The following is a 105304-nucleotide window of genomic DNA, read 5'->3' as shown; positions in this document are numbered from 1 at the left end:
AATTATTGCCCAATTCTATTTGACCAGAGGACGATGGTAGCCATGACGTACAGGTGCGGAGTGTTGAACTGGGGCGAACAAGGTCAGAACATGACACTAGGTTATATTCCAACAGGTTTATTTGAAATCACAATCTTTCAGAGAACTGCTCCTTCCTTCCTCAGGAAGGAACAGCATGCCGAAAGCTTGTGATTTCAAATAAACCTCAAAGTTTGGGAGAAGATTTGTAGATCAGGTGCTCGTTGTTGTGGTTCTGTTCGCCGAGCTGGGAATTTGTGTTGCAGACGTTTATTCCCCTAACTAGGTGACATCCTCAGTGCTTGGGAGCCTCCTGTGAAGCGCTTCTGTGATGTTTCCTCCGGCATTTATAGTGGTTTGCCTCTGCTGCTTCCGGTTGTCAGTTCCAGCTGTCAGCTGCAGTGGCCTAAACCTGTTGTACTATCTCCCAGTGTAGTGTGACTTCTGACCTTGAGCAGCGGACAGTTAAGAATCCACCATAATGCTGTGGGTCTGGAGTCATATGTAGGCCAAACCAGGTAAGGTTAACAAATTTCATTTCCTAAAGTATATTTGTGAACCAGATGGATTTTTCAACAGTTGTCAGTGGGCACTTGATTACATGAAATGAACTTTTTTATTGCAGCTTTTACTGAAGTCAAATTTCACCACCTACCCTAGTGGAATTCATTGCTTTATCCCTGGAATATGAGCCCATTCTTGAAGACTCTCCTGCTCCTTGGATGCTGTCTGACTTACTGCGCTTTTCCAGCAACACATTCTCATCCCTGGAATATGAGCTTGGTATCTGGATTTTTAGTTCAATGCCATTACACCAATGCATTTCTCATATCTCTTGCGCAGATACATGATAAATCAATATTATACTACATTGATAAGTTTCAAACTTAAAACACAGGGTTCAATGATTGGAACAAACCTTATGTGCTTCACACCATTATCAACCATCAATAGCTTACCAAGTTTACTGCTTATCTGTGGGAACAAGGGGAAGAAAGTTTAGATCAAGTTGAAATGATAACTGATCTGCACTATTCAGACTCACACATTCAAGAAACGTCACTGGACATCTCTGTTGAGCAACGGAGTTGCATCTTAGCATGAAAATGCCATTTCCAGGAAAGGAAACAAATCAGTTCAGAGGAGAAATAGATTACCTCATTTAAGTGTTCAAAATCAACCCTTAGGATTCCATTGTCCTCGCACTATCGGACACACAATCGTAACAATTCAATCATAGAGTCATCGAGATGTACAGCATGGAAACAGACCCTTCGGTCCAACCCGTCCATGCCATGCAAAGTTATCTAGTGTGCTTCCTTTATATGTCAATTGGGTATGTCCAATATTGTAGAAAAATCTGTGAAATGTAGATCAAGACAGTGTCAACTGAAAAGCAGAATATTACGGGTGTTATAAACTTAGCAGCATATGTATTGACCGAGAAGGAGAATTAATATTCAAGGTATAAGAACCAGAGTTCTAAAGGAGAGTCATATTCGACTCAAAACATTCACTGTTTCCCTGTACACAGATGCTGTCAGACCAATCGAACCTCAAGCACTTTCTTTTTATTTCAGTGTTCCAGCATCCTCTGATATCTTTCTTTTCACTAAATGGGCTATAATGGTTTTTGAGCTGTGGAGTAATGGATGTTAACTTATAAACATTACAGTGGTGAGACTAGATTAATATTCTGCAGTTTTGCTCAATTACACTCGGGAAAGGTGCATTTTCCTGCGTAGATTCCCTTCACCCATGGAAATTGGAAGGGTTGAGTCAATGAAATATGCTTTATGAAAGACTAGAACAGACTAGATGTTGTCTCTTGCTTTCATATTTTCAGTTATCTTATAACCCCATAAAGAGTCCCAGAATGCATTGCTAACCAATGTCAATATTGATGTCACAATCAAAATAGACGATACACAATTTTATGGGCTAGAGTCTATCATTTTCAATAATTTATCACTTCATTTCAGCTGTTAAATTTAATAATCAACTGTGTGACAGATTAGTAAAACTGTTGTTTGTTAACATCAGTAGATCCATTATTTTATTGTAATGGAATTAAATCCAATTACCTTAATTTTCAGTGTAAATTGTTACATTTTTATGGGTTTCTTAGGTGTTTCTAACTCATAGCACATTATGAGCTTATCCAATTCTAATCTGATAAACATTATCAACTCAAACCTTCTGCCAGTTTTTCAGAAAAAAAAATTCACATTGCACTATCTTATTGGAAATCACTCAGATGGAAATCTCACTATCCCATTTGAAAGGGTCACCTGTCTATAAATGTCACAATTGTTTTCAATGCTTTCTGGCTGGGAAGAGTAAAATCATATAAGGCTCTCAGGTATAATCACAATTCAATGAGACTGTGGTTACTGACTAAATTACCGGTGTTAAATTGCCAGGCAACACTATCAAAACATATAAGGTGGTGCCTTGAATTCAGCCATATCACAGGGTACTTTGTGCTCTGAAAATTATACCTGAGCAATGAACCAAAGCTTTCAAATGACATAGAGTACTTATTGTATGTTAACAAATTGTACATCCCGCTGAAGGAACATTTCTCAATATGTTTTGCATCTCAAACTCGTTTTACATTTTAAATCTGAAAGCAAACGATAGCTGTCCAAGGGTCACCTGACTACTTTTGTGGAAGAAGAGGGGAAAAGTACCATTCTATATTGATGAGACATGAATGCCCTTTCATGAAACTGATCCATCCATTTGATTGGGTAACTCGAACACAAAGACACTGAATGTCTCAAGCTCTCAAAATGTGAAACTCACAACACAGTGTATAATCAACCTAACCACCCAGCTTATTTGGAAAAGGATTTTGAACTTATGAAAGGTCACATGATAAGAGTCATGTTAAAGATCAGCAAAGGTATCCTGCAGACAGCATTCTAACAGAAAGACATCCAACTGATTGCATATCATCCAAGCAGCCAAGGAATAATACCTTGAAATGGGAGATCCTAATAGAGAGGACTTTCCTAACATTTTCCGACTACAAGTTCACCTGAAAACCAATCTCTTGAAATGTGACAACAAAAAACCTCACAGCCTGCTGAGAAGCTTTATCTTTACAAGACATTCATCAATTTAAGGGATCAACATTATCTAAGAAACCACAGGGTTACCACAAAAGAATCAGAGATAATTATGTTATACAGTATAGTATTTTTATCTCTAATCTTTGTGTATTTGTATGTGTGTGAGAGAGAGAGAGAGAGAGACACATAGATGAGAGTGAAACATTGTATTATTTTCAAGATGAGTGAATGAGGATAAATAACCTGCTTCATTTTTGTTAAATTCACGGAAGTTTACCACTGAAATTATTGTACTTGAAATCCACACGCTAACAAAATCAACATTTCTTAAATACAGTCATGCAGATTACAGACCGTAAAGGAAACACATTTTTTCCGTGCATGAGAGATTGACCTGCTGTAGTGTTGGGCTTATAAATTAAATCTTCCAACCCAACCATTAAGGATCAATTGTTAAGGCTTAATTGGATATGACAATGAGCAATTGAAGTAAGGTGGACAAGTCAATGAAAAACAGGTTTAATTCACACCCACCCCACCAGATCCCAGCTCCCAGCCCTGCCGAGTTTTCACCATCCCTCCAGACCTTCCCCTCACTGAGGACGAACGATCAGTCCTCAGCAAAGGACTCACCTTCATCCCCCTCCGTCTACGCATCAATGAATTTAATACATGCTGTGACGTCGAACAATTCTTCCGTTGCCTCCGCCTCCGAGCTTACATTCACAATTAGGATTCCCACCCACCTTCCAAGGACCCCTTCACCCACCTCCAACACACTGCATCCACCTGGACACCCCGCGCTGGCCTATTACCTAGCCTCGACCTCTTCATTTCCAGCTGCCACCAGGACATTAACCGCCTCAACCTGTCTACCCCCCTCCCTCACTCCAACCCCTCACCCTCACAACGTGCAGCCCTCCAATCCCTCTGCTCCAATCCCAACCTCACCATCAAGCCAGCGGATAAAGGGGGCACAGTGGTAGTCTGGCGCACTGACCTCTACATCGCTGAAGCCAAGCACCAACTTGAGGACACCTCTTCATACTGCCCCCTCAACCATGACCCCACCCCCCATCATCAAGCCATCATCTCCCAGACCATACAGGACCTCATCACCTCAGGAGATCTCCCACCCACAGCTTCCAACCTCATAGTCCGCAAACCCTGCACTGCCCAGTTTTACCTCCTTCCGAAGATTCACAAGCCTGACCACCCTGGCCGACCCATTATCTCAGCATGCTCCTGCCCCACTGAACTCATCTCTACCTACCTCGACACTGTCCGATCCCCCCCTAGTCTAGGAACTCCCCACATATGTTCGAGACACCGCCTACGCCCTCCACCTCCTCCAAGACTTCCGTTTCCCCGGCCCCCAACGCCTCATCTTCACCATGGATATCCAATCCCTCTACACCTCCATCCGCCATGACCAGGGCCTCCAAACCCTCCATTTTTTTCCTCTCCCGACGTCCCCAACAGTACCCTTCCACCGACACTCTCATTCGTTTGGCCGAACTGGTCCTCACCCTTAACAATTTCTCCTTCGAATCCTCCCACTTCCTCCAGACCAAAGAGGTAGCCATGGGCACATGTATGGGCCCCAGCTATGCCTGTCTCTTTGTTGGCTACGTAGAACAGTTGATCTTCCGTAATTACACCGGCACCACTCCCCACCTCTTCCCCCGCTACATTGATGACTGCATTGGTGCCACCACATGCTCCCGCGAGGAGGTTGAGCAATTCATCAACTTCACCATCACATTCCACCCTGACCTTAAATTTACCTAGACCATCTCTGACACCTCCCTCCCCTTCCTAGACCTCTCCATCTCCATCAATGACGACCGACACTGACATCTTTTCCAAACCCACCAACTCCCACAGTTACCTGGATTACACCTCTTTCCACCCTACCTCTTGCAAAAATGCCATCCCGTATTCCCAATTCCTCTGCCTCCGCCGTATCTGCTTCCAAGATGACCAGTTCCACCACAGAACACACCAGATGGCCTCCGCAATTTCCCTTCCCACATGGTTAAAGATGCCCTCCAATGCATCTCGTTCACATCCCATACCTCCGCCCTCAGACCCCACCCCTCTACCGAGGACATGGAGGTCCTGGGCCTCCTTCACCGCTGCTCCCTCACCACCAGACACCTGGAGGAAGAACGCCTCATCTTCCGCCTCGGAACACTTCAACGCCATGGCATCAATGTGGACTTCCACAGTTTCCTCATTTCCCCTTCCCCCACCTCATCGTAGTTCCAAACTTCCAGCCCAGCACTGTCCCCATGACTTATCCGGACTTGTCCTACCTGCCTATCTCCTTTTCCAACTATCCACTCCACCCTCTCCTCCCTGACCTATCACCTTCATCCCTTCCCCCACTCGCCTATTGTACTCTATGTTACTTTCTCCCCACCCCCACCCTCCTCTAGTTTATCTCTCCACGCTTCAGGCTCTCTGCCCTTATTCCTGATGAAGGGCTTTTACCCGAAACGTCGATTTCGCTGCTCTTTGGATGCTGCCTGAACTGCTGTGCTCTGCCCGCACCACTGATCCAGAATCTGGTTTCCAGCATCTGCAGTCACTGTTTTTACCTTAATTCAAAAACAGCCTTTTTTCACCAGGAGGAGGGGGAAACCGTCTGACCCTTGAGGGTTGGTGGGGAACTGTCCACTTGTATGGTCTACACTGGGCCACTTTGCTTTGTTTTCACCTACTTTTGAGAGTTGGAAAAGTCATGAAATGGAATTCAGCATATAACCTTAGATTCAGAATAGTATTAATATCAGGGATGCTGCCTCGCTCACTGGACTTCATACCATCTGGCTGGGGTCATGCGACTAGTGCTGTGGGATCTGAGATTGAGCTCTGAGTGCTGCCATTGCCAAAATCCCAAAAGAATAGAAAGACACATTTGCTTATATCTGTTGTTTAATTGAATTATTATAACTTTACAATGTATATCAGTAGAATGCACTGATAATTATTCATTCATAAATGTATCAAATGTTTAAACCCAATAAATTAGCTACATATTGAAGTTCACATCTTCTTGTCATAATTTTGATAAGACCTTAACAAGTCTGTTATGTAATTTCAGTCAAAAATGCAACCATACATGATTGATTCATATTTAGCCATTTGGGTCATTATTTATTAAATTATATGCTTGATATAATTTAAACCATTTTGCTTGTTGTTATGAACTTTTGAGTGCAATGCTTTTGAGGTGCCACACATTGAGGAACTTTTGAAAGGTCTGACACCGTGGATAGAAATATAGCACGACAGGAAAAGGAGTAGGCCATGTAGCCTTTAATTGATGCAAGGAAATCTGAGCTGAGTTTTAATTTAATGCCAAGGATTGATCTTTGCTGCATATCCATTAATTCATCAATTAATTTATAATCTATTAATCTCTGTTGATGATTAATATTGGGTATAAATTGTTTAATAGGAATTAGGGAGGGGAACTGGGATGGTTTGGGGATCCCTTTGATAGGGTGATCTGTGACTGCTCCTTCACACCGGCAAAATTAGGGCAGACGGGGGGGCATGCCTCTGCAAAAATGGCCAAGAAGAAGGGTACATCCAGCAAACTGGAACTCTGACTGATGGGTTACCTATAGCTCCAACCCAGCCTCTAATCCTGATTTCATTATGGGGGGGGAAAGACAAAAAAAAACTCATTAAAGAAGACTTTGAAAACGCTGTAAGAGTCACAGAGTTATAGAGGTGTACAGTATGAAAACAAACCCTTTGGTCCAACTCATCCGTGCTGACCAGATATCCCACACCAATACGTCCCACCTGCCAGCACCCAGCACATATCCCTCCAAACCCTTCCTCTTCATATACCCAACCAGATGCCTTTTAAATGTTGCAATTGTACCAGCCTCCACCACTTCCTCTGGCAGCCCATTCCACACATGTACCACCCTCTGCGTGAAAGAGTTGCACCTTAGGTCTCTTTTCTATCTTTCCCCTCTCGCCCTAAACCTATGCCCTCTAGTTCTGAACTCCTCCACTCCAGGGAAAAGACTTTGTCTATTTATCCTATCCATGCCACTATGATTTTACAAACCTCTATAAGGTCACCTCTCAGCCTTTGACGCTCCAGGGAAAACAGCCCCAGCCTGTTCAGCCTCTCCCTATAGCTCAAACTCTCCAACTCTGACAACATCCTTGTCAATCTTTTTTGAATTCTTTCAAGTTTCACAACATCCTTCCGATAGGAAGACCAGAATTGCACGCAATATTCCAAAAGTGGCCGAACCAACGTCCTGTACAGCCACAGCATGGCATTCCAACTTCGATACTCAATGTTCTGACAATAACAGAAAGTATACTAAACGCCTTCTTCACTATCCTATCTACCCGTGACTCTACTTTCAAGAAGTTATGAACCCTCACTCCAAAGTCTCTTTGTGGTTGATCAGCTTTTAAGGGACCCCATGTTATATTCCTTTCATGTAATTCACAAAGTAAGAAGTGGTTACCACATGTTTAAAATTGTGGTTATACTTTTAGCCTAAATGGAACTTCACAATTCATTCAAAATCAAGTTTGGATTCTATTTCACTACTTTAAAGCTGTTGGGTAAATAAAGCAATTATTAATGTTGATACACCAGTTTATTTTCCACTGTCCATTGGCTTTAAAATTTACCCTCAAATCAGAATAATAGAAAATTAAACATTCAGTGCATCTTGTCTGTATGAGTTCTTTGAAAATGCTGTTATGCTGAGCCTCGTGGTCCCATTTATTTTCCACAATCCTGTGAGTGCCTACCCAATTCCCTTTAAAATTAGTTATGAATTCAGCTTCGACTACAGCTAAAGCTACAGAAAGCTAGATCTCACTGACACTCTGAATGAAAACAATTATCCTCATCTCCAGCCCTTTGGATCTGTGGAAAGTGATCTTAACTCTATGACATGTAGTCATTGGCCCATTTGCCAGTCCTATATTTTCTTTAGCTACTCCATCAAAATCTTCTGAACTGGTTTGACCTTCAGTGTTTGAAAATAAAAATTTCTAATGTTTCTACTCACTGTGCCTGACACATCCTTGAGCTAACCTTCTATGTACCTCACAAAGGAGGCCTGACGTTAATGGTACAGCTGATAGTGTATAGCGTTTGAAGACGCATTTACCAACCTGAGCAATCACTTCACGTCACTGAACCTCTTGGGTCCTGATTCTTGGCGTCGACCTCCACAGTCATCTGCTTCCACTGCCTACAGAGATCATATTTTGAAAGCATTCCCCTCCTTTCCATGTCCTTCACCAAGGTTTCCAATGATGTATCTGAAAATGTTAATGTCTAACATTTCTTTCCTATGTGCCATCATTCAATGTTTTACATTTCAGTTCCAGTTCACAAATGACTCCAGGCATTCACTCTAGCCACAATGCATTCATGGTTTAAGAGGTACAGGCTAGCATTAAGCAGCTTTGAATGGGGCTAGCCCCTCATGAAGTTGGCTCCTGCTCAGGAATTAGTCGTTCAAAAGCACGGTCAGTGCTGGCTGGATTCTGAAATCATTGAAGATGGAAGGCAACACCAAGTTGGCAGCTAACTGAATCAGAATTGCCGATGCTGGAGATCTCAAACAAAAGCAGAAATTGCTGGCAAAACTTAGCAGATCTGGAAGCATCTTTGGAAAGAGAGCAGAGTTTACATTTCCAGTCTGGTGACTCTACATCACAACTCATCTGTTATAAGTTCATCATGCCATGCTGATTCCCATTCCTGGGACAATATTTAGTCAAAGCAATGGGGTCTTACCCATCAGATGGATAACTGCAACAGCCCATGCATTGGGCTGGCCCTGGGGTAAGGACCCCAGAAGGGGGTACATGTATTGCTCATCAAAAGCTGCTAGATGATCAGAGCAGGCAGATCTATTCAACATTCTGAATCAGTGGTGCTGGAAGAGCACAGCAGTTCAGGCTGCATCCAAAGTGCAGCGAAATCGACGTTTCAGGCAAAAGCCCTTCATCAGGAATAAAAAGATCTATTCAACAGCAGCATCACTCAGAAAATGGCAGCTGCTGCAGGTAGGACACCCACCCATGGTCCAGGATTGTGGATGGACCCAGGCTACAGGTGAGTGTTAGCAGAAATGGAGTCATGGGCTGGAATTCACAAGGTAAGAGGATAGATAACAAGGACAGAGGCAGCTGTTACTGCTCCAGTAACCTGCCTTCCCAATGCAGAGGCACTGGGTGCCTTCAAATGTAGGAGAACTCCCCATCCCAGAGAATTGGCAAGCAACATGTCTGGGTTTGCTTGTCATGCTCCTACATGGTGAGTAACCCACCTGTCCCTAGGTCAATGGCAGTGAGGTGGGCTCATAAGAGGACATTAATTGTCCCGGAAGACCCCAGTCACCAGCCTCCTGCTCAATGAAATGTCTTATCTGCCACTAAACTCATCATTCAGAAGGAGCAAATACTCTGCCTTGATTTCAGGGGCTCTCCAGTAATAATGTTTGCAATTCCCTCCTGTGCTTTCCATAATCTTGCAAGTTATTTGCAAAATAGTGCTCTTGGCATTTGATAAAAGTGTCAACTTTTATTGTTTCCTTCCATTGTCACCTTTTGGATGCTTTCCCTTGCTCCTTAAAAGAAAGATGCTTACTTTGCATCTGAACCACCTGGAAAAGGTGCTCTGACAAGATGCTATCGTCCTCCTCCATGCTGAAATCAAACCTTTTTTAAATTACAAAGTCATAGAGTCTCACCAGAACAAACTCCCTCGTGCTATAACTCATTTCAACTGTTTTCCTCACAATCGTCCCTTTGGCAAGGTGTCCTGTATAGCCACTTTGCACTGAAATTAAAACAAAGAGGGTGCTAAAGAAATACAGAGCGTGTGTGCCAGCATGTTAAAAGATACAAACCAGCTAACATTCATTCATGTTTACAGTAGACTGTTTTCATTACCTTGTACTCTGTATGCCTCTATACGTCATGCTGGGCTTCAGTCTGGTCCTCTCAAACCTGATAGTGCCACCAACTGCTTACAGCATGTATTACATTTGGAAAAGAAAGCTCATCAGTCTAATTCTGTATTCAGACTGAAGCTACTGAACTTGCATAGATGCTAATAACTCCCTTTTTATAGAAGCTGCGTACAAACTAAGCACAATTCAGAAGTGTGATGGAGTACTCCTCACTTGCCCGGATTAGTGCAGTTCCAACAACAGTCAAGAGACTTGACACCATCCAAGATAAAGCAGTCACATCCACAAGCATTCAATGTACCAGAGAGAGATTGTGGTGAGGGTCCTCAGAGGGACAGGAACAAGGAATGTTCCACCATCCCCACAAAGAGATTAGCATTGCTGTGGCCCATGCAGGTACCCATGGCTACACATTTGATCTGAAGGAAGTGATCGGAGTTAAAGGAGAAATTGTTCAAAGTGAAGGTGAGCTCAGCTGGGTGGAGGAGGATGGTGGTGAATGGGAGCAGTTCAGGCCTTTATTTCAGGAACAAGCAGAGAATCCTCAGGTTTGCCAAAGCTAGAAGTTGATCTTGATCGAGTGTTGCAGACTGACACAGTCTAAAGTCCAGGATTATATGTTAAGGGATGCACTAAAGTTTGAGGCAGCTGTTGCCAAGGTGCAGTGGGGAAAGACCATACAACTGGAAGCTGTTCAGTTACTGGACGCTCCCAGTCCCTCAAGTGTATGTAAATATAGTCTTCAAGGAGTAAGAAATGCCTTGGTTTCGTTTGTTGGATAGAGTCAAACTCCAATGTTTGTTTGTTTCTCCACATGCTCCTGTAAAGAACTGAACTGCTTTAGTAACAATGTACATACATAAAGATTTGTTATGAATGAATTATATTTAGAACATAGAACATAGAACAGTTCAGCACAGAACAGGCCCTTCAGCCCACGATGTTGTGCCGAACCACTGATCCTCATGTATGCACCCTCAAATTTCTGTGGCCATATGCATGTCCAGGAGTCTCTTAAATGTCCCCAATGACCCTGCCTCCACAATTGCTGCTGGCAATGCATTCCATGCTCTCACAACTCTTTGTGTAAAGAAGCCGCCTCTGACATCCCCTCGATACTTTCCTCCAACCACCTTAAAACTATGACCCCTCATGTTAGTCATTTCTTCCGTGGGAAATAGTCTCTGGCTATCGACTCTATCTATGCCTCTCATTATTTTGTATACCTCAATTATGTCCCCTCTTCTCTTCCTTTTCTCCAGTGAAAAAAGTCCAAGCTCAGTCAACCTCTTCTCATAAGATAAGCCTTCCAGTCTAAGCAGCGTCCTGGTAAACCTCCTCTGAACCCTTTCCAAACATCGACATCTTTCTTATAATAGGGCAACCAGAACTGGACGCAGTATTCCAAATGCGGTCTAATCAAAGTTTTATAGAGCTGCAACAAGATCTCACGACTCTTAAACTCAATCCCCCTGTTAATGAAAGCCAAAACACCATATGCTTTCTTAACAACCCTGTCCACTTGGGTGGCCATTTTAAGGGATCTATGTACCTGCACACCAAGATCCCTCTGTTCCTCCACACTGCCAAGAATCCTATCCTTAATCCTGCACTCAGCTTTCAAATTCGACCTTCCAAAATGCATCACTTTGCATTTATCCAGGTTGAATTTCATCTGCCACCTCTCAGCCCATCTCTGCATCCTGTCAATGTCCCGCTGCAGCCTACAACAGCCCTCTATACTGTCAACGACACCTCCAACCTTTGTGTCATCTGCAAACTTGCTGACCCATCCTTCAATCCCCTCATCCAAGTCATTAATAAAAATTACAAACAATAGAGGCCCAAGGATAGAGCCCTGTGGAACACCACTCACCACAGACTTCCAGGCAGAATATTTTCCTTCTACTACCACTCGCTGTCTTCTATTGGCCAGCTAATTCTGTATCCAGACAGCTATATTCCCCTGAATCCCATTCTTCCTGACCTTCTGAATGACCTACCATGGGGAACCTTATCAAATGTCTTGTTGAAGTCCATATACACCATATCCACAGCTCGACCCTCATTAACTTTTCTAGTCACATCCTCAAAGAACTCGATAAGGTTTGTGAGGCATGACCTGCCCCTCACAAAGCTGTGTTGACTGCAATTAATCAAGCCATGATCTTCCAGATGGTCATAAATCCTATCCCCCAGAGTCCTTTCTAACACCTTGCAGACGACAGACGTGAGACTTACTGGTCTGCAATTGCCGGGGATTTCCCTATTTCCTTTCTTGAAGAGAGGAATTACATTTGCCTCCCTCCAGTCCTCAGGTACGACTCCAGCAGAGAGCGAGGATGCAAAGATCTTCACAAGTGGCGGAGCAATTGCATTTCTCGTTTCCCAAACCAGCCGAGGACAAATCTGGTCCGGGCCTAGCGACTTGTCAATCTTAATGTTTGTCAAAATTTTCAGCACATCAGTTTCCTCTATCTCTATCCATTTCAGCATGCACACCTGCTCTTCAAAGGTTTCATTCACTACAAAGTTTGTTTCTTTCGTAGACAGAAGCAAAAACTCATTTAGGGCTTCCCCTACCTCCTCAGACTCCACACACAAATTCCCTATGCTATCCCCGATCGGCCCTACTCTTTCTTTGACAATTCTCTTATTCCTCGCATAAGTGTAAAATGCCTTTGTGTTCTCCCTAATCCGTTCTGCCAAGCCTTTCTCGTGCCCCCTCCTGGCTCTCCTCAGACTATTTTTGAGCTCCTTCCTCGCCTGCCTGTAATCCTCTAGAGCTGAGTTTGACCCTAGCTTCCTCCACCTTATGTAAGCTACCTTTCTCCTTTTGACGAGAACCTCCACCGCTCTCGTCATCCAAGGTTCCTTTATCTTACCACTTCTTGCCTGTCTCAGAGGGACATATTTATTCATCACTTGCAACAACTGTTCCTTCAACAGTCTCCACATGTTTATAGTGCCTTTACCATGGAAAAATTGCTCCCAATCCATGCTTCCTAACTCATGGCTAATCGCATTATCGTCTCCTCTTCCCCAATTAAATATCATCCCATTTTGCCTAGTCCTCATCTTCTCCATAGCTGTGTAGAATGTGAGGCAGTTGTGGTCACTATCACCAAAATGCTCTCCCACCACAAGATCTGACACCTGCCCCGGCTCGTTTCCGTGCACTAAGTCTAGAATGGCCTCTCTCCTCGTCGGCCTTTCAACATACTGAGTTAAGAAACCCTCCTGAACACACCTTACAAAAATAGCTCCATTCAAATTTTCTGCTCGAAGGAGGTTCCAATCAATATTGGGAAAGTTAAAGTCACCCATTACAACAATCCTACTACGTCCACACTTTTCCAAAATCTGCCGACCTATGCTTTCTTCCATCTCCCTGCTGCTATTGGGGGGCCTGTAGTAAACCCCTAAAGAGGTGACTGCTCCCTTGCTGTTCCTAATTTCCACCCATACTGACTCGGTAGGCAGATCTTCCTCGACAATGGAAGCTTCTGTAGCTGTGATGCCCTTTCTGATTAGTAGTGCTACACCCCCTCCTCTTTTTCTCCCCTCCCTATTCTTTTTAAATGTTCTAAACCTTGGAACATCCAGCAACCATTCCTGCCCCTGAGAAACCCATGTCTCTGTTACGATCACAACATCATAGCAGCAGGTACTGATCCATGCTCCAAGTTCATCACTTTTATTCCTGATACTCCTTGCATTAAAGCAAACACACTTTAACTGATCCCTTGGTTCCTTCCCAGGAAAATCCTTCCCACTGGCTGGTCTACCTCTTGCTATTGCCTCATCTGCATCAACTCTCACTTCCAGTATACAGCTCAGGTTCCCACCCCCCTGCCACACTAGTTTAAACCCTCTCGAACTACTCGAGCAAACCTTCCACCCAGGACATTAGTCCCCTTCCAGTTCAGATGCAACCTGTCCTTCATGTACAGGTCCAACCTTCCCCAGAAGGCATCCCAATTATCTACATATCTGAAGCCCTCCCTCCTATACCAGCTGCGCAGCCAAGTATTAAGCTGCGCCCGCTCCCTGTTCCTCGCCTCACTATCTCGTGGCACCAGTAGCAAACTAGAGAACACTACTCTGTTCATCCTGCTTTGCGGTTTCCATCCTAACTCCCTGAAATCACTTTTTATATCTTCGATCCTTTTCCTGGCTATATCATTAGTGCCAATATGTAACAAGATTTCTGGCTGTTCGCCCTCCCATTTCATAATCTTATACACCCGATCGGAGACATCCCGGACCCTGGCGCCAGGGAGGCAACATACCTTCCGGGAATCCCGATCCTGACCACAAAATCTCCTGTCGATTCCCCTAACTATTGAGTCCCCTATCACAAGTACTTTTCTATTCTGCCCCCTTCCCTTCTTTGCCACAGTGTCAGGCTCAGTGCCAGAGAACTGACTGCTATGGCTTTCCTCTGGTAGGTCATCCCCCCCACCAGTATCCAAAACGGTATACTTATTGCTGACTGCTTAATTGTGATTGGGGTCCAAGGGTAGGTTATCGAAAATTCAGCCATGATCGTATTCGTGGTAATAGCTAAGACGTTCCACTGGAAAAAAATCAAATGAATGTATGTTAACACAGAATCAGATTGGATCGGTTGTAATGCCCATATGATCATACAATGTAGATTTATGCAAATAGAATTGTAATCGGCTAAAGTACTTGGAGGTTGCTCATGCAATATAACTGCAGGCAGCATGAGTCACAAGGGAAAAAAAATAACCTTAAGTTATTTGTTAATATAAAGGATTTAAGATTAATTTCCGGTCTAATCGTTTGCCTTTGTTCATTTAAGTTTTGCTTCCCCTTTTACTCTTTCCTTTTGCTAATAAATCATAGGATTATTCGCCCTTGATTAAGTCTTCTCCTCCTATGATTACTTTGACTGATTTCAGATGAATTACGCTGAGATAATCCACTGCTTATCAAACCCAGCAAAAAAAGCATCTGGGATTTAAAGAGATCAGCTGTGAGTAAACAAGGAGAAAGAATGATCACCAATGTAAGATTGGCAGGAAATATGTGAGAGGCTTAATTCAGAAACTCACTGAGATATTAGAATTTAAATATATATTAAAGTATTGCACGACAATGAGGAAGAGTGAAGGCACTAAAATGCTATTGTTTCAACTATGTTCGGACAATAGTACTGGACAGAGCTGTTTGTGGCAGTAGTATCAAAAGACTTGATATCTGAATTAGATTTTAATTTGGATTGTATTTCCTTTACCATGTCTGTAGAAAAGAAACTTTCATTTCGAAAAGAAACACTCTTTTCAGCAAATCCCAATTTGGTGGAACTGAGCCACAAAAATCAGATACTGGGCAGGAAACAAATGTGCAAAGTTGTGTCTTCCCTAATGGATTTTCCAGAACCTGTATTTGGACAAACCTCTGTAAATCCAAATGTGTTCCCCCATATCAGATGTGGCTGCTTGAGAGTGCATTTTTTGAAACAGCTGCCAAGAAACAATGGTCATATTTACCCTGTGATTTCACAAATTATGACCTTGTTGCACAGACTAGGTGACATTTACACCAGCACCGTGGAAGTGAGGAACTATCAATAATGTTATCTTCCAAAATATACATTAAAATACAGTTGTATCTGCCCTGTTGAGTGGATGTAAAGGAGTCCACGTCACTGTTCATGGAAGACCAGAAGAGCTCTCTTTATATTTTGTGCATGAATTATGCTTCAAGCAGCATTACTAAAAATCTGATCATCTGGCGATTGACCTCACTGTTATTTGTGGAGACTCTTACAAATATTTTTATTAAACTATCATAGACTGTGATGTATTTCTTCCTAAAACTGACATGGTAACAAACATTGCCTTAGCGCAGTTCTGGAATGGTTGCTTCCAAGTCAGGATGTCCAAGTTCACACTCAATTCAGGACTTGAACATATAAAGATTGACATTTCAGTGCAGTACTATATTGCTGGAGAAGCCGCCTTTTGAAAATGATGTTGCATGAAAATCCTGAATAAAAAAACCCAGAGATATATAGACACAATGTCAGGAAGTTCTCCTGACTGACATTTCCCCTCAACTAACATCACCATCAACGGATTAAACAGTCATTTAAAAAAAATGCTTTTCTAAACTATAATAGTGACATGTTGTCAATTTGTCACCTGAAAATTGCTTTGGAATCTTCTTTATTCTACATGTCTGACTGTAAACAAAACCAAATAAAAATGAAAAAGAAATACAATTGTGATGCAAATACGAACACACAAAAAATGGTCTCAGCATAGTATGACATGAAACAGAGACCACAACAAAAACAACAGTCCTGCAACACCGGCCAGTAAATTTGAAGGAAATTGCACCAACTCTTCAGGAAATGCAGAGAACGACAGAAGTAATTTCATAATTCAATTCAAATAGGTTGATTTTATTCACTGAAAACTTCAGTTTGTTCCCAGGCTTTCAATTGTCCCACCTATTTTTGTGCATGTCAGACATTAGATAAACTATAAATGATTGTAGAATCAATCTAGGAAATTGTGGTTTTTACATACACATGTGCGGCATCTAGTAGTATCACCATGAGTTCCACTATCTGCTTTTAATGCTCAGCTAGATGATGCAATTAAACATAACTGGGAGGAGATGAAAAATTATAGATTGCAGATAGTCAAATCAGTATCCATTTCACCCAATGGCTGGCACGTACTAAATTTGGTAGGACAATTCTGTTTGCTGACAAACAGAAGTTAAAAGTGGATAAGCCATGGCTCCTTTCATATAGCTCACAATTTTATTTTCTGCAACTCTTCTACTCTAAAAAGCTGTAATTCTGACAATGTCTGTTACAAAGTTTGCATTTATTGCCCATCTTTCCTCAATCGGAAGCCATTTCACCTGACGAAGGAGCAGCACTCCGCAAGCTTTCGATTTCAAATAAACCTGTTTGATTATAACCTGGTGTCGTGAGAGTTCTGATCTCATCCACCCCAGTCCAACACCAGCACCTCCACATCATGGAAGGTGGTTGCAAAGTTTTCTCTGCAATTGCTGCACCCCCATGATGCTGGTTGATGGGGAGAGCCTGGAGCTTGATTGATTAATTTATTCATTATATAACTTCCCTTGTAAAATAACTTTAAATTGGGTTGACTACTTTTCATTCACAGTTGAAAAGCGCGGCAGTGGAAAAGTACAGCAGGTCAGATGACAACCGAGGAGCAGGAGAGTCAGCATTTCAGGCATAAGCCCTTCATCAGGAATATAATTCACGTATGTTGGTGTTCCATTTAGTTACTGGCACTTCGTTAAGGGTTACTGTTGTGTCATGTTGACTTTCTGGTTTGTCTTGTGGGATTGCGGTTTTTGTTGAGACATTTTTTGGATGGATTTTGCTACAATGTTTCATGAGCATGGGTTAATGACCACCATGTTTCTTTTCGAAATCAAGATGTACACTGTCTGGTGATTGACATGCAAAACTGTAAAATCGTGCACTGAGCTGTTCACTTCACCGAGTTTGTGCATCTCAAAGCTCCTTAATGCTTTTAAATTATTTAACCTGTAGAAATTCTCCACTACAGATCCATGTGGCAAAAATTAGCAACTTATGTATGCATAAATATGTCAAGTGTATGACATTGTTTATAACGTAAATAATAAAGTATTAAGAATACCCATATAGAAAAGGTGGTTTGGTATCACTCTTACAACTTATAGTTTTCTATTTATTGCCTAAAAACGTTTTACATTTTTGTAGCAATACTAAAGCACTGGTAATACAAAGGAATTTGATAAAACAAAGGAAAATGTAACAGTGTGGAAACTATCTTAAATCTTGCTTGCTCTGAAAAAGTCAAGTATGCAATTAAAATCACTCAAGAACTCTTCTTGAATGTCAAAAATATACTTTATTCATAAGAAATATCTTTACATGCGTGCATAGTCACTAAAGCAGTTCAGTTCTGTACAGTAATATATCAAGAAACAAACAAACATTGGAGTTAGACTCTACCCAGAAAATAAACCCAAGGCATTTCTTACTTGTACAAGACACATTAATATACATGTGAGGCACCAGGACAGTCCAATAACTGAACAGACTCCCATTTAACTTTGACAGAAAGATCAGAGATGGTGATCTTTCCCCATTGTGCCTTGGGAGCAGCTGCTCCAAGCTTTAGTACATCCTTCAGCACGTAGTCCTGGACCTTGGAATGTGTCTGCAACACCCAGTCAAAATCAGCTTCTTGCCCCAGATGAACTCTAATACTGCTGGGAGCTGACAGGTTTAAATTTACACTTGAATTTCAAATCAATGCACTGAGAAAGACTGAATTGACTGAGCTTGTACTCACTGGATTTTAGAAGATTGAGGGAAGGATCTCATGGAAACATATAAAATCCTGACGGGACTGGACAGGCTAGATGTGGGAAGGGGTCACAGTGTAAGAATAAGGGGTGAGCTATTCAGGACTGAGATGAGGAAGAATTTGTTCATTCAGAGTTGTGAACCTGTGGAATTCTCTCCCACAGGAAGCTGTTTGGCCCAGTTCACTAAATATATTTGAGAAGGAATTGGACGTGGCCTTTGCGGCTAAAGGGATCAAGGGATATGGAAAGAAAGTGCGAATGGGATACTGAAATGGCATGATTAGCCATGATCATATTGAAAGGTGGTGCAGGCCTTTGTTAAACTTCAAAAATATACTTGATTCATAAAAAAAACTCTGTATGTATACTATGACACAAAAGCAGTTTACTTCTGCACAGTTGCATATCAAGCAACATACAAAATGTTGAACTTTGACTCTATCCCAACAAACCCAAGAATTCTCTTACACATTGCTAATACTTACATATATTTGAGGTATTAGGAGGGTCCGATAATTGAATGGAGCCCCTTTTATCTTCAGTAGGAAGACCTCAACCAGTGACTTTTCCCCACTGCGTCTTGCAGCAGCCCCAAGCTTTAGTGTATCCCTCAGCACATAGTCCTGGACCTTGGAATGTGCCAGTCAGCAACACTCAGTCAAGGTCTACTCCTTGTGCCTGAAGACCAACAAGGTTCAGACAGACCAAAGAGCATCTTTCACCAAGTTGATGGTCCTCCAGGCTCGTTTGTCTCAAGCAATCCTGGGGAATAGACTGTAGAGAACACAGTCTTGCCTCATGGAGCTGCTTGGGACAAACCTCAACAAAAACTATCACATCTTCCTCCAGACCTCCTTTGCAAAGACCCATGCTAGAAGGAGATATGTGACAGTGTCAACCCTCCCGCAGCTGCTTCAAGGGCAGTAGTGCAGGCTAAGGAGGCGTAAATGTAGGAACACAGAGGCAGTGCCCTTCTCACCACCAACCAAGTGATGTCCTGGTGCTTGTTCGAAAGTTCTGGTGATGAGGCATTCTGCCAAATGACTTTGACAGTCTGTTCAGGAAACCAAGTGACAAGATCCACTCTCTTTTTCCCTCAAGATTTTCATGACATTATGGGTTGACCATTTCCTGATGGACCAGTGGTCAAATGTGTTTTTCTTTGCGCATTTCTCTACAAAAGAGAGGTGATACAGAACAGTCCAACTACTTGGAGCGTTCCACAGCATTTAGGCCTGTCTGTTCCTTTGCAACACTGGGGCCAGTAGAACCTCAGTACGTAGTGACAGTTGATGTTTATGTAATGAGGGTCTATGCACAGCTTGATGCAACCGCACACAATGGTGGCCATCAGAATGAGGGCAACATTGGGTACATTCTTTCTTCCCACCCTTTTCCAGAGGTTTGTGCGTGGAGTTCCCGCAGACCTAGTCTATCTTAGACTTCCAGGTGAAAAGGAAAATGGCTTGGGTGACTGAAACAGTGCAGTTTTGGGGTATGGGCCAGATTTGCAACACATGTAAGAGCAGTGCAAGAGTGTCTCACACCTGATAACCAGGTTTTTATCCACAATGGAGAGGGAGTAGTGCTCTCAAAAGACCAATTTCTGCTTCACTTTAGCAATGCGCTCCTCCCAAGATTTTGTGCATACTCCCAGCACCTTCAGGAGATCTGCCCTGACAGCGAACCAGTCCGCCTAGTTCCCAAAAACCTTGGCCTTGCTCCTGTCTTCACTTATCCTGGCACCCAAGGCCAGTTCAAAGTGGTCACAGATGCTCATGTGTCTGCGCACTGACAGCAGATCTGAGCAGAAAACGGCGACATCACCCATGTATAGGGTGGCTTTGACTTGCAGGCCTCTGCTGCCTGGAATAGTCACCCCTCTCAGGCTCATATCCTTCCTGATGGACTCAGTAAATGGCTCTATACGACACACAAACAAGGCAGGAGAGAGTGGGTAGCCCTGTCTGATTCTGGATCTGAGCAGGAAGCTTTCTGATTATTGTTCATTAATTGAGAGTGTGCTAACGATGTTCATGTAGAGCAGACGGATGCAATTGTGATTCCTTCCCCAAAGCCCATTTGGACAGCATGTCCCACATATATGCGTGCAATATCCTCTCAAAGGCCTTCTCCTGGTCCAGGCTGCTGAGGCAGATGTCCACCCCCTGCCCTGTCCTGCATGTGGATGACCGTATCCCTGAGGAGCGCAAAGTTCTCAGAGATCGTCCTGCCTGGTACAGAGCAGATTTGTTCAATCTCAGAGCAGACCTGACACAGTTGGCGATGACTTTAGACAGGAATTTGTAGTCTGCATTCAGCAAGGTTTGCCAGGCTGCTTCTGGGGATGGCAGGACTGACACATGAGGAGAGACTGACTAGGTTAGCATTGTTTTCACTGGGGGGGGGGGGGGGGGGGGAGAATTTCATAGAGACTTATAAAATTTTAACGCGTCTAGACAGGGTAGATGCAGGGAAGATGTTCCCAAATGGTGGGTGTGTCCAGAACCAGCAGTCACAGTCTGAGTATTGGGGGTGGACCATTTAAGATGGCAATGAGGAGACATTTGTTCACCCAAAGAGTGGTGAACCTGTGGAATTCTTTACCACAGAAAGTAGTTGATGCCAAAACATTGAATGCATTCAAGAGGCAGCTAGATATAGCACTTGGGGCAATTGGGATCAAAGGTTCTGGGGAGAAAGCAGGATTAGGCTCTTGAGTTGGACGATCAGCCATGAACATGATCAAGGGCCGAATGGCCTCCTCCTGCTCCTATCTTCTATGTTTCTATATTGGACACCAATTTCTCAATTCTTCTCTCTACCTCTTCCACCCAGTGGTCTACTCCTTCACATATTTTCTATTTCTACGTTTCAAATGTTAAAGGCACCTACCCAAAGATGGCAAGGTGTTTTTTAATGTGTGTGTGATGTTTGAAGTATTATCATCAAGAACCAAATACAATTTGTACCAACAGTTTCTTGGCAGACCAACAGAATTGTGAAAAGAAACCCAAAGAAGATTTTCTTTAATTTTAATGTTCTTTATGCAAATAAGGAGATGTCCTCCAATAGCCACTAGGGAAGCTTAACCCTGTCCTGCTACTTACTCAATCCCTCCACCCCCAACCATGAGACACCTACAAAAAGGCCTTACAGATAATCCCAAAAGTTACATGATGGTAATAAAGACCATGTGCTCAGACCCAATTCTAACACTGCTCATGGCTGTAGGTTTTCAATGGCTTAAAATTGGGCCTTGCGAATCTTTGCCTTCTGAAGTTGGAATATGCAGTGTACAACTAGGAATGTTTTGTCAGATACATAACGATTAATAATCTTCCCATTATGCTTATGTCAGAGTGCAGTCCCACCAACAGTACAAATACATTTTTTTTTAATCAATAGCTGTTTCCCAAAACCTGTACCTGAAAAAAAGAAAATAAAAATAGGAACCGCTCAATCAATGAGAAAAATGTATACATTCTAAAATATTTAAGAAATTAAATATCAGGATTCTTTAATGGCTTCAGAATATATGGGACGTGAGATCATCAAGAACTACAGGCAGACACCATCCACAGCTGAATAAAAATCAAATTCCCAGAATTTCTTTGATGCATTAAGATTGAGCCAGAAACATTAAACAATCCTACTTGTCTTTGGACAGGATTGTTGCTTGAAGAGAATGAGCTGTTTTGCTGAGGTATTTTCTTTCCTGGAAATAGTGCAGATAATGAGGATATATGTCAGTCAATGCAAACGCAAAGGGCTTGGTCATATTACAGAATGAGAAAACAACAAATTTCACAAGCACTGTGGGTGAGTAATTAGAGCAGATGCAGTATGAATTAAGGTGACTTTTTTTTGGTCTGTATGCATGAGGGTGAAGAGGGAGGTGGCACAGGACAGGGTGACATTAGGTATACGGACACATAAGATGGCCCCTGAGCCATTAGTTGGCCAACTTGACATGCAAGATGGCCACCGGATCACAATATGGAGAGAAACAGCAGAGCAGATACAGACACTGCCTGGGGCCACCAGAATGCCAGCACAATGCACTCACAATCCAGTTGATTAGTTTAAGGTGGGTGGGGGAGAAAATACACATGATTAAGAAAAGCTGCCCGCCGAAGTGTCTGGGTCGAGCCAACACCTCTTATAGAAATGCTACCAGCTTGATATGGATTCAATACGAAATGCTAATAGCCAGGGCTGCAGTCATCATCCTTCTCAGGACATCTGTGCAGACATAGAAACTGACAAAGACCATGCACAAATTAACAAAGGGTGCGCTGGAACTGACAAAGCCTATATCAAAACTATCAACAATTCTGCATTGATTGCCATAAACAAACCATGTTACAAAGACAAGAATCTCATCACTGACCTATTGTATCACAAGATGCATAAAAGTATCTTGACATGTGCTCTGGGTTGAGAGAAGACTTGCAGCTGACCACTGTGCTGTTGGTGTCTTTCTCTCCCTGGAGCTCCAATATTTCCTTGTGCAATAAACTCTGTCATTGAATCCTGATTCTGACTCTGAGACTGGTGTTTTTCCCCACAACGGGGGGGTGGTTAATAATTAATTTGTCAGCATTTCTAGACTCATTATTTTTTAATACAGTATGAGAGATTGAGTATCTGGGATGATTATAGGGATTTGTTTGCACTGGGAGAGCTTTACAAGTGGCCAGAGTAAACAATGAGGAATATTAGCTTCCTTTTGGTTTAGAAGGATTTTGTTTTTGCTTAAGAGAAAAGCCCATAGGTTGAAAATCTTTACACAAATGTGCCAGTGGAAGTTAGATGTGTGAAACAGTAGATTAGATCCTCTACAGTTTGGAAACAGGCCCTTCGGCCCACCCTGGGCTCCTGAAGAGTAACCCACCCAGACCCATTTCCCTCTGACTAATGCTTTAGCATGACCAATTCACCTGACCTGCACATCTTTGGACTATGGGAGGAAACCAGAGCACTCAGACATGGGGAGAATGTACAAACTTCACACAGACAGTCACCTGATGTGAGAATTGAACCTGGGACCCTGGTGCTGTGAGGCAGCAGTGCTAATCACTGAGCCACCACACCACCTCATATCGCCTGAAGAAAGAAATGAAACCTTTTAAGGAATACATTACCTCAGTGTAAAGATTTTCATTTGAAAGTTCCAGATCAAAAGTGTTGGGTTAGAATCCTGAAGAAGTTACTCAAAATTGAGAAGGTCTAAGCTCGGTTGTATGACTGATGAAGGAAGAGACCATTTAATGTTCAAGACCAGGAATTGAAAGAAACAGTTACATTAAACTAACAAAGGTGGGAGACACGCAATTGCTCGATGATGTTTGAGTATGTAAAGTGATGATGTTGAGATTGATAGGATTGCATTTTTACTGTGTTTTTAAAGATTTTAAATTGTGTTATACGCAAGTAACTTGGTTTTATATTATTTTATCTGCTTTTCTGTTGCATAATAAATTTCTGTTTTATTGTTAAAACCAAATCTGCAGCATTGTGTGCTTATGCCTTTGTGAAAGATACTTCATTATTATTAAAAAATACTCAAAATATGTTCTATCAAGCCAGGTTTCAGTCTGCAATCTAACTTGACCAATAAGAAAATCAGCTAAAATAACAACAATATTCACAGGTGAAAGAACATAAGTGCAGTTCATTTCACTCTAAAGCAGGACAATGAAATTATGAATTTTAGTTCAAAGAGATCAAGCACCTAATATTTAAGAACAAACCACAACAATTATGATGTGTAGTCATTTCTACTTGCGAGACTGACATTACGCAACTACAGACATTTGAAAACATTATAATCCCAGACATAGCAATGCTTATTCCGAAAAATGTAGCAACGGATGTAAGGTAGCCTTACCTGTTTAGACAGACACTCAAAACGTCCAATATTACACTTGCTATTATATTTTCTGTCAATTACTACTTTGATTGTGTCTTCCTGTACATTAGCACACAATATTGCAGTAACAGATGTAGAACGTGACATGCTTGGACTCAAGTTGATCTCAATTAGCCAGGGTTTAAAATCTTCTCCCAGCAAGAAATCAGCACCATATAGTGCAAAGTTGTTTTTGCGTGCTTGTACAATGGCCTGAACTGTCACCAAAGAACAAATGATAGCCTTTTTCATGGAAGGGTAGACAGTCTCCTGCCAGATGTTCCCATGGCCTTTAATTCTTAAATAGTCTTGGAACTGATTACTTGACCACATGCTCTCTTTTGGCACTAGTGGGTTACGATTGGCAGAGGGCTTTAATCGCTTCTGAATGGCATTGTTGCAGAGGTGCACTGAACTGCCGAAAAATAAACAGCATTGCATTCATTTTACTTGAGATTTTGCAAACTAAGCTCCATAATTTTAAAATATCATTTTCCTAATACAGCACTGAAAGTATTTCTGGTGGTGTGTCTACTGTCAAAGCAAATGTTATAAGTACAAAGGTTCAAACATCATCATGACAAATGGTGAGATTTGAATTAAATGAAAATCTGGAATTAAAAGCTTGTGTAAACATGACTTTCAAATGTCATAAAATTCTGTTACTAAAGTGCTTTAGAGAAGGAAATCTGCCCTTCTTACCTGTCTGGCTTACACATGACCCCGGACCTGTGGCAATGTGATTGACTCTCACTGCCCACTGGACATTTTGGGTTGGTCAATAAATGCTAATCCAGCCAGTGACCCCACATCCCATAAACAATATTTTCTTTTAATTTCCACATGATGACAGTAATGTTAAATTTAGCACACCAAAAGAGCAGTGGGACCCATGACTGCTGCCATCTCAATGTCTTACTGAGGTACTCAGGTCATTAGCATTAAAGTGAAGGTAAACAAGCATACGAGAGAGAAAGGATGAGAGGGTTCTGATGATAGATGACCACTACTCTCAATGCTGTTGCTGGGAAAAGAGAGCTAATAGCCATTTGCATGCCCAACATCTCTCAGATGTGGGTCATTCTCACCGATGGGAATGTAAGTCCCATTTCGTGTCCATAAATATTTGCAGGGCAAAGTAAGCAAGTGGAAATAGGCTCACTTCAGGCTTTTACAGTGCTGGCAGCAACTATTATCATGCAATGGTTTCAAACTATGCATATGTAGCTTGGGTTTCAAAATGACCGATTCTATATAAAGAATGAGCCACTTTCTTGCCTCCTATTCAAGCTATTCAACGGTTATACACACCCCTGATGTAGTCACATGCATTTTGTGGCATCCTGATGCCACTGCTGGTTGGTATCCCAGAATTAGAATCATAGAATCCTGCTACAGAGTAGGAGGAGGACATTCCGCCCATACTGAGAGTATTGACTCTCTAATTGAGTATCTCACTCAGTACCATTTTTCTGCCTTTGCTCCATAACCCTATGCATGCTTTCTCTTCTGTTAACCATTTAATTCCCATTTAAATCCCTAAACTAAACATTGTCAGGTAATGCATTCCAAGCCTTAACCCCTCCACATATGACAAAGCTGCATAACATAAGGATTCATGACATTACGGGTGAACTATTAGCATTAATAGAGGACTAGTTGACTAACAGAAGCAAAGAGTGGGGATAAATGAGCACTATTCTGGTTGGCAATCAGTGACTAGTGGTGTGCCTCAGGGATCGGTGTTGGGATTGCAATTATTCACAAGTTACATAGATGATTTAGAGTTGGGCACCACATGTAGAGTGTCATCTGTAAACTTTGACAGAAAGATGAGTGGCAGAGCAAAGTGTGCAGAGGACTGTGAAACTTTGCAGAGGAACACAGATACTTTGAATGAATGGGCAAAGGTCTGGCAGATGGAATACAATGTTAGTAAATGCAAAGTCATCCATTTTTGTAGGAGTAATAGTAAAAAGGATTATTATTTGAATGGTAAAAGGTTGCAGCATGCTGCTATGCAGAGGGACCTGGGTGCCCTTGTGCATGAATCACAGAGGGTTTGTCTGCAGGTACAACAAGTAATTAGGAAGGCAGATGAAATTTTGTCCTTCATTGCGAAAGGGATTGAGTTTAAAAGCAGGGAGGTTATGTTGCAGCTGTACAGGTTGCTGGTGAGGCCACACCTGGAGTACTGAGTACAGTTTTGCTCTCCTTACTTAAGAAAGGATGTACTGGCACTGAAGGGGGTGCAGAGTGGGTTCACTAGGTTGATTCCGGAGTTGAGGAGGGGTTGTTTCAGGAGGAGAGACTGAGTAGGCTGGGATTATATTCTTTGGAATTCAGAAGAATGAGGTGGAATCTTATAGAAACATAAAATTATGAAGGGAACAGATAAGATAGAGGAGGGAGGATGTTTCCACTGGCAGGTGAAACTAGGACAAGAGGGCATAGCCTCAAGATTAGAGGGAGCAGATTTAGGACTGAACTGAGAAGGAACCTCTTCACCCAGAGGGTTGTAAATCTATGGAATTCCTTGTCCAGTGAAATAGTTGATGCTTCTTCAGTAAATGTTTTTAAAAGTAAGATAGAATTTTTTGAACAATAAAGGAATTAAGGGATACAGTGAGAGGGCCAGTAAGTGGATCTGAGTCCATGAAAAGATTAGTCTTGATATATTAAGTGGTGGAGTAGGCTCAAAGGATCACACAGCCTTCTCCTGCTCTTAGTTCTTATGTTCTTATATTCTTTTTCTAATATTACTCTGTTTCTTTCATTTATTACTTTAAATCCGTGCCCTCTTATTCTTGATCCTTTCACGAATGGGAACAGTTTCTGCACAACTACTTTGCCCGGAATCCTGATGATTTTGAATACCTAAACAAATCTCCTCAGAGCCTTCTCTTCTCCAGGGAAAACAGTCCTAACTTCTCTAGTCTATCTTCATAACTGAGGTCCCTCATCACAGGAACCATTCACTCAAATCTTTTGTGCATTCTTCACTTGCCTTCATTGTTATGACGATGTGAGTGTACTGTACCTTTAAAAAAGTTAAAAGCTACCATGACTACCTGACAGCACCAAGTGTTCTGAACAAGATACAATGTAACCTTTTTGTCCAGCAGCTAGTGCAGCTCTTTGCCTGGATACAAAAACAAATTTCAAATTAGGCCAATCAGTTTAAATTATACTCTAAAATAAAACCACCAATCAAGTTTGAATTTAACATATTGACAATATTAAAAGCCAGTGACACAATCTGATGCTTTGGGGGTACAGACCATGGAAAATTGAATAGTTGAGAGAGAACTGCCAAAAGACTAACAGATGTAGACTGCTCGTCAGAATTGTATGAGAGGTAGCTGAATAGAGAAGGAGTTTGCACAGAGACAAACATCAACACGGACCTGGAGAACAAATCTACAAAGAGAAGATTTGACAGCTGGCTGGTTTTGAAATTTGAATTTTTGAGTAAATCTTAATCAGGGCTTTTATCAGACTAGTATTATCGAGGGAAAGGTAAAAGATAGGTTAGAGGAAGAAATTGTAAATAATAGTGAGTTAATTATTCTCTGTTATACTTTAAGAAATAAAGTTGTTAATTTGTACTTTAAATAGTTCTTGGCCTCTAGAATTTTCACATATTACTGCATGTGATAAATCTTTTCTGTCTTGCTGGTTGAAATTAAGCTGGAGGGTTTACCCTGTGTCATAACATCATAGCCTTCCTAAAGTCCAGTGCCTAGAAATGGATTCAATATTCCAGCTTAGGCTTATACAATTTCAACATAACCTCCTTGTACTGCCCCACTAAAACAAATTTGAGATTACTGAATGAGTTATTCCGTACCTTCTCAACCTGTTCTGTGAAATTCAATGGCTTCTGTATATCTATATCCAGGCCTTACTGCTTCTGCACTCTCTTTCAAGGCTGTACACACATTATGAAGAATAGAAGGATATGGAGATAGGATAAGATGAAGTAAGGTGAGAGGAGATTCATGTTAACGTTGCAGCCAATCTCCTTGTGCCTTCAATGCAGTGATGATCACTACGATTGTTAATACACACTGAGGAGAGGGATGTGTTGAGATTAGAGATAGAAGTTTGATTACTCTGGATCACGTTGACATAAGGAGGGAAAATGTGTCGGGTAGGCTAGAGTTTATTAAGGTGGACAAATCTCCACGACCAGATGGGATCTATCCCAGGTTGCTGAGAGAGGTGAGAAATGAAATAGCTGGGGCTCCATCAGATGTCTGTGTAGCATCCTTACAAAAAAGGTGAGGTGCTGGAGGACTGGAGAGTTGCTCATGTAGTCCCCTGTACCAGAAGGGTAGTAGGGATATTCTGGGTAACTACAGACCAGTGAGCCCAGCATCAGTTGTGGGAAAGTTGCTGGAGAAAGTACTGAGGGATAAAATTTATTTATATTTGGAAAAGAAAGGGCTTATCAGTAATAGGCAACATGGTTTTGTGCGGGGGAGATTGTGCCTTACCAACTTAATAGAGTTCTTTGAGGAAGTGATCAATTTGATAGATGAAGAAGGGCTGTAGATGTCATATACATGGGTTTTAGTAAGGCATTTGATAAGGTTCCCCATGGTAAACTAATGGAGAAAGTGAAGTCACATGGTGTGCACGGTGTTCTTGCTAGGTGGATAAAGAACTGGTTGAGCAACAGGAGACAGAGAATATTAGTTGAAGAGAGTTTCTTGGAGTGGAGAAAGGTGATCAGTGGTGTTCCACAGGGATCAGTGCTGGGGCAACTTTTGTTTGTAATATACATAAATGATCTGGAAGAGGGCATTGTTGGTTCGATCAGCAAGTTTGCAGATGACACGAAAATTTGTGGAAGAGCAGAATGCATAGGGTACTGTCAAAGAATACAGGAGGATATAGATAGACTGGAGAGTTGGGCAGAGAAGTGACAAATGGAGTTCAATCCAGGCAAATGTGAGGTAACGCACTTCAGGAAGCCTAATTCTAGAGCAAACAATAGTGTAAACGGAAAAGCCTTGGGAAAAACTGATGAGCAGAGAGATCTGGGAGTTCAGGTCCATTGTACTCTGAAGGTTGATGTGCAGGTGGATAGAGTAGTCAAGAAGGCATATAGTATACTTGCCTTCATCGGATGGTGTATTGAGTATAACAGCTGGCAGGTCATGTTAAAATTGTACAAGACTTTGGTTCAGACACATTTAGAATACAGTGTACAGTTCTGGTCGCCACATTACCAAAAGAATGTGGACGCTTTGGAGAGAGTGCAGAGAAGATTTACAAGGATGTTAATGTATGGAAGGTACTAGCTATGGAGAGAGGTTGATAGGTTAGGATTGTTTACATTAGAAAAAAGAAAATTGATGGGGGACCTGATTGACGTCTACAAAATCATGACAGTTATAGACAGGGGAGATAGAGATAAGCTTTTTCCCTGGGTGAGGGATTAAATAATGAGAGGTCACACTTTCAAGGTGAGAGGTGAAAAGTTTAAAGGGGATACACATGGCAAGTACTTCACACAGAGGGTGGTAGGTGCCTGGAACGCATTGCCAGCAGAGGAGGTGGAGGCAGGCACGGTAGATGCATCTGGACAGTGCATGAGTAGGTGGGGAGCAGAGGGATATAGTTGCTTCAGAAGTAGGTGACAGGTTTAGATAGTGGATTTGGATTGGCACAGTCTTGGAGGGCTGAAGGGCCTGTTCCTGGGCTGCAAATGTCCTTTGTTCTTTGTACATCTGAATCCTTTTCAAGGACTTGCTCTGAGAACTTTTTCTGTTGCCTCTGCAACAATGCTGTCGGTTGTCTGTGCTCTAATCCTGGTCTTTTTTCTACTGCTCCTATGCACCTTCCTGAAATGATCATCTTTTTTGAAATGCTTCCTGCCTTGCTAAAACGTCAGAACCACTTCTTCAAAGTGCAAGCAGACCCCAGATGCATTCTGTTGGGCTTCCCAACACTGGTACCCTGACACTGTCCCCAAGCCCCAGCTCTCCTCAGAACTGCTAAATCCTAAAGCTGCCTCAGTGCTTCTAAATTCCCTTGAGTAATCCCAGACCCTCTCCACATTGGCACACCTTTCAATATCTAGATTAGGGTGGTGCTGGAAAAGCAGAGCAAGTCAGGCAGCATCCATGGAGCAGGAAAATCGACGTTTCGGGCAAAAAGCCCTTCATCAGGAATATCCACGTTTAATCCCATTGCATGCTTTCAAGCCCCCAGCACCTGAATTCTATCCTGCATGGGTATTTGCAGATCAAACATTCATCCCAAATCCCTCCCAAGCCCTGTGTCCCTCCAGCTATTGCATTAATTAAAATGTTCAGGGACAAATAGGCAGACAGTACAAAGCAAACAAAAAGAATGTCAGCACTAAGCACAGTCAGACAGAGGAGCCAAAGAATCGAAGACAACCAGGTTTGCACAGAAAGTGACAAGGGAAAGCAATTATAAAGAAGCAAGTCAACAAGATATAAAACTGAGAGGAAAAAAAAGTGTCTGTTTTACCCTTATTTTGCCCAGGGCCAATTCCAATTATAATGAAGCAAGTTTGTTGACTCATTGTCAGCTGAACCATAGGAAATCCCCTAACATGATTTGTGCTTTGATATATTCCTGATCTTATCACCAAGAAAGGCTGTTATTTCGGTAATATGCATTTCTTGCCTGCAATGCCTTTCATAGCTATAATCGCTATTCCTAAGTTACAGTTTATGTTCCAATCTCTTATCGAAACATGTCACAATTAAATTCCTGTTATGGCATGTTCATGATAAAACAGATTTCTTATTCACTCTCAGGATGTGGGGTGTGGATGTTACTTATGTATTTCAAATGAAGCTTAGCTATGTGCAAGCATCAAAGGGTGGCTTCTTTCTTCTTTTAAAATTCACTTGAGAGACATGGATGTCACTGGCTCGGAATCTATTACCCATCCTTAGTTGTCCTTAAATGGATAGTAGTGAGCTACCTTGAACTTCTGCAGTCCATGCACTGTAGTAGATCCACAATGCTTTCCAGGAACAAAATTTCAGGATTTTGAAGGAATGACGATATATTTACAAGTCAGGATAGTGAGAGAATTGGAGGGAAACTTGCAGTTGGTGATATTCTCAAGTATTTGCTCTCTTTTCACTTCCAGTTGGTAGTGTCATGGGTTCTGCAGATGTAATGTCAGGAAGCTTGATCAAAATGTCTCCAGTGTGTCTTGTAGATGATGCACACTGAATCTTTTTGGAGCTACACTCATCCATGGGGGAGTACTCCATCACACTCCTGACGTGTGCCTTGTAGATGTTGGACAGGTTTTGGGGAGTCATGAGGTAGGTTACTTGCTGCAGCAACCCAAGCTCTGACCTGCTCTTGTACCCATTATGTTTATAATCCAGTTCGGTTTTAGGTCAATGGTTTTAATGGGGGATTCCATAATGGTAACGCTCTAGAATGTCAAGAGACAGCATTTAGATTGTTTCTTATTGGCATTTGTATGACACGCATGTTACTTGCTACATTTCAGCCAAGCTTGGATATTGTCCAGATCTTGCTGCATTTTGTCATGCATCTTTGATGAACCAACTGAAGTTACTGGGCCCTGGTATGAGACAAATCAGCTGCAATGGCTTCACTTCTTCCACCATTACCTCAGGTGTTCTCAAGGATCTATCATTCGCATTCTCCCTGTTACTCATCTACATGCTGCATTTAGCTTAGATTATATTCCCTCCAGTGTGGAAACAGGCCCTTCGGCCCAACAAGCCCACACTGACCCGTTTCCCTCTGACTAACACATCTAACCTATGGGCAATTGAGCATGGGCAATTCATCTGACCTGCACATCTTTGGATTGAGGGAGGAAACTGGAGCACCCGGAGGAAACCCATGTAGACACAGGGAGAATGTGCAAACTCCACACAGACAGTCGCCCGAGGCTGGAATCGAACCTGGGACCCTAGTGCTGTGAAGCAGCAGTGCTAACCACTGAGCCACCTCAAATGTCATCAAAAGGCAGAGTGTTAGTTCAGCTGAGGAAACACCATCACCTCACCATCCCCTCCCTTAGCTCCTCCAATAACTACAAAGTGCTTCAAGACATTAGTCATGGCTCACATCAAATCAAACCTCCCAGCCTTCCTCGAACCCTTACAATTTGCTCAACAGCACAATAAGTCCACGGCAAATGCCAATTCCCTGGCCCTATACTCATTGCTGCAACATCTGGATAATAAGGTTACCTATGTCAGGCTTCTACTTAGTGACTACAGCTCTATCTTCTACACTATCATCCCAACAAAACTAATCTCCAAACTCTGATACCTAGGTCTCTGCTCTGCACTCTGCAACTTGATCTTCAGCTTCCTGATGCACAGTCCGCAATCAGTGAAGATAGACAACAGCAGCTCCTCCACAACATTCCTCAACACCAGCACCCTGCAAGGATGCATGATCATCCTGTACATTCATGACTGTGTGGCCAAATTTCATCCGTGCATCACCCACAAATTCACTGGATAGCAAACAGTGAGTCAGAATACAGAAAGCAGACAGAATGCTTGGTGTCGTGGTGCAAAGATAACAATCTCTGCCTCAATGTCAGCAGAACTAAAGAACTGATTATCAACTTCAGGAAGAAAGGAGGAGGACACTCCCCTAGCTACATCAAATAAAACTGCAATGGGGAGGGTCAAAAGCGTCAAGTTCCTGGGAATGAGAGTCACCTACAATCTGTCCTGGTCCTCCCACTTGGATGTGATGGTCAAGAAGGCACCACAATGCCTCTTCTTCCTCATGAGGCTGAGGAAAATTATGTTTTTGTGGACCCTCACCAACTTTTACAGATGCACCATAGAAAGCATTCTCACTGGGTACATCACAGTTTGGTACAGCAACTGCTCTGTCCTGTACCTTAACAAACTACAGAAAGTTGTGTGCACATCCCACACCATCACGCAAGCCAACCTCCCATCCATGGATTCCATTTACACTTCCCATTGCTGCAGAAAGGCAACCAACATCAAAGACCCCTCTGACCCCAGTTACACTCTCTACCAACCTCTTCCATCAGGGAGATGATACAAAAGCTTAAACACAGGTACCAACAGGTTCAAGACCAGTTTCTTCCATGCTGTTATTAGACTGCTGAATGAACATCTCTAATTTCAAATTAGATGTTTTTGTGCACCTTCTACGCAGCAATGACCTTGTATATCTCACAGTGGAGAGTCCTTGCCACTGATCCAGCTCCCTTAGAGGTAGCTCTCACAGTGAATAGGATGTCTGACACTGCTTTTTTTTCTCTCTCTTTTTTCTCCTTTTTTTTCAGTAGTGCTTATTTTTTCATTGAGCAATTGATAGCTATTGGCTCATATATATATACTGCCTACTATGGACAGAGTATACCTGAACTTAACAGAGAAGGAGCAGGAAAAATCTGGCAAGTTAGCTATTAGATATGAATCTGTAAACATGACTATTCAGGCTGTTCCTTGATTTGTCTTTGAGATAATACCACCATTATTTCCATCTTTCCCAAGAAATCATATTCTTTCCCTTCTTACTAGAATTCGATTGCAGTCATGGAATGTCTAGTCACTTCAGGGTGAGGCTGAGAGTCCTTCCCTAAAGGACATCAGTGAACCAGTTGGGCTTTTACAACAATTCAATAGTTGGTCACCTTTACTGCAATCAAAATATTTCCAGTTTAACTAGCTTGATACAGTTTTAAAACTTACATTCTCCCAAATATTTGCTCAAGCCTCTGGATTATCAAAAAGCTATTGAGCTGAAATATTGTATGGACTTTAATTCCCAGTTCCTCTCAGGAGTTGAATGGGAGCCATAGAATTGGGAAGGAAGATAGGAGCAGGGATTTGAAAACCTGCTGTCTTCCCAATTACTGTGCCCTACTCCTGGATGATATTATAGGACAGGAAAGCTTGGGAATGGTTTTCCGGCCAATTAGGGTCCTTAAGTGGCCACTTTCGTTCCAGTGACTGATATTCAACTAACAGTGGGGAGAGGAGGAACTGGCCTGCATCATGTGGACAGTCCGTCCAAGAAAAGCTAGCAGCTTCCAGGCTGACTTGAGAAGGGACCTCCTTATTGGATAGCTAGCAGCCTGTGGAGAGCCACAGTTTGCAAAGGCTTCCTCACTCTACTTGCCAGAGTTTGCTTAGCTGGCCCTTGTGAGCCCAACCAACTCATTAGGATTCCTGGTGCTCCATGCAGCCCTCCTGCATTACCAAAAGTGACCATCCCTCCCAGTGGTGCTATTGGGACTAGCAGCAATTCTGGATGGGATTTTTGTCCTTAAAAAGTCAGAGAAATCTGATTATAGGCAGTTAACTGCCTTAATGACACTAAATTCCATCAGTGCTTCCAATAATGACCCAGCAGGATTGTCCCTGGCTTTTTAGCTACTGGATGAGGCCACTATTGCAGCCATCAAACAGAGTTTGTTATCTCTCCAAGGATATCATGGATCTGCTGAATTTTTCCAGCATCTTTTGCCTTCATTTCAGATTTCCATCATCATCGATATTTTGCTTTTTGGATCAGAAACATGCCATAAATACCTACAAATATGATGGAAACAATTTTATTTTTTTCATTGCTTTACCTGTCTAGATTTTCCAGTGTGAAAGGCTGTGTGGAAAATCTTAAGTAACAGTCCTTATAGAACCAAATGTTTATTGGGTTCCAGTCTGTGACAAGAAACCACAATCTGATGTCGAATTTAGTATCATAAATCAGAAGAGGCTTCTCAATATACTTCTGCACAACCAACTTGGTGTTTTCTAAAGAAGGGTCAAAGTCCTTCAGTTTTAGAAACTTATCCAGCCTGTCTACACATTTTATTCCTGTAATATGAACATTCAAAAAAAATTTCATTAGAATTTCATTAGGTAATGAGGATTTTAAACATTTTCTAACTCTCTTGTCATTTAGTAGTACTTGTTTGAATATTGCTGAAATAAAAGACATTTGGTGAAGCTTTCCATCATGCACTCATCAAGAAAACTCACAAGAACTAAGTGTAAATAAATGAAAATGCATTATTCTGGTGGTTTGTAGAATAAATCAAATCAATATTTGAGAAAAATAACCATCTTATTACTACTTCACAATACTTCACAGTAGACCTATTTCGAAAGTATTTTCAAAAAAAGAAACTCTGACATCCCAATTTTAGGGAGTTTAAACACACTAACCTTACTGCCTTTGATAGTGTTATCCATAAAATAGCCACGAACATATAGACTAGGCTTCTAATGATGTTACTAGTAATGGAACTGACACTATGAAATATTTGCATTAGTTGTTTCATGCAGTTTGAAGGTCATTTAGAAAATGCTTACAAACGACCATCAAACAGTTAAATTATAATGAGCTACATCAGTGTAACTGATTCTTAAAACTGATATGAGCTTGATAAATGGTGCCCTATTTTCTAGGAAATGTTAGTCACACTGTATAAGCTAACAGTCCTTTCACAAAGCAATCCTACATTATCTGTCATTGTTATGTACTGTAATTAAAGAATTATTGAATGATTCATTATTGAACATATATTAATATGCTCCTTTTCAATATTTGTGTTGCTGACCTGGAGACATTGATAGTGCTAGCCCTTCAACTTTAAATAATTTAGAGATCTTTTAACCTGAACCTAAATCAGGGAGGACCAGGAAGGCTGGTAGCCAGCAATTGGAAGGAAGATGACGACATCCAGAGTAATTGGAATTTATTCTTTTCTGGGAGTAACAGGAATTGGTGTGCACTAATAAAGAAAGTCATGGCTAAGCCTTTCCCAAAAACCTCTCCTTGTGACTTACCAGGTTAGTGGAGAACCTTCCACTACATTGGTTTGCACTCTCTGGCCACATGAACTCTGCCAAGTGGCTAAGGTGTTGCTTTTCACCCGTTTAGAGTCGGTCGCCAACTTGCAGCTAATTCCCAAAACTTAAAGTAACCTACTCCTGAGATTTATACTAGTGAGCACAGTTTGGATTTGTTTATGAGCCCTTGTCTGCTTGAAAACTGCTAGACGTTAAAACAATCCCATTATTAATACATGCTTGATGTTCTACAGAAATACGTCGGTTTGATTTGGTCAGTCTCTTCAGACAATGAAATACTAATGTTGACTCTTCTCGACAGGTGTTTCCAGCTGTCCAAACATTAATTTTCTTTACATCGCGTCCTCTATTTTATTCAGAACTATAACCATGTAAATGGCGCCAACCAAAATTGACTGAATGTTACCTCGACCCTGTGACTTTGCAGCTGGTTTGACAATCCAGATGTTTCTGATACCATCAATTTCCAACTGTGGACGTACTGATTTTAGTCTATTCAGAATGTTCTGGCAATCAATCAAATAATTATGTGAACCAGGAATTGTAGCTTCATTGCTGAAGAAACACAAATGAAAAGGAAAAAGAATAATCTAGACGCCTCAAAACATGAAAGCATTTGATTTGGTCTCTATGTAGTGTTATAATCTCATATGTTCATAACAATAGATATATTCAGATATCCAGCTTCAGAGGAAGGTGCTTGACCTATTTTGAACACATGCCTGAGTTCAAACAGAAGGGCTGGTTAACCACAACTTAAGTATGACATTTTACTTTTCACTTAACAAACAGATATCAGAGGTTTCAAGTACAGATAAGATTCATAATCAGATAGTCTTGTGTATACACAGCAAAGCAGCACCTTGTTTAAAAAGAAAACAAGTCAACAAAAGCAGTTGCTCTGGAAAAGAGAAAACTATTTGCAGAGAAATGAAAACTTGCTGATACTGCAGCACCTGCCCACTGGGACGGCTTTCACACAGATATCATGAAAATGAACCTTGCATATTCACCTTGTTTAGATTAGATATCCTACAGTGTGAAACAGGCCCTTTGGCCCAACAAGTCCACACCGACCCTCCGAAGAGTAACCCATCCAGTCCCATTTCCCTCTGACTAATGCACCTACCACTATGGGCAATTTAGCATGGCCAACTTACCTGACCTGCACATCTTTGGACTGTGAGAGGAAACCGGAGCACCCGGAGGAAACTCATGCAGACACCGGGAGAATGTGCAAACTCCACACAGACAGTCGCCCAAGGCTGGAATTCTTCACCATCGAATTAAAATCTACAACTGGATTGTAAGTCATGAGTAGAAAGTGAAATCTCTTCTTCTACCCAGGTGCACAACCTCAAAAACAGTGCTGCACAAATGTTTGTGCACTGTGACCCCATTTCAAGACTTGCAAATTCTCCTCTTGCCTCTGGGAGAGCAAATCAGGATCAGGATGGTGAGTGGATTGGAGGAGAACCTGACTGTGTTCCTATGCACTTCTCTTCTAGATGATAGTGATCATGGGTTTGGAAGAAGCTGCCTAGGGAACCTTGTTGAGTTTCCACAGTGTATTTTGTAGATGGTGGACACTGCTGCTATGTAGTGAAAATGTGAGTGGGAGCGAATATTTGTGGATGTGGTCAAGCCTGGTAACGGCAGCAGTTTTTCTTCCCTCGAGAGCACCAGTCAACCAGAGGGGATTTTACAAAAATCAATAGTGATTTCATGCTCATTTATATTTTTAATTCCTGGTATTTATTGAATTTAAATTCCACCATCTGCTATGGTGGGATACAAACACTGGTCCCCCGAACATTATCTGGGTTTCTGGATTTCTTTTCCAGCAACAATGCAACTATGCCATTCAATTGTTTCTGTTTCTGTGCAGATAAAGTCTGACCCGCTATCATTTTCAACACTTGGATTTTTATTTTAGATATCCAACATCCAGAGCTTGTAGTATTTGTACTAAATTTATTGTATTAAATATCCAATGCACTGCCAAATCAAGCAGCCTGGGTGACAGGCTTAACAAAGATAGACAAAAGCCAGGGGCAATTGAAAGGAAGCAAGGGGTTCCGGGGGTGGGGTGCAGGTTGTGGAGAGATCCGTGATGGGAGACATCACAATCCTCAGTAGCACTCTCCCACCAATTCTATTTCGTTCTCTGCAGGGATGCCAGCATTTTGATTACCCTTGCAAGAGAGAAGTAAGGGAACTTCCTCTCAGAGAACCAGGCATCCCACACAAATACCTTCCTGCAGTTCAAAGAATTTAAGTAATACCAGTTGGTTTGCAGATGCTGGCAGCAAGTCAGTATCTTTCCCAATATGACCACTGTACCTGATAATAAGTTGAGCACAAAGCCATGCATGTAACTCCTGCTGCAGCCTGCTGAAGTGACTGCCTTTTTTCACACACATAGATGTGCCAAAGTCTGCTGATATAATCGATGCCTTCCTGCATGGAGGGTCAAATGCCTGGTGATTTACTTGACTTTCTTTCTTTCATTGTATTCCCCCTTGACTATGCAATCTATTAATTTGGACATGTTGAAATCAACCCGCTTCATTGACATTAGTCACTATAGCTTGCAGTAAATGTCATCTGGCTGTCATGGACCTTTAATGCTTTTTAACATAAAATCGATAGCAGTTCTGCTGAATTTCTGCGATTATTTTGTTTACAGCCTGCTTCCAATACTGAACCACCTTTGGGGAGTGAAGTTAACACATTAACTTATACCTTAATAAAATCAATTGCGAAGCATTATATTATCAATCAATTGTATGTTCGAACCATACCATAATAGAAAAGCTCCCAACACTCAAAGAATTTCTTTTCTATCCATTCAAGGCAGGTTTTGAAGGTGAAAGGACAAACTCTTCACAACAAGTTGTGCTGTGCTCAATTAAATAGTTTTGCGAGTTGTGATCATATACCAGGGGTTTGGGCATGCAAGACTCACAGCGAGACACAAGAATCAGAGAACAGAATCACAGAATGCCTCCAGTGAGGAAGCAGGCCATTCAGCCCATCGAGACCACATCGAATCTCCAAGAGCATCCCAACCAGCCCCAACCCCCCCCCTCTCTGTAACCCTGTATTTTTATCTTGGCTACCCATCTCTGGACATTGCGGGACAATTTAGCACAGCCAATCCACCTAATCTGCACATCATAGGAGTGTGGGAGGAAACCAGAAGAAACCCATACGCAGACATGGGAGAATGTGCAAGATCCACACAGATGGTTACCTGGGGGTGGAATCAAACCCGGGTCCCTGGTGCTGTGAAGCAATAGTGCTAACCACTGAGCTGCAGTGCTGCCCTTGTACAATATAATGAGTTCAAATATGCACAACTAGCAGTTGAAACCCTTCAGTGACAGTGTTAAAGATCAACATGTGCCTATTAATGTACTAGTAATCTAGTACTCTAGAAATCAAAAAGCAGCCAGGAAAACTTGTGTCCAAAAGATATGAATGCAAAACACACTTAGGACCTGTACGGCTTCTGCTGAATACCGATCCAGCCTGTTTTATCACAACATAATAAGAAATTAAACTAACAAAAGATTTAATGGTAAAAATACGAACAACAACACTGACAAAACAAACTCTAATCACACTCACACTAGATGCTTTGGATGTGCTAAGTTTATGCAAAGCTGACTTATTTAAGTTATGATTTGGAGATGCCGGTGTTGGATTTGGTGTACAAAGTTAAAATCACACAACACCAGGTTATAGTCCAACAGGTTTAATTGGTAGCACACTAGCTTTCGGAGCGTCGCTCCTTTATCAGGTGATAGTGGAGGGCTCGATCGTAACACAGAATTTATAGCAAAAATTTGCAGTGTGATGTAACTGAAATTATACATTGAAAAATTGATTGTTAAGTCTTTCATGAATACCATGATAGTTTCACTTCTTTCATTGTAAATCACAAAACCTTTTTTTGAAAGTTGCATTCTCAGGTTAGCTGTTAACAATGGTGATAGCTAGACAATATGCTGAAGGTGTTAGCCCCCTGTGTTCTCTGCCTATGCCATGATATTTAGATTGATTCTAATCTAAAAAGTGAGATAATGGAGTTTTACATGAATTCATACAATTTTTGAGCTCAGAGTTTTACATGAATGCATGCAGTTTTTGAGCTCAGAATAGCTATCACCCATTGTTAACAGCTAACCTGAAAATGCAACTTTTTAAAAAAGGTTTTGTGATTTACACATGAAAGAAGTGAAACTATCATGGTATTCATGAAACACTTAACAATCAATTTTTCAATGTATAATTTCAGTTACATCACATTGTAAATTTTTGCTATAAATTCTGTGTTAAGATTGAGCCCTCCACTATCACCTGATGAAGCAGCGTCACTCCGAAAGCTAGTGTGCTTTCAATTAAATCTGTTGGACTATAATCTGGTGTTGTATGATTTTTAACTTATTTAAGTTAATGTCTAACACATGCTTAGAATTAACACAAAGAAGAGAATAAGCAAGTTAAATAATTGTACATGAAATGTACCAACTAAAATTGCTGTAATTTAATATTCAATGTTTAATGATGTGGGCAAATAAATGACACAGACATATTTTCTGCTGATTTGTGGTTTTTAAATCTTTTTCCACTTCTGTTACTCTTCAGCAAGGTGACAGCAAGAGGTCAGGGTGAATCCAAAATGGAAATTCATGGCCAAAGTTGACACAGAAAGATGGAAAACATACAATGTAAAAACAGACCATGCTAGTATTACAAATGCTGAGCTAAGTGAATGTCGATAGGTGCATGTTACTGGTGGGATTAGGAGCAGTTGATGTTTAAATAGAGTATAAATTAAGAACCAGTTTCCCACAGGAAAGGGATTAGTCTATAAAGAGTATAATGACCTCTATTTATACTGGACTAGGAAATATGTATAAAGCTTTGTGGAAAGGTGACCAGTTCTTGTTTCCTTCTTTACCAGGTAAATAATTACCGTGTTAACAGACCATTCATCCATCACACTAGTGCAAGCTGAGAAAATGTCTATACAATTCAAATAATAACTATTACAGCTTGTGCTTACTTACCGAATGAGGGAGTAATGTTGTTCAATTAGATTTGCCCAATCCTTTTGGCTGAGTATTGGTGAGATGTTCACTTCAAAATATTTTCCAGCACGCATCAGAGTTTGCAAAAACTCTTCACACACTTTGATAGCAGTTTCGATGAGTGCGGTGGATAACTGACATGCTGTTTTGTTGGGCTTTCCACATTCTGAGAAAGGGCAAATAAATATTCCATAAACTAGAATGTACTGTGGCTAATTAGTTTGGAATTAACAATAGAGTTGGGTATTGCAATCATGAAATCTTGGATACAATTTGAAACAAAAGATTCTAAAGGTTGTGTATAGAGCATTAAACTCAAACCAGTGGAATACGCAGACAAGAGGAGACAGCTTGATCAAGAGAATGATCATGCATTGGGTTCATAGAATCTTAGAATCCCTACACTGTGGAAGCAGCACATTTGGCCCATCAAGTCCATACCTATCATCTGAAAAGCATCCCATGATTCACCCTGCTACCCTATGCCTATAACCCTGCAATCCCATGTCTAATCCACCTAACTTGTCCCTCCCTGGACATCCAGAGGAACCCCACACATACATGAGGAGAATGTGCAAATTCCACCCAGCCAGTTGACCAAGGCTGGATTTGCTGGCACCGTGAGGCAGCGGTGCTAACCACTGAACTACCATGCCAACCAATTGAATGAACATGCCATTTGGGTATTTAGAGAGGGGGACAAAGAGGGATTCAGGGAGGATAAGAACAGTAATATTGCCACTGAGATGCACATAGCAGGTCTGAGTTCTGTAACGAAGGAACAAGGATTGGCAATTGTGCCCCCTGAGCCTGTTCTCTGAACACCTGCCTTGCCTGGGGTCTAACGTAGCCCCTCCTGTGTGGCACACGAGAGGCCTGACCCTGAGGCCCTTGTGTTCCCTGATAAAAGTTTGCTTTCAATCTGTGATTTTGGATGAATTTCAATATAATTTAATATAAACCATTTTCTTATCGAAGCAAAATACAGTGGATACTTGAAATCAAAAGTGCTGGCGAAACTCAACAGGTCTGGCAAGATCTGTGGAGAGAGAAACAGAGCTCATGTTTCCAATCTGATATGATTCTTCTCCTGAACTTGTAAGGAGAATCTGCCAAGGGATATAAATATAGAAGGTTGTGAGTGGGCAAAGAAAATAGCAGATGAGTAATACACAGGAAGATTGAGGTTGTCCACTTTGGCAAGAATAAATGAAAAACAGAATTTATTTAAAAGAGAGAGAAGGCTGAATGCTGAAGCATCCAGTGTCTACATACAAAATGTTAGTTTGCAGGTGTAATGAGTAATTAGGAAGGTAAATAGTCCTGATTTCCTTTGGACTGCCATGTTTGGGTGAATGTCTTTTTCAATGCAAGGCAGTTCTGGACTGCCAAACCTTGATCTGGTGCACAGTGTCCTTTTAATTATCACATTGGCAGTGATTCTAAGGTATTCTGGCAGTAGTCAATATTTTCATTTACAGCAAGTGGGATAATCAAGCTAGCATTGGACAAGAGGGGCACTGCAGAGGCTTGATGTGTCATTAATGAGCCAGGTTTCAGATGAGGGCATGGAAAAGTCTGCTAGGCCTTAGGGAGACAAACCCTCCATGAAACTCAACAAAAAAGCCACTTCACTGGTTTCTTGCAATTTTCAGCGCTTGGTGTTTGTTGTAAGGGGGACTAGGTAAGAAAAAAGTTAAAAAGTCTTGCTGCTGCTATTGAATTGCTGAAACATCACATGAAGTACTATGAAGAGTCGTGGTCTCCTTACTTAAGGAGGTGTGCACTTTTATTAGACACAGTACAAAGGAAGTTCACTAGCCTGATTCCTGTGGAAGAAAGAGTTGCATTATGAAGAATGGTTGAGTAGGTTTGTCTGCACTCATTGGGCTGAGAAGAATGAGAAATGATCTTATTGAACTTTAAGATTTTGTGGAGATGTATGGTAAATGCTTGGAGAATATCTCCTCTTAAGGTTGTATCTAGAACTAGGCAGAACTTTACAATAGTTAAAATGGAGAGGAGGAAAGATTTCCTAATTGGTAGTCTTTACAATTTCCTTTCACAAAGAGCCAAAAAGAGACTAGGACATTGAACGTAACCATGGGTACGTGAAACTGTTTATTGATTGACAAGGGACAAGGTTATGTAGGATATCAAAAAATGAACTCTTTACTGAATCTGAACAGATAAAGAATCAGTGCACTTTACCTGTTACCAAGGTTGCTTTAGGTCCTTCAGTATCATCTGCATTCATCTGACCTTGGTCAGTGCTTGAACTTTGTGGAGCATTTGCAGAATTGTAAATTACCCATTTCAATATGCTGATTGCACCGGTAAGCCTGAAGTCATCTGAAAGCAACATTATCTGTTTTTAGACTGGAATTATTTGTAAACACAGTAAAACAAATGTGTATTCTCTATTTCTCATGACCTGTTTCAGTAAATTTATAGAGTTATATCACAGAAATGTCGAGCACGGAAATAGACCCTTCAGTCCAGTCCAAATCATCCATGCCAACCAGATATCACAACCTATCTGCCAGCACTTGGTCCATATTCCTCTAAATCCTTCCTATTCATATATTCATCCAGATGCCTTTTAAATGTTGTAATTGTACCAGCCTCCACCACTTCCTCTGGCAGCTCATTTCATACGTGCAGCACCCTCTGAGTGAAAAACATGCTCTTTAGGTCCCTTTCAAATTTTTTGTCCCTCATCCTAAACCCTCTAGTTCTGTAGTGCCTCCACCCCAGGGAAAAGACCTTATCTGTCTACACTATCCATGCCCTGCATGGTTTTATAAACATCTATAAGGTCACCCTTCAGCCCCCGACACTCCAGGGAAAACAGCCCCAGCTTATTCAGTCTCTCCCTATAGCTCAAACCCTCCAACCCTGGCAACATGCTTGTCAATCTTTTCAATTTTCAATTTTCACAACCTCCTTCCAATAGGAGAGGGTGGGTGGGGAGGAGGCCAGAATTGCACACAATATTCCAAACATTGCTGAGCCAATGTCATGTACAGCCACAACATGACCTCCCAACTCCTATACTTAGTACTCTGGCCAATAAAGGAAAGCCTACTAAATGTCTTCTTCACTATCCCAACTACTTGCAACTCCACTTTCAAGGAGGTATGAACCTGCACCCCAAGGTCTCTTGTTCACCAGCACTCCCCAGGACCTTACCATTAAATGTATAAGTCCTGCTCCAATTTGCCTTTCCAAAACACAGCATCTCACATTATCTGAATTAAACTCTACCTGCCACTCCTCAGCCTATTGGCCCTATGCTGGAGGTTTTTGAAGAAAGCAGTGATGGGTTTGTTAAATCATTTTTACTTCTTTGTCACATTGTGTGACAGTACTTAGTTTATGGATAGCTGATAAATTTGGATTGCTATCCATAAACAAAAGTGACCTCCAATTCCTACAAAGTCATAAAGACTCAGTGATCAACTCTGTGGCTGATATCAAACAAATTAATCTTAGAAATGTTGAAGGCTCTGGAAATTTCCCTCCAATAATACTGTGCATTGTGAGTACACCCCTGTGACTATAACTTGGGCTGCTTTATATAGCGATGGGCAATAAATGGCAGCAATTCCAACATCCCAGAAGTGAATTAAGAAAACCATTGATTGTGTTTCTCCGATAGATTTAAGCTTACATGTCTTTCCTTTCACAGGTTCAATCCAGCCCGGGTTGACTTGAGCATTGGGCGTCTGTATTGTACTTTTTGAAGGTAGGCTGCTAGTATTGCAAGGTCTCTAGTTTAACCTAAACACCATAAGACACGAGGGCAGAAGTAGGAAACTCAGCCCATTAAGTCTGAACTGGCATTCAGTGAGGTCATGCTAAGCTTATAAACTTCAAATCTACTTAACCCACAGCCCTTGATTCCCTTATTAATCAAAACATGTCTACCTGAGCCTTGGATTCACTTAATGATCCAGCCTTTAAAGCCCTCAGTGGTAAGGAATGCCACAGATTCACTACAAGCTGAGAGAAGGAATTTCTCCTCATTTGTGTCATAACTGGATGACCCCTCACTTGGAGATTATGCCCTTTGGTTCTCGACTCTCCCTCAAGAACAGAAAAAAATCAACAATTTTTGCATCTACCCAGTCAAATCCCTGAAAAATCTTTAATGTTTCAGTAAGGCTGTCTCATTTTTCTCTGAACTTCAACAAGTTCAAGCCTAAACTGCGCAGCCTTGCTCTATAAGAAAATCTCTGCAGGCCTGGGATCAACCTTGTGAACCTTTTGTGGGCTGCCTCCTTTGATAAGGGAATCAAAACTGTTCACAATATTCCTGGAGTAGTCTAACTCGTGGCTCTTACAGTTTTAGCAAGACTTCCCTAATTTTATAACATAGAGTTTTTCTCCCTCGCTCTCACTCCTGTAAAATTCTTTATTTTCACTAAGATGTACATTATACTGAATACAGCCGTCCAGTACAGTTTCTCCCTTCTGCTCTGCTTTGAACCTTAGTCACATGTCTCTCTCTTCATATCTAAAAACCATCATCATTTACAACATCATGAGCACACTCATTTCCCATTATTCTGCAGTTTGTATTAAGAGGTAGGAAGGTTTTGCTAATTGTATAATTCAGACAAAAGAACAGGAAGGTGCTTTCCTGTGAATGTGTTAAACTTTAACCAAAGATCAACAATTCTTTCATTATGCCTCAGGTTCTTACAAAACTTTATCATGATAAAAAGTTAGGAACAAAATGCAGAATTAAAGCATTCTCAAAATTCATGAATAGAAAGGGTTTAAATGGACATGGGCCAAATTCTGGCAAATGGGACTAGATTAATTTAGGATATCTGGTCAGTATGGATGAGTTGGACTGAAGGAAAGGAAGGTTATAGTCATATTCAAAAACAATCCAGATGGAGGGATGTGGTGTTGATGGGTTGGGGAGTAAAGGTGAAGTAAAGGTTATAATAATGTGCAAAAAATGATTTACCATAGTATGTCACAAGTGGATATGCCATCAAAAGGAATATTAATTTTCAACAAATCTCCAAATAAAATCTTTTTATAAGTAGTCTGTCATTAGGCAAATGCAAGTCTATTGTGTGTTCATGCTTGGACTGTAGACTGAACAAAAAGCACCATACTGAAGATTTGAAAGAAATTTTGTCGAGATTTTTGGCCTCCTTATAAAGTCATATTTTTTATTTCTCATATAGATAACACCACCTGCCACAGTGTACCTCTCTCTCTAACAAGTGTTCATAAAGTTCCACCAGTGGAGTGAATACATAATAGCCAAGCAAAATTCTGCACTGACTCTGACCATGCATTACTTGGGTGGAGTTAGTTTTGGAGGGATGTTTCAGCATTTACTTTAGAATGATTTTCAAGTTTGCCTAACTGAATTTGCTCAGTTCTTTAGGCGCCCATTAACAGAGTCTCTCAGAGGGAAATGAAACAGCAGGAACTGTGGCAAAAGTACACTGAATTGTTGACCAAAGAGAGCAATTAGAAAACCCATAAGCCTAAATCTATGAACATTTCCTTCAATGAAGTGCATTTGCAGTGTTCCTTCAGAGAAGTAAGAGGAAAAATTCTGTGATGAAATTTAGCACACCAGATTTCATTCGGTGTGAGGGAAGCAAAATGAAAGCTGATTCCCAGGCATGTGGTGATATTTCTTTCTATCACCTCTCCATGCAATTATTTCTAATTCAGCTGATGATAGTTTTTTCTTATATTGTTCTAAATGGATGGGAATCTCATACTCACTGCAGAGAGTACGCTCATCTTCCATTTCAGAAAATAGATAGCACCGCGGAAAGAAAGTGTCTGCGCTCTCATCCAAATGGGAAGGCAACTTTCTCAGATTCATGCAAAGTCTGGCCTTCAGTGAAATAACATTCAAAAAAAAATCTTTGATCACATAGACATCTGTTTAGCTGATGATATTTAGATTAAACATTCATAATCAACAGAGTGATTCCAACTAAATTGCATTTTTATAAGTTTTATTCAATGTATTCATTATTGTCATTGATGCAAGTGCACTTGTGAATTTGCAGAAAGCAAATGAAGTAAATTACTAGGTAATCTGTTTTGCTGTTGTTGTCTAAGGAATAGATTTTGGCCACTGTTTTACTCATGTCTGGTTTATTATCCCATTGCTAGAGGTTTGTGGACTTAAATAGTCCTTTTTGGCAGTGAACTTTTACATCAAAACTACAAAAATCAGAATATACATGATTATTATGATAAATGAATGAAATTATAGTCAGTTCAAGACTCAATGCTACAATGTCTGAAAATCTTTTGTGTTAATTAAGGAACAACATAAGAGTAACATTTTGTAAATTAATGGGCAATTAAGCAGCTCAAGACTTTTTTCATACTTAACTACAAATAATTCCGTAATAATTCGACCTTTAAAGACAATCCACGAGAAGGCTGCTGTTTAGTTCAAATCACTGAGGGGAAGAAAAGACCAAAGATGTGAAGCAAAAAGACATGAGGCAGCTGGGCCTTCTGCATTACCAAAAGGTAATTTGTAAGTTGGATGAAATCACTTTCTTCTTCCAGTTACACTGCTTGGTCAGTCCAATATTACTTATTGACAAGAACAAAGGAGGAACATTTGACATGTTTATATGCCACTCCACTCTGTAACCAATTTCCCATTCAACATCAATAAGCTAAAAATTACAGATAAAGAATTCAAAGAAAAATGATACCTTATCCCCAAATGTAATTGTTGGACTTTAATGACTCATTTTCTCCAGGAGATACTTTCTCATTGCATTTATTTTGCTTCTGATGAAGAAAACGTTTGAAATGGGGCAGACAAAATTTCCAGAACCAATACAAACTTCCTCTGGGACCTTGTCATTTTTCAAGAGTGTATAATTGTAAAATAATCTAATGCTAATAGCACCTTTCTTAAGAATACATGAATTGACTATTTTCCTTTATTATTCCATGGATTATGAAGTGATGATAGCAAGGACAACATTTGTCACTCATTCCAGTTTTGCTTTTGAAACTGTGTGGCTTGCTATCCCATTTCAGAAGGCAGTATATAGTCACTTAATGTGTGAGCCTGAAGCCGCATATGGACCAGACCAGGCAAAAGCAGTAGACCACTTTTTCTTAACAGGACATTTGTAAATCAAATGTGTTTCTACACCAACCAATCATTGATGTCATTTTGGCCATGGATGAGATTAATTTTACATTTCAGATTTAATTACCAAATTTAAATTTCAGCAGCCACCTGGGAGGGATTTCAGCATGTGCTCCCAAAACAAAGCTGGGCACCTGAATGACTAGTCCAGTGCTATTAGTACTATGCCACCATCTCCATCTGGTGATTGATTGACTCTGAAAAACCAAAGTCCATCAAGTTGTGCCAGTTTGACATTCAAGGAGTGAAGGACTTTGTGAATCACAAAAACAGCTGTTGTTTCTGAGAAGCTCTTAAGGGCCATGGGAGTGTAATTGATAGCCTCTTTCACTCAAGGAACAAAGCAGTAGGACTGAACATGGCTGACACTGCTGCCTAGCTGTCTTCCTCAATGGAAACATGGACGATGCACAGTCAAAATAGAGCAGCAGTCACCTCCTTTATGCTCCAATGTGTGATAGCCTGTAAGAAGTCACCTGCCTACAGCAGAAGAGATACTGGCATGGGGTTCTCCCAAATCCATGTAGCAACAGGTCTTGGTGGACAATCTGACATTGCTCAGTTAATACTGCCAGAACATAATCAGTCATCTATGGCATCATCTCTTTGACATCTCTGGAGATAATTTGCTCTTGTCCTCAGGATGTGTTGACAGGACTGTGTCCTTCTTAAAAAAGATCTACACTGGATGACTGCATCCAGCCCTGCCTCCTGTTCTAGTGATACCTGCTGTTGCCATTGCAATCTCTGCTGTTAATAGGCAAGAGCTCTTCATCATCTCATCCTTTGCTGCTCACAAGGATGCAGGAATATTGAGTAAATGAGACCCATGGCTGCAATGTGTTAAAGAGGGTAGACATAGTAATGAAAGCATGCTTGCCCAGGGTTCTCATCCATAGAAATAATGATCAGAGAGTCTGTTTGGTGTTTTTTTTTCACATCCAGAACAACACATCAAATGTCCTTCTCTCATTTCAGTTGAGGTTCCAATCGGAGATGTGACATTTTTGTATGTCACTCTAACATTTCCTGCTGCTGCAGCTTACACCCTCTCTTCATCCTCACTCCTGCACCCATTATCGTAGACCCACATCATATAACCTTTTGCCTTTCCTCAGTGACACTTGAACCTCTTTCCACTCACTACATTTGACTTGCCACAAGTTCCATTGACATTCCATCTATCTCCCCTGTGCCTACAGCCACATCCATTCAAATGTCTACTCTGACAATGACAATTACCATCCTCAGTTATATCAGACGCCCTTGCAGCCCAAGTTATGAGAAGTATGAATACCCTAAGCTGGATCTCCTCACTGGTGAATCCAACTCCCACCCACCCCCCCAATGACTGTTCCACCTACCACACAGTGCCCTCAATGTGAACCAAACAGCCCTTACATTGACAGCACCAGACTCATTGATTAGGTCCCTCATTCATCTTACCATCCCTGCCTGGAAGTAATCACCCCACACACAACCACCACACCTGGGACTTCCCTCCTCCTGCAGGGACCTGAACACACTCCTCTGTCTTCTGTCCATTCTCTCATTTGCCTACTCTGAACTAAAAGCAAAACTTGCCACACATTCCGCCCCCCACCCCCCCCCCCCACCCCCCCAATCCCGCCTCTTGTGCCACAGAGTTCAATACAGACAACTGCTCACCTTAGCAAATACTGCACAAATTTGAGTGGTGAACTGGGTTGCATGAGATTCTGATGTGTCATTGCTATTAACTTGGAGGTAGAACCTAATTAAATAAAAGATTTACACTAATGAAAATTCATAGTTGCAAATGTATTAGAAGATTTCATCTATCACAGAATGGTGTGAGGCTAAACCTGCAACAACACTCTGTTGACATAATTCCTACCTTTGGGAAATTCATCCAGCAATTCCTCATTATCAACACTTAGCTTGTATATCCTGACACTACATCTCACCTTCACATATGAATTAAATAGGCCAACCTCATAACCCACCTGCCATAGCTCTGCATGCTTCCATGCCATTCAACTATAACAGGTCAATTATCAAAATACTCCATCACTGCTTGCAGAAGGCCCCTCACACCAGGTAGTGAGGCAGTTGGTAAAGTCACCATAGCTCTCTCATTAGAGAGAGAGAGAGAAAGACAACGGTGGATTTAACCTGAGAGTCACCACGCGAAGGCAGAGGTTCTTCATAGTAAGCTCTATCGATGCAGGAATTGAACTCATGCTGTTGATATCATGCTGCATTGTAAGCCTGCCATCCAGCCAACTGTGTAACTGACCCCCAGTACTTGAGTAAGATGACACACTGAGGAACCACAATCCATATCCTGCGTGTTCCCCAGGTCATGGGTACCAATGCAATAGATCGAGTGGAGGAAAAGCAATTTTAACCATATGTTGTACAGAAGCAAATACCCCATGGACCTCTATGCCTTCTGTGTCTCAGCCATAACAGGCATTTTTGAAACTCCAGAAGTTTGCATCAATGAATAGTCCTTAATACAGAGAGGAGCAGCTTGGTTTCTCATTTGCAAATAAAAAATCTTGTTTGGATACTGTACAGGTCTTCTCAAAATTTTTGTTTTAAAACATCAACGTTGCCTTGACTACAAACAACTTTCTCTCATCAGGATTAATATTACTTGTCGTGACTCTGATGTATAATGATGCATAATTAAGGACAGGGAACATGTGATGATGAGCATCACGGTTGCTCAGTGCTGCCTTACAGTGCCAGAGAAAGAGTTTGATTCCATCCTCAGGTGACTGTCTGTGTGGAGTTTGTATGTTCTCCCATGTCTGTGTGGATTTCCTCTGGGTTTTCAGATTTCCTCCCACGGTCCAAACATGTGCAGGTTAGGCAGATTGGCCATGCTAAATTGCCCAATGCGTCCAGGGATATGTAAGCTAGGTAGATGAGCCATGGGAAATGTGGGGTTCCAGGGATAAGGTAGGGAGCTGGCCGCACTAGGGACACGACATGCAATGATGTGTGAACAACATATATACTGAGGATTATGAGAAAGTGAATATGGATAATAATTGAAATGATGCTAAAACAAAAGTAGACATCTTATTTGTAGAAATAGGACCTGAAAATAAAATATGTTAAGACAAAACATCAGCACAGCAACGTGAAGTGGGGACCTTGTGCAGTGTTTAATGTCTGCTAGAAACCAAAGTGAAAGCAGGTTACAGCAGAGGTCAAGGTCACATGCCCACAGCAATGCAATAGTATACCTGTGTAAATGTAACACTCCAAACAAAAAGAATGCACCAAAGAATACTGAACATGAAATGTGAATAGGCGGTGTAAATATAATCTGTCATGGCAAGTGAGGTGCTTTTGCACTGTATTGAAGGAAAATAATCTGCATTGCACTTTATAGAATGTTAAATTTGAAAAATTATGGAATGTATTTTTCCAAATGTTATGAACAAAGTACATTTTTCAAAAAACACGAATGGCTTTGATTTGTTTTCCCTTGAAAAGAGGCTGCGGGGCAGCCTATTAGATGTCAATAAAATTATGAAATTTGATTGTGTAGATACAAAGTGGGTATTTCCATTTTTGAAGAAGCTCAAGGAATCAATGTAAGATATTTGCTAATTAAACTAATAGGAATTTCTGACAAAATGTCTTGAGCCAGAATGTGCTGAGAACGTGGAACTCATTACCACAGGGAGTAGGAGATGTGAATGGGATAGGCATATTTATGGAGAAGCTAGATAATCATTTGAGGGAGAAAGAAATAAAGTGTTAAGCTAATATAGCTAGTTGAGGAAAGCTTGAATCAACAATAAAGGCTGATATGGATTGTTGAGCCAATTGCCTGTTTCTGGGACTTTTACATCAGGCCTTCCCATAGATTTTGAGAGTTTTGTACTGCAGCGCCCTCTACAGAGGAGTAGGGAACTGTGTGATCAAGATAAAGTGACAGCTTGAGGCCAAAGCGTATTTGCTCACTCAAGCCCCGTCAATAACCAGGCAACAGCTGCTGGGCTACTCTGTTGTTGTTTGGGTTCTGGGTGTAGTAATGTGAGATTTACATTCAAGTGAATGAAAAGAAACAGATTTTTGTGCACGTAACTATAGCAGAGGATGATAAAAATAGGACATCTTACCTAGGTGCTGCAGACCAAGGCTCCAATTTCATGTGATCTGACAACACGATGACATGACTCCTTTGATACATTTTCACTATAGTCAGAGTAAAGGTATAATTCCCCATACTCTGCACTGAAGACAGTTGAGACCAAGAAGGGAGAGTCTTTCTGCTGCTGTTTGTTCCCTCAATATGCCCTGTTTATAACCACCCTGAGTTCTGTGCAGGTGAGCCTGAGAGTGAGGGTGGATGATTTCCTGGTCACTGTCCACTACACCTGGGATCCCTATGGTCAGGATCTGAGCTGCTTCTCAATTTATTTGCATTGAGGTTCCAAACATTACTTAAAGGCTATAGTTGAATATTAAGCATAATAAATGCAATGGAGTTAGAGAAAGCCTATTATTGGAAACGAAACATAGTATATCAAACAGTTAGGTGTGTGTGTTATATCATTAACACAAGCACTGCAACTCTAACATGTGGGAAATGTGTCCTCTGCAGTGTGTGACAGGTCAAATACAGCCATCTCCTTAACAGATGGGCAAATGGGCTGAGGAGTGGCAGATGGAGTTTAATTTAGATAAATGTGAGGTGCTGCATTTTGGGAAAGCAAATCTTAGCAGGATTATACACTTAATGGTAAGGTCCTAGTGAGTGTTGCTGAACAAAGAGACCTTGGAGTACAGGTTCATAGCTCCTTGAAAGTAGAGCCGCAGGTAGATAGGATAGTGAAGAAGGTGTTTGGTATGCTTTCCTTTATTGGTCAGAGTACTGAATATTGACATTGTGAAATCATGTTGCGGCTGTACAGGACATTGGTTAGGCCACTTGTGGAAAGATGTTGGGAAACTTGAAAGGGTTCAGAAAAGATTTACAAGGATATTGTCAGGGTTGGAGGATCTGAGTTGTAGGGAAAGGCTAAATAGGCTGGGGGTGTTTTCCCTGAGGGGTGACCTCATAGAGGTTTATAAAATCATGAGGGGCATGGATAGGATAAATAGACAAAGTCTTTTCCCTGGGGTGGGGGTGCCCAGAACTAGAGGGCATAGGTTTAGGGTGAGAGGAGAAAGATGTAAAAGAGACCTAAAGGGCAACTTTTTCACACGAGGGTGGTGCTTATATGGAATGAGCTGCCAGAGGAAGTGGTGGAGGCTGGTACAATTGCAACATTTAAGAGGCATTTAGATGGGTATATGAATAGGAAGGGTTTGGAGGGATATGGGCCAAGTGCGGCAAATGGGACTAGATTAGGTTGGAATATCTGGTCAGCATGGGTGAGTTGGACCGAAGGGTCTGTTTCCGGGCTGTACATCTCTATGACTCTAAATTCACCTCGAAACATCCTTTAATCACATATTACAAAGATAATGGTGTTTCTTACTAATCAGAGCAATCAATTCCATAAATTACTTCAATCGACCCAGGCACAAAGTGAGAAATATTGCAGCAGTGAAGAACACTGAAAACCATCAGTCCAAAGTCACCCACTCATGCCAAGCAACTGCACTTACCATATGTCATGCATTACTGTTTCTGATTAACTGGAAATCAAGTTCTGTATCAGTTAGTGATAGCTGCAGCAAGAAAAGGTGACCCATCTATTGTGTTAAGTAATATAGTAGAGAGTAAGCAGCAATATTCTCCCAATTTCCTAGATTTGATTCTCATCTGCTTAGACTGCTCTAAATGAGTATCTTTAACCCTCCTCCAACTCTGGGTAAACATTGCTGCCCAGTGAATGTTTCATATTGAATAGTGATTTCTGCAAAGCAGACTTTCAGAAAGACCAGAAATATCAAAACCTGCCCACTTCTGCATGCGACTGAGCAAGCAATGAGAACCGCCTTGGGATATGTAGGAGAATAGCTCCAGTCGCATTTTAAATATCAGACAGAGTCGAAAGGCCTCTCGCCCCATTCACCTTCTCCATTGCACTAAAACTGGGTGGCAGCCAAAAAAACAATACTAGGTGTGGTGTTATTATTATGGAAGTATCACAAAGTTCTGTGTCTGGTGCCTAATTTTTGTTTGATCCACCTTTCTTTGTACAAGAGATGAGTTGGCAGAACAGCATCCTTAACCCAGTGCTTCTGCTCAGATTCTTCACTTACATTAGGGTACATCTTACTGCAACAGTGCACCATGCCAAAGGGATACCTAAAAAGAGACAGTGCAAGATAGTAGACGATGACATATCCCTCACAGATCTTCGATGCTCGCTTTGAGCAGAATTTTGGCGGAGAGGTAACACCTATTCCGATAAGTCCTGATGAACCTATCCCAACAGTCACTGCATCAGAGGTCAGATTAGTTTTCCTTCGTGTGAATCCAAGGAAAGCGATGGGACCAGACAGAGTACCAGGCCGTGCACTCAGAGCATGCACAGATCAACTGGCAGAAATCATCACGAACATCTTCAACCTCTCCCTGCAGCAGGCCACTAGCTCTGCCTGTTTCAAGAGGGCCAACATCATCCCTGTGCCTAAGAAGGCTCATGCAGCATGTCTCAATGACTACCGCCCAGTGACCTTAATTTCAGTGATCATGAAGTGTTTTGAAAGACTGGTCATGGCATTAATCAACTCCAGCCTCCCCACTACTCTTCACCCTCTCCAATTTGCCTATTGGACCAACAGATTCACATCAGATGCCATATCACTTGCCCTTCATTCCTCCTTAGAACATCCTGACACCAAGAACAGCTACATAAGAATCCTACTCATTGATTACAGTTCAGCCTTCAATACTATTATCCCTCGAGACTGATTACTAAACTTAGTGATCTTGGACTATGCCTGACTCTCTGCAACTGGATCCTCAGTTTTCTGGCCCACAGGCCTTATTCAATGAAGATTGGGGACAATATTTCATCCTCACTAACACTCAACACTGGAGCCCCTCAGAGGTGCGTACCCAGCCTCCGAATGTACTCACTGTATACCCATGACTGCGTTGCCAAATACCAGACTAATGCCATTTACAAATTCGCTGATAACACCACCATAGTCAGTGGAATCTCAGATGAAAACGAAGCAGACTACAGACAGGAGGTGGAAAAACTAGAAAAATTGTGCTCTGAGAACAACCTAGCTCTCTACGCCAGCAAAACCAATGAACTCATAATTGACTTTCGGCGGGATGTTACTCATGCCCCCCCTATACATTAATAGCACAGAGGTGGAATGAATGGAGAGTGTCAAGCTCCTGGGAGTGGTCATCCACAAGAAGCTTCCTCGGACTCTTCATGTGGAGGCAATGGTTACAAAGGCCCAACAACGTCTCTTCTTCCTCAGTCAGCTGAAGAAATTTGGCATGACAGCGAGTACCCTTGCCAACATTTATAGGTGTGCCATCGAGAGCATTCTGTCTGGATGTAGCACTACCTGGTATGGAAAGTGTACCATTCAAGATCAGAGACGGTTACAGAGAGTGGTGAACTCAGCCCAGACAATCACAAAGGCCAACCTCCCATCTACAGAATCCATCTACTATGCCCGCTGTCAAGGAAAGGCCGCCAACATTCTCAAAGATCCATCCCACCCTGTTTTTTCTACAACCTCTACCACTGGGGAAAAGGTACAGAAGCCTGAACACGAACGAACACACACACACACACACACACACACGCCAGCTTTGAAACAATTTCTACCCTACTGTTGTTAGAATATTTGTTAACATTCGCCTGTATCTGTCTTTTTGTTTTTGCCGTTGTTTACCTATGATTTACTTATCTATGTTACTTAACTCTGTGATCTGCCTGTACTGCTCACAAGACAAAGCTTTTCACTGTGCCTCCTTACACATGACAATAATTTCAATTCAATTCAATTAAGTTCAATCACAATTCTGGTTGGTTTCATCATCAGTACCAAGAAATGCTCAAGAGTACCACATCCTGTTTTCTGTACTGCTGAATCCTAACTTTGAAAAGAATGAAGAGTAAACATCTGCATAATCTTTCTCTGTAGAAGCCATCCAAATTCTGTGGTTTTGTCTCATGTCCTAGTTACCTACTTCCTAAATTAGCGGAATAATCTGCTCTTGAAGAAACTAATCGAAGTGCAGTAGCAACATTCATACCGAAATAGTCAGAACACTGGGAAACTAAAGTATGCGGGCTCCCCAATTTACAAATCAGAATTTATCATGTTAAAACTGATCCAGCAGTATAAAATGGGAATAGAGGTGCGACCTATTAAGTTGATAGTTAGTTTAGCAATTCTTTTCATAATCCTAAAACTTACTTGAAGAAAGTAATGCCAATCAGCCTTTACCACCAACTGAGCTGCATTTTGACAACGCCGTCTTTATGAACAGCTCTCCCACTAAATATGGTTGCATATGCACCTTACTTTTAAAGGGTTTATCATGCGCTATGCTTCTACAATGGCACAACTCTGTCTGGTAATCTGTTGTGTGTGTATACACACACACACACACTCTCTCTCTCTCTCAAGCACACAAACACACGCACACACATCTAAATATATGAAAGTGAATAATTTCATCCAAAATGTGGATTTATTTGCAAATACATAATTTGTAGTCACAGTCAGTGAGTGTGGCATTTTACAAATGCCTGCTTTCAGAACAAGATCAGCCTGATTTAAAACTCAGACAGGTTCTGAAGGCCTCACACCTACAGTTCATGCCTGACATTGTGTATCTCTGCCTGATTGAAGGTGGGGAACTAGGCAGACACTGATTAAACCTTTAATGATTTTGGGACAGTGACTTGCAACAGATTCTGAATTTGCATCTTAATCAATTGGAACTTACATTTCCTTTCTAACAGAGTTCTCCATCAGCCATTTTAGGTTTGCTCACTATACTTAAACCAATTGTATGATCCCTTAATATCTCTGCTTATGAACTCTGTGTCTGTGTACCCTCTCTCACTTCACCTGATGAAGGAACATTGCTCTGAAAGCTTGTGATTTCAAATAAACCTGTTGGACTATAACCCACCATCGTGTGACTCCTGACCTTGTCAGAAAGCAACGAGTATATTATGTGCCACACAAATGACAAAAGGATGTCCAACCATTGCCACTTAATACTTAATGTAATTATTGTCCCTGAATCACCTTCCATCAACATCCTGGGGGGTTATCACTGATCGGAAATTGAATTGAATCAGTCATAAAAAATATCATGACCACACGAACAGATCAGAGGCTGTGAATTCTGCAGTGAGTGACTTGACTTCTGATTTCATATAGGCTCGCCACCATTCACAAGACATAAGTCAAGAGTGAGATGGAATAATCTCCACTTGCCTAGATGGATGCTCCTCCAACTACACTCAAGAAGCTTGACACCATCCATCATAAAGCAGCCAACTAGACTGACACTCCTGCTTATACCCTCAATATTCATTCTCTCCACCACCATGCACAGTGATAGTGGTGTGCACCCATATACGCTGTGACAACTCACCCTGGTTCCTGTGAAAGCACCTTCCAAACCCATAAACTCTCCCGGCTGGAAGAGAAAGGACAGCTAAGACATGGGAACACCACCCATCCAAATGGCACATCATATTGACTTGAAACTAAATCACCATTCCTTCACTGTTACTGGGCCGAGAGTCTGGAACTCCCTATCTAATGGCACAATAGATGCCCCACAGCCTGAGGACTGCAGTAGCTCAAGAAGGCAGCTCACCACCACCTATTCCTCTCCAGCCCCCCTCTCCAATCTTTGCCCTTCACTACGTCTCCTCTCACTTACCATAGGGTCAATGTTCTTTCTCCTGTCTCTATTCCCCTCCACTCAGACTTTTAACCTCTTAACTCCTCCTTCCCTCTTCACTATTCTCCATTCTTATTTGCCATGCCCTGTAAATACTAGCTAAAGTATTGAAACACCACATCTCCAAGATTCCTTACAAACATCTTTCAGAGTAACAGAATATTTAGAACAATAGTATCCCATTTATATTTTGTAACAAAACTTACATTTACATAGTGGGTGGCACGGTGGCACAGTGGTTAGCACTGCTGTCTCACAGCACCTGAGACCCGGGTTCAATTCCCGACTCAGGCGACTGACTGTGTGGAGTTTGCACGTTCTCCCCGTGTCTGCGTGGGTTTCCTCCGGGTGCTCCGGTTTCCTCCCACAGTCCAAAGATGTGCGGGTCAGGTGAATTGGCCATGCTAAATTGCCCGTAGTGTTAGGTAAGGGGTAAATGTAAGGTATGGGTGGGTTGCGCTTCGGCAGGTCGGTGTGGACTTGTTGGGCCGAAGGGCCTGTTTCAACACTGTAAGTAATCTAATCTAATCTAATCTGTAAGTAATCTAATAGCACTCCTTACATGTAGAAAGAAGCCTCACTAAACATAATAAATATGCATTAAGATGTACCCGGTGGTACAGTTTATGTGCATACTGCATATTTAGGATAATTTGTTTAGTTTTAAATGATGCCTCTAGCATTATTAGATTGTTTTACATGATATGATCATTGGTCTACAACTAAGAAAGACAGATAAACTGAAAAAAAAGTTTCATTTGACTTTCTTGATGAAGATTTTAGTTGGTATCCAAGTGTGAAAAATATTGTCAGATACAAGCTCCACTCCTCTATTGACAAAAATTGAGATTTATATTAGAAAAGCAGGTTAATTCCCATAAATGTTACAAATCTAGGAGCTGATTTTGAATAAAAGGCAATGGGTAAAAGATAAAAGGCATAAAACTACATGCAAGGTGGGCATGTAGTTATTTCTGCCTTTTTTTAAAAAGTTAAAAGTCACAAAACACCTGGCTATAGTCCAACAGGTTTATATGGAAGCACTAGCTTTCGGAGTGCTGCTCCTTCATCAGAATCTTATTTAAAGGAATGGCATATCACAACTTCAGATTTTACCTTTCAAATTACTTCAAGAAAAACAAGGTCAAATGAAAGCTAAAGACTGAAAGTGGTGAGAATGCCAAAACTGTCTCTTTGAAAGAAATGTTACATTACTATAGCTACAGAATGCCTTATTCCAAAGAATTAATACTTTTAACTTCTGGTTTCCATGAGAAAGGCTTTATGTACAAAATTTGCTCTTATGCAAATAAGATCAAGCAAATGTTGAAACAGCTAAAAGGAGCTTTGTCAGGATAAGTGTAAGCTTTATTCACATCACTTATTTTGAAAATGCAGTGGGGTGTGAAGACTTTTTCCAAGTGTTCCAGTAGTTCATTTACCCAGTCAAAAGTTTAATCACAACAACCAATCTTTATATGAAGTGCATTAGTGCACTTCTGATGTTATTTATATACATCTGAATGCTGTCAACACTGGTAAAACCTAGGTATGTGATTTTCAGACCAACTCAATTGCCCACACAAACAACGAGGTTTTTATTTAACTGTGGGCATAGGATCAGAGGGATATGCCTGAGGGAGGGTTTGCCCACCTGTTCCCATCTGTGGGCAGTTTTTAAACAGACCAAATCAAAGATGATGGCAAGTGTTACCAACTGCAGATGGTGGATAACCAACCAGACTACCAATATGGCTAATATGGATTACTGTCAAAAGCAGGAAGAGGAAACCTCACAAGGGCCCCAAAGCCACCCAGCGAAGGGGGAAGCGACATCTACACGACGAGGATACAGGCAGCTCTTCCAATGGTGAGGATGGGCGCAAGGAGGGTCATCACCAGAGGAAGAGAGAGTGCCACAGGGATAAAGGAGGGCAGCACCACCCAAACAGGGAAAGACGATCCCTCTGAGGGGATGGGTAAAGGCCTCCCCCCACCTGGTGAGAACCAAGAAGTACCCACTAGCCCACAGCTCCAGATAACTGGGAGCAGCGGTCCTGTGACAGCCCTGCTGTCAAATGGAGAACTGGACTGTGCGGCCCCTGGGCCCGACCCGAAGACACCAGAGCGGGGAAATGGCCCCAGCGTGGAGCTGGACAGCTACCTCAGCCCTGGAAGGGTCCAGCAGTTTGCCGTCACCACGGGGATGCACACAGCTACCCCAGAGGGGCAAGACCAGCAGCAAATAGGCACTTGTAACCTCATAAACTGTTAAAATGGGGATAAGAATTGCCAGCATCAATGTGCGTAGCATCAAATTAGCTACGCGATGTGTTTCTATGATGGCCTTCCTGGCCAGCGTTAAAGCCGACCTCCTGTTTCTGCAGGAGTGTGGGATACCACACCTGAGCAGCTGATGGTCGAGCTTGTGGGCCCATGGGCCGTCAGTTTGGTCGGGGGGGCAATGATAGCTGCGCTTCCGGCCTGGGTATCCTGTTGCGAGGAGGCAACTTCACCATCTCTGAGGTTAAGGAGATGGTGGGCGGGCGCCTCTTCGTCACTGATGTCACGTAAGGGAATGCTCCCCTGAGACTGATTAATGTGTACACCCCAGTTGGTAAGAGTGAACGGTCGGCCGTCCTGCAGCAGCTTCCACTGTTGCTGGCTACGTCCAGGCCGGTCATTCTGGCTGGAGACTTCAACTGTATCATTGATGCAGATGGACGATCCGGCGGTGGGCGGCGGGGTGGGGGGGAGCCCACAGTAAACTGGATGCCACATCCAGAGCCCTGATGGACACAGTAAAAGAAGCCAAGCTGCACGACGTCTTCAGCATGCCTGCAGACGGAGCGCAGCGTAGATACACCTGGTCATGGGCAGACGGGTCTATCCGCTCAAGGATAGATTACCTGTTTGTGTCCCGAATGCTCTTGGTCAGATCCACCAATGTCAAGCTGGTGTTCTTCTCTGACCACTGCTTCCTGCTGGCCGACTGTCAACTACAGGACGAGCAACGAGCTGGCAAGGAAATGTGGAAGCTGAACACAAAGCTGTTGAACCCGGGAAACATTGAGGAGCTCAAGAGGACTACGTAGGTTGGAGAACCATGAAGCCCCTCTTTGAGTCCCCAGCGGACTGGTGGGAAACAGTAAAAGGGAACATCAAGAGTTTCTTCATCCTCAAAGGTGTTCAGGAGGCACGAGAGAGGCGGGGAAAACTGTCCCAGCTCCAGGAAAGTATGCAGAACCTGCTGCTGCTACAGACGATGGGGGTCGATGTCATGGAGGACCTCAAGGAGGTGAAGGGCCAGCAAGCCTCGCTCTTTGCCTCGGAGGCTTCCAAGATAATCTTCCGGTGCAGGGTCCGCTCGGTGGAGCAAGACGAGGTATGCTTACGTTTCTTCTTCCAGAAGGTGCACAAAGAGAGCTCTGTGCTCAGCAGCCTGAAGGAAGAAGATGGCTCGATAACGTCATCTCAGGCTGACGTCATGAAGATCAGCAAATCCTTCTATGCCAGTCTGTATGACGCAAAGACGATCGACAGCGCAGCCTCCCAGTCGTTCCTGTCCTCTATCTTAGACGACAGAGCATGCAAGAGGCTGAACCAGCCGCTATCTCTAGACAAGCTGACCAAGGCCCTCGAGTCCTTCTAAAAGAATAAAACTCCCGGAAGCTACGGCTTACCGTTCGAGCTCTATTCTGCTCTGTGGGACTTGATTGGCCAGGACCTGCTGGAGGTGTATGTCAGTATACTTCTGGCAAGTACCATGAGTGAATCCATGAGGAAAGGCATCACCACCCTCATCTACAAGCGGAAGGGGGAGAGGGAGGAACTCAAAAATTGGAGACCAATCTCACTGTTGAATGCGGATTACAAAATTCTGTCAAAGGTAATCGCCAACCGGGTCAGGTCTGCTCTGGAGTCAGTGATTCACCCTGACCAAACCTGTGCTGTACCAGGCAGGAAATTCACTGAGAGTCTCACATTCCTCAGGGATACGATCACCTACGTGCAGGACAGAGGGTTGGACACCCATCTGATCAGCCTGGACCAGGAGAAAGCCTTTGACAGGATATCACACAGGTATATGAGAGATGTTCTCTCCAAAATGGGCTTTGGGGAGGGACTCTGCAACTGGATCAGACTGCTCTACACCAACATTGTCAGTGCAGTCTCAATCAATGCGTGGGAATCAGATAGCTTCCCAGTCAGATCTGGAGTCAAGCAGGGCTGCCCTCTCTCTCCTGCCTTGTTTGTGTGCTGCATAGAGCCATTTGCCGAGTCCATCGGGAAGGATGTGAGCCTGAGAGGGGTAACTATTCCTGGCAGCTGGGGACTGCAGGTCAAGGCCTCACTGTGCATGGATGACATCGCCGTTTTCTGCTCGGATCCACTGTCCGAGCGCAGACTCATGTGCATATGGGACCAGTTCAAACGGGCCTTGAGGGCCAAGGTAAACTGCAGCAAGAGCATGGCCATTCTCTTCGGAAACTGGGCCGACCAATCCTCGATCCCCTTCACCATCAGGACCAACCACCTGATGGAGGGCCAGGGGCATGCGCCAAGTCTTGGGAAGAGCGTATCAGCAAAGTGAGGCAGAAATGGCAGATGGAAGCTACAGTCGCTCTCCATCGCGGGAAAAAAACCTGGTCATCAGGTGTGAGGCACTGTCATTGCTATTATACGTGGCACAGGTCTGGCCTATTCCCAGAACCTGTGCTGCTGCAGTCACCCGGGCCATCTTCCAGTTTAGATGGAGGTCAAAGATGGACCGGGTCCGAAGAGACTCGCTGTACAAAGATCTGGGCAATGGGGGAAAAAATACACCCAATGCCACCCTCACCCTGATGGCCATCTTTGTGTGTGGCTGCATCAAGTTGTGCGTGGATCCCCGGTACGCAAACACAAAGCGTCACTACGTACTGAGGTTCTACCTATCCCCGGTGTTGCGAAGGATGGGCCTGGCCTCGCTGCCACGGAATGCTCCGAGTAGTTGGACCGTTCCGTATCACCTGTCCTTCGTGGAGAAGTTTATGAAGAAAAACACCTTTGACCACAAGTTCAGGGGGGCTGGGGCATGCACCAAGTCTTGGGAGGAGCGTATCAGCAAAGTGAGGCAGAAACTGGGCAGATGGAAGCTACGGTCACTCTCCATCACGGGAAAAAACCTGGTCATCAGGTGTGAGGCACTATCATTACTATTATACGTGGCACAGATCTGGCCTATTCCCAGAACCTGTGCTGCTGCAGTCATTCGGGCCATCTTCCAGTTTATATGGAGGTCAAAGATGGACCGAGTCCAAAGGGACTCGCTGTACAAAGATCTGGGCAACGGGGGAAAAAATACACCCAATGCCACCCTCACCCTGATGGCCACCTTTGTGTGTGGCTGCATCAAGCTGTGCGTGGATCCCCGGTACGCAAACACTAAGTGTCACTACGTACTGAGGTTCTACCTAACCCCGGTGTTGCGAAGGATGGGCCTGGCCTCGCTGCCGCGGAACGCTCCAAGTAGTTGGACCGTTCCATATCACTGTCCTTCGTGGAGAAGTTTATGAAGAAAAACACCTTTGACCACAAGTCCATTAGGAAGTGGTCAGCATGTAGTGTCCTTGAGACCCTTCGGGAAAAGGAAAGGGCAGATCCTATCGAGCGGTTCCCTGAGCAGACTGTCAAAGCCATTTGGCAGAATGCCTCATTGCCAGAACTTTCCAACAAGCACCAAGACATGGCTTGGCTGGTAGTGAGAAGGGCACTGCCTGTGAGATCCTCTATGCACGCCCGGACTCTCAGCCGCACCGCACGCTGCCCTCGAAGCGGCTACGGGGTGGGGTCGAGACTGTCACACACCTCCTTATGGAATATGCCTATGCAGAAGAAGTCTGGAAAGGAATGCAGTGGTGTTTGTCGAGGTTCATCCTGAGCAGCACCATGACGCAGGACACCGTGCTCTACGGCCTGTTACCCAGGACGCACACCGAGACAAACATCAACTGTGCCTGGAGGATCACCAACTCGGTGAAGGACGCTCTCTGGGCGGTCCGAAACCTGTTGATCTTCCAGCTGAAGGAGTTGACCCCGAATGAGTGTTGCAGACTGACACATTCCAAGGTCCAGGACTACGTGTTGAGGGACGCGCTGAAGCTTGGGGCAGCTGCCGCCAAGGCGCGGTGGGGAAAGACCACCGTGTAACATCTGCCTGCCTAAAGAAGAACAGGGGGTCCACGCAGTCATTTGGACTCTGCTGACCCAACAGCTAAAATTGTAATCGTACAGACCTGTAAATAGAAATGATTACTCTGTTTCGGTATGTAAAGAAATGAAATGTTTACATATGAATGTCATGTCCAACTTTACAGACCATCAAATTATTTTATGAATAAAGTATATTTTTGAAATTAAAAAAATATGGCTAATATGGATGTCCTATATATGCAATTTGCAGGCCGTCTTGTTGAGACACAGAGGTGGCCTCTTGACAGAAGACCATACGGGCCCAGTATTCCATACTGCAAGGACAATTTCTACCTCCTACATAGAGCATTACCTTTGGATCAGAGCTACAAAAACTGGCTGGTCAGTGGAAGAGCTATGCCTCCACTTTATCTCTCCACCCTGGAGGCTCCCTGCCTCCATTCCTGATGAAGGGCTTTTGCCCGAAACGTCAATTTTCCTGTTCCTCGGATGCTGCCTGACCTGCTGTGCTTTTGCAGCACCACTCTGATCTAAACTCTGGTTGCCAGCATATGCAGTCCTCCACGATGAGAGCCTGGCAACTGTGGTTACTTTAGAATTATGAATCTGCAAATGTTCTTCAGAGGCTGCCTCTATCGTGAGATGCCTTCTCTTGCTCCTACCCCTATCATCAGAGCCCACCTTTCAGGGTATAACTGATCATCATTCAGAGCTGGAATGCTTCCTAAAGGCAGTACAGCCTCTGGGGTCTTATATCGGCCTTAATTGGATGGAGCTCCCATATGTAGCCACTTGAGGTCACCTCCTCCAGAGTCACTTCTTGAGTCACATCACTAATATCTCCAGTTCAACCCTGATCAGAACCCTGCAATGAAAATCCAACCCATGTCCCTTGTTACAATAGATTGTGTGTCTGTATTTAACGCTAAAACTCACATTACGACCACTAATTCAAGTCATCCATATTTCCCAGTTATAGTAAGATAAAGTCTCGTAGTTACTGTAGCATATAAATACATATAAAGCCAGTGACATATCAGAAATTACATGCAGCTGACAGTCAACAGGAGAGGACAGGCATCGGCTCCATTATAAAAAAAATTGACATAAAATCTTGACAAAGCTTATTGCATTATAATTGTGGCAACCTGCTTGACAGGTTTGGCCAGGAATCCTGGGGATTAGTAGAACTCAAAAACACATGATGGCTCAATATTATGTGAGGATAATTGGATGAGAACTTAACACTGCTGCAGAGACATTGACATTTTAGTGTTTAAAAATAACCGAGACTATCATTGATTTTACTTCTTTAAAATCATGCAGCTAATGAGACTACTGTGTACATGTGACTGTGTATTACTAAATAACTGTCTTCCTGAATTAAAATGATGTTTGAAAGCAATGAAAATGTGCCTTTAGATTAAATCCAAGCAAACAGATTAGATTCTGCCTCCTCCAGCTAATTATGAATGCATTATTTAAACATGTCCCATTTCTTTGCCTTCATTCTCTCTTGCCACCAAGCCAAAGAACCAATGAAAAGTGCAGGAGTGATTGCCAGGAACAGCATTGTGTAAAACTTAAAATGAGGTGTCAACTTGAGAATTTATAGCACTGATTACTTATATGCCAAACCATGGAAGCAGCATGTTATCGAGAAGCCAAGCTAATCCACAACCAATGGTTCAGATCTAAGTCCTGCAGTCTTGCCACATTCAATTATGAATATTTGACAATTAAATGACTCATTGGCGGAGAGATATAAATATCTCCCTGTCAATGATGGGAGAGCCCAGTACACCAGCGCAAAAGACAAGGCTGAAATATTTGCAACAATCTTCAGTCAGAAGTGCCAAGTGGATGATCTATCTTGGCCCTCCACCTGAAGTCCCCAGCATCTACACAGGAAGGGTGAAAGAACTTTGAAACACTTACATAAATAGCAACTTCTACATCAATAATACATTTCAAATCAGGGATAAGGCAGAAGAGCAACAGGAGCTAAATGCAGTTACATCACAGATGAGCAAAGATCTCATTATGTGGCAGAACAGCTCAACAGACTAAATGGCTTATTTCTGTCCCAGTAATTGTAAGGGGGCTCTCTAGATTCCAGCATTGAGCCAAGTCAAATCATTCCATGTGATAACAAGAAATGGTTAAGTATACTGGATACTGCAAAGATCATAATCCGTGACAATTTTCCAGCAATTGTGTTGAAGACTGGCGTTCCAGAGTTAGCTGTAACACCAACTAGGCTGTTACATATACACCACAAGCATCTAGGAGAAAATGAGGACTGCAGATGCTGGAGATCAGAGATGAAAAATGTGTTGCTGGAAAAGCGCAGCAAGTCAGGCAGCATCCAAGGAACAGGAGAATCGTCGTTTCAGGCATAAGCCTGAAGAAGGGCTTTTGCTCGAATCGTCGATTCTACTGCGCTTTTCCAGCAACACATTTTTCAGATCACAAGTATCTAGCCAGCAATGTGGAAAATTGCCTGGGTATGACCTGTCTATAAAAAAGTTGGGCAGATCTAACTTGGCTAGTTGCTGCCCCATTAGTCTACTTTATATCATCAGGAAAATGATGCCTATCAAGTGGCATTCACTCAACAGTAATCTGCTTACTGATGTTCACTTTGGGATCTGCCAGGCCCACTCATCTTCTGACTTCACTACAACTATGTTCAAACATGAAAAAAAAATCTGAACTCGAGGGAAAGTAAGGGTGACCCCCCTTGACATCAAGACAGTATGGGACTTAGTTGCTGTGTCAAGAAGCCCAAGCAAAATTGGAGCCAATGGGAATTGGTGAATGCTTTCCGCTGATTGGAGTCATCGATGAAGCCAAAAAAGGTGGTTGTATTTGCTGGGAGTCATACAAATGTATGAGTTAAAAGTTGGAATAGGCCAATAAACCCCACAAGCCTACTTTGTCATATAATAAGACCACGGCTGATTTGATTGCAAACTCAACTCCACATTTCCATCTACCATTGATTATATTCCATCACTTTGCTTAGATGAATATATCAAACTCTAGATTTAAAATACTCAAAGAATTCCATCTCCACTGCCTTTTAAAGATGTACAATCCTCAAATCAGTCATCTCAGACAGGGGACATCTCTGCAGGAGTTCCTTAAGGTAGTGTCCTTGGCCCAAATACTGTTGATTGCTTCATCACTGACCTTCTCTATACCAAAAGGTCAGAATAGGGATGTTTGCTGATGACTTCAATGTTCAGAACCATTTGCAAATCCTCAGATACTGAAGCAGTCCATTTCCACATACAACAAGATTTGGACAACATTGAAGCTTAAAATGATAAGTAGTAACTTTCAAAATGCACATCACATAAGTGAAAGGGAATTATCATCTCCAACAAGACAGAATCCAACCATCACCCCTTGACATTCGTTGGCAGTGTGATCACAGATTCTCCCAATATCAAAACTGTGGGGATTCCCAATGACCAGAAACTGAACTGGAACAGCCATATAAATATTTTAGCTACAAAAGCAAGTCAGAGTCGCGGGATTTTGTGACAATTACCATAAAGTCCTGTTGTCTGATTAGGGCACAATTGTACCATTTGTACATACCTCTGTCATTTCCAAATGACATTTGCACATTGTGTTCCTTGCACCACCTAACTGTGGTGTTTGTACAATTCGCAGCCATTCTGAAAAGTCTGCTCAATATTAACTTTATTTCAATATTATTTTTTCTTTACAGATGCTGCTAAGCCTGCTATTTTTCTCCAGCACTTTCTGATTTTGTTATTAAATTTGTTTAGCCTTGCCCCATGGTAAATAACATTAATGTGGGTGGGATGTGGGGTTTGACAATCCAATTCCATCAATTTACTGCTGTGTAGTTTAGGTTGAAACATTGAGTTACAGGCCAGCTGTGACATTTTGAAACAGGATATTGCACAGGCAGCCAAGTTTGTTAAAGAGGAAGATATAAAGCTTTCTATAAGGCAAAGAGAGTGGAAATGTTACAGAATAGTTCAAGGCCATTTTCTTTAAATAAAAAGAGGGTGCGGAGGAGATTTACAAAAATATGAGCAGGATGATGGAGTTCGGATATGTAAGGAGATAGAATAAACTGGGATTATTCTCCATTAAAGTTTTGAAGTATTTTAATAAAATAAGGAAATTGACCAATGGAATCAGTAGCCAGTGGACAGAGATTGAAAGTAATTCTCAAAATATAAGAACAAACATCTAGCATTTATATAGCAACGTTTAGATAATAAATTATACCAGTGTATTTTACAATTGCCATCAGACATAATTTATTCCTGATCCACAATAGAAAATATGAGGTTTTAAAGAGGTAAGTTTTAAAGAACTTCTTACAGGAGCAATATTGATTGGAGAGGCAGAAACTTTTACGGAGGGAATTCCAGAGTTAATTTCTTGGTTACTCAAAGCACAGCTGCCAGTGGAGGATTGTCTGAAGTCAGGAAATGATCAAGTGGCCAAAATTGGCAGAGCATAGAGATTCTGGGAGCTATTTACAAGAAGTTATAAAAATATATAGAACCAGATTGGAGATTAGGTGAATATTTTTAAGCATAAGATAGCGTTAGTTGATATGATCTGGAATGCATTACCTGAAAGGGGAGTGGAGACTGACTCAACAGTAATGTTCAAAGGTAGATCAAACATAGAGTTGAGAGGGAAAATAACATTTGTAGAGGTGTGGCAAAAATGAGGGGGAGTGAGATTTATTTGGTATTCAAATCAAAATACTGGCAAAATGTGATGAGCTGAATGGCCTTTTTGAGCAGGAGATGAGGGAGATAATAAACTAATATCTTGCATCAACGTTTACTCCGGAAAAGGACATGGAAGACATAGAATGTAGGGAAATAGATGGTGATATCTTGAAAAATGTCCATATTACAGAGGAGGAAGTGCTGGATGTCTTGAAATTCATAAAAGTGGAAAAATCCCCAGGACCTGATCAGGTGTACCCAAGAACTCTGTGGGAAGTTAGGGAAGTGATTGCTGGGCCTCTTGCTGAGATATTTGTATTATTGATATCACAGGTGAGGTGCCAGAAGACTGGAGGTTGACTGACATGGTGCCACTATTTGGAAAGGTGGTAAGGACAAGCCAGGGAACTATAGACCAGTGAGACTGACATCGGTGGTGGGCAAGTTGTCAGAGGGAATCCTGAGGTACAGGATGTACATGTATTGGAAAGGCAAGGACTGATTAGGGATAGTCAACATGGCTTTATGTATGGGAAATCATGTCTCACAAACTTGATTGAGTTTTTTGCAGAAGTAGTAAAGAGGATTGATGAAGGCAGAGCAGTAGACATGATCTATATGGACTTCCTGAAGGCGTTTGACAAGGTTCCCCATGGGAGACTGGTTAGCAAGGTTAGATCTCATGGAATACAGGGAGAACTAGCCATTTGGATACAGAACTGGTTCAAAGGTAGAAAACAGAGGGTGGTGGTGGAGGGTTGTTTTTCAGACTGGAGGTCTGTGACCAGTGGAGTACCACAAGGATCGGTGCTGGGTCCACTACTTTTTGTCATTTATATAAATGATTTGGACATGAGCATTTGAGGCAGAGTTAGTAAGTTTGCTGATGACACCAAAATTGGTGATGTAGTGGACAGTGAAGAAGATTATCTCAGGTTACAACGGGACCTTGATCAGATGAGCCAATGGGCTGAGGAGTGACAATTAGAGTTTAATTTAGATAAATGTGAGGTACTGCATTTTGGGAAAGCAAATTTTAGCAGGACATATACACTTAATGGTAAAGTCCTCAGGAGTGTTGCTGAACGAAGAGACCTTGGAGTGCAAGTTTATAGGCCCTTGAAAGTAGAGTTGCAGGTAGGTAGGATAGTGAAGAAGGTGTTTGGTATGCTTTCCTTTATTGGTCAGAGCATTAGGCCACTGTTGGAATATTGCATGCAATTCTGATCTCCTTCCTATTGGAAAGATGTTGTGAATCTTGAAAGGATTCAGAAAAGATTTACAAGGATGCTGCCAGGGTTGGAGAATTTAAGCTATAGGAAGAGGCTGAACAGGATCAGGCTGTTCTCCCTGGAGCTGAGGACTGATTTTATAGAGGTTTATAAAATCATGAGGGACATGGATGGGATAAATAGACACGGTCTTTTCCTTAGGAAGGTGGGAGTCCGCACTCATAGGTTTAGGGTGAGACAGGAAAGACTAAAATAGACCTAAAGGGCAATTTTTTCATGCAGAGGATGGTGCCTGTATGGAATGGGCTAGAGGAAGTGATGGAGGCTAGTACAATTGCAACATTTAAAAGGCATCTGGATGGGTATATGAATAGGAAGAGTTTTGAGGGATATGGACCAGGTGCTGGCAGGTGGGACTAGATTAGATTGGGACATCTGGTCAGCATGGACGAGTTGGACCAAAGGGTCAGTTTCCGCACTATACATGTCTATGACTCTATGACTCTAGTCAAATGGAGATACTGTTTAATAGAATTAGTTTTAGTTAAGTGTAACATTAAGGTCATTGTATTGGATGCTGGATAACTTATGTCATTTAACACAAGAACATAGGAATGGGAGTAGGCCATTCAGCCATTCCACCATTCAATGAGATCATAGCTGGCTTAACTCCATATTGTTTGGCCCATATCCCTTAGAATATTTGTTTAAAAAAAAGTCTCTGATTTTAAATTAACAATTAATCCTGCATGCACTGTAGAAGTGATTCCAAACATCTACAACTCTTGTGTGTAGAAGTGCTTCCTAACATCTCGCCTAAATGGTCTGGCCCTAATTCTCAGACTATACACATAGTTCAAGAATTCCCAACCAGTGGAAACAGTTTATCTCTATTACCATCTCTTTTCCTGTTATTATCTTGAAGATTTCTTTCATACCACCATTTAAGCTTCTAAATGCTAGAAAAAATAGGCTCAATTTGTATAATGCCTCCTCATAACTTAACCCCTGAAGTCCAGGTATCATTTTTTTGTAAATCTATGTTGTGCTCCCTCCAAGGCCAATAAATCCTTCCGAAGGTGCAGTGCCCAGATCTGCTCACAGTGCTCCAAGTGGGTCTAACCAGGGATTTGTTTAATTGCAGTTTAGCTTCCACATCCTTGTACTTCAATCTTCTACATACTAAGACAGCAATCCATGAGCTTTCACGATTAGTTGCTGTGTCGAAAAGTGGGGCACTGGTAAAGCGCAGCAGGTCAGGCAGGATCCAAGGAGCAGGAGAGTTGACTTTTCAGGCAAGGGCCCTTCATCAGGAATGCCCACACTCAAAACATCGATTCTCCTGTTCCTCGGATGCTGCCTGACCTGCCATGCTTTTCCAGTGCCACACTTTTCAACTCTGACTCCCCAGCATCTGCAGTCCTCACTGTCTCTCTGATTATTTTCTGCACCTGTTTGTCACATTTTAAAGACCTATGCCTCAAATCCCCAAGTATCTTTGAACATGCACTGTATTTCATTTCATACCATACAGAAAGTACCAATATCTATCCTTTGTTGGTCCAATGTGGATAACCTCACACTTGGTAATTTTGTGCTTTCATCGACACTGTCTGCAATGCCAACTAACCTGAGAAAGTAGGTGCACTAAATCATACTCATAAAAATTACTTGTCTTTGAATTGGATTTGTTATAAATAGCTTCACTTTGATTGGAGGCCTTAACTCAGGAAATCCACAAAAGCAACTTGCTTGTGTAAATGGATCTAAACTGCTCGGGAGGTAAGTACTTCAAAAACATTCTGCAAAGTGGCCTGTAATTTTGGGTCCATTCTAGATATTCTCCCAATTCAGTGCCAGCTTTCACCATTGTTGGTAAGCCTTGTATTGCTCATGATTCGGACTCTCCAAAACTGCTCTAAATTCACCTATACCACCACAAGAAATGTAATAATGATACCCATTGTTATTATGAACTGGATATCATGATCCTTGTAGTTACTCTCACAAGTACTTCTGCAATTTTACAAAAGGTGAGTTCATGAACATTTAAATACAACACAGTTACAAATTTCAAGCCAATGTCCTTTCAGCCAATAAGTATAATATGAAGTATTGCATATAAAGTAACCATCACAGCAAATCTCATTTCTATTTAAGTTTACTTCCTCCAAACAAAACCAAAGTCTCAAAGTGCCCAGGTTAATGGGCTTGATAGCATTTTATTTTGATCAACTATTTCCCTGATGTAGACCACTTCTGACCCTAGATAGATTAGTTTAGGCTCTATATGCTTGCATCAAAAGACATTATCAATCAACAATAACCATGTGCTTTGACCCTTCAGAAGGACAGAAAGCTTGTCATTTGATTTCTGGCCTTTTTTTCTTTTGCCACATTTTGTCCAATAGATCTGTCCTTTGGGAATGGACCTTCCTGGGAACTGCTATTTAAAAATGAATGGGTTATTCCAACGTTGTGAGTCTGTGTGGCAATCTGATCTAAAGATGGGCAGTATTCTACAAACCATTCAGTCCAGGTTGAATTGAACACAACTCCCTTTCTGTCTGCAAGGTGGATGTTGACTTTCGCTTTAGCTTAAAAAAAGCATGAAAGTAAGTTATATCCTGATCTACCTGCAATAAAATGTTGAAAATCATTCCCCATTGACCCTTTTACAAAATGAACTGTAAAAGACATTCCTTTGTGGGTCCAGGTTTTGCTAAACCCCTGCAACAGCCTTTAACATGGTGTAGGAGCCGCAATCATTCAATCAGAGCAGGGTCACAGCCTGGGAGAAATTATCTTGACTTAACGTTCCTTTGACACAGGTGACCTTGCTTTGTTTTGAGAAGTGATTCGAAACAAGATTGTATGAAATCTGATTGATAAGACATACATGGATACATCCAACATATCTGGATATGACTTCACTCACTCATTGCTACACCTTCAGTAGGCTTTCAGTTGCAAAGTATGGGAAGGCTGCAGAATTTCAGCCATAAACAGCCATGTCGAATTTTTCAACACAAATTCAAATTCCTGTGTTTTTTTTTTCGTCTCAAATACTTTTAGTCTTCACCTTTGTTAGTTGACACCTTCTTTTAGTGTGTTTGATAATATTAGTAGGGTTGACACACTCAGTTCCGAATGATTTTATAACTCCTCCCTGTGATTGGAGGGAGCTGATGATGTATCTACAAGCCTCAGCAGCAACCTATTCTACAACATACTAACAGCTTGCAAAATAGAATCACTGCATCCTATTCCAAAATACATTCCATACATTTGTTCAAATTAAAATTGCATCTCATTCTGACTTAATTGTGTTCAACAATCTTTGTGGAGATTCACAAGATCATAAAAATCAATCATCTCACACAGAACTGTAATTCCACCTGACTGAATGGAACGGATTGTTCTCCACGCTGACTGACCACAAACACTAACAACAGTTGATAACGGGTTGTGTTGCAAACCAACCAGAGTTATTGGTTAGAAGACAATGCACCTAAGAAAGGTGAGAAGGAAGATGAAGAGTGAAGGAAGCATAATATTCAAAAAACTATTATAATGAAGCCAACACCTATACTGTGTATAGCTTTGGACTCCATACTTAAAGGAAATCATATATTAGATACAGTGCAGAGAAGCTGCATCCAGCTGAGCTGAAGGGATTGGCTTATGAGGAAAGGTTGGACAGACTGAACCTGCATCATTGGAGTTTAGAAAAATGATAAGGTAAACTTAATGAAACAAATAAGTTCTCAATTTATCTTGATGGGATGGCAGGACAAAGGGTTGAAAAGATAAGGGGATAGGCCAGAATGTGGAGTAAACAGGTCACCACCGTTCCATGCTTACCCAATCCAACCCTGCCACCTTTCCTCACACCCATCCATCCAAAATAAAACACAATTTTTGAATGACAGAGCACAACCTAGTGGCCTGTTCCTGCTCTTAATTCATGTATTTGCCTGGAAAGATGCTGGATGTAAGTTTGCCTTTATAGAAAAGATTAGACTTAATGGATAATGCTTGAAAATAAGTGGTCTGCCATTGAAAATGGAAATGAGGACATTTTCTTCTCTCAAAAAGTTGTTAGTCTTGAGAATTCTCTTCCCCAGAGCACAGTGGATGCTGTGTCATTGAATTACATAGATTTTTGTTTGACAAGAGACTCAAAGCATTTAGGAGATAGTAGAATTGAAGGCAGAATCAGATCTTGTCTGATTTAACTTAGCAATTGGTTAAATAGATTTGAGGGGCCAAATGGTCTATTCCTGCTCATAGTTTGTATGTACATATGTATGTTTTTTATATAGAATTCCTACTGTGTGGAAATAGGCCCTTCAGCCCAACAAGTCCACACCAACTCTCTGAGGAGCAACCCACTCCGGCACATCCTCTACTTTATCAATCTACATTTTACCTTTGACTAATGCACCTAACCTACACATCCCTGATTACTATGGGCAACTTAGCATGGTCAATTCATCTAACCTGCACATCTTTGGATTGTGGGAGAAAACCGAAGCATACGGAGGAAACCCATGCAGAAATGTGTTCTAATACAACTTTCACTTTTCCTATAATGAAGATTTCATAACAGGTAGGTTCAGCCCTCTTTTATTAATGATAAACCATAATGGATTTTAGCTAAAGAATATTGCTTACCTTGGTTGTAAAAGATGCATTTCTGCCGTAATGATTCATCATTTGGTCACTGTGTAAATAGTTGCAGTCAATTACATTTCTTCGTACTGTCCAGATGAAGTACGGCATTTTTTTTGCTACCATGTTTGACTGAAATAATATAGTAAAACAAACCATAGAAAAAAGTTTAATGCATTATTTTGCAAGTTGGTCTTAAGAAGACATGGAAATGTAGATCAATAAAAGGCTCACTTTCCATGGACCAGGTACAATTAACTTCATCTGAACTCAAACTAAATTACTGTTCTAATGTAACATTTAATATTAACTTCAAATGACAACATACAGGAGTAGCTCAATATTCATCTCTGAGTGGAAGTGAATAATTGCCATCTGGTGGGCAGAAAATGTGAGCAGTACACCCTGTTACTTTGGGTCTCTGCACATTTCTGACAACTGTTAGATTCTACAAGCAGATTCCATCACCATTTGTTAAATGCCTCCCCTTCCATGCTAACATAAGGAAAAGGAACAGGTTAGGATGGTATCAACACCAAGAAGTCCTTTCACTCCTCCCTCAGTTACTCCCAGTATCAGATAAACCTGAAACCCTTCAGTGTCTACTTGAGAGGTTGTTAGCTACCACATTATGTCTTTCACCTTGGTGATTGACAGGCACGAGAATTTGAAGATTGCAATTCCATGGTGTTTGCTAAGAATTGTAAATACAGATTGTGTGTGGTTTAAACCTTTGATACGATCTGATGGAATCTAAATGAAAGCATTTGGCCCACTTTATGTATTTCAGTGTAGGCTCTGCCTGCTATTTTCTTATGACTTAAGAATGCGATTACTTGAATTATCTTCTTCCCATCAAGGAAAGTTGACCACATTCTTTGCCTGATGCCTCAGTCTGGCTGTGTCCTGGCTTATTTCTCTCGGTTTGCTTTGAGAGCAGAGCAGGATCCCCACCAACCAGTTGCCCACCATTACAACCAATGGGAATTCTCACATCCCTTCAGGCATGAGGAAGTGGAGAGGAGTCCAAAAGGAGCAGAGAATCCTGAGAATTGGAGAGATGTTTACCTGACATAAACCAACATTTAATAAACAGAAGGATCATAGAAGAAGAGGTGCCCTCTCAGAAGGGTCATTGGAAATCTACCACTGCTGCCCCAGATTGGCATTCTTTCTGGGGGGCAGAAAAAGAATGAGAAAAAAAAAACTGTGTGTTTGGTGGAATGAAAAATAACGTCAACACTGAGATATGAACACAAGTCTTTCCACCACTTGTTATGCCACTATCCCACAAGCTTTTGGACAATTGGTTATCGTTCATTGTCTCACAACGTTGAGGGATACAAATTCATGATGGATGTACCCATTATGCATGGAAAGCAGTGGTAATAAAGGCTAAGTTTTCAGGATTTCTCAGAAATAGTATATTTACCTCACAGTAATTTCTAGGCAATTAGTGGAGACAAGTAAACAGCATTGGATGCTTCAGTATGTTATTAAAGCCTTTATACATATATTAGCATCTTTCTGAGAAATTGAACGCATTGGCAAGAAGAAGGCACATTCCTGCTCCACTGAGATTTCCTGCTGTGGTTTTCTGGTAAGTGATGCTACCAGTCTGGTAAATTCACAGCTTTATTTTTGAGAACCAGGAACCACCAAATCTGGAATTTTAGAGCTCCATATGATTGCATAAAGTTATTCACTGAGTTATTCAGGTGCTTCATAAGACAGTAAAATGATATTTTCTAATCCCAACAAGACTTAACCAGCTTCTTCATGATGCTGGGTTAATTGGTATGATTTTTAGTCTCAGTGGGTCTGTCGTGTCGATGCAAGAATCTTTCACCACTGTCAGTAAAGGAAATTCTGGAATATGAGTCAATGGGGGCTATTTTTGTATATCTCGGGGCAGCTTTTTCAACAGATACTCTGTTCCATTTCTAAGTGTACACTATCTTTCCATTCCATCTACCATCAATAGCTGTTTCCTAACACTGAAAAGATTTCAACTGACAGATTCCCTTGATAGAAAGTAAAATATTGTTAAATACTGTACATATCTTTACCATACCACTAAAAGATGAACATTGTGTAAACCACCGAAGTTACAATAGGGATCCTCTGCTTTGTGAAGCTCCAAAGGCCTGTCATCTAAAACTAAAAAAAGTAATTTAAATTAGACAGGAGTGAATATCGGTTTGCAAACAGCTTAGATAAGAATATGCATTATTTTTAATTGATTTAATTTGAAATGAGGTCCTGTAAAATGGTTATTTTTCCTCCAGTTATAACTGTTTCCTTGCATTTAGTAATGAGCTAGCAAATAACAGAAAATGTGATGCATGGAATTTCCATCTCCAACATTAGGAACATTTTCAAAATTCATCAAGCAGTCTGTTTCCCTGACTCCAAGGCTAGGAAAATTATTTTGCAGTTCATCTTCAATAATTATTACTTTTAATTGAGCTTTATATTGGCTGCAACCGTATTTAAACAATAGACATCTAGTCATAGAGATGTACAGCACAGAAACTGACCCTTTGGTCCAACTCGTTAATTAATTATGTTGCAAACATTTTCTTTTTTCTGGTAAAACATTTTACCATTCCAGTAATAACCCTCATCCCCTACTCATAGAAAACTAGAGACAGAGAGACTCCAGAGTGTTCTTCCACACAAATTATACAACAATCACGAATTCAGGTAACCAGACTTAAAATTGAGAGGAGGTTTTCAGATTTGTACCTCCAAGAGCTACATTTCATCTTTATGGTCACTAGACAGACAGGCATTTTAAAGTGTAGGGGAGTAATGTCATCATGATACAGTTCACTTTTTAGCAATGACAAATTCATAAACAAAATCTCCCACACCATAACCAGCAGTATTTGCTTTGTAGCAGATAGAATAAATAGCTAAGCCATTCCAATAAAGTATTGAAGGGATTTTGAAAAATGTTGAACAACCCTTTTATTGGTGAAAGTTGCTTGCTGTTGAAACAATATTATTACTTTACCCATTGTGTTACCAGACAGCTCTGCTTATAAACACCTGAGAAAAGAACAAACCTGTAATTTTACTACATTAACAACATCCCATTAAAGTGGCTTTCAGAGGCTAACCCGTTGTTTCCTGTTATGCTTCCTATTGTCCCCAGTCTGGGAAAAATAGAGGCTAACTTTACCCCTCTCAAATCAGGCATTCAGGTCATTTTGCTCACCATGTCAAGTAACTACCCATTTTTTCTGCCTGCTAGGAAAGTGGATAATCAGAGAGTTAGTGAGTTGCAGCCCTTACATGGTTGCTAATTGACCATAAGGTTCTGAATTGCTAAGGAGCTGAGAAAGCCATTCTGCATTTGTGAAGGAACTAGGATTGGAATTGTCAGCTAAAAATGAGGAACTTACCCTGATGGGACCCAAAAAAGGAGCAGTGACAATCTGACTTTGAATTCCTCAGAAGATTAGGAAAAAATGGTTAGAACCTGACATGATAACCAAAATGACTTGAATGCTTGATTTGAGAGGGGTGAAGTTAGCCTCAATTTTTCCCAGACTGGAGGCAATAGAAAGCATAATGGGAGACAAAGGGTAGGCCTCTGAGAGCCACTTTACTGGGGTTTTGGTAATGTGGTAAAACTACAGGTTTGTTATTTTCTCAGGTTCTGATTTACAGCAAGGTGAATGATTGTGCAGTGCCACATTCTGGTAGAATGTGGATTCACACTAGAACCCCTCTATAAATGGAGTTCCCAATTCTAGGCATCAATATTTCACTGTTGAGCCATAGCCTCCTCAACATAAACAGCAATAAAGCTAGAAACAGAGGTAGTCCAGTGTAACTTCTCCATTTTCCCTATGCTATGCTTCAGACTGGTTATAGCTGGTGATTTCAAGAAGAAATCTGCTAATTGTTTTGCAGCCAATATGTTTGTGAGGGAAATGCCTGACTTCTGTTCCTCATTCACTGGCATGCTGTGTATATTCCTGAATTGTTGTTAAATGTCAGTTATTTTCAAGCAGCTATTTGCTAGAAGATTTCTCCATACATCTCCAGTGTAACATAAATCATTATAATATCCAGTAACAAGTTCTATGCAAAATTGCAGCCTTTTAACTTCTTTAATCAATACATCAATTTACTAACAACGAGTGATAGACACTAGCATATCAGTTACAGCTGAAATAATTGGAAATGGATTATCTACTGCTGATACTTATTTTTCTGCTTTAAATTGGTCTTTGGTTCTTAGTGATTGATACCAGCTGGATCTTGTTCACTATGAGATTCTTGATTAGGGTTTTTGATCTGGCCAATTAGGAAAGCCCAATATAACCAAGAGATTTAGTATCACCTTTGTTCAGGTGACTGGCTCTTGCCTGTGCACAAGTGAATAAAGGATGGTTGGATATTGGCCTCTGTGTAGTTATTTCAATGTTTTGTCACAATTTTGAGAATGCTGTAAAATCAATGTAGTTTACTTTTTATAACAGTATCTCGGTGGGACCTCAACATGCATTTTGGGAAAGCAAATCTTAGCCAGATTTATAAACCTTAATGGTAAGGTCCGAGGGAATGTTGCTGAACAAAGAGACCTTGGAGTACAGGTTCATAGCTCCTTGAAAATGGAATCGCAGGTACATAGGATAGTGAAGAAGGTGTTTGGTATGCTTTCTTTTATTGGTCAGAGTAATGAGTGCAGGAGTTGGGAGGTTATGTTGCGGCTGTGCAGGACATTGGTTAGGCCACTGTTGGAATATTGTGTGCAATTCTGGTCTCCTTCCCATCAGAAAGATGTTGTGAAACTTGAAAGGGTTCAAAAAAGATTTACAAGGATGTTGCCAGGGTTGGAGAATCTGAGCTACAGGGAGAGGCTGAAAAGGCTGGGGCTGTTTTCCCTGGAGTGTCAGAGGCTGAGGGGTGACATTATAGAGGTGTACAAAATTATGAGGGGCATGGATAGAATAAATAGGCAAAGTCTTTTCCCTGGGGTCGGGGAGTCCAGAACTAGAGGGCATAGGTTTAGGGTGAGAGGGGAAAGATATGAAAGAGACCTAAGAGGCAACTTTTTCATGCAGAGGGTGGTACGTGTATGGAATGAGCTGCCAAAGGATGTGGTGGAGGCTGGTACAATTGCAACATTTAAGAGGCATTTGGATGGGTATATGAATAGGAAGGGTCTGGAGGGATATGGGCCGGGTGCTGGCAGCTTGGACTAGATTGGGTTGGGATATCTGGTCAGCATGGACAGGTTGGACCGAAGAGTCTGTTTCCATGCTGTATATCTCTATGACTCTATCTCCTGCCAACACACCTAAACAGGAAGTTGGTGTCATTCATATTGTCATTGTGTGGCCAAATCACACTGGGACTGGAACTGAAAATAGAGAGTCTGTTCTTGATGTCTCCTCACCCATAATTGCCACCTTCCACCACTGCCTGCAACTGCTGGTCAACCCCCTGCCCTCCTTGCTATCGTACTGGATGCCATTCTTTGCTATTAGCCTCCTCACTCTCCATCCACCAGTCTACCCCTAGCCACTGGTTGCTATATGCTTTGCCCTCCTCCTTGCCTCCCTACTTAGCATACTGTAGGTTCCATAAGACATAGGAGCAGAAATTAGGATATTCAGCCCATCAAAAGGGTTGTTTTTCAGACTGGAGGCCTGTGACCAGTGAAGTGCCACAAAGATCGGTGCTGGGTCCACTACTTTTCTTCATTTATATAAATGATTTGGATGTGAGCATACGAGGTATAGTTAGTAAATTTGCTGATGACACCAAAATTGGAGGTGTAGTGGACAGTGAAGAAGGTTACCTCAGTTTACAATGGGACCTTGATCAGATGGGCTAATGGGCCGAGAAATGTCAGATAGAGTTTAATTTAGATAGATGTGAGGTACTGAATTTTGAGAAAGCAAATCTTAGCAAGACTTATAAACTTAATGGTAAGGTCCTAGGGAGTGTTGCTGAACAAAGAAACCACTTAGTGCAGGTTCATAGCTCCTTGAAAGTGATGTCATATGTGGATAGGATAGTGAAGAAGGTGTTTGGCATGCTTTCCTTTATTAGTCAGAGTATTGAGTACAGGAGTTGGGAGGTCATACTGTGGTTGTACAGGACATTGGTTAGGCCACTGTTGGAATATTGCATGCAACTCTGGTCTCCTTCCTATCAGAAGGATGTTGTGAAACTTGAAAGGGTTCAGAAAAGCTTTACAAAGATGTTGCCAGGGTTGGAGGATTTGAGCTATAAGGAGAGATTGAGTAGGCTAGGTCTGTTTTCCCTGGAGTGTCAGAGGCTGAGGGGTGACCTTTATAGAGGTTTATAAAATCATGAGAGGCATGAATAGGGTAAATTGAGCAAGTCTTTTCCATGGGGTAAGGGTGTGCAGAAATAGAGGGCGTAGGTTTAGGGTGTGAGGGGAAAGACATAAAAGAGACCGAAGGGGTAACTTTTTTCACTTAGAGGGTGGTACGTATATGGAATGAGCTGCCAGAGGAAGTGGTGGAGGATAGTACAATTGCAACATTTAAAAGGCGTCTAGTTGGATATATGAATAGGAAGTGTTTGGAGGGATATGGGCCAGGTGCTAGCAGGTGGCACTAGATTGCGTTGGGATATCTGGTCGGCATGGACAAGTTAGACTGAAGGATCTGTTTCCAGGCTATCCATCTCTATGAATGTAAGTCTGCTCTGCTGTTCAATCATGGCTGATACGTTTCTCAACTCCATTTTCCTGCTTTCTCCATGTAACGCTTGATCCCTTGGTAATCAAGAACCTATCTTTCTCAGTCTTAAATATACTCCATGAGATGGCATCCACAGCCTTCTATGGCAGTGAATTCCATACATTCATCACTCTCTGGCTGAAGAGGTTTCTCCTTTATCTTTGTTCTGAAAGGTCTTCCCTTTACTCTAAGGCTTTGCCCTTGTGCCCTAGTCTCTCCTACCAATGGAAACATCTTTCCAATATCCACTCTGTCCAGGCCATTCAGTATTCTGTAAGTTTCAATTAGATTCCCCTTCATCCTTCTAAACACTATCAAGAATAGACCGAGACCTCAAATGTTCCTCATATGTTAACCTTTTCATTCCTGGGAACATTCTTGTGAACCTCATCTGAACACACTCCAGGACCAGTACATCCTTCATGAGATATGGGGCCTAAAACTGCACAATATTCCAAATGTGGTCTGACCAGAGCCTTACACGGCTTCAGAAGTACATCCTGCTTTTATATTCAAGTTGTCTCAAAATAAATGCCATGATTGCATTTGGCTTCCTAACTACTGACTCGATCTGCAAGTTTACCTTGAGAGAGTCCTGGAGTAGAACTCTCAAGTCTCTTTGCACTTCTGAATTTTCTCCCCATTCAGAAAACAGTTTACGCCTTTATTCTTCCTACCAAAGTTCATGACCTCACACTTTCCCACATTGTACTCTATCTGCCACTTCTTTGCCCACTCTCCTAACCTACTCAAATCCTTCTGCAGCCTCCCTGCCTCCTCAGTGCTGCGTGTCCCTCTACCTATCTTTGTATCGTCTGCAAACTTAGCCAGGATGCACTCAGTCCCTTTGTCTACATCATTAATGTAGAAAGTGAAAAGTTGTGGTCCCAACAATGAACCTTGTGAAACATCACTTGTCACTTGTGCTCAATCTGGCAGCAGCTATGCAGAATGAAACAGAATTAACATTTTGAATCATTGGCTTTGAAACATTTACTCTTTCTTTCTTTAGAGATGCTGCCAGATCTACTGATTTTCTCCAGTGCTTACTGCTTTAATCTCTGATTCTTTCATTACCAGTACTGGGCATGTCCTTTCCCAATAGCACTGTGATATACAGTTGAATGTCACTGGTTGCGGGAGTCCTCAGCATTAACTCCACAGCCTGTGAAGTCTCACAACTTCAGTTCAAACGCACAAGGAAAACTTTCTACTGATTACCATCTATTGTCCATTGTCAGCTGATCAACTACTCCACTGTGTTGAACATCCATTGGAAGAAGCATTAAGGGCAATAAAGGCACAGAATGACACTGGGCAGAGGTTATAAATGTTTCCAGGTTGGCTGAGTTGGTCCTGAAAGAAGCAACACCGGGGATCAATTGACTTGATCGCAGCCTCACCAATTACCATGCATCTGTCCATGGAAACGTTAGGAGGCAGGACTTGTTGCCACGAAATCCCATCTTCACATTAAAGGCATTCTGTTCCAAACAGTAATGTTCATATATCTGTCAGCATGCTGTATGACGCTATCACCATGCGAAATAAGATAGATCTAGAATCGACCAAGCAGCACAAAACTGGGCATCTTGGAAGCTTTGTGGGGCATCAGCAGCAGAACAGTACTCCCAACACAATTTCTAACCTCTTACCTGACCAGTCAATGATTATCTCAAACAAGTGAGATTCCAACAACCTCCCTTTGACATTCAACAATATTTCCCCAACGTCAAAGCCACAACTGAATGGAAACTTAATATAACCTGCCATAATAATATGATGACAAGTGTCAGTCAGCAGCAGAGTAATCTGTGGTGATAACTCATGTCCTAACTTCCCAAAATTTGTCTACCATGTATAAAACACAATCAGCTATAGTGTGATGAAATACTCTCAAATTGCCCAAATGACTGTAACTTGGACTGTATCACTGAGGACATAGTGACAAAAAAACTGACATTTCACCAATTATATATTAAGTCATTTATTTTAAAAAAGCTGTAGGCTCTAATGAGATTTGTTATGGACTTTTCCTTGCCTCCTACCTGCTCGATTGACGTGATTAATATTTTCATTCCTTGTTAGTTGCTTTGTAGCCCACATCTTGATGTTCTGGCGATTCAAGTCCGAGTCAACTATGAAAGTCAGGTTAATTTAGGAGTTATTTAGCAAACATATCTGAAATGTGCAATATTCCATTGTCGAGAAAATTTCTAATCAATAGTCTGAGACAAAATTACAAAAGTCCACAAAGATTCCAATTGGCACTTTGAAACCTCCTCTCACCTGTACCAGGCAAATAGGCCAACAGCCTGTATTTTTTTACCCACGTGGAAATTGCATTACAAGAGTTCTAGTGCATCAATAAGGCAGCTGAAGTACCTGACCCCATCTTTCACATGAATCTTCCAATGCTAGTTACCATTGTCATACAAGAAACAGGGGAGCATGGTGGCTCAGTGATTAGCACTGCTGCCTCACAGCACCAGTGACGCAGGTTCAATTCCAGCCTTAGATGACTATCTGAGTAGAGTTTGTACATTCTCCCTGTGTCTTTGTCAGTTTCATCTGGGTGCTCTGGTATCCTTCCACAGTCCAAAGGCATGCAGGTCAGATAGGTTCCCTGTGCTAAATTGTGCAGGGTAGGTGGATTAGCTGTGGGAAATGTAAGGTTATGGGGGTGGGGCATCCTTTTTGGAGTGAGATGTGGAATTGATAGGCTGAATGGTCTGCTTCCACACTGTAGGGACTCTATGTTGGAATGGTAAAAAATGAGGTCTACAGATGCTGGAGATCACAGCTGAAAATGTGTTGCTGGTAAAGCACAGCAGGTCAGGCAGCATCCAAGGAATCGGAAATACGACGTTTCGGGCATATGCCCGAAACGTCGAATTTCCTATTCCTTGGATGCTGCCTGACCTGCTGTGCTTTACCAGCAACACATTTTCAACTCTATGTTGGAAACCAGCATTATAACTAAAGGGTAAATCAGATCAATTTAGTATAAACCAACACCTTACATTGTGACGTTAGCCTTCAAATAGAGAATAGTTTTTTTGTTGTAAGTATGATTATTAAATTGTAAAACCTTAAAACAGTTGCCAGTATATTAAGATGTTTACCTCTGAACATTTGAACTGAGCCAGACCCTATGACAGATTTGACGAGAATTATGGAAAACTTGAAATTAAATCTTGAAACTTAACCAAACATTGACTTGATTTCCAAAAATTCCTTCAATGAAAGTGAGGGTAAAAAATTGAAGTGACTAACAATTAGGAGAGGGAGGGACAGGCTCAAAGTGACCAGGAACCAAGGAATCAGGGAAGTAATGTTCAAATCCTTCCTTTGTTCTCCACTTCCTTCAAGTGCTTAAATGTTGAATTTGTCTGACTGAAATTCAGTCACGATACCTTCATTGTCTCCACTTTTGAGTTCCACTTCTTTTGGTATTACAAATATCCTCTCTGCCCAGCCCCTCCTCCTTAGGCTAGCTCTAATTACTGGATAGTTGCCAATGATTGTAAAAATTTTCTTTTCCTGTGAAAAAGCCAGAAGGAAAGACATACGTTAGGACAGTGCCTTAATGTTTCTCTCAAGGGATGAAAAGTAAAATTATTACTTCCCCAAGACCTATGTGCCCAATTAAGATGTAATCCATACAAATCTTAACAGGATAGAAGCTTAGATTTTCTTTTACAGAAGGTAGAAGGGTGCTAAGTGAAATTATTCACTAACACTGATCCTGGTTTAATTTCCTTAGTCAACATCATTAATTCTGGTGAGCTCCAAAGGTTATAAAGATACTTCACTCAGAACTTGTCTGTTTGAGGAGCAGAAGTAGCACGCTGCTTGGTACTCTGAAGAGTCTGTAACAACTTGAAAGAAGCTACAGTATGGGGTTTCATTTTGAGAAAAGGGCATAAACTTCAGAATCTGGAAATATCAGTGAGGGCAGGGCACAGTTCCTAGATTTGTAAATACCAATTTGGGGATGTTTTGTAGGAATTAGGGGACAAAATAAGGGCAGCATTTAGAATAGATAGAGGGCTCCAAGCACCACAATGTAAACCAACAAAAGAGAAAGGGGGTCAGTGCCATTACCACAATGCAGCACAGGATCACTCAGTGCGAATAAATGTTTAATGATTTTGCCAAGTCAACCAAGGTAAAATAATAAACTATACTTTCCAAGTGTGCAGTAAGTCTACAACCAGACTAACTGATTTAATACGATTGCATAACTTACCATCAATACCTACAAGATGGCACGGTGCCTACACTCACTCAGAATGTTCACCTGTTTAGTATTTCCTCAAAAACATAGAGATAGTTATGATCAAATGTGCATACCAGACCAGTTCTGGTAATAAATCAAAAAGGAGACTGGAGGCAGAATAGAGAAGTCACTGGCTTATTTCTGGTATCAGAGCTTATAAATGAGAAAGAAAAATGTCTTCTGTGGAAAGTGGTTTAATAAGTATTTCCTGACACAATATATGGTCAACACATGATGGGGTAATTGAGATGTAAAGGCCAGACTCATGCAAAAACAAAGAGATAATATATTGGGAATGTGAATAGATAAAACAGTCTTTCTGATCCATAATTGCTTAGTGAACTATTAGATTCAAATAATTTACTAACATATAGTCTTATATGATCCTGCAACAATCCAATCATTTGTGATTCTCAAGCTGAATTTTTCCACCTTCATGGGGATAGAGTTGGAGGCATAGAATGTCTGGAAAATAGGGATGAGTTGTGTTAGGACAGCATTCCAACCTCTTAGGGTGATTTCTCAGCTTTGGATCCACTTCACAAAGTCAGGCAGCTAATTAGAGACTTGAAAGCCCCATTCGGGATTGTTTTGCAATGGCACCAAAGAAGCAAACCCCCAAGGTGTGCAAAGGCTGCTAAGTCAATCCAGGTGATAGTTTATTGCAGGAAGATGGCCATCAATGTCAGAGACTTCTTACCCAAATGATGGAGCCACAAGAATGAAGGTCATCTACTGTTTCCATCACCACTCCTGGGAAGACTTTTCTCCTGCACATATTTGATAAGTCTAATGTAGGCAACCTAATACACCTCAACTATTGGCGTGTCCTTTCACTTGCCTGCCTGCTATGACAGTGTCTATCTCTCTCAGTGGGATTGCAAGTTTAAAACCAATGCAAGCCCTTTGACTTAGCATCCAGCCTCAGGAACCAGTGTGCTGTCCTAATACGAGGGTGCGCTTGGGCCATAGGATGTGTCACTGGGCACTGGTGACATGGACTGGCTTGGAAACACCAAATGAGTGCAATGTCAAATTCCAAAGTCCACCAGAATATCACCCCTTAGATTCAAATTCTCTTGATTCCCCACTGCCACCAGATAATATAATACACATGACATGTGGCTGCCTCTGTCTTCAGAAAGTACCTACATATGCAGTCTTGGCAGTGATGCATGTCAGATCGCTAAGTTCCTAAATTTTCAGAACACTAATGCAGAGACAGTGGTCATTGTGGGAAACAAAACGCTTCATTTTATGTCATGCTCGACATCACAGCTAGCTTCAGGCAGTGAGTGAGCTGGGAAGATTGGGGACTGCCAAGAAAGTTAAAGTGGAATTTAATCCCTTTTAATTACTTTATAGCTCAATGACATATTCCAATATTCCACTGGCAAAGCACCAAATATTGCTGGGTTGCTAGGAGGTGCTTAATACAATTGCAGCCTTTCTTTCCATCCAGGGAAATCTCAACAGAAAATAAATCAACTCAAGTCATTCAACAATTATTCCTTGAACACCAATCAAATTCCTCTCCATGAACGGAGTCATCCTGCTCTTCAGGCTGAAATATGTTACCACCTACATCATGACCTTTTGTTTCCCACTACTATCTTTGATGTGGCACCTTATCAATGCGTTTTGGAAGTCTATGTACAACACATCCACTTTATCAACAGCATCAGTAAACTAATTTGTCTCTTTGACAAAACCATGTTGGGTCTTCCTGATTACCTTGGACATATCCATGTGCCATGTTACAAGGTTTTTATTAATAGCTTCTATGATTTTCATGATGACAGATTTAAGCTAACTGGCCAGTAGTTTCCTGCTTTCTGCCTCCCTCCCTTTTTGAATACTATTGGCTACTTTACAAACTAAAGGAACCTTCCCTGAATCTAATGAGTTCCCTAGCTACTTACTTTAAGTCCTTAAGGTGGCTTGCTGACTCATAGATCCAACAATTTACTCAGTACTACTTACCTGGTAATTGGAATATTCTTGAGTTCCTCCTTCCCTTTCTATTTCTGATTTACAGCTACTTCTGGCATGCTACTTATGAAGGCTGATGCACAATTTTGTCTGTCATCTCTTTATCTGCCATTATTAATTCCCCAGACATATTTTCAATAGGGTAAAAAATTAGGTCTGCAGATGCTGGAGATCACAGTTGAAAATGTGTTGCTGGTTAAAGCACAGCAGGTTAGGCAGCATCCAAGGAACAGGAAATTCAACGTTTCGGGCATAAGCCCTTCATCAGGAATGAGGAGAGTGTGCCAAGCAGGCTAAGATAAAAGGTAGGGAGGAGGGACTTGGGGGAGGGGCGATGGAGATGCGAAACGTCGAATTTCCTGTTCCTTGGATGCTGCCTAACCTGCTGTGCTTAACCAGCAACACATTTTCAACATATTTTCAATAGGACCAATACTTAGCCTCTTAACTCTTTTTAAACGTCTGAAGAAGCTTTTCCTGTTTTAATTTTATGACAGTAGACAATGTAAATTTGTGAGCCTTAAATACAAATACAATTAGGTTGTTTCACAATATTTCTCTGCAAACCTTGTGTGATTTAGTCTGACAGCAGGAATCTCAAAGCGTTGGCAAATAAGAAATTTACATTTCACTTGCTGCTACTTCTGTAGGTTATAAATTGGGTAAGATTATAGATTCAAGCTCCTGAGCGCTTCAATTTGTCACTGAACTCAATAGTTTACGCAAGTAGTCTATACCTTGATTGCTGTCTCTGCCAGAGTTTTAATCAGTTTTGATTTCTGCTCATTTGCTGATTTTCTTACATTTTCTGTCAAAAGAAATATTTAATAAACTAAATGTAACTTCCTGAACTAAAACATTAACATTGAGGTAGACCAGCAATAATCTGTAGAACTTTACTTTCATAAAGAGGTGCATAATCCTGAAGCAATGTACTACTCATTTAGTTTATCCTATAAAAATGCTATAGTATCCCCCCTTGGAAACAAAATCTACTTAAATGAATGTATAGTACTTCCAATAAAGCAATTATTTCAATTGCGATTCCAGAAGAACTTTCAAATGAAGCCAGCCAGGCTGTTTGTCAGTGAGGGTATCAACATGCAAAACAGAAAATGGGGCAGCAAATGTGTCTCCAGTAAGCACAGTGTTCCCACAGCTGATCTTCTGAGGAGTTTTATTTAGCTGATGATAGGATTTCTGCCCACCATTGTCAGAAATCTTGCCTCAGATAAATACTTTGGATGACAGTTCTGTTAGTCCCAGCAGTAGCCAGACATGGGATTACAAGCAATTCTCAAATTCTAAGGCAGCACTTCCTTTACAAACCTTTACAAACTGTGACCTCATTTTAATGCTTATAAATGATACAATTTTGGGGATAGTAAAAATTGAAGAGCAGGCGCTCACATTTTGGTCCATAACTGTTTTGAAGACCTCCTTGAAGCCTTGGTTCACTCTCAGGACTGTCCCACAGAATTCCTGGTCAACCGTGACTATTGATGCTTTTGAGCTGGTGATCCAAAATGATCTTCCTGTGTCCCAGTAGGTTACTCCTGTTCTGAGGATTGCAACTTACACTTCCTTGCCCAGTTGGTTTGAAGGCGGTTAGGGTGTGGCTTGTGCACACCTATCTAAGTGAGGTTTCACTAGGTGCAGTGAAGGTGACAGGTGACCTGCTTATACACTTGAGGGCCTCATACTGCCCTGCAGGATTTTACCCATGGCAAGGAGAAGCCCTTGCCAAACAGGAAGCCTAGAAGCACTAGCCTTGCAAGTTAGTGTAAGGCAAGAGGGGAACCTCCAACTTTGAACTTCTAATTGTAGGTGTGTGAATGTCAGAATGTTCAGCCAATTTATTTACAAAGAATGAACAGTGCTAGCCTCTAACCCAGACTAAACTTTGTTAGCTGTCTTCATGGAGGTACAACGTATCAAAGCATTAATGATTCTCCCACCTTCCGCTATAGCATGAGTGGAAGATTTGCAAAAACCCAGGAGAAACAGCATAAATGACTGTTAATTGGTGTTGTGGGACTTCTACAGATCTTTCAGCACAGTCACATAATGAGCAGGAAAACCACCACAGAAATACAATGTGCACCTTTTCAAACAATAGTACTCTGGGAAAGCAGAATGTTTGAAAGAAAGGAAAAGCATTCAAGCAAGTTTGTAGATACTTATCAATTGTTGATGTGAATCTTAAGTGTCATTTAATTTTGTAGTTTGAGATATTAGTCTGAAAAATGTTACCTCTTATAAAATGGGGGATATTTCATTTTTATTGTGACCATTAGGCGAGTCTGGATACAGATTGGTGTAATAGCAATAAGAGTTGAATGCTACTATTGAATTTAATCTTAATCTCCACGTTGCTGGTCCTGAACTGTTCCCAAATGGTTACTAGAGTCAATTCTAAACCCAGTGGACTGGAACTGAATCAATTATTCACAAAATTGCTTTTCATGAATTCCATTTCTTCATTCACAACTTTAAAAATTTAACATCCTGAACTTCAAGTCAACCACTGCTTATTTGATAAAGTCAGACAGAAAGATTATGCCTCACAAATAGTGCCAAAATTTCAATGTTATGAACGAAATAGAGATGTGAATAAATAAAACAGTAATTTTTTTTGAATCTGTTTAGATTTTATAGGTTTCAAGTGAGTTCTGCATTCTATCTGAGAGCAGGTTCCTCACCCTTATTTCCCCATAAAGTGCTACATTTTCTGTAAGATAGTTAAAACAATGAATTAATTCAAGATGCAACAGGATATGGAAAGGTAGAAAATATTTTCTTATTCCTATAATCTCATGCGGATGTTCGTTAAATAAAACTGAAGTTGCAGGTAATGTATACTGTACCTTCAGTACTCCGGATGAAGAAAGTGATTGTATTTGATTGCTCATCACCTGCAGAGAAACATGTTTCAGGAACATAATGAACAAGTGGTAGCTCAGAAACAACTCTACAACTAAGAAAACATGTCATCCAAGATGTCAACTGGAACAAATTGGCAAATTAATAAATGTCCTAATTCCATTCAGACTTGAAGTCTGACTCATTTGTCTTTTGATTGTGCAATTCACTGTTTTTCTTTTTGAGTATATTTACTTGACAGTTAGTTTTGCCAAGAAATAGTTGACGTTCAAGTCCTATCATTGTACCCTCTTAGAACGTGAGCACAAAATTTCAGCCAACATTCCAGCACAGCTCTGAGAGAGTACTTCACTGATATAGTCATTCAGATGGCATGCTGAACTGAGGTCCTCATTCCATGCTCCAGTAGATGGTACATTCCACTGCATTGTTTGAAATGTTCCACTCTCAACAAAGATAATCAAAAATATATTAAACAATCATTTATTATAAAGCCACATCTGAATGTTGCTGCATGCAAAATGGCTGCTGTGCTTGTGTTTGACTATTGTGATTGGAACCATGGCCAGGTGGATCCCATTTACTATGAGATCCATGTCACTATGGTTCCAATCACTACAACAACATTGCAAAAAGCAATTACAATTCAAAGGGCTACACAAAACATGTTTGAAGACTTATGTACAATGTTAGATCACAAGAGCATCAGCTTCTCCTAAACAAACTTCAACCATTTGTAAAGAATACCATGTCTTTAATGATATTCAGAAACTGTGGGTCACAATGTCACATAATCGTACTGTTAAGGTGCCTCATAAAGAAGTTTCTCATTCTCTTTTTTTTCACATTGCTTCCCTGCTCTTGTTTTCTACACTTATTTTTAAAAAGACTGCTTAAAAATTAAGGTCTCGTGAAAAATACCACCAATGTTAACTTAGATTAAAAAAATCAAATCGGCCGAAGGACAGAAAATAGCAAGTAGTGGCAAATGTTTTTTTTCAGACTGGAGGATGGGAGATAGTGGCATTGCCCAAGGGTAGTGAAAGGGTATTGTTTTCCAATATATGTAAATTACATAGAAATAGGAATATAGGTCAAAATTTCAAAACCAGGCTTTGAAATATGGCAAACATTGACATGATACCAATCAACTGTGACAAGTCTTACAGTTAGGTCAGTAGAATGGACAGACAAGTGACAGATGGAATTCATACAGAGAATAAAGAGGTTCTGTATTTTGGCTACTGTTAAAGGCAGAGGCAATATAGACTTAATGATACAATTCTATAGAGTATCCAGCAAGAGGTGGACATAAGAAATGTGTGTCTAAGTCTTTAAGGTTTGTGTGACATATTGAGAGAGTAGTTATCAAAACAGACAAATTATTTGGTGTGATAAACAAAGATATATAGTACAAAAGTTTGGAAGTTATGCTGAAGCTTTACAAAGCTCTGGTTAGGTCACAACTTGTGTGTGGAGTCTACTTCTGCTCACCACACTTCGGGAGGTTGTGGCAATGCTTGAGAAGGTGCGAAAGAGATTTACCAGAGTGGTTCCAGGGAGTTTAGCTACATAGCGAGGTTGAATCAACTGGGGCTGTTCTCTTTGTGGCAAAGCAGATTGAAGGGAGATTTGACAGATGTGTACATGATAGGTTTAGGTAAGGGAACCAGAGAAAAATGTTCTTATCCACTGATTGTGCAAGTACCAGGTCACATATACTCAAGGTTTTGTGTAAGAGATACAGGGAGGTGTGACAAAGAACATTTTTAAGCAGTAATGACTGGAACTCATTGCTTACAAGGGTAAGTGATGTTGAATTATTTCAAAAGGAAACCGGATTGGTACTTGAGAGTAATAAATGTGCAGAGCTCTGGAAATACAGTGAAATAGTTGGACTGACTAGATTCCCCTACAGAAAGCTGGCATGGTCTTGATTAGTCAAAAACCCTATGTTTTCTCTGTTAATTTCCCCATTCTTTACACACTCCAATTGTAAAAAGTTCAATTAACTCTGATGCAAAGAAGGAAGGCTTTACACCAAAACAAATTTGATTGACAATCCTACCCATAAGAAAATGATCTGCCTAATCTCAGTGCTATCCTTATTTAATTGCAAGGAAAGTAATCAATTGAAATTGTACCCTGATGGTTTATCAATTTTTGAGATTGTAATCCTGGGGATCTTTTAAAAAAAACATTCAGTACCTGAAGTCAGTGAAAATGATGTCTTCTATCCATCTTGGGAGATGATGGACTGAGTCCAGAGTTTAGTTCACTTCAGAATTTGGTAATATCTGTTGCAATTTTCAACACAATTCATAACTGGTAGTCCCTTCCACAGTTAGCACAAATAAGTAACATTGGATTCTCTTTTCTGTCATCTGATCATTGCATTTTCCCTTTGTTTTTATCCTTGACTACTTGTTTGCAGGCATGCCAGTCAACAGTGAGGGCTTTCTGTGTATCAACTCAAATCTTGGTCATTGTGAGATCTCACTTGCAGACTTCCTTGTATAACAGATGTGGGCAACCTATTGGTCTTCTGTCAATAGGAAGCTTCTCATTCAGCATGTCTATGGGGATGCAGGCCTCAACCATTCAGCTCTAATAACCTCAATCTGACTCAAAAGGGCAAACACATTGGAGTTCCCTGCAATGTAGCACTTCCATTTTTGGCATTCTGTCTAGGGATGCCCAATGTATATCTGAGACAGTGCAGATGGAAGCTGTTCAGCTGTTTTTCTTGGCTTTCATAAGTTAGTTCTCCCTGTGTCACTGCTATAAGGGAGGGTGCTGAGAACACAAGCCTGGTACTCACAAAGTTTTGAATTTTTCGATAGTTTGCCGTTGATCCAAACAGACTCTCTATTTTTAGATGATATTTGCAGCTCTCGCAATCCTGCTACTGACTTCAGCATCTAAAAGGATAGTTTGCTGAAAATTGTTGAGCCAAGATGTGTGTAGGTGTTCATTTGTTTTGTTTTGTTGTAAAGCCACCCTTCTTTGGAGAATGGGGAAATTAACACAGAAAAGGAGAAATTATAACCACACAAAATGGAGGCTAATTGGCCAATCAAGACAACATCCAGAGTGACAATGTTGATGGAAAGTGAAGTCACTACTCCCCAGTTGACAACTTTGACCTTCCTGACACAGATTGTCAGTCCAAACGTCTTGCAGGCCCGAGAGAATCCATCTACAAGTTAGGTAAAAACAAGGACTGCAGATGCTGGAGTCTAAATTAGAGTGGTGCTGGAAAAGCACAGTAGGTCAGGCAGCATCCGAGGAGCAGGAAAATCGACGTTTCGGGCAAAAGCCCTTCATCAGGAATAACAGCAGAGTGCCTGCAGGGTGGAGAGATAAATGAGAGAGGGGTGGGGGTGGGGAGAAAGTAGCATAGAGTACAATAGGTGAATGGGGATGGGGATGGAGGTGATAGGTCAGAGACGAGGGTGGGGGAAGGTAGCAAAGAGTACAATGGGTGAATGGGGGTGGGATGAAGGTGTTAGGTCAGAGAGGAGGGTGGAGTGGATAGGTGGAAAGGAAGATAGGCAGGTAGGACAGGTCATGAGGGCGGTGCTGAGCAGGAAGGCTGGAGCTGGGGTGAGGTGGGGGAAGGGGAAATGAGGAAACTGGTGAAATCCACATTGATGCCCTGGGGTTGAGTGTTCTGAGGCGGGAGATGAGGTATGCTTCCTCCAGGTGTCGGGTGGTGAGGGAGTGGCGGTGGAGGAGGCCCAGGACCTGCATGTCCTCGGCAGATTGGGAGGAGGAATTGAAATGTTGGGCCACGGGGCGGTGGGGTTGATTGATGCGGGTGTCCCGGAGATATTCCCTAAAGCACTCTGCTAGGAGGCGTCCAGTCTCCCCAATGTAGAGGAGACTGCATCGGGAGCAACAGATACAATAAATGATATTGGTGGATGTGCAGGTGACACTTTGATGGATGTGGAAGGCTCCTTTTGGGCCTTGGATGAAGGTGAGGGAGGAGGTGTGGGCGCAGGTTTTACAGTTCCTGCGATGGCAGGGGAAGGTGCCAAGATGGGAGGGTGGGTTGTTGGGGGGCGTGGACCTGACCAGGTAGTCATAGAAGGAAAAGTCTTTGTAGAAAGCAGAAATGGGTGGGGAGGCAATTATATCCCTGGTGGTGGGATCCGTCTGGAGGTGGCGGAAATGTTGGTGGATGATTTGGTTTATGGGAGGATTGGTAGGGTGGAAGGTGAGCACCAGGGGGTTCTGTCCTTGTTACGGTTGGTGGGGTGGGGTTTGAGGGCGGAGGTGCGGGATGTGGACAAGATGCGTTGGAGGGCATCTTTAACCACGTGGGAAGGGAAATTGCGGTCTATGGTGTGTTCTGTGGTGGAACTGGTCCTCCTGGGAGCAGACACGACGGAGGCGGAGGAATTGGGAATATGGGATGGCATTTTTGCAGGAGGTGGGGTGGGAAGAGGCATAATCCAGGTAGCTGTGGGAGTCAATGGGTTTGTAAAAAAAAATGTCAGTGTCAAGTCGTTAAACTGGAGCACCTGGAGGAAACCCACAGAGACACGGGGAAAACATGGAAACTCCACACAGACAGACATCTCTACACAGGTGCTCACCTTCCACCCTACCAACCTTCGCGTAAACCGCATCATCCGACGACATTTCCCTCACCTCCAAACGGACCCCACCACCAGGGATATATTTCCCTCCCAAACCATTTCAGCTTCCCACAAGGACCGTTCCCTCTGTGACTACCTGGTCAGGTCCACACCCCCCAATCACCCACCCTCCCGTCCTGGCACCCTCCCCTGCCACCACAGAAATTGCAAAATTTGCGCCCACTCCTCCTCCCTCACCTCCATCCAAGGCCCCAAAGGAGTCTTCCACATTCATCAAAGTTTCACCTGCACATCCACCAATATCATTTATTGTATCCGTTGCTCCCAAAGTGGTCTCCTCTACATTGGAGACATTGGACGCCTTCTAGCTGAGCGCTTTAGGGAACATCTCCGGGACACCCATACCGATCAATCCCACCGCCCCATGACACAACATTTCAAGTCCCCCTCCCACTCTGCCAAGGACGTGGAGATCCTGGGCCTCCTCCACCGCCACTCCCTCACCACCCAACGCCTGGAGGAAGAATGCCTCATCTTCTGCCTCAGAACACTTCAACCCCAGGGCATCAATGTGGATTTCACCATTTTCCTCATTTCCCCTTCCCCCACCTCACCCCAGCTCCAACCTTCCAGCTCAGCACTGCCTTCATGACCTGTCCTATCTTCCCTTCCACCTATCCACTCCACCCTCCTCTCTGACCTATTCATCCATTGTACGCTTTGTTACCTTCCACCACCCTCCACTCTGACCTATCACCTCCATCCCCACCCCCATTTTCCTATTGTACTCTATGCTAATTTCTCCCCACCCCCACCCCCCTCTCATTTATCTCTCCATTCTGCAGGCTCCCTGCCTCTATTCCTGATGAAGGGCTTTTGCCCGAAATGCCGATTTTCCTGCTCCTCGGATGCTGCCTGACCTGCTGTGCTTTTCCAGCACCACTCTATCTACAAGTTGGTGAGTGAATGTCAGTGTGGGGTGCTCGACTGGAATCATCAGCAAACAGCAGCTCATGGAGTAGGACATTAAACGCTTTGGTCCTGACATGCAGTCCTACAAAGTTGAATGGTTTACCATGAGCTCTGGCATGCAAATAATTTGAGTCACCAAAAGCATACAATAGGAGCATAAGAAAAAATGTAAGATAAATGCTTTATCCCTGTGCTAATCTTGAAAGCCAGCTTTGATGCTCCATAGTAACTGAAAGAACTGTGTAAATGTTCTTGCAGAAAGATGAAATGATGACCAGGAGTCCCAGCATTAGGAACTTACTTGAAGAGTGAGAAAAGCCCTTGCTGGAGTTATGTGAAGGCAGTGTCAAGTGGTTGTGCTGTCCATTACACTTCTCCCAAAACTACCAAAGTGAGAAAATCATGTCAGCTTATTGATGATATAGTTCTGAAGCTGCAATGCAACTTAAGACCATGATGGTGGGTTGTGTGGAGTGAAACTGTCTTCAGCCCTGATAAACTGAGATATGGTGGGGGTTATTAACATTGTTTTTGAAACTCCATTGGGAAAATAACCTTATTCTTTATCAGTCATAGTCCAAAGCAGTATAAATTTAAGCTCTGTACCTTTTTGCATTGATATCTGATACTTCTTGATGCTGTTACTTTTCATGGGATTAATTACCTATCATAGAGAAATGTGTACAATAGTTAAAATGGAAAGAGATTTCACAGTAGAAAGACCAAGTAATTTTAATGTATGCTATCAAGAAAACGATAGTGCAATCCTCATCTGAATGAACTAGTAATCCTCTGGCCTAGGTTAATAGCCAAAGAAATGGGAATTCAGACCTAATTGTTCAATGGCACAGTGGCTCAGTGGTTAGTTCTGCTGCCTCACAGCACCAGGGATTCCAACCTGACTAATCGGGCAACTGTCTGTATGGAATTTGTACATTATCCCCATGGGTTTCCTCCGGTTTCCTCTCACAATCAAAAGATGTGCAGGGTAGATGGATTAGCCATGGGGAATGCATGGTTACAGGAACAGGGTAGGGGGATGGGTCTGGGTGGGATGCTCTTTGGAGAGTCACTGTGGACTCAATGAGCCAAATGGTCTGCTTACACACTGTAGGCATTCTATAATTCTATGTTACAGCTTGAGAATTCCGTTTAGAAAGTCAGGATCACCAGAATTATTATATATTGCCAACTACTTCACCAATTTCCAAAAGAGAAGGAAAACTGCTATCCCTACTGAACCTGGTCTACTTGTCCCTCCAGTCCTCACCAACATAGTTGACTCTGAATTATTCTCTAAAATGGCCCAGCGAGCCACTTTGTTGATTCTTCACCAAGAAGAGTCACTAAATTTTCAGAGCAATTAGGAATGCTCCAAAGGTCAGTCTTGCTAGCTATACCCAAATACTAGGAATGATTAAGACCTGCAATTGAAACAAATATGATGTTACTACCTAAAAAATAATTGAAGCATATTTCCACTTTGAGTCATTAAACACTAAAGCTTAAGAACTAAATTTAATCGTTCACTTTTTTTTATGATACTGCTCTTATTACACCACAGCAGAATCAATGAGGTACTCCTGCTTCCGTTGTACTCAAAAGATATCAAACTCCAATTAGATGTTGAATCTGTCATTAAAGTCCTCCTTGAAGCACTTTTTAAAAAATGTGACAGTTTATGGTGGCTTAGTGGTTAACACTGCTGCCTCACAGCACCAGAGACCCAGGTTCAATTCCCACCTCAGGCAACTGTCTGTGTGGAGTTTGCACATTCTCCCCGTGTCTGCGTGGGTTTCCTCCAGGTGCTCGGGTTTCCTCCCACAGTCCAAAGATTTGTAGGTTAGGTAAATTGGCCATGCAAAATTGCCTGTAGTGTTAGGTGCATTAGTCAGGGGTGATGTAGGAGAATGGGTCTGCGTGGGTTGCTCTTTGGAGGGTCGGTGTGGACTTGTTGGGCCGAAGGGCCTGTTTCCACAATTAAAATTATTTTTGTAAAAGCCAGTAGTTGTATTGTTCTTCAAAATCTTGACATCGTTAACATGGGCGAGATCAGGGCTCCATTCCCACCAAATTTCTAAGCAAAAAGCAACAGTTGGGTGGATCAATTCATAGTCTTGATCTTCACCCTCTGTGCATGTGTTCAAGCCCTGGTGCCAATTTAGGCAAATGTTTTTCAGTGACTATTCTATTCAAATCTTCAGTTTTAAAGTTTAAAATACTGTAGCAAGCACTGACATGGAGATGCCCATGTTGGACTAGAGTGGACAAGGTCAGAATTCACAGAATACCAGGTTATTGCATTAACAAAGGTGGTTGTATGTAACGCTAAGGAGTCTACAATAATTCATCAGAACGCCTTCCCACTTAAGAAATTGAATGACATAAGGCATAAATATACCTTTATGCTATATCCAGAAATTTGGAGACAAGAATATTTTGATAACCCAATCATATATAGAACATAGAACAGTATAGCACAGAACAGGCTCTTCAGCCCACAATGTTGTGCCAGCCATTGATCCTCATGCAAGGTAAACCTAATGTACGAACCCTCAAATTTCTGTGACCATATGCATGTCCAGCAGTCTCTTAAATATCCCCAATGACCTCGCTTCCACAACTGCTGCTGGCAACGCATTCCATGCTCCCACAACTCTCTGCATAAAGAACCCGCCTCTGACATCCCCTCTATACTTTCCACCAAACAGCTTAAAACTGTGACCCCTCGTGTTAACAATTTCTGCCCTGGGAAAAAGTCTCTGGCTATCAACTCTATCTATGCCTCTCATTATCTTGTACACCTCAATTAGGTCCCCTCTCTTCCTTCTTTTTTCCAATGAAAAATGTCGAGCTCAGTCAACCTCTCTTCGTAAGATAAGCCCTCCATTCCAGGCAGCATCCTGGTAAACCTCTTCTGAACCCTCTCCAAAGCATTCACATCTTTCCTATAATAGGGCGACCAGAACTGGACACAGTATTCCAAGTACGGTCTAAGCAAAGTTTTATAGAGCTGCAACAAGATCTCGCAGCTCTTAAACTCAATCCCACTGTTAATGAAAGCCAAAACACCATATGCTTTCTTAACAACCCTGTCCACCTGGGTGGCAATTTTAAGGGATCTATGTACCTGCACACCAAGATCCCTCTGTCCCTCCACACTGCCAAGAATCCTGTCTTTAATCCTGTACTCAACTTTCAAGTTCAATCTTCCAAAATGCATCACTTTGCATTTATCCAGGTTGAACTCCATCTGCCACCTCTCAGCCCATCTCTGCATCCTGTCAATGTCATGCTACAGCCTACAATAGTCCTCTATATGGTCAACGACACCTCCAACCTTTGTGTCGTCTGCAAACTTGCTGATCCATCCTTCAATCTCCTTATCCAAGTCATTAATAAAAATTACAAAGAGAAGAGGCCCAAGAACAGAGCCCTGTGGAACACCACTCACCACAGACTTCCAGGCAAAATATTTTCCTTCCACTACCACTTGATGTCTTCTGTCGACCAGCCAATTCTGTATCCAGACAGCTACATTTCCCTGTATCCCATTCCTCCTGATCTTCTGAATGAGCCTACCATGGGAAACCTCATCAAATGCCTTATGAAGTCCATATACACCACATCCACCACTCAACCCTCATCAACTTGTTTAGTAACATTCTCAAAGAACTCAATAAGGTTTGTGAGGCATGCCCTGCCCCACACAAAGCCGTGCTCACTGCCTTTAATCAAGCCATGCTCTTCCAGATGGTCATAAATCCTATCCCTCAGAATCCTTTCTAACACCTTGCAAATGACAGACATGAGACTGACTGGTCTGTAATTGCCAGTGATTCCCCTATTTCCTTTCTTGAAGAGAGGAATTACACTTGCCTCCCTCCAGTCCTCAGGTACGACTCCAGTGGAGAGCGAGCATGCAAAGATCTTCGCAAGCTGCGAAGCAATCACATTTCTCGCTTCTCAAAGCAGCCAAGGACAAATCTGGTCTGGCCCTGGCAACTTGTCAATCTTAATGTTTGTCAAAATTTTCAGCACATCAGCTTCCTCAATTTCTATCCGTTCCAGCATGTTTACCTGCTCCTCAAAGGTTTCATTCACTACAGAGTCCTTTTCTTTAGTAAAGACAGAAGCAAAAAACTCATTTAGGACTTCTCCTACATCCTCAGACTCTATACACAAGTTCCCCATGCTATCCCTGATTGGCCCTACTCTTTCTTTGATCATTCTCTTATTCCTCACATACATGTAAAATGCCTTTGGATTCTCCCTAATCCTTCCTGTGAAGCCTTTTTTGTGCCCCCTCCTGGCTCTCCTCAGACCATTTTTGAGCTCCTTCCTCGCCTGCCTGTAATCCTCTAGAGCTGAGCAAGACCCTTGCTTCCTCCACCTTACGTAAGCTGCCTTCTTTCTTTTGACGAGAAGCTCCTCCGCTCTCGTCATCCAAGGTTCCTTTATCTTACCCCTTCTTGCCTGTCTCAGAGGAACACATTTGTGCATCACTCGCAACAACTGTTCCTTAAAGTCTCCACATGTCTATAGTGCCCTTTCCATGGAACAATTGCTCCCAGTCCATGCTTCCCAACTCACATCTGATAGTATCATAGTTTCCATTTCCCCAATTAAATATCCTCCCATTGTGCCTGCCTCTCTCCTTCTCCATAGCTATGTAGAATGTGAGGCAGTTGTGGTCACTATCACCAAAATGCTCTCTCACCTCAAGATCTGATACCTGCCCCGGCTCATTGCCAAGCACCAAATCCAAAATGGCCTCTCCCCTCGTCGGCCTGTCAACGTACTGAGTTAGGAAACCCTCTGAACACACCTTACAAAAACAGCCTTCTCCAAAACATCTGCTCGAAGGAGATTTCAATCAATATTGGGAAAGTTAAAGTCACCCATTACAACAACCCTACTACATTCACACTTTTCCAAAATCTGCAGACCTATGCTTTCTTCAACCTCCCTGCTGCTATTGGGGGGGCCTGTAGTAAACCCCTAATGAGGTGACTGCTCCCTTACTGTTCCTAATTTCCACCCATACTGACTCAGTTGGCAGACCTTCCTCGACAATGGAAGCTTCTGTAGCTGTGATACCCTCTCTGATTAGCAGTGCTACACCCCCTCCTCTTTTTCCCCCTCCCTATTCTTTTTAAATGTTCTAAACCCTGGAACATCCAGCAACCATTCCTGCCCCTGAGAAACCCACACCTCTGTTATAACCACAACACCATAGCACCAGGTACTGATCCATGCTCTAAGCTCGTCACTTTTATTCCTGATACTCCTTGCATTAAAGCAAACACACTTTAACTGATCCCTTGGTTCTTTCCCAGGAAATTCCTTCCCACTGGCTGCGCTAGCTCTTGCTATTGCCTCATCTTCATCAACTCTCACCACCGGTATATAGCTCAGGTTCCCACACCCCCGCCAAACTAGTTTAAACCCTCTGAACAATTCGAGCAAACCTTCTACCCAGGACATTAGTCCCCTTCCAGTTCAGGTACAACCCGTCCTTCTAGTACAGGTCCCACTTTCCCCAGAAGGCATCCCAATTATCTACATATCTGAAGCCCTCCCTCCTCCACCAGCTGCGCAGCCACGTGTTAAGCTACGCCCGCTCCCTGTTCCTCACCTCACTATCTCGTGGCACCGGTAGTAAACCTGAGAGCACTACTCTGTTCGTCCTGCTCTGCAGCTTCCACCCTAAGTCCCTGAAATCACTTTTTATATCCTCGATCCTGTTCCTGGCTATATCATTGGTGCCAATATGTAACACGATTTCTGGCTGTTCGCCCTGCCCTTTCAGAATCTTATACACCCTACCGGAGATGTCCCGAACGCTGGCACCAGGGTGTCAACATACCTTCTGGGAATCCTGATCCTGGCCACAAAATCTCCTGTCAATTTTCCTAACACTATCACTAGTGCTTTTCTATTCTGCCCCCTTCCCTTCTGGCCCACAGTGTAATATACATGAAGTGTTCAAGAAGTATGTTTTTCTTCCCCCAGGCAACTATTACAGCAGAGGTAGCAACAGAAAAGAATAGTCTCCAGACAATTGGAAAGTTTTCCAAGGTGAGATTGTCCTACGTACCTCAGAATCTTCATCAATTTGTCTATCCCTTTTCAGGCATTCAGAAAATATTGGGACCTTCTTGGAGAATGCCTCTCTGTCTTTTGGGGGATTTTTCTTTTCTCTGTACAAAACATTCCTGTCATTACTGCAAAATATTTATCACATTGTACCATTCAAAATCTTAAATATTTGTTTAAAATTCGAATGACTGGAAGCCAAAAGTATGAGCCATCTATATGTTTGTTTTGTTATCTTGAGGATGACTATCTCTACCATATCATGAACTCAGCATATCTAACTTTCAAGAACATGGAAAACTACAATGAAAGTCTATTAGAATGATAGTCAATACATTATGAATTCAAATGTAGCACAAAGATCACATGATTCCTGATTTTTTGAGAAAATTTGAATACAAATTAATTAAGTGAAACATATTGTTTGTTCCAAAATCACTGGATTCAGGTATTATAAATCCACCTAACCAATATCACCCTATCTCTGCAGGTAATTAGTACTAAACTAATGACAAGTCATCGCTGATATTTGTACGCATAAACAAGACTTGTGGCTCAGTGTTAGTATCCCAACCTCAGGGTCAGAAGACCTCGGTTCATGTTTCGCCTGCTCCAGAGGTGTGAAATTCAGCAAGGGCTGAATGTTGCCCACTTCTATTTTCTGGATAACAAGAAGTGTCTCACTCACGGAAACATCTTCCAGTCCCTTACCATGGACTGAATCAGGAGATCATAGCCTACCTTTTGGAACAAAGTGTCCAGGTAACATTTCCCCTTGTTGATGCATTGCAATATCTGCACTCAGTCTCCAACTTAATGACTCTGAGTCGAAGTTTCTTGAATTGCAGACGTGTTTGCCTTGAATTATACGGTGCCAAGGATTCCCACATAATGCAACCGCAACACATCAACTGCCCTGCCAGCTTTATTACATTTTAAAGTGAGTTATTTATTTTCTTGACATTTTAAAATTGATCTCATCTATTTTTACTGTTCAATGTGCTCTGTGGAGAGCCCAAATACAGTTTGTTCATATTTACCTCTGGTTAATTCTGGACTTTGGACTTAAGTTGTATACATATTGTACATTTTATTACTTTTCTAACTTTGCATTGCAAAGTCTGTTGTATATTTATCAAAATCTTGGAACCTTGTGCTATTTTAGAAAGTATCTTGAATCTCATAGTGTGTCATCCTTAAAAATAAAATTATTGGTCTCTAGCCAGGTTGCAATGTCACTTTGGCAGTCTGGTCTACGACCACTACAATCTTTGTTCTTGCTTTTCTGTTGAAATGAATATTTCAAGGTTCAGCACAAGAGAAAACTTCAGAGATCCAAATAATTGTTATTAACACACTTCTATCCTTGTAAGTAATAATCAGGATCATGTCAATAATACTCACTGCTGATCTCGAAGAAAGTTATCAATAAAGACCTAGCACTATTTTTGGCACAGGCTTCCCCTTTCTTGACAGCAGTTTACATCTGGTGCCAAGTCTAAGGATACCTTGCATAGCTGTGAAGTCAGCAAGAAGGCAAGCAACACATTACATCGAAGTTTTCACACACAGCTAACCAAGAAGTCAAAAGTCACATTGTTCTTCACTTAAACTTTAAAATTTCAGATAACAAAATAAATGAGTATCATTGGAATAAAACAGAAGCTAATCAAATGTATTTATTTTTGAATTGGGGAGAAATCATAATGGAGAAGTTTGACATTTTAAATATTAGCTTTAGTTGGGCCAATAAACATGCTTACCAGTAGTAACAAAATCAAAATGCTACCAAAATTTAGTTACACCCTGGGGAGAAAACATAATTCTTCAAAGGCCCTCACTTTGGGACTAATGACATGGATGGAAATTTTCACAAATCATGACTGCAGTGGGGATTGCACACTTTGGGAATTTTTATAGTGCACTTTATAGAGGAACATGGACTTGACGACAGCCATACACATACTATGGCTACAAGGGCAGTTCAGAGGCTGGAACTTCTAAAGCAAGTAACTTATCTCTTGACTACCCAAAGCCTTTCCATCAATTAAAAGGTACAAGTCAGGAGAGTGATGGAATAATCTCCACTTGCTTGTATGAGAGCTACAAGAACAATACTTAAGGAACTTAACACCATCCAGATGTTGATTGCCACCCTATTCACTACCTTTCATTGTTTAGTCTTTCCAGCTGCGGCAACAGTATGTATGATCTATAGGATGACTGAAGTCCTGACAGACATCCTTGTATCCTCTTTAGCCACAGGTGAGCTCCCAGAAGAATAGCCAATGTTATTCTTTGTTTATGATGATCAACAGGGATAATCCAGGAAAGTATAGAGCAGTGACCTTTACATAAATATTAGGAAATTATTGGAGATGGTTCTTAGGGACAAGATTTATTTGTATTTGGAGAAGAATCGAGCTATTAGGAATAGTCAGGAAGGCTTTATCACAAGCTTGATTCAATTTTTTGAGGAACTGATGAAGACGATTGAAGAGGGTAGGGCAGTGGATGTTGTCAGTATGGACTTTACTATATAA

At 41.7% G+C, this 105304-nt stretch overlaps 1 protein-coding gene across 1 annotated transcript; it reads right to left on the bottom strand.

Moving 5' to 3' along the window:
• Positions 1-21858: 21858 nt before the first annotated feature.
• LOC132826604 (protein monoglycylase TTLL8-like) lies at positions 21859-86986 on the bottom strand. Its single transcript, XM_060842560.1, has 13 exons — positions 86909-86986; positions 85343-85469; positions 83975-84064; positions 83582-83692; positions 77267-77352; positions 75196-75324; positions 47089-47203; positions 43537-43677; positions 41305-41491; positions 36633-36781; positions 34987-35227; positions 24351-24786; positions 21859-21885 (listed from the first exon to the last, which is right to left on the bottom strand). The coding sequence occupies exons 1-13, from the start codon at positions 86984-86986 to the stop codon at positions 21859-21861; spliced, it is 1917 nt and encodes a 638-aa protein (XP_060698543.1).
• Positions 86987-105304: the final 18318 nt, after the last annotated feature.

This window comes from Hemiscyllium ocellatum, chromosome 23 (assembly GCF_020745735.1).
Source record: "Hemiscyllium ocellatum isolate sHemOce1 chromosome 23, sHemOce1.pat.X.cur, whole genome shotgun sequence".
NCBI classification, from domain to species: domain Eukaryota; kingdom Metazoa; phylum Chordata; class Chondrichthyes; order Orectolobiformes; family Hemiscylliidae; genus Hemiscyllium; species Hemiscyllium ocellatum.
Note: the sequence above shows the minus strand (reverse complement) of the source record. Positions and strands in the feature narration are given on the sequence as shown.

Excerpts from the sequence above, each read along its gene's own strand:
- LOC132826604 (XM_060842560.1), bottom strand. The coding sequence starts at position 86,986 with ATGTGCAGGAGAAAAGTCTTCCCAGGAGTGGTGATGGAAACAGTAGAT. Across the intron at positions 43,678-47,088 it reads AGATGAGCGTACTCTCTGCA|ATGACTTCAGGCTTACCGGT; the intron begins GTGAGTATGAGA and ends TGTTGCTTTCAG. Across the intron at positions 21,886-24,350 it reads TTGAGTGTCTGTCTAAACAG|GTACAGGTTTTGGGAAACAG; the intron begins GTAAGGCTACCT and ends TCTTTTTTTCAG.